The sequence below is a fragment of the Talpa occidentalis genome, unplaced genomic scaffold (assembly GCF_014898055.3).
Source record: "Talpa occidentalis isolate TD23 unplaced genomic scaffold, MPIMG_talOcc4v2.1 talOcc4.2, whole genome shotgun sequence".
Taxonomy (NCBI): Eukaryota; Metazoa; Chordata; class Mammalia; order Eulipotyphla; family Talpidae; genus Talpa; species Talpa occidentalis.
The window spans coordinates 116102773-116223434 of record NW_023602073.1 but is presented as its reverse complement, the minus strand read 5'-3'; the positions used below and the strand labels follow the sequence as shown (position 1 = coordinate 116223434).

At 43.0% G+C, this 120662-nt stretch overlaps 3 protein-coding genes across 7 annotated transcripts; all 3 read right to left on the bottom strand.

The window, feature by feature from the left end:
- Positions 1-44118: 44118 nt before the first annotated feature.
- On the bottom strand, positions 44119-45511 carry LOC119253429 (transmembrane protein 230-like). Its single transcript, XM_037520963.2, has one exon. The coding sequence runs from the start codon at positions 45405-45407 to the stop codon at positions 44976-44978; it is 432 nt and encodes a 143-aa protein (XP_037376860.1). The 5' UTR covers positions 45408-45511; the 3' UTR covers positions 44119-44975.
- Positions 45512-52602: 7091 nt separating this feature from the next.
- LOC119253428 (amine sulfotransferase-like) lies at positions 52603-85820 on the bottom strand. 5 transcript variants are annotated; one of them, XM_054699124.1, is made up of 11 exons: positions 85414-85820; positions 77052-77237; positions 75484-75656; positions 75147-75222; positions 71539-71691; positions 69212-69363; positions 68161-68369; positions 60192-60318; positions 58975-59069; positions 54458-54641; positions 52603-52764 (listed from the first exon to the last, which is right to left on the bottom strand). In XM_054699124.1, the coding sequence occupies exons 6-11, from the start codon at positions 69351-69353 to the stop codon at positions 52643-52645; spliced, it is 879 nt and encodes a 292-aa protein (XP_054555099.1). In that variant the 5' UTR covers positions 69354-69363; positions 71539-71691; positions 75147-75222; positions 75484-75656; positions 77052-77237; positions 85414-85820; the 3' UTR covers positions 52603-52642. The 5 variants fall into 5 exon arrangements, with proteins under 5 accessions (XP_054555099.1, XP_054555098.1, XP_054555100.1 ...); XM_054699123.1 differs by having other exon boundaries at positions 75152-75222; XM_054699125.1 differs by having other exon boundaries at positions 75152-75222; positions 85432-85820.
- A 16704-nt stretch (positions 85821-102524) lies between these two features.
- On the bottom strand, positions 102525-120117 carry LOC119251512 (amine sulfotransferase-like). Its single transcript, XM_037518769.1, has 6 exons — positions 119976-120117; positions 118692-118900; positions 110141-110267; positions 109124-109218; positions 104682-104868; positions 102525-102646 (listed from the first exon to the last, which is right to left on the bottom strand). Exons 1-6 carry the CDS (start codon positions 120115-120117, stop codon positions 102525-102527), a joined length of 882 nt encoding a protein of 293 aa, XP_037374666.1.
- Between the last annotated feature and the right edge of the window lie 545 nt (positions 120118-120662).

Sequence of the window (120662 nt, the reverse complement as noted above, 5' to 3'; positions counted from 1 at the left end):
TCTAAGATGGCTGTAGCTTATAAGAAAAGGGATGACATGGAGCTTGGTGACACGGCCACCAGTATAAGAAAATTGTGTGCTCTGTGAACCCAATTCTTCCTGAGTATTAAAGAGAGTCTTGAACACAGATTTCAGGTGAAATCACATGATGATTTCATGTTCACATCCAGTCAAAAGTGTCTTAGCAAACTGTATATAGCAAATATTTAGACTTCACTGTTGTACTCTCTCAGATTGATATGTTGATTTGCAGTACATAATTTACTCATGAAAAATTTTGAAAACCTCATATGATTGGGACTAATCATGAGAAAAAAGTCATTGAATCCCATACCATAGAACTTAAATCACACAGGAAGATAGGTATTATAAGCAAATCTATATAACTAGTAACTATTTTAATTGTGTAAAGGAAAACTGCAACTATGATATCTACATAGATAGAATAAGAGGATCTGCTCTGTCAAAAGTGATAGGCAACTTTCTGAAAAAATGCTACATGAAAACTGCCAAATAATATATATGAGTAAACAAAAGTAAATGAGGTGAAAGCAAATTGTAAGTCAAGGAAAGAATGCAAATCCCTCTAACAGTGAAGGGCATCACACCTTAGGAAAGCTAAGGGCAATGTTAAAGAGCATGGTAGAAGTGAGGAAAGATTAAGATTGAAATGAGCCACACTGTGCAAGTCTGCAGATTATGTTAATATAGAGATTTTTGGGCCTCCCCAGGTGGTTCAAGGGGTTAAGCACAGCTCTGTGAAGCTGTCCCCAGCCTCTGTAGCATGAGTTGGATCCTGGCCAGCCAGGGAACTACCAACATGGCTCAGCAGACCTCTCCTGTCTTGCCCACTGCTCTCCTCAGCAGTGTATTTCAGTTAGTCTGACTGTTCTGTTCCCCATTCTGGTGAATCCTCTCACGCCCTGCATCTCTGGCCTGAACCCTCGTTCTTGTATGCATAAATATATCTTTAAAAATAGAAATTTCCTTAATTATAAGCATTTTATGAGTTATGAGGAGAGCAATGTGACAGAAGTAGTCCTTTGAGAATATCATTGCCTTTAGTGAGTTCAAAAGTTAATATGGCAAGGCAGAGGCAGACCAGCGAAAATCACGGTTTTTGAACAAGGACGGTGTCATTGGGTTTGCAAGAATACAAGGTTTTTGATATGTTTATGAGGCAAAAAGGAAGGGGATTACATATCAGAAAAATGAAAAAGAGAGAGGTATCAGGATGATTTCTGTGTTTCTCTTCATATACCTCTCCATAAAATGGTATCTTTCATGACGGTGTTTAGGGAACACTGAAACAGAGTGAGACAATAATGAGATAGGTTTTGATATATGGAGTTTAACATGTTTAGAAGCATCCAATTGAAGATATGTGGAAATGTATGCTATATATGTATATGTATATATACACATGTGTGTACATATGCATGTGTATATGTATATACATATGTATATAGCATACATGTTTGGAGTTCATTAAATATATACATATACACACATGTATATATGTAAACATATGCATATGTATATGTATGTAAATAATTTCAATTTGGGTATTCTCTTTATATACAGTATAACTGAAACTTTGTCCATTAAATCTACTGACAGTATCTAGCATAGTAAGCCAAACTGGAGTGGATTAGGGAAAAATGCAATACAAATACAGTAGTGATGATTTGGAGGGGAGAGCAAGGTTTAATACTGGGAAAGGCATGTGTAGGGCTTCAGAGTACCGGCAATGTTCACTTTGATGTCTATGTTGACATCATGAGTGTTCATTCACTTCATAATTGAATATACTGCATACTTGTTTCATGCCTTTTCTGCATGTGTGTTAATTTGAAAATATCTTAGGAATTTTCTTAAAGATTTATTTATTTATGCATACAAGAGCTGGGGTACAGGCCAGAGGTGTGGTGGTGAGAGGACTCACTAGAGACAGAGTGGGGAACAGAACAGGCAGATCGACTGAAGTACACTGCTGAGGCGGGCAGCGGGCGAGACAGGAGAGGTCTGCTGAGCCATGTGGGTAGCTCCCTTGCCAGCCTGGGATTGAACTTGTGCTGAGAGGCTAGGGATAGCTTCACGGTGCTGTGCTCAACCCTTGCACCACCAGGGGGTCCCTATACTTCTATATCATTTCTCTTAATATCTAATAGCTTTTGAGTATATGTGTTCGTGTTCTTAAATATAATGAGTGTATGATCACTACTCAATGTCAAATTATTTCTAGAATTAATTTGATCACTGGGGTCATGATTTTACTTCCCAATCACAAACTCTTCAACGGGCTAGTATCACCTACAGGGTAAGTACTAACATAGTTGGCAAGCCAGACAAAGCCCTTTTGTATTCAACCTGCCTCTCCAGGTGTTTTCTTTGTGACTCTCAAGTACCAGGCACACTGACTTCCAGTTTTCATTGACTATGGACAGCATTTCAAGTTACTGTTGTTTGGAATTTAACCCTGAGGAGGGAATTCTTATGTTTTCTCAGAAACATTTCTTACATTCCTTCTGAATAGGAAGAAATCATTTTTCTTCTTGAAAATTGCTCTCACTGCTACAAGATACTATTAATGTCCCTTTTCTTTGAGCTCTCATTGTACCTAGTGAGTTTGTCTCCAGTTTTCAACACCTCCATGCATTTATTGTGCTAAAATATCATAACAAAATTTGTTTTTTTAACAACTTTAGGAATACTGTTTTGTGGCACCAACAATATTCATACTGATGTGCATCCATACCCCATCCATCTGCAGAAATTGTTTCATGTTGCAAAGCAGTAACTTTGTACCCCCAAAATTAACTCCTTCCAGCTGCTGGCAGCCACCATTCTATTTCCTGTTGCTATGACGATGACTATGCAGAGGCTCATATCAGTGTAATGATTGATTTTTTCCCATTTACACTGACATACTTAAGTTAACATTTTGTTGTCAAGATTCATCCATGCTGTAGCATATGTGAAAATTTCCACCCTCTGAAGGACTGAGTGCTACTCTATAGCATCTAAATATCACATTTTACTGAACCACTCATGTGTGGATAGGCCACATAGATGGCTTCCATTTTCGCAAATCACAACATTCCTGCTATGAAGGTGAGTGTACAAACACCATTTTGAATCCTTCTTTTCAATTCTTGAAAAGAATTCTTCAATTCTAATATCCACAATAGGATTTGAAATTCATATAGTAATAATATTTTTTTTTATTTTTTGAGGAGTCCTAAACTAGTACAGGAGTTTCTATAGAGACTGCGCTATCTTACATTCTCAGTGATAGTGCAAAATGGTTTCTGTTTCTCTACAACTTCTTCAATTTTTGTATTTTCTGCTTTTTGTTTGACTCCTTTACAAAGCATATTAGAGCATAAAAATACACATGGTAGACTTGCAAAGGACAGAGCCTTCATGCCCTCTCCAGTGTTAGTAAGTGCCAGGCAATAGTCAGTACTTTATTCTAAAATAGGCTTACCATCTGATATTTCATCTAACTATAAGCCACTGTGGGTTTCCTGAGGAATTTTAGTAGGTTGAGTCAAAATATCATGTTGGTACATTTGGTGAATTAAATGCTTTTTCAACTTAAAATTTTTCAGTTTATTACGGGTTTCTCATCATGACCTCTTTGTTAAGTCAACAGAGACTTATACATGTTTTGTTCTTCCAATGAAATTGTGAACTCTTAACAAACACATATTATTCTCTTAAATTTCTTAAGCACATTTTCTAAAACACCTAGGACATTATTAAAGGACTGGCTGAATGAATGATGATGAATTGTCTTTATAAAATCAAGGGATAGGGAGTTCTAAGAAAAAGACAATAAAAGCACACACTTTTAGAAAGAATAAGTTATCCTTGTCACACTTGAGATGTAAAATATCTTCAGTTTTCCAAAATGTGATACAGATATTTGGTTGTAGCTCATATATTCCTTATCTATTGAATAGGTTCTTACAATTCTTTCAGGATCTCAGAAGTTCTGTGCGAAAAATCAGCAGATTCGTTGAGAAAGAGCTGAGTGAAGAAGACATAGACACTATTGTGGAACAGTCTACATTTGAAACCATGAAGACTGATCCACTAGTAAATTATGAACAAGTGTTAGGACCCGTCGTTCCAACCAGAACAGAGGGAAAATTCCTGCGCAAAGGTGATGCTCTGGTTTATAGAAGCAGAAATGTTGAAATTTCACTTGCACCCTTGGCCACCACACTAAACAAGGAGTGGTTCCCACACACCTCTCCAAGTACTGCCGGTTGGGCCCTAGAGACAAAGATCCTAACTGTATGTGGTCCTGAAAACTATCACTGGAAACTGAAACAGGACTTCAGTACACAGTCTCAAACTGGAATCTGACAAATAAATAGTAGTTTCCCAACATATAACCCACATGATCCTACACGTTAAAATCTGCCAAGAGGAATTACCTGCAGACAATGGATATATATGACCAGGAGGATGTCAAAATTCCCTAGACTAATGCAGAAATTTATTTCATATGTATTTCGTGTGGGGGAGGCCATTTGGCCTATTATTTCCTCAAGTGTCAAACTTCCTCAGTGTGATGAGCTGATTGATATCTCATAACCTATTCTTTTATGAATTTTATTATTCAACAGTATGCAATTAATTTTCATTGTGCTTTTGTAATTTATGAGTGGTTAAGAAGATATGTTGCTGGGCCTCCCTGGTGGCGCAAGGGGTTAAGCACAGCACTGTAAAGCAATCCGCAGCCTCTGCAGCACGAGTTCAATCCCTAGCCAGGGAGCAGCCCACATGGTGCTGCAGAACTCTCCTATCTTGCCTGCTGCTCCCTCAGCAGTGTATTTCAGCCAGTCTGCCTGTTCTGTTCCCCACTCTGTCTCTGGTGATTCTTCTCACTCCAACACCTCTGGCCTGTACCCCAGCTCTTGTATGCATAAATAAATCTTAAAAAAAAAAAAAAAGACTATATGTTGCTCCTAAAGCTCCTAAAGAATGAAAGTTTTAAACGTTTAATGCACATTATTCTGCAGGAAACATAAACTGTATTTTTGTTTTATTCATTATTTATTTAATATATTGAGAAAATTTATGATGATGTGCACTGGTTAATTCTTAATTGTGTGTGAAGATCTTGTTGAAATTTCTCTAGATATCAACATTTTTAAAAAGCAGTGTTCCTTCTTTTGTTCTATTTTTATCCCATTCATTTCTTAGTGCTCAACAATATCAGCTTTTATGCACTTATAGAGCTTGCTAACTGTTCCAAGAAACTCTTGAAGAAACTCTTATTATTGAAGATGCCAAATTGTTTCTCTCCATTTAAAATTTGGTTGTATGTTGGTTGCAAATATCTGTCATTCCAATCTGCAGCAAAGACAGATCTTGGCACCTTCTGGGACTTTTACTTCATTACTTGAAAATCCGTTCTTCTTTTCACATTTTAAACTGAAGTAATACTTGCCTTTTGCATTTTTGTTGAAAATTCTATTACATGACAGTGGTAATTTGCCCATTATGATCTTTGGAATTTTGTAAGATGTATTTAAACGTAAGAATTGTTCCATAGGTGGTGATTTTGCTTTTCCTGGTAAGATTAAAATAGATGCAGTGTTTGGTAGAAGACTAACCCATAGGGAGTTGAATATAACTATGTTCCCTGTTGCTGCATTCCTCAGCTAGTTTCTTAGCTCATGTATGTGTGAGCAAAAACAAAGTTTCCAACCCATGGAGAACTAATGGTAATTTAGCTTGGTTTGCAGAAGAAATTAAAAGGATTGAAGGAAATTGTTGTCCTGATAATGCTGCTTCTCACAGAGGTGTTGTTCATGTGCTTTTCCCACTAGGTACCATTGGAGACTGGAAAACTCACTTAACTGTGGAACAAAATGAAAGATTTGACAGAATATTCAAAAGTAGGATGAAAGATTTCCCCTTGAAGTTTATCTGGGATATGAATGAAAACTAGAATCAGTGCAAAAGAAGTTCATTCAATCAACTAATACAGAGTGTATTTTAATATACAGATTCATTTGTGCTTCTCTTGCAATCTTAACTATAAATGATCGGTGTTTAAAATGTGATGAAGGGCCTCCCTGGTGGTGCCAGGGGTTAAGAACCGCACTATGAAGCAATCCACAGCCTCTGCAGCACAGAGTCAGATCCCAGGCCAGACAGGGAGCAATCCACATAGGGCAGCAGACCTCTCCTGTGTCACCCGCTGCTTCCCTCAGCATTGTGCTTCAGTTAATCTGCCTGTTCTGTTCCCCGCTCTGTCTTTGGTGAATCCTCTTACTCCCCGCATCTCTGGCCTGTACGCTAGCTCAGTATGCATAAATAAATCGATCTTAAAAATACAAAATAAAATAAAAATAATATAATGTGATGAAAGTAGATGTGATGAATTTGATGAACACTAAAAAACAGAAATTTCAAAATTTAAATTATTTCTGGATTGTCTGCATAGGTAGCCTGCAATGAAAGGGGAAAACAGAAAGTATTGTGCATGGTTTGTAAATGTGTTGAGTTTCCTTTTCTGTGTATTTTTCTATTATTTACACTTTAAAAGTTGGGCGCAATCTTGTTAAGATTATTTTGTTTCTAGAGTTAATATTTAATTTTTTCTTTTAAAATCAATGTCAATATTGAAATAAAATGAAGATTGCATGTGTGAACATATATTTATATATATATATCTGTTTAATAGTTTATTAGGTCACAATGTTGCATTAGAGAACAAAGGATCAAAACAAAATCATTTATCTAGTTCACTAACTTAACAATCTGCATGAAAAAAGATTTACACATAATGTCACTTTTAAACTAATTCTAAATATATTTAATAGCAAAGCAGCTAACTAAAATAATTTGCTATAACTGGAAAATATAAGTGAATCTCTTTGTAATTCTAAAATGGAGGAAAACTTCTAAAGCATAAGTAAACAGAAGTACCATAAAAGATAAAAGTTAGAAAACTGAGAATTATAAAAATATCAATGCACCAACTCCATAACAGCCAACAAAAGGAAGCAACCAAGGTCTATGTACAGTAAAATAGATAATATACAAGAAAACACCATGTGTCAGTAAGGATATGTGAATTATAATTACCTGGATATCTTCTATGAATCGCAGAAACATAATACTCCGTGGGAAAAACGGCAACTCTACTGTATGACATCACATACAATTCAAAAACAGGTAAAATTAATCTATGACTTTAGAAAGAGAGTGGTTATGTGGAGGGGTGATGCAATAATTTCTTTGTTGAAGTGTAGCTACTGCCATGTGTTTGTTTCTTTTGCAGATATATAAAGGCTTCTGTCTATGCTGATCTCTATCTGAATATGACTTGCATTAACTTTACCCCTCCTTTAGTAAGATTTTGATTTTGCTTTCAGTTTGGTCAAGATTTATATTTAGCTCAGCTGTTGAATTTGCTTTCTTAGGTGCTCAAAATTGAGAGTGTGAATCAGAAACTTGTGGAAGAATAACTGGGAAGTTTGTGAAAACAGAACTCCAGGATAAAAAATGTTTTTCCCTGCTCTCCCCATAGCATACCCTTGGCTTTAAATATATATCCAGTGGCATTGATTGCGAATGCTTGCATTCTATGCTTGCCAAAAATCGCCTCCTTTTCAAGTGTACTTCGTCCTCTGCTGCTCTGCTTGATTCTCTCATGCGCTTCTGACTGTACCAGTGCATGTATCAAACAAACATAATGCATGCCTCATTAATAAAATAAAATATATATAATGTGGGTTGATTTCTGCTTCTCAATCTATTCCATTATTTTATATGTTCATCTTTTATTCCAGTGCCACAATGTTTTGACACCTAGAGCTTCTAGAATGCTAAAACTGTGGGATTGTGAAACTTCCTTCCTCTTCTTTTTTGTCAAGATTGCTTGGTCTTTTCATCGTCTTTTGTTATTCTGTATAAATTTTAGTATTATTTGCTCTAATCTTTGAAGAATTCCATTGAAATGTTGATTAGCAATTTCATTGACTCTATCTGTTTCTTTGAGTGAGATGGATGTTTTAATACTATTATTTCTTCCGATAGGAGCAAGGATATCCTTCCACTTCCTTATTCTCCTTTGGTTTCTTTTTAGAAACCAAATATCTTATAATTTTCATTGAATAGGTCTTTCACCTACTTTATAGTTCACTCCTAAGTATTTAATGCTTTTTGATGTTACTATAATGGGAGTTTTCTTGATCTCTTTTTCTTCTATTTTGATTTGTCTATAGGAACACAACAGACACTTGCATATTGCTTTTGAGCCCGTGACTTTGTGAATTATGGATTCCAAGTTTTGTTTTGTTTTCACCAGTCATTCGGGTTGTTGTGTATATGATCATGTCATCTGTTAGCAATGATAGGCTTAATTTTCTCTTTAAATTTGGCTTAATTTTGTATCTTCCTCTTGCTTTATTGCTCTGCTAGGACTTCCAATAATATGTAGAAAAGTAGTGGTGAGCATGAACATTAATGTTTTTGTCTTTGTTCTTTTATTAATTTTTCAATTTTCTTACATTGTTACTCAGTTTTGTAGAGTATTTGATTTCTCCCTCAGATGTAGTCACCAATACTTGCCTTCCCTTGGTCTAGATTCATGTTTTCTCACTTTATTTGAAGAGTTAGAATCACACTAAATTTATTTGCTTGTTTATTTGGTTTTTATTTATCAGTATTTTATTTATTATTTTACTGACCAAGTCAATACTTAAGATCATAAAGCAGAAAAATGTTATAATGCAGGACAAACAAAACATTGCTAGTCATTCATTGTGAGAAGCACAGTATTCAAAAGCTCATATCAGTTCAGCGATGATGTTGATCTTGTCCTGTGTATCAAATGAAGTTTCAAAGTTTCTTCATGATTTTCACTTTCATCTACTCATTAATTTCAATGAATATACCAGGTAGTCATCACGTCACAACATTATTCATTCAGCATTGGGCAACAGTAGATCGGTATTCAACAGTTCAGAAAAAAATCAGTGAAAGCATGTTGGGAGTATAAATTGACCCATTTATAATAAATATGACTAAATTGCACATTTTATAGTATTTTCATATTGTATTTCACATTTTCTATAGTAATACAATTTATAATAAATATATAGATATATCTGTAAGGTCTGGCCAGGGCAGAGATGGGTAGAGATGGGGGGACTTGAAACTGCTACCACCTGCATCCCAGGAGCTGGCTCTGCCCGGTTGCACAAGCCCTGATAAGCAGCTTTGAAAGAACAACCAGTTCTAAGAGAAAAAAACTTCTTTGAAAAGCAACTTCCACTCTGCATTCTCTCCTCCCTCCAAGGCCAGGCCCTGCCCTATAAAAGCTTGCACTTATCCCCAACAGGCACAACTTCTCCTACCCCCACAGGAGTCAGCAGATCTTGCCTGTGAGCACAACACATTTCCTGCCTGTGAGAACCTTAGCCTGGCTCTCATTTTCTTTATTGAGCCAATCCTTTCAATATCTATAAATGTACACAAACATATTCATACATATGCACATCACTCTCCTTTTTACAGTTATCAGATTAATATATATTTACTCCCATTTACAGATATATAATCCCTCAAAAGAATACTCTCACAAATATCTATAAGTCAATATGTCTGAGGATACTGTGCTATATAATTTTTCTGCATTTATTCTCATATTAGATATGATAGAGGTATAGAACTATAATATTTTCAGGGATAAAGTATAATGACACCATAATTTTATATATTATAAACATGGACACACTATAACATCTATCATCATACAGAGCTATAACATTTTCTTCTTGTGATTAGAAATTTTAAGGTGTGCTTTTTGGAGAACTTTCATATATGCAATAATTATTTACCATAGTTATCATGCTGTATATTACATCAGCATGACTTATTTATTTATAAAGTGAATGGTCATAACTTTTCACTTCTTTCATCTAATTTTCCCATTCTCCTTACCCACCTCTAGCAAATTCCAATTTATTCTTTGCATCTATGAACTTGGTTTTTTGGGGTTTTTTTTTAAGATTCCAATATAAGATAATAACAAATATTTTTCTTTTCTGACTGAGTTATTTCATATAGCATAATTCCCTCGAGATCTGTCCAAGTTGTTGCCAATTCTAAGATTTCATTCTTTTAATGGCTGAATAATATTCCATTGAGTGCATATATCATATTGTTTCATCCATTCATCTAACAAGAAAAGCATTTCATGCAAATCAAAACCACAATGAGATACCACCTCACACCAGTGAGAAGGGTCCATATCAAAAAAAAGCCAGAAACAACAGATGATGAGGATGTGGTAAAGGAAAAAAAAAAAAAAAAAAGAACTTGCTAGTAGGAATGCAAAGTGGTCCAGACAGTATGGAATGCTCTATGGAGGTTCCTGAGAACATTAAAAATTGAAGTGCCATATGACCCAGTGACTCCACTATTAGGAATCTACCAAAGGATATAAAATACATTAATTTGAAATAGGAAAGCTGCATGTCTACATTTAGGGTAGCAGTATTTACAATAGCCAAGATATGGAAACAAGCTACATGCCCCAAACAGACGAGTGGATCAAAACGACATGGTATAGGGCCTCCCCTGTGGCGCAGCGGTTGAGCGCTGGGTGCGAAGCTGCCCGCGGCCTCTGCGGCGCCGGTTCGATCCCGGCTGCCCCGCCACCGGAGGAGGGTCCACATGGCGCGCAGACCTCTCCTGCCGCCGCTGCTCCCCTCAGCAGTGTACTTCGGTCCTTCTGCCTGCTCTGCTCCCCGCTCTGGCTCTGGTGAATTCTTTCACCTTCCCGCGCTTCTGACTGTACCCAGTGCATGTATAAACAAACAAACAAACAAAAATAAATAAAACATGCCTCTATTAAAAAAATAAATAAATAAATAAAAATATAAAACGACATGGTATATATACACAATGGAATACTACTCAGCATTCAAAACAGATAAACTCATGCCATTCACAGCTACATGGATGGAGCTGAAGGGATTATGCAGAGACGAATAAGAGCTGAAGGGATTATGCAGAGACGAAAAGATAAATATCAGATGGTTTCACTTATATGCAGAAGATAGAAAACCAAACAAGGGTAAGAAAGACAAAACTTGCATACTGACCAGAGATCTGAGATCTATAGCAGGAGGAGGAGGCTGGGGCTCAAATAAGGGGAGGGAAGACACAAGGGCAGTGGTGATGGGTCACAGGGGCTGTGAAAACCACAGGGACTAAGCCTGAAGGGAGCAATCACATACTGTCCAAAAAACAACAGCGATGTAAGAAAATAAATTAATTAATAAAAAAAAGTAACAGTGAAATCAAAGTGTTAGGGAACAGGATGTCCTAAAGCTAATTCAAACAGGCTTTGTGGACTCCACCCCCACCCAGGCCAAAGCCAAGACACTGGGAACTCAAATCCCATCACCACCAAAGGGAAGGTGGCTGGGACCTGAGGGGGGGTTCAGCAGCCAGGTTGAGAGAAAAGGCAGAGACGTGGGCTTTGGGGATCCCATTTTGGCTCTCCGCCAGCTCGCAGCGTCCGGCCAGCTCTGAGAGTGACTTGGGTTTCCAGGTCGTCGGATCAGGTAGGACGCATTAAAGACTTTATTTCCCTATTTTCTCCCTGAGTTGTACATTTTCCTTCTTTCCTTTTCCCTTGTAAATAAACTTTTATTAACCTTTCGTGTGTGTCTGTAGTAGAGTATTCATAAGTCCCTTTTAAGCGCCCGGGTGAGGACCACAGCCAGAAATGCGTTCAATATCGGGGCTGCTCTATAACAAAAGGAAAGCATTTCATGTAGCTCCAATAATAAGGCAAGAGACAGAGCTTATTTTAAAAGAAAGAACAAAACAGACGAATGCAGAGAGAGTGAGGATCACGGTGACTGCGGAGAAACGCTGCGAGTCCTCCATAAAACCAGTTAACAGGGAGGAAAAGCAGCAGGTCCCTGGGAGAGTCGGGACAGGGAAGATAAACAGGCGACTCTGGCAACCTGCCTGAGGAGGAAAGTTGCCATAAAAGAGGACAGAAGGGAGGAAAGTTCAGAACCTGCTACCACCACGAGCCCGCGGCCTCGGGCCCACAGAAAGGAAGAAAAATAACAAAACAAGAAGAAACTGGAGCTCCAGCGGGACAGCGAGGGGAAAGGAACGGCTGCAGGCACCGCACCCGCGACGGGGACTGTGGAGAACCGGGCGGGAACCCACGGAGGTGAGCGAAGGGCTCCGGCCGCCATTAGAGGAAGATGAGGCCTCGCGGGGAGACCCGCAAACAGCCCAGGGCTGCCCGGAAGCTGGTGCGGAGACGCGCGCTGGAGAAGCACTCGCGGAGGGAGGCTGCCCCATCCCGCCCCTGACCTGGGTTCGTGGGGGGACACATGGGATCCGTCACTGGGTGAGTGACCCTCACTGAGTGATCTAAACCCAAGTGCCGGGCACGGGAGCGGGGACCAAAAGGCCCCATTTCTGCGGACACTGAACTGGGCTCCGCCCGCGTCCCGGCTCTGAGGGCTTCGGAACTGAGACCCAGGGCTCGAATATCGGGGTGTGGGAATCCCACGACCAGCGGCACAGGGCAGACACAGCACCCCACCCCGTTGAGCCATTCCACGCCACCCCCCACTCAGTTCCGGAGACCCAGGGGAAAAGCTCAGCTCTGGAAGGATACTAGGAAAGATCTCTGGCGCCACCTAGTGATCAGAACAAATCACCAACTTCCTGATAGTCAGAAGCCAGGGATTCCAAAATACTAGGAGTGGGTGGCCCATGCAAATAGGGGTAAGAAGGGAACAAGGTGTGGAGCAAGACCACATTCTGGAATGAGAGCCAGGGGCATCATCTAGGGCGTGGGACGCTCCATAAGAGTGGGCACTGCACAGGGTGACGGGCTGTGTTTTGGATCTGAGAGCCCTGAATTGAGACCTAGAGCGCAGATTCAGGGTGCGGGATCCATACAGCTGCGGCTCAGCACCTGGTGAACACGGGGCAGACGCAACACCAACTTGAACAATAGCTCTGTGTGAGGTGCTCCCCTCCCCCCTTAGTGTCTCAGAGAACCACTGGGAAAAGCACGAGCCAGCAAGTACAGGTCTCTGGCGCCACCTAGTGACCAGAACAAAATCACCACCTAGCTGATTGCCTTCTAGAACTGAGGAAATACAGAGGGAGGGAACTGTAAGAGACAGTGCCCAGCAACATAGCCACAGCACCCTGGTGGAGTTTTGGCATAACAGTGCTGAACGGGCTCTGGTGAACAGTTTCCCACAGATTTGCTTGCAATTAGATATGTTGAAAGAAGTTATCTAAAAGTCATTTATAAAAGTCCTATTTATGCCCGCCCATAATACAGTTGTCAGATATGTGGATTGTTTGCAGGCCTTCTGCACCTATATGTATTCATTCCCCTGGGGGAAGAAGGGATCCTTCTTATCCCTAGCAAAGTAATCTTGAGAAAGAAAAAAGCTGAAGGTATCATAATTCCAGATTTCCAACTTTATTACAATGTTGTAGTAATCAAATAGTATGGTATTGGCACAAAAACAGACACCAAGAACAACGGACTAGATAGAGAACTCAGAATTCCACTTAAATATTTTTAGTCAGCTGAGTTGCAAAATGGAGCCAGTTCTGCTCATGTACAAGGGAAAGCCTCCCATAACACTGTTGGAATAAAGCAGCCACTTGGAACAAATAAAGACATGAAGAATGGACACTTGTCCACTGAGAAAGCTCTAAAAGATTTTCAAACCCATCCTTTATGTCCAAGAAGGTGGTTGCTGTAGTTTTCAAACACAACCGTTTGCAGTATAGTTGCCAAAGTTAAGTAATATGCCTACATTTCCATTACAGCACAGGAAACCTGTAGTTCTCTTCTCTCCAACACTATTGATCCTGTGGAGTAGTCTGATATCCTTTTCCTAGTAAGAACAAAATCTTACCAATGTATTTCTCCAAAATGGGCTGCTTGCTGAGTCTATAGAATACCCCTCATTGCCTAGACAAACTCTGTAAGGAGTATAGATTTCCAAGAGCACATCAATTCCAATCATTCCAAAAATTACAGAAGTGAATTTTCTTCATCTGTGGATCTGCAACAGTGAGTAGTGGAAGGGCAGCCTCTCACCTCTCCGTCTCACCCTCTCTTCAGCATGCAGAGGAATTTTGAATTTTCTTTTCAACTTTCTGTTCTTCCTCCTTTCCTTTCAAAATTCTGTGCAAGACTAAAAGGGACACACAATATGTCTTTTCTCTTTACACATCACTTTCCTCAATATTGATCAAGGAGATATAGAAATAGAAGACATGCCAGAGCCAGATGCTTCACTTTTCCCTTGTTTTTGTGGCACAGCAGCTCTCATAATTCTCCCTCCTGTGACTGGGCGTAATAGAGCGATAGCAAGAAAGAGATGATGTTCAGCGTTGGTGTGAACTGCCTGTCCCTCTTTCTCTCAGCATCCAGATTTTCTGGAATGGGTGCTTTTCAGGGATGTGGGTAACATTGTGTTTGTGGGTGGGGACAGAATGGATGACAGTGACATTTTCCTTTTTGCCCTTCGTTCAACTTTATTCCCTATGATAAAGAGCTCCACTGGTCAATGTTCACCATATGAAATTTCCTTCAGCATGTTCCCAAATGAGTTCTCATTTTTTTTCTTTCCTGGAAAATTTGTGATTCCATTATCAAAACAGCTCTCCATCTATGTCTATAGACCAGACTTTGTAATTTCTGTATTCGGTGCTCGATACTCAATAGATGAAGCTGCTTGAACTTCAATTTTCAGTGTGGAAACCTCTAGCAGGTTAGTGGGGTTTTAATTGCATCTTTTAATTGGGAGTGAAATTATATCCCACACTGGCTTCTTAGGAGCTGAAACCAAAACATTGCTTATTACTATTTTCACCCTCATTTTCATTCCTCAGAACTCAAGCATAAAGGTATTAAACGTGTCTTGAGTACACAGCAATATCTTAAGAATTCTTAACTGAAACACATGCTAATTCTAACCTAATGACTTCTGGGATTAACTCATGGATTACACTTTCAGGAATAGATTCTTAGCAGACCCCACACACCTCCAGTGTGAACAGGGGCCTAGGAAACCAGGATGCCCAGCCAGAAGCACAGGAGGGGGCCCCATCTTGGAGAGGGGTTTGGTGGGGTTCAGGCTCTTTTGGACCCTTTCCTGACTTGGGGCAGCTCTTGGGCTCAGTGGCCCTGCTTTGGGACAACCCTGTTGGGCTGGGCCTTTCCCCACACAGGGTGGGGGTGGGACGGGATCTCTGGGTGCTGGATTTGGAAACCGTCTCTGTCCCATTTTCTTCGCTGCACACTCATTGTAGTAAAGTTCCACGAAAGGCCTCACGCACCAGCAGGTGTCTTATATCAAGGCGCTGGATGGCAGACCTATTGAGAAAGGCAGGTTTGGGGGTGATGGGGTGTCCTCACCCTGCCTCCCACCCTTTGTTGGAAAGCAAGTGAGAATGACAAAGACAAACATCCTCTGAGGACTTAGCAGGTGAGGGGGGAGAAGTAAAATTCCTGGGAAAAAGAAGGGACTCTAAGAAGCCAGCGAGGTAGCTGAGGGGCAGAGCAAAGGGGAGGGGGAATGTCAGGGACTAACAGGTGTTGGGCAGGAAAGGTCAGGTAAATAGATTGAGGTTACTGGGTGCTGTTACAGAGGGATCCTGGGTGAGGGGGTCTCTGAGGAGCGAATCCTGGACAATGACATGAATGACGTGACACAGTGGGCGCTTCAAGCAGAGCGAACCTCCCGTGCAATCAGTCAGTCAATCAATCAAAATTGCACGGACATGAAATTCAAAGCAGAAAACAGAAAAGTGCTCCCTGGGGGCGCAGGGGTGAAAGAAAGCGCCATCAAGCTCTTGCCAGCCACTGCAGCAGAAGATGGATCCCCGCGGCCAGGAGGAGAGCATAAGGGGGCAGCAGACCTGTCCTGTCTCCCCACTGCTCCCCTCACCAGGGTATTTCAGTAGATCCCCCTGTTCTGCCAGCCACTCTCTCTGGTGCCTCCTCTACAACCCCCACCCCCCCCCACCTCTGGTCTACACCCCAGTGCTTGTATACACAATAAAAAACTCTTGAGAAAAGAAAGAAAAGCCCCCCAGCACCACCACACACACCCACACACACACACAGCGCCGGCAGGGGCACACACTAAACCCATCCTGGTTGTGAAAAGGAGGAGCCTTGTCAGGAACAGTTGCCAAAGAGAAAAGTTGATCAGAGGGAAGCGGAGGCTCTCACCCAGGGGAGCAGGTGCCTGCTAGGGGGGATGGATGTCCTGAACTAATCCCATGCAGCCTTTGTGGACCCCACCCCACTCCAGACCAAAGCCATCAGAACACTGGGAAAGACAAATCCCATCACCACCAAAGGGAAGGTGGCTGGGACCTGAGGGTGGGGTTAAGCAGCCAGGTTGGGTATAAAAACCAAACACGTGGGCCTTGGGGTCTCTCAACCGCCTCCTGGCTTCAGGGCTCCTGGCTTGCGGCCAGCTCTCAGAGCGCCATTTGGGATTCCAGATGGGCAGATCGGGTAGGACGCATTTAAAACTTTGCCTCCCACTTTTCTCCCTGAGTTGTACATTTCCTCATTTCCCCTTCCCTTGTAAATAAACCTTTTATTAACCTTTCGCGTGTGCCTGCAGTAGAGCATTGATAAGTCCGTTTAAGCGCGCGGGTGAGGACCCACAGTCAGGCACCCGTTTTGTATCGCGGCTGCCCTATAACATGTTGACGGCTGAAACGGGCCTGGGATTGGATCCACATGGGAACCGAGATGATTTATTTTTTGGGGGGGCGATGTGCTGGGTCCCTGGAATGTTTTGGTTAAATGCAAAGTGGAGGCCTGTGCTGAGAACACGCGGGTGCTGGTGTGAGGTTAACTCGGCGGCGAGGCGGGTTCCGAGAGTGACCTGGGGAGCCCCTGAGCTGCTGGGAAAGTCTCCCGCGCGTTTGCAGCCACCGGAGGGTCCGTTGCTTTTCCAGCGTCTCTCCCGAAACACACGCTGCGATCCTTTGCGGGGCGGCCCGAGCTGATCCAGGGCGCGCCCGGTGTGGGGCTCAGGGCCAGAGCGGGGGTCTGTGGCGTCCAGGCAGCCGCTGGGGCTCGGGCGCCGGGGCCTCTGCGGCAGCACCTGGGCCCTGCGCGCGGGAGGCGCGGGGGGGGGAGGGCGCACACCCGGGCGCGGGCGGAGCATATAAGGCGGCGTCTCCGCGGCCGGGCAGGCTCCGGCCCCCAGCGAGAGCGGACGCGCGGCGGCCGGGACAGGAGCAGACCCCGCGGGAACGTCGGGGAGAGCCCAGAGAGAGTCCAGACTCCCGGGCGCTGGGGGGGGTGGGGGCGGGGGCTGCCCTTCCGCCCTTCAGCCCCCGCCCCCCAGCCCCGCATCCGCGGCCCCTCAGCCCCCGCCCGCCGCGCCGCGCCCGCCCGGAGAGCGCGGAGAGTCTGGGTTCGCAGGGGCCGGGAGCCTGCCCCGGGCCGGGCCTCCTGCCCGCCCTGACCCGAGGCGCCCAGCTCGTTGTCGGAGAGGACGCGAAAGGCCCACGGAACCCCCGGGAACCCGGGGACCCTCTGTCCGTGTGCCCGGAGCCCTCCGGAGCCCGTGCAGCGGCCCCCACGACCTGCTCGGCCGCAGGACCCGGCGCGGACCGGGACGCGGACCCGGAAGACCTCGCCGCGGACGGACTTGGGCCCGGCTCGGAGCAGGTCTGGGGTGAGCGTCCCTCGAAGCTCTGCCCGCGGGGGGAGGACGAGCCTGGGGGCGCCGCGGACCCCGGGAGGCAGACGCGGCCCGGGAGCTGCCGCAGGACACCGGGAGGGGAGGGGGCGAGCTGCCGGCGGGGCCCGCCCAGGACCCGAGCCGCAGACGCAGCGGCGGGGGAGCAGGAGCCGACGCCCCATCCGCTCGCCGGCGCCGACAGGGCCTCCGCCACGGACGGCGGGGACCCCCGAGCACTCTGGGGGCTGGGGCGGGGGACGCCTTCTCCGCGGTGCCCTGGGCGGGGGAGCGAGGGGATCCTCTGCGCCCCGGGAGAGGAGAGCCGGGGTGGCCTTCAGTGGCCTGGGGGGCGGTTCTCCGCAGCAGGCGGGAGAGTCTCAAAAAGACGCTCAGAGCAGCCAAGAGTGGGCACCGGGGTCGGGAGCCCTATATGTGGGACGCAGCCGCGGATGCTCCCGGAGCGGCTGAGCCTCGTCACGGCACCTGTGGGCGCGGCCCTTTGGCTGGAGAGCGAGGGTGAGGGCGGAGGAACCTCAGGGGCGGGGTTGGGGGGGCATGGCCTGTGGGGGAGCCCACCGCGGAGAGGGCCCCGGAGCGACCCGCGGGGAGCTGGTCCCCAGGGCCTGAGCGCAGGGGCCGCCTGGCAGCGGGTTGAGGAGACCCGGTGCGGAGGGGACCGCAGTGAGTACCCCTGGGGCTGGGCGGGTCCCCCAGAGAGCTGAGGGTCTCAGACCTCAGAGTGCTCACACCTAGGGGTGAGGGGTGGGGGTTGGCTGCGCTGAGACCGCAGCCGGGAGAAGGCCAGAGAGCCGGACGCCCCCGCATGGGATGGCGGAGTCGGGGAGCCTGAGCAGTGGTTTGCCCTGGAGGGAGCGAGGCTGTTGGGGACAGTCTAGAGCGATCCTGGGCGGGGCCTGCAAAGGAGCTTATCATTGCGCCCTCTGGGGTGCCCTGGCTGGGAGGGGCAGGTTTCTGCTGCCTGTCCTGGGTTGTGCTCAGTTGCGCCGCTCACCTGTGTGGGTCGTGGCTGCAGGGTCCGTGGCCAAGAGAAACCGAGGTGGAGACTGTCCGGAGACAGCAAATGGCGGGGCGTACGGAGGGGTAAGGGAAGCCTGCTTCTTTCGTGGTTTGCGCCGAACGCCTTTGGGGCAAACCTGCGGCGGTGGCAATCAGGAGCCTATGGGAGTGTGGGCTTAGCCTTGGCTGCCTGAGGGTGGGCACCTGGGGGAAGGGGTGGGCATGCCTGCGTGGCACACCTGCGCCTGGGGGGCTGCGAAAATAAAGGCTGCGGCCGAGAGCAAGGAGCAGAAGAGGACCAACGGGAGCGCAGCGGCCGAAAATACGGGAGGGGGAATGCAGAGAGCCCAGGGAGCGGGCGGGGTCGAGGGCTCCAGGGGCCCGGCAGCCGGGCTTCGCTTTCGGGGGATCTGGCGCCCCCTACCGACACTTCTGGCATTGTCGATTTTTGCTCGTGCCGGCGTCAGCCCAGTGGGTTGGTGGGGGCTTCTGGCAGCATCTTGGGGCTGCACCTGGAGGTTTCTCAGCTCTGCTTCGTAGTGTGTGGCCTTTTCCTCACGAGGGATGCCGGTTACCCCGGCGCGCCTCGGCTGGGGTGCCTGGGGGGGGCAATTTGCTTTTCCTGGCAGTGGGCACGGTCCCCCGCCTGCCTGTGGCTAGAGAGGGGGTGTCTTCCCGGAGAAGTGACCTCGGGCACGCTGCCCAGGGCATCTTCCGGGACGCACGCTGCTCCTGGAGGTGTGAGTGTGCGCGGAGGGTGGAGGTGACGCCCGCGTCCCACCCAGCATGTAGGTACTTTTTTCCATTCGATGCCTGTATTTCTGCTTTATCTTGTCATCTCTTTCTCAGAATGCGCCTTATCATTGTCCTTTGTCAAATGCTCTGTATTCAGGATCCCACATTTGCCTTTTCTAAGGTCGCGGTTCGGAGATTTGTAGACTTCACCCTCTGACAAAAGAGATCATTGAGCAGAACTTTTGGAGACTTTCTAAAATATGTCTTTATTCTCAAAATTGATACATTATTTCACCTATGACTGTAATTCCACTTCCAGGCTATTATGTTTCAAATTTGGGGGGATATTTATTCATTTCTTGTAGCACCCAATACTATAGTTGTCTTATATTGAAAAAGTTTTGTAATTGCATTACTTTTCTCATTTTAAAAGACTTTTCTTTCTCAAACTTATAATTAAGATTTTTGCATTCATTATGCTGAGCACTTGCATACATAGAGTCCATGGTAACATTCATTTTATGATATATTTTCATTTTTTATTATAGAATTTCAATAAGGTAGATGATTGATACCCTTTGTTCTACAATTTATTTACCCTGGATGTCAGGGGGATACTGTGGAAGAGGAGAGCCAAAAGGAACTCATGCCTGAGCCAGCCAGTGTGGAAAAGAAGTGCTTTCTGCCTGGCTTTTGTGTTAGAAAAGCACCTGTCTGTTCCCCACTGTCAGCTGCTCCTGGGCTCCTGCAGGGAAACAGTGAGAGGAGCTGCTTCTGAGACATGGGTTGGTAGCTACAGGTCCCCAACTCAGTTAACACTGTCCCCAAGGGGCTTGCAGATGAAACAAACACGGTGCCTCTCCTAATTCTACCCAAATCCCTGGCACAAAAAAACGAACAGGACTCCAAATACCAGATACCCAACAAAAATATGGAATGTTTCCCAATTCCCATTCCCCCAGGCCTGACACCACCAAAGGAGCCCCAAATTGAGGGAGACTCAGATCCCCTCCCTGACAGGGACTCTGATTCCTCCCAAATGTGTGCAGGCCAGGGGCTTGGCTGCACCCCTGGGGAACTGACACCAAATGGCAGGGGACCAAGGTTTTCCACCCAGGTTCCACCTCTGCCAAGGTGAATCCAGGGGACAGAAAAGAACTGTGCCTGTCCTGAGGAGGACTTGGGAAGTTCCCCAGAGGAAAAAAACCCCACAGCTGCTGGGACTCCCCAACTCCCTTGAGAGGTCACTCCCTCTGAGCACGGGGGTCAGACACTACCTGGGATGCCCAGGTGACAGGGTGGCCTGGAGCGTCTTGCTGTGGGCGGGCAACTGCTCAGCCCTTGGGAAGTCAGAGTTGTGGCGGGCAGAGTCCAAGTGGCATCCTGCTGCTGGCTCTGGCCTGCCCCATTTTACTGAACAAAAAGGAGGAGGGCAGCAGACTCTGACAGACTCTGACAGACCACCCTCCTGCTCTGGGGCAGAGGGCAGGGGTCTTTATGCAAAGGGGAAAAAAGGGAAGATGAGGGAGGGTCTGCAAAGGGGAGGGGGAAGGGATTGGGGCCAGATGGGCGAGCTCCAAGGTGCTTTTCTCAACTCCTTGGAATGGGAGAAGACAAACCTGTCAAATTAGGGGAGAATTGCAAGACATGGGGGAGACCAACTTGTTCATCCCTATCTGAGGGACCGGTCACATGTAACTGCATCCCATGTGCTCCGGCAGCTCAAACCAAAACCTCAGATTCATAATAAAATGCTTCCTGAGTTATATGTCTCCTCCTTGATTTTTTTAGCTTGCTTTCTTTATGCATACAAGAACTGGGGTACAGGTCAGAGGTGCGGGGTGTGAGAGGATTTACCAGAGACAGTAGAGAGCAGAACTGGCAGATGGACTGAAATCCATGGCTGAGGTGGGGGCAGCAGGGAGACTGGGGAGGTCTGCTGCACCTTGTGGGCTGCATCTTCCCACCCCCAGGGACAGTGGGGGGGGGTAGGAAGGGGTGGAGGGGTGCTCCCTCTTGGGCTTCTCTGCCTGAGGCCATGCGGTTCAAGGCCCTGCCTGGCCTGCGATCAGGAGACACCAGGGGGGATCTCCAAGCAGAGCAGGGGCTCAGGCACCCTGCCCAGCCTCCCCAGATCTCCAGCTGCTGCACCACCAGGACTCAGAACACTCTTAGCACCCCCTGTCCCTGGCTGACCCTCGCCCATCTCCCCCTTTTTTTACTCCCTTGTTTACAAGCCCTGGCCCTCAGCCCAAGGGCAGGACGGGGTGAGCAGACATGAGGGGCTGGCTCCTCAGTGCCCACAGTCATAGGCTTGCTTTCCCCAGTGCTGGCTCCCTGCCACTGGGGAGGAAACAAGGCCGGAGGTGGAGTCAGGCCTAGGGGAGGTGGAAACCATGGGAAGCTCAACTGGGAAGCTCAGTGCAAACTTGAGAACTATTTCCACCTCAAAAGACACTCAGGGCAACACCACAGGGTAAGCCCCAGAATTGAAAAAAGTACCTGCTCACGCTGAAGTCAGACCCAGGCCCTCACTTCCACCCTCCACAAACTCACACCTCCAGGAGCAGCATGTGTCCCAAAGATGCTGTGGGCAGGGGGCCTGAGATCACTTCTCCAGGGAAGACACCCCCTCTCTAGCCACTGGTAGATGGGGGACCCTTCCCACTACCAGGATAAGCAGGTATGAGGTGGCAGGTGTGAGTGAGGCTGACTGAGCTTGAGCCTAGTGCCCTTGGGGCTCACCTGGCCTAAGCCAGAGTCTTCCTGCTGGGCTGAGGCCCAAACCCAGGTGTTCCATTCATTTTCAGGCTTTCCCCACCTAAGAAAGGCAACTCAGCAGTAAAACAACCACTTTGAAGGCTTCCCTGGTTGGCCTAGGGGTTAAGGCTCAGCGCTTTCACGCCTACCGCCTGAGTTCGATCCCTGCTCAGGGAGCTGACGAACATAAGAGCGCAGCAGGCCTCTCTGTTTGCCTGCTGCAGCATTCATGTTCTGTCTCTGGTGTAATTCTCTTCCACTTCCCGCCCTCCCCCACCTCTCGGGCCACCCCCTGGCCACTCTCTCCTCCCCCACCCCAACTCTTTCATACAAAAAAATGTACCTTGTTGGGACTAACTGCATCCTCAGGATCAACAGAACCCTGGCTGGGAAACACTGTCTTCAGCAAACGCCCACTCCCTTTTAGGATAAGCCAGAGAGCGTGTAGTGCCAACAGACCTTAGGCTGGTAAACCTGCTCAGCTAAGCCAGAAAAGGAAGGCCCCTCTTCCAACTCCAGAGCACCTTGCACAGCAACCATGAGGCTTAGTGAAAATGGAGACAGCAAGAAGTGAAGCCTGTTACGCACTGGGAATGTGTGGGTCAGGGGTGAGCAACTAGAGGAAGAAGAAGGCCCTTACACTGGTGCAGACAGGGCTCAAGTGGTGAGGTGGGACATTGGGTGAGGCTCCAAGGCATGGGGACAGAGCTGGCCACCCCACACACACTTAACACCAGAATAAGGCTTGCCGCCCCCACCCCAGCCTCAAACACTTATGCCTGGGCATAGGCCAGACTTCACTGACAGCACTAGCTGGAAAAGCCAGGTCTCAGCAGTGAAATGCCAAATCTTAGTCCAGAGGACCCTCTACCACATGTTACAATCACCCCTTTTAATTTTTATTCCACCATTATCTATGGTGGCAGAGATCTCAGGGTATAGTCTTAGGAGAGTCTTTTTTCAGGGTGACAAAGTATGTAAGAGAAGCAACAATTATTCAGCAGCATTGTCCATGAAGGTCCAGTATGACACTTTTCCATTACTGGAAAATAGTCCATTATCCACCCAAAAGGAAAAATAAAACAAACATCAGGAGGCATTAGACAAAACAAGACAGCAAATATATCAAAATCACAGGGGGAAAAAATTCTTAAAATTGGTTCACCTTATCTAAAAACAAGTTCTCTCTCAAACTTGATTCCAATTGTTTCAACAGCATAGCAAAAGTCTGCAAACTAAATCTACTTTTAATCCATATCACCTATTTTTGCATACAATCACAGGGCAGAATAGCCAAGCAGCAATGTGGCTGGCTCTGTCAGAACAATCCATAGAGGATCAGAGCGAACTCTTGACGTCTGGTCCACGTGGGCTTCAAGAACAAAGTTGGTCTCACTAGACTCCACCTGGGCTTCCTCTTCTCCAGGGTACCAGGGCTTTTGTTTTTTCCTGGTTGTCCAGTCCTGCCCATGGAGGCAGCTTCCTCACCTCCCTTGGAGGTTTCTGGAGCCTGGGGACAAAGCAGCGGGTTCTCCTCTTCTTGGTCGGGCTCTGTTTCAGCTTCTTGGAAGAACGCCTCTCTCGTCACACAATGACACTCATCTCCAGTAGCTTTTGTTTGAAGCACACACAATACCTATGGAAGTGATGCAAAAATAGACACTGACGTGAGTAGTAAAAATTACTACCACTCTTTTCATGCTGCGTTGGTATTAAAGGAAGAGAAAATGCAAATACAAGTTAGCTTTCTGGAAAAAGAAAAAATAATAATTTAACATTGCTACAGGTCCTGGTCAGTCAAAACAAGAAAGCTTTGTTGAATCAGAACAAAATGCAACAAAAGTACCAGTATTATGCCAAAACTTAGTAAAAATCAGTTGTATCTCCAACAGTCTATTCAGTCTGGAATAGACTGGAATGTAGGAAAAAAATTTTTAACCCATCAAATTCCATTAATAGGAACCTGTTGAGGCCTTTCCCCCCTATTTTCTCCAGAAACAATTGCTGTAGATGTCAAGCAACGAAAGTATACAATATTACAAGGTGCCAATCGCCACTGACAATTAACACACCTGTCAGAGACTGAGAGGTTGTATATGCGTTTCAGAAAACCAATGTTAACATTTCTGTACATGTCAAAGTTTTACCTGTTTTCCCAAGTGACAAGGCTTCCCTTCTAGTTTTACTCTCTCCTAGGGAAGCCAAATAGGACAAATTCATCTAATGCCTTTCCCAGGAGGAAAGGGAGAAACTCGTGGAGTGTCTCAGGAGCTCTACTGAGGTTCCACAAGATTTCCTTGTATCAACCAAATGGCAGGCTACCCAATGTTTACTTGAATGTAGATTTCTGCCACTTTTAATGGCCAATAAGAAAATGGCTTTACAGCTGACTAGAAAGTCCAGTCATTTTGACAAAATCAACTGAGCCTGATCTCAGAAGTCCCCGAGCGTGACCCGAAGAGGCCAGTGAATTCAGAGGAGGAAAAGGCCTCCTTCCAGTGGAGAACACTCTCTTCAGCTTACTTGACATCCCAGTGACGGTAGATACTGAATGAGCTGTCTAACTAAACACATAAAAATAAGAACAGCAAATTTTTAAATAACCAAGACCTGATTCCAGACACTTGCTTGAATTCCTTACACAGGCCCAACGTTCAGATTCACAGAGCTATTTGCACACAGTGAGGACCAAGTAAGGGAAGTAGAATCCCTGTTCCAGGCCCACTGTTCTTATGGGGACAACCCAGCCCTTCCAGCACCTGCCAGTGTCCACAGAGTCAGGGTTATCCCAGGTTGCCTGGAGCCAAAGCGCCTGAACTGACCCTGGATGTCAGGGGGAGACTGTGGAAGAGGATAGTCACAAGGAACTCATGCATGAGCAGCCAGTGTGGAAAAGGAGCACTTACTGCCTGGCTTTTGCATTAGAAAAGCACCTGTCTGTTCCCCACTGTCAGCTGCTCCTGGGCTCCTGCAGGGAAACAGTGAGAGGAGCTGCTTCTGAGACATGGGTTGGTAGCTACAGGTCCCCAACTCAGTTAACACTGTCCCCAAGGGGCTTGCAGATGAAACAAACATCCAGCTCTCACCATTTTAACCACATCCCTGGCTTCCAAAATGAACAGGAAACTCCAAGTACCAGATACCCAAGGAAAATACCCAATGTTTCCCAATTCCCACTCCCCCAGGCCTGACACACAGAGGCCCCAAATTGAGGGAAACTCACAAACCCCGCTCCCAAACTGAGCGGAACTTCTCCGCCTCACCAGCCCTCATCACAGATCACCACCTCTGCCAGGCGGCCCCTGAGCTCAGGCAGCTCCTTTGCACATTCCACCCCCCAGGATCGCACTTGACTGCCCCCCAAACCCCTGCTCCCTCCAGGGGGAACCACTGCTGGGTCTAGGAGGACTCCACCCTCTCAAGCTGGGGCGTCTGGCTCACCAGCCTTTTCCAGGCTGCAGTCTCAGCGCAAGCCACCCTCACCCCTCACCCCCAGGTGTGAGCACTCTGAGGTCTGAGACCCTCAGCTCTCTTGGGGGGACCCACCCAGCCTCAGGGGTACTCATTGCCGTCCCCGCCGCACCAGGTCTCATCACCTCCGCTGCCAGGCGGCCCCTGCGCTCAGGCCAGCCCTTGGCCCCTGGGCACCGCCCTCCTAGGGAGAGCGCGCTCCCCACGGGGCCCCTCCCGTCCCCTCCCCGTCGTGGGGTCCCCACAGGCCCAGGCCCCACCCGCCCCTGAGGGTCCTCGGCCCTCACCCTCACTCTCCTGCCAAAGGGCCTCGCCCACAGGTGCCGGGAGGAGGCTCCGCTGCTCCGGGAGAAATGAGCAGCTGCGCCCCACACGTTCGGGGCTCCTGACCTCGGCGCCCGCTTTTGGCGGCGCGTCTGGGCGGCTTTTTGAGAATCTCCCGCCTGCTGCGGAGAACCTCTCCCCAGGCTGCTAAAGACCACCCCCGACTCTCCCGTCCAGGGGCGCAGAGGATCCCCTCGCTCCCCGCCCAGGGCACCACGGGGGCGTCCCCCGCCCCAGCCCCTGGCTTACTCGGGGGTCCCCGCCGTCCGTGGCGGGGGCCCTGTCGGCGCCGGCGAGCGGGTGGGGCGTCGGGCTCCTGCTCCCCCGCCGCTGCGTCTGCGGCTCGGGGTCCTGGGCGGGCCCCGCCGGTAGCTCGCCCCCTCCCCTCCCGGTGTCCTGCGGCAGCTCCCGGGCCGCGTCTGCCTCCCGGGGTCAGCGGCGCCTCCAGGCTCGTTCTCCCCCCGCGGGCAGAGCTTCGAGGGACGCTCACCCCAGACCTGCTCCGAGCCGGGCCCAAGTCCGTCGGCGGCCCCCGCCGTGCGCAACGTCCCCCTGCGGCGCCGGGTCCGGAGTCCGCAGAGAGGAGCGCACCCCCAAGCCCTCGCACGGCCTCGCTCCCGCACCAGGACTTCTGGGGCCGCGTTCCCGTCGGCGCCGGTCGGGAGGGCTCCGGGCACACGGACAGAGGGTCCCGGGGCTAACGGGGGCTGGCGTGGGCCTTTCGCCTTCTCCCCGACAGCGCAGCTGGACGCCCCGGAACAGGTCAGGCCGGAGGCCCGGCCGGGGGAGGCTCCCGGCCCTGAGAACCCAGACTCTCCGCACTCTCCGGGCGGGCGCGGCGCGGGCGGGCCAGGGGCTGAGGGGCCGCGGATGCGGGGCTGAGGTGGGGGGCTGAAGGGCGGGCGGCCCCCCCCCAGCGCCCGGGGGGTCTGGACTCTCTCTGGGCTCTCCCCGGCGTTCCCGCGGGGTCTGCTCCTGTCCCGGCCGCCGCGCGTCCTCTCCCTCTGGGGACCCGAGCCTGCCCGGCCGCGGAGACGCCGCCTTATTTGCTCCGCCCGGCGCCCGGCTGTGCGCCCTCGCCCGCCCCCGCGCCTCCCGCGCCTCCCGCGCCTCCCGCGCCTCCCGCGCCTCCCGCGCCTCCCGCGCCTCCCGCGCCCAGGTGCTGCCGCAGAGGCCCCGGCGCCCGAGCCCCAGCGGCTGCCTGGACGCCACAGACCCCCGCTCTGGCCCTGAGCCCCACACCGTGCGCGCCCTGGATCTGCTCGGGGCCGCCCCGCAAAGGATCGCAGCGTCGTGTGTGTTTCGGGAGAGACGCTGGAGAAGTAACTGATCCTCCGGTGGCTGCAAACGCGCGGGAGACTTTCCCAGCAGCTCAGGGGCTCCCCAGGTCACTCTCGGAACCCGCCTCGACGCCGAGTTAACCTCACACCAGCACCCCGCGTGTTCTCAGCACAGGCCTCCACTTTGCATTTAACCAAAACATTCCAGGGACCCAGCACATCCCCCCCAAAATAAATCATCTCTGTTCCCATGTGGATCCAATCCCAGGCCCGTTTCAACCGTCAACACCTGCTCCCCTGGGTGAGAGCCTCCGCTTCCCTCTGATCGACTTTTCTCTTTGGCAACTGTTCCTGACAAGGCTCCTCCTTTTCACAACCGCGACGGGTTTAGCGTCCCTGGGCGCTGTGGGGGGGTGTGTGTGGTGGTGGTGGTGGGGTCTTTTCTTTTCTTTTTTCTCAAGAGTTATTTATTGTGTATGCAAGCACTGGGGTGTAGACCAGAGGTGGGGGGGTGGAGGGGTTGTGGAGGAGGCACCAGAGACAGTGGCGGCCAGAGCAGGCGGATCTACTGAAGTACCCTGGTGAGGGGAGCAGCGGGGAGACGGGAGAGGTCTGCTGCCCCCTTAGGCGCTGCTCCTGGCCGCGGGGATCCATCTCCTGCTGCAGTGGCTGGCAAGAGCTTGATGGCGCTTTCTTTCACCCCTGCGCCCCCAGGGAGGCCCCGTGGGGGTCTTTTCTGCTTGACTCTTATCCTTTGGAATTCATGTCTGTGCATTCATTCATTCATTCACTCATTTATTTCCCTCCTGGCTGCTGATCAGTTTGTTTCTGCAGACTTGGGGCTGACTTCCTAGGCGGTGTCCTCCAAGGGGAAAATCAAATTGCCATTTCTGTGGGGGTTATCCATCAGCATGACTGAAACAGGGCGGTATATCAGCTTTCCTTCCACTCTCAGCCCCCCCCCCCACACACACACAGGCCCCATGAACTTCGCTGACAATAAGCACATTTTCCGTGTCAGACTTTTGCGCGGGAGGTGCCTTCTGCTTGAAGCGCCCGCTGTGTCACTTCCTCGACGTCACTGTCAAGTCATCGCTCCTCAGAGACCCCCCCACCCCAGGATCCCTCTGTAACAGCACCCCGCCCCCAACCTCTATCTCTTTTCCCGACCTTTCCTGCCCAACACCTGTTAGTCCCTGACGTTTTTCCCCTCGCGCTGTCCGCGCTCCCCTTTGCTCTGCCCCTCAGCCACCTCGCTGGCTTCTTAGAGTCCCTTCTTTTTTCCAGGAATTTAACTTTTCCCCCCTCACCTGCTAAGTCCACGGAGGGTATTTATTTGTCTTTGTCACTCTCACTTGCTTGCCAACAAAGGGTCGGAGGGCAGGGTGAGGACACCCATCACCCCCAAACCTGCCCATTCTCAATAGGTTCTGCCATCCAGTGCATTGAGAGAAGACACCCGCTGGTGCGTGAGGCCTTTCGTGGAAAGGAACTTTACTACAATGAGTGTGCAGCAAGAAAATGGGACAGAGACGGTTTCCAAATCCAGCACCCAGAGTTCCCCATATCCCCCCATCCTGCCCCCTGTGGGGAAAGCCCCAGCCCAACAGGGTTGTCCCAAGGCAGGTCCACTGAAACCCAAGAGCTGCCCCAAGTCAGGAAAGGGTCCAAAAGAGCCAGAACCCCCCCCTCCCCCCCCCCCCCCCCCCCCCGCAGAGGTCACTCCTCACTATCTGGCGCCCCCTCCTGTGCTTCTGGCCTGGGCATCCTGGTTTCCCAGGTCGGTGTTCACAGTGGGAGGTGTGTGGGTCTGCTGGGCTGTTGTCCAAGGGGGCCACCCCCGGGTGCATGTCAGGAGTGAGGAGTGTTCTCTCCTGGACCCCTCACAGCACTGGGCCCCTCTCCTGGGTTCATATTATCCTTCCTAGAATAAGGATGGCAAAGTGTCTGCCCATGTCTACAGCGATGGGGGGTCATTGGCTTCATTGCTCTTGTGTGTGTGTGTCTGTGTCAGTGCTGCAGATGCAGCCCTGGTCAGACACAGGGTGTGTGTGAACACTTGATCCCTTTCTGGGGGGTGCCTTTTGTGTGTGTGTGATTTTTTTTTTTTAAGATTTATTTCCTTTATGCATATCAGAGCTGGGTTGCAGATCAGAGGGGGGGAGGTGAGACGACTCACCAGACAGAGTGGGGAGCAGAAGAGGTAGATTGTCTGAAATACACAACTGAGGGGAGGGGGGGTGGGGGGGGCGGTAGAGGTCAGCTGCACCATGTGGGTAGCTCCCTGGCCGATGGGGATTGCACTGCAGTGGCTGGGGAGAGCTTCACAGCTCAGTCTTTATCCCCCCGCAACACCAGGGAGGTCCGCTTTTTAAGTTTGTATGGATCTCATTTGTTTAGTTTCCCTTTGCACAAAGAGAGAAGGGAGGGGTGAAGCTAGGAAATGTGCTCCTTGATAGGACAGGTGGCATTGTTACAGGGCAGGGAGAGGGGCAGCCCAAACCCGGCAAACCTGCCTATTTTATACAGGGTTCTGCCATCCCCCGCATTATGCCATCTCCTCGCATTAACACAAAACATGAGACTTTAATGGGAAGGAACTTTAATACAATTAGGAAACAATACAGGAAAGGCAAAGAATCTAGTTTCTAAATCAAGCACCCAAAGTTACCCGTCCCCTTGTGGGTAAAACTCCATCCAAATAGGATTGGCCCAGAGCAAGGCCCCCAAAGCCTGCCACAAGTCTAAAGCATCTTCCAGGGGGGACCCACAGAAAAGGGTCAGAAACAACAAGACGCGGATTCCAAAGGCACCTCCTAAGATTGGGCTCAGTCCTAGGGACCCGGGGGCTCTGACGGGGGGGGGGGGGGGGGGGGGTAGACAGAGCTGCAGCTCATAAGGTGGCGGCCGAGCAGGACGCTCGGGTTCACAGACCCTTGGCCGCCGGCCCGTGGCCTGCGCCTCGTTCTGTTACAGGGCAGGGAGAGGGGCACCCCAGAACCCGCAAACCTGCCTGCTCTAATTAGTTCTGCCATCCGCCGCCCTGCGCGCACTGGGCCTGACGCGGGCGTCACCTCCACTCTAGGCACACACTCACACCCCCAGGAGCAGCGTGCGCCCCGAAGACGCCGCGGGCAGAGGGGACTCCGAAGGCACAACTCCGGGAAGACCCCCACAGCGCTCTACCCACAGGCAGACGGGTGACCGCGCCCTCTGCCAGGAAAAGCAAATTACCCCTCCCAGACACCCCACAGCTCGAGGCCCCGGGCAACCGGCATCCCTGGTGGGGAACAGCCCGCACCCGCCTCAGCGGGGAAGAGACGCCCTCGCCAGGAGCTGCCCCCGCTGCTGCCAGAAGCCCGCCCACCCGACCGCGCAGACCCGGGCGGAAACAACAATTGACGGCGCCAGAAGCGTCCGTAGGGGGCGCCAGATCCCCCCAAGGCGAAGACCCGCCGACCAGAACCCTCTGCCCCTGGACCCTCTGCCCCCTCTACCCAAAGTTTCCCAATTCCCACTCACCCAGGCCTGACACACCAACGGCGCCCCAAACTGAGGGAGACTCACAGACTCCCTGAGGGGGACTCCGATTCCTCCCAAATGTGTGCAGGCCAGGGGCTGGGTGGCCACCCCGGGGAGCTGACACCAAAGGCCAGGGGACCGCGGTTTTCCACCCGGGTTCCATCTCCTCCAAGGCCAATCCAGGTGGCAGAGAAGAGCTGGGCCTCTCCCAGGGAGGATTTGGCATGTTCCCCAGAGGAGAAACCCCACAGCTGCTGGGACTCTGCCTCCCCCTGGAGAGAGGGCGCTCCCTCTGAGCAGGGGGTGGGGGTTCAGGACGCCACCCGGGAAGCCCGGACGACGGCGTGGCCTGGAGCGCCGCCTCTGAGGCGGGCAACTGCTCCATCCCGGGAAGTCAGAGTTGGGGCTGGTAGAACCCAAGTGCCATTGGTACCGAACGCCGGCCTCAGTTTCCCCTCAGCCGATGAAAGGAAATCGAGTTTGGGGGAAAGGAAAGTGGTTGAATTTGTGGACAAACCAGGAGGGCAGCAGACTCATGTCTGACAGACCGCAGCCCTGCTCTGGGGCAGAGGGCAGGGTCTGGATGCAAAGGGGAAAAAAGGGGAAGATGAGGGAGGGTCCGCCTGGGGAGAGGGGGAAGGGGTCGGGGCTAGATGGGGGAGCTCCAGGCTGCTTTTCTCAGCTCCTTGGAAGGGGAGAAGACAAAGCTGTCAAACTAGGGGAACTTCCAGAGATGGGGGAGACCAACTGGTTCATTCCTCCCTGAAGGGCCGGTCCCTGGTGCCTGCATCAGAGGCGCTGCAGCAGCTCAACCCGAAACCTCAGATTCATAATAAAACGCTTCTTTAGGGACACGTCTCCTCCTTGATGTTTCTAGCTCTCTTTCTTTATGCACACAAGAACTGGGGTACAGGCCAGAGGTGCGGGGGTGCGAGAGGAGTCACCAGAGACAGAGTGGGGAGCTGAACTGGCGGATGGACTGAAATCCACAGCTGCGGGGGGCAGCGGGGAGACCGGGGAGGTCTGCTGCGCCCTGTGGCTGCTCCTGGCCGGCGCGGGGGGATCTCGTCCTGCGGGGGCTGGCCAGAGTTGGAGAGCGCCGTCAGGAACCCCCCGCCCCCGACAGGCCCATGAAGATGACATAAAACGGACCCCCCCAGTTCTCATGGTGAAGCTGGGCACAACCCCAGGCGCCGCCTTTGGAATCACGACGGAGAGAGGGAGCTCAGGGCCGCGTCCTTCTGCCCCAGGGACGGTGCGGGGGCTCCTGACCACCAGCTCCCTCCCTGCGCAGGCAGAGGCTGCCCGCCCGTCCAGGTGCCGCCCCGGGCCAGGGCTTCTCTCCCCGATCGCCCTCCGCAGAGGCCGCGCCCGCCGCGAAGGCCCCGCCTGGGCCGCGACCAGGACACGCCAGGGCGGTCTCCATTCAGAGCAGGGGCGCACGGACCCCGCCCGGACTCCCCATATCTCCAGCTGCGGCCTCACCGGGACTCGCTTAGTACCCGCTGGCCGACCCTCGCCCCTCTCCCCTTTTTTACTCCCTTGTCTACAAGCCCCGGCCCTGGAGCAGGGCCGCGTGAGCAGACACGAGGGGCTGCCCTGCTCAGGGCGCCCGGTCACAGGCGCTCGGTCCCCAGCTCTGGCTCCCTGGCCGGGGAGGACGCGGGGGCCGAAGGTGGGGTCACGGCACTGGGGAGGGCCCAAGCCCGGAAATGCAAATCACCCCACCCTGACACCCCAGCGCGCGCGCGCCGCGGGCAACGGGCACCCCTGATGGGGAAAAGCCCGCCCTTGACGCGGCGGAAAGGAGAAGCGGCCGGGAGCGGCCTCTGGGGCAGGAAGAAGCCCCGCCCACCGCCCCGGGCCGCCCGAGGCGGACTCCAACATGGCCCACGACGGAGGGGCCGGTAAGGGGCGCCGGTAGAGGGCGCCAGAGCCCAGCAGGGCGAAGTCCCGCCGAAGGGGACCCTCTACCCCTCCACCCTCTACCCGCATTTTCAGTTGCTTCGCTCCCATCGGTCTCTACTGCTCCTTGCTGTCTGCAGCAGCCTGTATTTTCGCAGCCCCCAGCTCAGGTGTGCCGCGTAAGCACTCCCGCCCCTTCCGACAGGCGCCCACCCTCAGGCTGCCGACCGAAGCCTACACTCCCAAACGCCCCTTTTTCTCACTACCCGGGTTGGCCACAACGGTTCTCGGCGCACACCCCCAAGGGAAGCAGTCTCCCCCACCCCTCAAATGGCCACACAGCCATTTGCTGTCCCTCCACAATCGCCACCCGGCTTTCCCTTGGCCACTGCACCTGCAGCCACGACCCACCCAGGTGAACGGCGCAACTGAGCACAATCACAACAGACACAGCAGAACCTGGCTCCTTCCAGCCAGGGCCCCCCGGAGGCTGAATGAGCAGCTCTTTTGCACACCCCCACCCCATGATCTCTCTGGACTGCCCCCCACAGCCCCGCTCCCTCCAGGGGGAACCACTGCTCAGTCTCGGCGGACTCCGCCTTCCCAAGGAGGGACGTCTGGCTCCCGGGCCTTCTTCTGGTCTCAGCGCAAGCCACACCCCCACCCCAGGTGTGAGCACTCTGAGGTCTGAGACCCTCAGCTCTCTTGGGGAACCCGCCCAGCCCCAGGGGTACTCACTGCCGTCCCCGCCGCACCAGGTCTCATCACCGCCGCTGCCAGGAGGCCCCTGCGCTCAGGCCAGCCCTTGGCCCCTGGGCACCGCCCTCCTAGGGAGAGCGCGCTCCCCACGGCGCCCCTCCCGCTCCCTCCCCGCCGTGGGGTCCCCCACAGGCTCAGGCCCCACCGCCCCCTGAGGGTCCTCGGGCCCTCACCCTCACTCTCCAGCCAACGGGCCTCGCCCACAGGTGCCGGGAGGAGGCTCCGCTGCTCTGGGAGCATGAGCAGCTGCGCCCCACACGTTCGGGGCTCCTGACCTCGGCGCCCGCTTTTGGCGCGTCTGGGAGGCTTTTTTTTTTTTTTTAAGTTTTATTTATTTATCTATCTATTTATTTATTTATTTATACAAGTACTGGGTACAGTCAGAAGCGCGGGTGAGAGGATTCACCAGAGCCAGAGCGGGGAGTAGAGCAGGCAGACTGATGAAACACACTGCTGAGGGGAGCAGCGGGCGAGGCAGGAGAGGTCTGTCGCACCATGGGGGACCCTCGCCGGCAGCTGGAGATCGAACCGTCACTGCAGAGGCTGCCGGCAGCTTCGCAGCCCAGCGCTCAAATGCTGCGCCACCAGGGGAGTCCCTGGACGGCTTTTTGGGACTCCCCCGCCTGCTGCGGAGATCCTCCCCCCAGGCCGCTTAAGGCCGCCCCGATTCTCCAGGGGCGCCAGAACACACCCTCGCTCCCCTCCCAGGGCACCGCGGAGAAGGCGTCCCCCGCCTCAGCCTCTCGCGTGCTCGGGGGTCCCCGCCGTCCGTGGCGGGGGCCCAGTCAGCGCCGGGCGAGCGGATGGGGCGTCGGGCTCCTGCTCCCCCGCCGCTGCGTCTGCGGCTCGGGGTCCTGGGCGCTCACCCAGACCTGCTCTGAGCGGGGCCAAAGTCCGTTGGCGGCCCTCGCAGTGCACACCGACCCCTCGCGGCGCCGGGTCGGGAGCACGCGGAGAGGAGCGCACCCCCCAAGCCCCCGCCCAGCCCCGCTCCCGCCCCAGGTCTTCGCGGACCGCGTTCCGGTCGGCGCCCGGCCCTGCCGCCCGGGCCGGCTCCCGAGGGCTCCGGGCACACGGGCAGTGGGTCCCGGGGCTGCCGGGGGCTGGCGTGGGCCTTTCGCCTTCTCCCCGACAGCTGAGCTGGGCGCCCCGGGCCAGGGCGGGCAGGAGGCCAAGGCCCCAGGGGGGAGGCTCCCGGCCCCTGCGAACCCAGACTCTCCGCGCTCTCCGGGCGGGCGCGGCGCAAGCGGGCGGGGGCTGAGGGGCCGCGGTTGCGGGGCTGAGGAGAGGGCGGGGGCTGAAGGGCGGTCGGGCCCCCCCAGCGCCCGGAGGGTCTGGACTCTTTCTGGGCTCTCCCCGGCGTTCCCGCGGGGTCTGCTCCTGTCCCGGCCGCCGCGCGTCCGCTCTCGCTGGGGGCCGGAGCCTGCCGGGCCGCGGAGACGCCGCCTTATATGCTCCGCCCGGCGCCCGGGTGTGCGCCCTCCCCGCCCCCGCGCCTCCCGCGCCTCCCGCGCCTCCCGCGCGCAGGGCCCAGGTGCTGCCGCAGAGGCCCCGGCGCCCGAGCCCCAGCGGCTGCCTGGGCGCCACAGACCCCCCGCTCTGGCCCTGAGCCCCTCCCCCCCCCACCGGGCGCGCCCGGAATCTGCTCGGGGCCGCCCGGCAAAGGATCGCAGCGTCGTGTGTGTTTCGGGAGAGACGCTGGAGAAGTAACGGACCCTCGGGTGGCTGCAAACGCGCGGGAGACTTTCCCAGCAGCTCAGGGGCTCCCCAGGTCACTCTCGGAACCCGCCTCGCCGCCGAGTTAACCTCACACCAGCACCCCGCGTGTTCTCAGCCCAGGCCTCCACTTTGCATTTAACCAAAACATTCCAGGGACCCAGCACATCGCCCCCCAAAATAAATCATCTCTGTTCCCATGTGGAATCCAATCCCAGGCCCGTTTCAACCGTCAACACCTGCTCCCCTGGGTGAGAGCCTCCGCTTCCCTCTGATCGACTTTTCTCTTTGGCAACTGTTCCTGACAAGGTTCCTCCTTTTCACAATCGCGACGGGTTTAGCGTCCCTGGGCGCTGTGGGAGGTGTGTGTGGTGGGGAGGAAGCTTTTCTTTCTTTTTTTCCCAAGAGTTATGTATTGTGTATACTACAAGCACAGGGGTGTAGACTAGGGGAGGGGGTTGTGGAGGAGGCACCAGAGACAGTGGCGGCCAGAGCAGGCGGATCTACTGAAATACCCTGGTGAGGGGAGCAGCGGGGAGACGGGAGAGGTCTGCTGCCCCCTTAGGCGCTGCTCCTGGCCGCGGGGATCCATCTCCTGCTGCAGTGGCTGGCAAGAGCTTGATGGCGCTTTCTTTCACCCCTGCGCCCCCAGGGAGCCCTTTGCTGTTTTCTGCTTTGAATTTCATGTCTGTGCAATTTTGATTGACTGACTGATTGCACGGGAGGTTCGCTCTGCTTGAAGCTCCCACTGTGTCACTTCATTCATGTCATTATCCAGGATTCGCTCCTCAGAGACCCCCTCACCCAGGATCCCCCTGTAACAGCACCCCGTAATCTCAATCTATTTACCTGACCTTTCCTGCCCAACACCTGTTGGTCCCTGACATTCCCCCCCTCCCCTTTGCTCTGCCCCTCAGCTACCTCGCTGGCTTCTTAGAGTCCCTTCTTTTTCCCAGGAATTTTACTTCTCCCCCCTCACCTGCTAAGTCCTCAGAGGATGTTTGTCTTTGTCATTCTCACTTGCTTTCCAACAAAGGGTGGGAGGGCAGGGTGAGGACACCCCATCACCCCCAAACCTGCCCGTTCTCAATAGGTCTGCCATCCAGCGCCTTGATATAAGACACCTGCTGGTGCGTGAGGCCTTTCGTGGAACTTTACTACAATGAGTGTGAAGCGAAGAAAATGGGACAGAGACGGTTTCCAAATCCAGCACCCAGAGATCCCGTCCCACCCCACGCCCTGTGGGGAAAGGCCCAGCCCAACAGGGTTGTCCCAAAGCAGGGCCACTGAGCCCAAGAGCTGCCCCAAGTCAGGAAGGGTCCAAAAGAGCCAGAACCCCGCACCCTGGGCCCCAGGGGCAGAGGTTACTCTGTCCACGATCGGGCACCCTCCTGTGCTTCTGGGCTGGGTGTCCTGGTTTCCCAGGTCCGTGTTCACAGTGGGAGGTGTGTGGGGTCTGCTGGGCTGTTGTCCACCAGCCCACCACGGGAGCATGTCAGGAGTGAGGAGTGTTCTCTCACTGGGCCCCTCTCCTGGGTTCATTTCATCCCTCCTAGAATAAGGATGGCAAAGTGTCTGCCCACGTCTACATCGATGGGGTCTCTTCTCTGAGAAGTGACCACAGGGCTCCTTTGCTTGCTGTGTATTGGGGTCATTGGTTTCATTGCTCGTGTGAGTGAGAGTGTGTGTCTGTGTCAGTGTTGCAGATGCAGCCCTGGTCAGACACATGGTTTGCGAACACTTTACCCCTTTCTGTTGGTTGCCTTTTATGTGTGTGATTTTTTCCTAAGTTTTATGTCTTTATGCATACCAGAGCTGGAGTGCAGGCCAGAGGCGAGAGGTGCGGGGGTGAGACGACTCACCAGAGACAGAGTGGGCAGCAGAACAGGCAGATTTCCTGAAATACACAGCTGCGGGGAGCAGCAGGGGGGCGGGAGAGGTCAGCTGCACCATGTGGGTAGCTCCCTGGCCTGCGGAGGATCGAACTCAGGCTGCAGTGGCTGGGGAGAGCTTCACAGCACAGTCTTTAGCCCCTGAGCCACCAGGGAGTCCCGCTTCTTAAGTTTGCATGGATTTCACTTATTTAGTTTCCCTTTGGACAGGAGAGAAGGGAGGGGTGCAGCTAGAAAACGTGCTCCATCACGGGGCAGGCAGGGGTCCGGAGTCTGCCCCCAGGCGCTTCTCAGCTGCAGGAGACCCGGCGGGGGGCGTGCGGGTCTTGGCCTCCCTCTTACCAGCGAGGCGTGCTGAGCAGCTTCCCTGGCGCCTTGTCCTGCCCTGGTCCTTGGCCCCTGGGCTGTCGGGCAGGCGCGCGGGCGGGCAGCGGGCAGCCGTCCCCACCACGCCTCGTGGCACAACCGGCCCGGAGCGATCCGGCCGTGAGCTCAGGGTGGATTGGAAAGGTACCTCCTAAGGTTGGGCTCTGACCGCTTGGCCTCTGACCGAGGGCCCTGGCGGCTCTGCCTGGGGCGGGGGAGCAGAGCTGCAGCTCACGAGAGCAGGCCGCTGGGGGTTCGCAGACTCGCGGCCACCAGCCAGCGCCTGCGCCTCCTTGTGTCTGTGGTGGTCTCAGCTCGCCCCGCGTCTCTCATCCACGCTGACCGAATTTTCAGACGTGGTGTCCAATGTATTCTTTTGTTTACCTTGATGATAGCTACTTTACTTAATAAAAATAGTGATTCTGCTTGCCAAGGTGCCATGTTGCACGTTTATAGATGGATTCATTGATTACACTTATATACTTGTCATTACCAATTTAATCAAGTAAGCACAGTTAACTCAATTATTTTGCAGTGTAGAATAGGGTTTTCTTCCAAATCGGCTGTTTCCACTTTGCGTAGAATTTTCCATTCTTTTCCGTTTGGTTTTAAGTGTCTCCATGATACACAAGGGTGACCTCAGTTTCCCTAAGCCAATAAAAGGAAACAAGAGTTTGAGGAAAAGGCAGGTGGTTGTTTTTGTCGACAAAGGAGGAGGACTGAGCCCCAGACTCATATCTGAAAGACCACTGTCCTGCTCTTTGGCAGAGGGCGGGGGTCTTTATGCAAAGGGGAAAAGGGGGGAAGATGAGCAAGGGTCAGCAAAGGGATCAGCAAAGGGGTCAGCGCCAGTTTGCTTTTTCATAAGCGCTGCTGTTTAATGCCCTTCTTCTTGGAATGCAAGAAGACAGACGTGGCAAAGAAGGGGGAAATTGCAAAAACTGCAGGAAAGACAAACTGGTTCATGTTTATCTGAGAGACCAGTCATCTGTAACTGCATCATGCTCCCCACTCTCTCTTGTGACCTTCCATTTCTGTGGGAGAAAGGGGCTGGCATCTTCTGGCTGCTTCCTGCTGTCCTGGTGGTGGGGGCTGACCATGCATGGAAGGCCTGCGCTTGCTGGTGCCGCAGCTCCTGACATGTGTTAAGGCTTTGGTGGCAGTGTGGCTGTAATAAGGTGTAAAACATATCATAGTTCTCAATGTAGTAGGGATGGCTTTTTCCCTTCCTCCAGAGGACGGCATTTAGGGTACAGCCCTCACTGAAGGGGACCAGAGACTAGTATAAATCGTGACTGAGACATCATCTTTCTCTACCCTCATCCCAATTCTGTAAAATAGTAAACCAAATCTAATTTGCTGGGGTGGGGGGAGGGGGGGTAGGCACCAGGCCTTTTGCCCACTGTCACTGTGCAGGCACCTCTTTTCATCAGCTTGTTCCCTCCACAGGGCAGTAGCCGTCCTGGCCGCCCGAGACCTGTACCATCCTGGTGCTTCTCTGCACTGACCCCCTCAGCAGAGGCAGCTTCCTCCTGAGGCTGCCAGCCTGTGACCATGCAGGCCTCTCTTAGCAAACCTGTCCTTTTCGGGCAGCCTGTTTTTCCCCTGTGTCTATGCAAGTGTCTTTCTCCTCCTCTCCCTTTTTGTAATAAACCTGCCCTTTTGGATATAACTAACATCTGTGTGGTGGAGAATCTTGCCTGGGAAACTCACTGGTGCCACTGAGGGGGGAGCTCTGATGAAATTTTTCCCAGAGTGAACCCAGGAATCCTGCACTCCAAACCCAACATCTCCAAAAGCGACTTCATCTCTCCAAAAACGCCTTCACAAACATTTAATAAAGGAGAAGAGAAACCTGAACAATGAAAAACTATAAAATTCGGGGGCTTTCCTGGTGGTGCAAGGGGTTAAGCACAACACATGGCACAGCAGACCTCTCCTGCATTGCCCGCAGCTCCCCTCAGCAGTTTGTTTCAGTAGATCTGCCTGTTCTGCTCCCCGCTCTGTCTCCGGTGAATCCTCTCACCCCCCACACCTCTGGCCTGGACCCTAGTTCTTGTATGCATAAAGAAAAAAAAAATACAAAGTTCACAAAGTCAAAGACTAATTAAAAGTCCTCCCAACCCCACCAAAAAAAAAAAGTCCAGGAGAAGACAGTTTCATTGTTGAATCCTACCATACTTTTCATGAAGTTCTTTTAGACGTTCTTGACAAACTTTTCCAAAAATTAGAAGCAGATTTTATGAGACCAACATTACTTTGACTCCAAAAGGAGACAAAGATACCACAGAGAAAGAAAGCTATAGACCAAGATCTCTAATGAACATAGATGCAAAATCCCACAATAAAATTTTATGTTACTCTCACTTTCCTTGCTAGTGATTGGTCTATTTAGATGATCTATTTCTTCCTGATTCAATTTTGGGAAATTACATATTTTGTGAATTTATTCATTTCTTCTAGGTTGTCCATATATTATATGGATACTCACACTAATCTCTTATGATCCTTTATATTTCAGTGTTATTTTTTGCAACTTCTCCTTTATTTCTTGTTTTGTTTACTAGAGCTTATCAGAACAAGTAATCACTCATGGTTAACAATAAATTAGTTTCATATAATAATTGTTTTTTTTATTAAATAAAATGTTAATCCAACTCAGGCATGCATGTAAGCAAAAATAAAAAAGTAAAAGGAACTCAGGTGCAGGAAGTGAGCAGATTCACTAGAGACAGAGTGGGGAGCAGAACAGGTGGATCTACTGAAATACACAGCTGAGGGGAGCAGTGGGGAGACAGGAGAGGTCTGCTGCACCATGTGGGTTGGCTCCCTAGTTGGGATTCAACTCTCTGCATTGGCTGGCACTAGCTTGACAATGCTAAGACTTTAACCCCTGTGCCACCAGCGAGGCCCCTTTGTCAGGTTTTTATATCAGAGTGATGTTGGTCTTGAACTATATTTGGAAGATTTCCCTCTTTACTTTTTGGAAAACTTTGAGTAGATTAGGTATTAGTTCATATTTGAAGATTTGGTGGACCTCACTTGTTCCACCATCTGGGCCTGGACTTTTGTTCTTTAGGAGATTACTGTTTCAATTTTCTTGCTTGTCATTTGTCTGTTCAGGATTTCTATTTCTTTCTAGTTCAGTCTTGGAGGGTTGCAGCTTACTAAAAATTTCTCCATTTCATCTAGGTTATTTACTTTGTTGGCATATAGCTGCTCATAGTAATCTCATATGATAATCTGTATGTCTGAAATATCTGTTGTAGTGTATCTCCTCTGTTATTTCTAATTCTGCTTATAGAGTTTTGTCCCTTTGTTTCTTAGTTGGTCTAACTCGAGGTTTATCTTTGTTGATCTTTTCTTTTTTAAAGGTTTATTTATTTGTGCATACAAGAACTGGGGTACAGGGCAGAGGTGTGAGTGGTGATAGGATTCACCAGAGACAGAGGTGGGACCAGAACAGGCAGACTGACTGAAATACACTGCTGAGGGGAGCAGCGGGCAAGTCAGGAGAGGTCTGCTGTGCCATGTGGGTAGCTCCCTGGCTGGGGATCAAAGTAATGCTTCAGAGGCTGCTGATTGCTTCATAGTGCTGTGTTTAACCCTTTGTGCCACCAGGGAAGCCCCTGCTTTGTTGATTCTTTCAAAGAACTAGTTTTTGGTTTCGCTGATGCTTTGAACTATCTTTTTGATTTCTATTTCATTTATTTTTGCTGTAATTTTTATTATCTCTTGCCTCCTACCAGGTTTTAGTTTCATTTGTTCTTCTTTTTCTAATATATTGAGGTGAGGATAAGGTTTATTTATTTGAGCTCTTGTTACTTGATGTGTTCCTGAATTCCTCTCAGTATCACTCTTGCTGATAGATAATTTCTGATACATTGTGTCTTCATCTCCAGGTATTTTTAATTTTTTTCTTTGATTTCTTCATTTATTCAGTCTTTCAGAGGTGTGTTGTTCAGTCTCCATACATTAGAAATTTTTCTCGCTTTTCTTTGTGGTTTATTTCTTGATACTACTGTGATCAGAGAAGGTACTTGATTTGATTTTAATATTTATGAACTTACTGATATTTGTTTTGTGACCCAGCATGTAATCTCTCCTGGATAAAACTGACATTGGCACAGTCCCCAGAGTTTAAGATTTCACCAGTTTAGCAAGCATGTGTGTGTGTGTGTGTGTTTGTGTGTAGTTTTATGTGAGTTTGTCACATGTGGCTACCACATTATTCCTGGCAAACATTAATTTGTTCTTCATCTCTATAATTTTATTTCAAGGATGTTATATAAATATAATGTTACGTAAACATTTGAAATTAAGCACATGTTTTTAATGTATACTTGCTAAAGGCCTTTTTAGATTAAAAATGTTTAGGTTTTCAATGAGTGAAATGTAATTACAAGTTTAAAAAATACATGGGTTTAATTTATCCTTAGGCCATCATGAGTTTTTACTTTTGAGTTAGGCAACAGCAAAAATTTACTCAATTATTCTCTCATCTAACAAATGTATCCAGTCACTACTCCATTCTGGATACTGTCTGAGGAAACACTGGGAAAAACCTACTAAAAGTCTTATTCTCCTGCAACCTATGTAAAGTGGGGAAAGAGGATACTAGACAGTGAATATAATAAATAAGAAATGTTTAGTATATTGGGAAGTGATAAATGCTCTGGAAGATGAAAAATTGAGTAGGAAATCAATGATCAGAAGTGTAGGGAGGGGACGTTGAACAAATTGCATTATTCAATAGAATAATCAAGGTAGGTCTTGTGAATACATAGGTAGGCACAAATGAATTGAATGTATAGTAAAAAGTGTTTCTCCTTACATATTGATTTGCATATTTCTACACGATATGCATATCACATCTGGAATTAAAACAATATTTGAATTTCTAGTATCTTTTATAGTATGATCATACTATGGCACTCATTTTGCCTTTTTTGCTTAACTGTCATTCAGATAAGGTTCATATTGGGCTAAAGTTTACAATATTGACTTTATTTGCAACACTGATTCCTAACTTGACATTCCTTAGCATTGCACAGATTAATGTTCTATATATTCAAGAAGCACTGAGTCCCTAGTTTTATTATTCATATTGAAGTTGCCAATGGACTTTGCTGGATATTTTGTGGAAGGAAGAATTACAATGATGTTATCAGAATCCAACCAAATTATAACTCATATTATCTTCCTTAATTTAGTAAAATGTCAGATATCTCAAACTAGTATTTTGAAATTTATCATTTCCCCCCATTCAGTTTTTGTCTGGGTACAAAATGTAGTATCCGTGTGAGACCATTACATTCTTTTATTAGCTTAGGAAAACATTGCTTTTCTTTAGAGTAACATTTGAGAGGAACATTCTTCTCCTTTAAGAATTACCAATATTTTTTTCTAGAAAGTACTTTCCTATCTCTGTCTTTCACAAATCTGAATTTATATCCATTGTTTATAATACTTCAGAAAGTATATCTTTTTATTATTTATTATTTATTTATATTTTAAAATGTTTATTTATGCATACAAGAGCTGGGGTACAGGGCAGAGATGGGGGGGTCAGAGGATCCATCAGAGACAGAATGGGGGAACAGAACAGGCAGACTGACTGAAATACACTGCTGAGGGGAGCAGTGGGAGAGGCAGGAGAGGTCTGCCTTGCCATGTGGGTTGCTCCCTGGCCACCCGGGGATCTAACTTGTGCTGCAGAGGCTGTGGATTGCTTCAGAGTGTGGTGCTTAACCCCTTGCGCCTCCAGGGAGGCCAGAAAGTTTATCTTTTGATAGGATAACTTTTACTCTAGAAATTATTACCTTTAACCTAGAGCCACAGTCTTAACTGCAAAAACACACCTGCATTTAGTACTTTTCTCTAGATCTGCACCTTTTCTATCAGAGACATATTTATCAAGAAGCTATTGAGATTTAAGCTTCAGTGTACCATTTTGTGTAGGCCCATTGCCATAGCTTGCACTTAATTTTAAATTCATCATTTTGTGCTCTGGCTTTTTTTTTTTTTTTTTTTTTTTTGTGGGACCCTCGCCAGTGGCCAGGTATCAAACTGGCGCTGCAGAGGCTGCGGGCAGCCTCGCAACCCAGCGCTAACTGCTATGCCACCAGGGGAGGCCCTTGTGCTCTGTTTCTTAAGACTCTTCCAAATTATATAAGCTTCCAGGCCCCATAAACCCTAGATCTTCCCTGTTGCTATACAGGACTCAAGAGGATAGGTTGCATAGAAATAAAAAGAAACCAAGAGCCTGGATTTTAAATTAAGGTTATAATTTTACGGGGCCTCCCTGGTGGCGCAAGAGGTTAAGCACTGCACCATGAAGCAATCCACAGCCTCTGCAGCATGAGTTCGATCTCCAGCCAACCAGGGAGAAACCCACATGGCGAGGCACACCTCTCCTGTCTTGCCCGCTGCTCCCCTAAGCAGTGTATTTCAGTCAGTCTGCCTATTCTCTTCCCCACTCTGTCTCTGGTGGATCCTCTCACCGCCCTATCCCCGCATCTCTGGCCTGTACCCCAGCTCTTGTTTGCATAAATAAATAAATCTTTTTTTTTCATAAAAGGTTATACCTTTACATTAGCAGTCCCTTACGTGGCCAGCTTTCCTAGGTTAAATGAAATGAATGAATACAATTCATTTGTGACTTTAGTTGATTTTAAGTACAGTATTCTATAGAACCCCATTTGACAGTGAGAAATACACATTCTGGTATTCATGGCTATGTGCCATGTTATTGCTATAAAATATTGTATTTGACCCTTATGAAACCTTGAAAGTAGGAAGTATGGTCCCAAATCCTATCACAGAGCATTAAGGTATAATTCTCCAAAGTAATACAGGTAAAAAGTTTGCATCTGGGATATAAAACCAGTTCAATCTGACTCTAAAGGTCACGGGGCCTCTGCACAACGCAACTGAGGAGCTCCTTCTCTTTTTCTTGAATTGATATCTGATTATACCAAGGTCCTCTACAGAATACAAAGTTAGAGGTAAGTGTGGGAGATAAGATACTTGGAATTTTTCAAAATAATTCAGTAATATGAAATTAAGCATACTCCATTTTTCCATTTGTCACAAGATAAAAATATCCATGAGCCCTGTTTATAAGAAATGTTCTGCTCAAAATAGAGTTGAGGCAGCAACACTTTGCGCTGCAGAATAACTTTCACTTTCCCATGCAATTAGCATGCTGTTCTTCCACTCTACAGTTCTGTTGTTTTAACCACATTCAAGAAAATCAAACTAGGTCACTCCTAGCTTCCGATTTGGCTAATTATAAATTCAATTAAAATCTTTAGGATGAATTAAAAATCCGATCATAGTTTTGCTAAGAATGTGCAAAGCTGCCAAATTCCTCAATTCTTAGGCAAATTTTCCCACAGCTTGTGCTAAACACCTGAAAGCTCTGCTCAGTGCATCTGCTGATTCTTCTCCTGGCTGGATGGGAACTAATGACCACAATCTGGAAGGTCTTCGTAGGAGTAGCCGTTGTGGCCTCGGGACGCTCTGTAGGCGATCAGCAGGTGGTAAAACCCAGGCAGGAACACCAGGACACCAACGATCAGAACGCAAATGGCCCGACTTGCGCCCACTTTCCGGATGTAACCTGCTAGCAGGAGGCAGCCGGTGATAACGAGAAAGATGCCAATCAAAAACTGTGTGGTGGCACAGGCAATGGCCTTATAGGGGGTCTTGACAGGTCTTTCTTTACATCGTAACAAGTGAGATCTCACGACTCCCAGGCATCTTTTAAAGCTAGCTTCAGCAGGTGAAGTCTCCTTCTGAAGGTTAATGTGTACACCATCAGTGCTGGAGAGCTTAGAGTATTTCACTTTGCTTCCGGGGATCCCAGCAGCCACGTTGGCCCAAGTGGGCACCATAACCTACAAACCGGGCTGGGAGTTCTCCTGCCGCCGTGCAATGGATGAGTTTCTCGGGGCGGAGTCCACCCAACGGCTGCCCTGACCGCGTGGGGAGGGTTGACGCACTCCTCTCACTCATCTGTGTCTCCTGACTCGGCTGTCTCTGGGAGACTCACCTCGCCCCGGCTTTTTTGGACAGGGCAGCTCTTTTAATTGCAAAGTTGTGACTACTTTCATTAATAGTCTGTTATTATATTGGCTCTATTATTTTCTTAGGCCAGTTCTAGTACAGGAATCTCATTCCTTTATCATTGAAACTATTTAGATTGAATAGATTAGGTTACATTAGATTTCATTCCATTTTGTAAAATTCTTATTTTCTCTAAATCTTCAGAATCACATTGCATTCATGCCTCTCTTCTTGCACCGGTCCAACATACAGCTGCATTAGCTAATCTGATCAGCCTCAAATGGTCAGTCAGGAGAGGAAAGATGAGAGTCAAATTTAGTGAAATCCTACCTTAGCCACCAGTCACGTGTAAGGGTGGTCACAGTGCCCACCTAGGAGCCTAGTTCCTTCCTAAAGTGGGATTCATATCACCTGCTGCATAAAGTGATTGTGAATAGTTACTGAGTGATGTATGTGAGCTGCCTTGAAGAGAGCAGATACCCCTCATGGAGGTAAGATCCTGACATCATCAAGGGCAAGGAATGTCCAAACACTTCAAAGCCCTGAAGTCTTCATTTTGGTTCATGTTATAGAAACCACTTTACTACAAGTTTGTGTTGCCTGATCATTGAATTGACTGTCTTCAGGGAGTGGTGTGCCTTTTGGAATGGCAGAGTTTAATACAAAGTAGTGTGATTTATCAGACCATTGTCAAGAGGGCTCCTACTTTATGAGTCATTGAATTGGATACCTTTAAATTCTGTACTAACTCCTACATTTTATGAACTTGAGCTACAACCTCTGATTCAAAGTTCATTACCAACCAAATACATGATTGTATTTCTTACTAATCAACACATTCTTAGTTGCTTATAATTCATCTCAAAACTTGTTTCCTATCACATTCATCATCCCTTTTAATTCAATTTAAGCTCATTTGGAATATGCATTTTAAATTCAAGAAATGTGTTTTTTTTAATATATTGTTTTATATATGTGATTACCTCATTATCCAAACTAGAATATAAACTTGGTGGAGGAGATGGTATTTGTTCAAGATTTTTAAACCTAGGAATGAGTCCTTTGTTTTCTGTAAAAGCAATATATGTTGCTTTAATTTACTACAAACTGTAAATATATAGGTATTTATAGTTCTTCCTATAACTATTTAAATTTAAACTATGAGACATCATGCCAAAAAAACACACCTACCCCTTGGAGGCACAGACTGGAGTTTTGGGACCAGGAATCTCTGGCAATTATGTGGTAGAAAAACTTTTCTTTTCAAGTAATGTAGCACTTCATAGAATCTTGGGACTGAAATAGTGTCAGAGAAGATTCCTTCCTCCACTCCAGTAAGAACAACCTGAAAGTTAACTCAGACAGGCCTTCCTCTCAAAGGGTTTCATGATTTGGAGACAAAGTGAGTACGTTTTGGATCTATGAGACCAGCCCAGACTGCACCCAGGGGCACTGATGAGATTCATGCTTCATTAAAAAACAAAAAATGTGGGTGAAGAGAAGCACCTGGAGGCTGTGGTCTGGAGAGGAGAGGCTGCCAGACAGACAGCCACACTGCCCGTCAGCTTGGGTTGCTGGGGAGGGAAGAGTTAAGGGTGTGGAGGTGCATATCCTTGACTAAGTGGAAATCACATGCCTGGTCCAGCGTCAGAAGAACACGGACAGTGTGCTGGGCTGCACGGCAAAATGAGGAGGGGTCCCAGTGAACTGCAGTGGTAGACTCTGGCGGATATGGTGTGGTAACATACACCTGAAAATGTGTGAATATATACCTCTGGATCATACGAAGTTTTGCAAACCAATGATAACTCAATTAAAAAAATTTAAATCATGATCTTACCTTCAGTTATATAACATTTTATAATGTACAATCTCCGTAACATATCGCAGAAATACAAAGTCACGCTGATATATCTGACACCAAGATCACACAGCTAGTTAGCATTAAAGTTAGGAATAAGTCATCTGTAGTGCATCCTCAACTATAAAGAGCTAGAAACCAGTAATATTTAATGGAGTTGAACTTTGTCTTCATTCCGACTTACTGAATTTTATTTGCATAGGATCACATTTTATACAAACTAGATGATAAAAGTCTCTCCTACCTGGGTTGCTGAGACTGGACCTTAGCTTTTTGAAGAAGAAGCATAGTCAGGTGTCACCTCTTTGAGAAAAAAAATTGAACTGAGGCAGGTAATCCTTTCATATTCTGGATGGGCAGTTCTTAGAGATTGTACTGGCTCTCAGTGGGTAGAATCCTACTGGTACATAGGACATCTGTGCTTTAGGTTGTAACTGTGCTGCTGGGGAAAAAAAACGGAATATGGGGAATATAAAAATAAAATTTATTAAAAAAAACAAATTAGTATATTTTATATCCTTTGAGTAGATTCCTAATAGTGGAGTCACTGAGTCATACGGCAGTTCAATTTTTAGTGTTATCAGGAACCTCCATAGAGCATTCCATACTGTCTGGAGCACTTTGCATTCCTACTAGCAAGTTCCTTTTTTTTTTTCCTTTTACCACATCCTCATCATCTGTTGTTTTCTGGCTTTTTTTTTGATATGGACCCTTCTCACTGGTGTGAGGTGGTATCTCATTGTGGTTTTGATTTGCATGAAATGCTTTTCTTGTTAGATGAATGGATGAAACAATATGATATATGCACTCGATGGAATATTATTCAGCCATTAAAAGAATGAAATCTTTAGAATTGGCAACAACTTGGACAGATCTCGAGGGAATTATGCTATATGAAATAACTCAGTCAGAAAAGAAAAAATATTTTATGTTATTGTCTTATTTTGGAATCTTAAAAAAAATAAACAAAAAACCAAGTTCATAGATGCAAAGAATAAATTGGAATTTGCTAGAGGTGGGTAAGGAGAATGGGAAAATTAGATGAAAGAAGTGAAAAGCTATGACCATTCACTTTATAAATAAGTCATGCTGATGTAATATACAGCATGATAACTATGGTAAATAATTATTGCATATATGAAAGTTCTCTAAAAAGCACACCTTAAAATTTCTAATCGCAAGAAGAAAATGTTATAGCTCTGTATGATGATAGATGTTATAGTGTGTCCATGTTTATAATATATAAAATTATGGTGTCATTATACTTTATCCCTGAAAATATTATAGTTCTATACATCTATCATACCTAATATGAGAATAAATGCAGAAAAATTATATCACACAGTATCCTCAGACAAATTCACTTATAGATATTTGTGAGAGTATTCTTTTGAGGGATTGTATATCTGTAAATGGGAGTAAATACATATTAATCTGATAACTGTAAAAAGGAGAGTGATGTGCGCATGTATGAATATGTTTGTGTACATTTATAGATATTGAAAGGATTGGCTCAATAAAGAAAATGAGAGCCAGGCTAAGTTTCTCACAGGCAGGAAATTTATTGTGCTCACAGGCAAGATCTGCTGACTCCTGTGGGGGTAGGAGAAGTTGTGCCTGCTGGGGGATAAGTGCAAGCTTTTATAGGGCAGGGCCTGGGTTGGAGGGAGGCATAGAATGCAGAGTGGAAGTTGCTTTTCAAAGAAGTTTTTTTCTCTTGGAACTGGTTGTTCTTTCAAAGCTGCTTATCAGGGCCCTTGCAAACTGGGCAGAGCCAATTCCTGGGATGCAGGTGGCAGCAGTTTCAAGTCCCCCCCATCTCTACCCTGGCCTCGACCTCACAGATATATCTATACATTTATTATAAATTGTATTACTATAGAAAATGTGAAATACAATATGAAAATACTATAAAATGTGCAATTTAGTCATATTTATTATAAATGGGTCAATTTATACTCCCAACATGCTTTCACTGATTTTTTTCTGAACTGTTGAATACCCGATCTACTGTTGCCCAATGCTGAATGAATAATGTTGTGACGTGATGACTACCTGGTATATTCATTGAAATTAGTGAGTAGATGAAAGTGAAAATCATGAAGAAACTTTGAAACTTCATTTGATACACAGGACAAGATCAACATCATCGCTGAACTGATATGAGCTTTTGAATACTGTGCTTCTCACAATGAATGACTAGCAATGTTTTGTTTGTCCTGCATTATAACATTTTTCTGCTTTATGATCTTAAGTATTGACTTGGTCAGTAAAATAATAAATAAAATACTGATAAATAAAAAACCAAATAAACAAGCAAATAAATTTAGTGTGATTCTAACTCTTCAAATAAAGTGAGAAAACATGAATCTAGACCAAGGGAAGGCAAGTATTGGTGACTACATCTGAGGGGAGAAATCAAATACTCTACAAAACTGAGTAACAATGTAAGAAAATTGAAAAATTAATAAAAGAACAAAGACAAAAACATTAATGTTCATGCTCACCACTACTTTTCTACATATTATTGGAAGTCCTAGCAGAGCAATAAAGCAAGAGGAAGATACAAAATTAAGCCAAATTGAAAGAGAAAATTAAACCTATCATTGCTAACAGATGACATGATCATATACACAACAACCCGAATGACTCTGGTGAAAACAAAACAAAACTTGGAATCCATAATTCACAAAGTCACGGGCTCATGACTATATGCAAGTGTCTGTTGTGTTCCTATAGACAAATCAAAATAGAAGAGAAAGAGATCAAGAAAACTCCCATTATAGTAACATCAAAAAGCATTAAATACCTAGGAGTGAACTACAAAGTTTCACTACAAAGTGAAAGACCTATTCAATGAAAATTATAAGATATTTGGTTTCCAAAAAGAAACCAAAGGGGAATAAAGAAGTGGAAGAATCTTCCACGCTCATATCGGAAGAAATAATAGTGTTAAAATGTCCATCTTACTCAAAGAAACAGATAGTCAATGAAATTGCTAATCAACATTTCAATGGAATTCTTCAAAGATTAGAGCAAATAATACTAAAATTTATACAGAATAACAAAAGACGATGAAGAGACCAAGCAATCTTGACAAAAAAGAAGAGGAAGGAAGTTTCACAATCCCACAGTTTTAGCATTCTAGAAGCTCTAGGTGTCAAAACATTGTGGCACTGGAATAAAAGATGAACATATAAAATAATGGTATAGAATTGAGAGCCAGAAATTAACCCACATTTATATGGACATTATATTTTAAAGCCAAGTGTATGCTATGGGGAGAGCAGGGAAAAACATTTTTTATCCTGGAGTTCTGTTTTCACAAACTTCCCAGTTATTCTTCCACAAGTTTCTGATTCACACTCTCAATTTTGAGCACCTAATAAAGCAAATTCAACAGCTGAGCTAAATATAAATCTTGACCAAACTGAAAGCAAAATCAAAATCTTACTAAAGGAGGGGTAAAGTTAATGCAAGTCATATTCAGATAGAGATCAGCATAGACAGAAGCCTTTATATATCTGCAAAAGAAACAAACACATGGCAGTAGCTACACTTCAACAAAGAAATTATTGCATCACCCCTCCACATAACCACTCTCTTTCAAAGTCATAGATTAATTTTACCTGTTTTTGAATTGTATGTGTTATCATAGTAAGAGTTGCCATTTTTCCCACGGAGTATTATGTTTCTGTGATTCATAGAAGATATCCAGGTAATTATAATTCACATATCCTTACTGACACATGGTGTTTTCTTGTATATTATCTATTTTACTGTACATAGACCTTGGGTTGCTTCCTTTTGTTGGCTGTTATGGAGTTGGTGCATTGATGTTTTTATAATTCTCAGTTTTCTAACTTTTATCTTTTATGGTACTTCTGTTTACTTATGCTTTAGAAGTTTTCCTCCATTTTAGAATTACAAAGAGATTCACTTATATTTTTCCAGTTATAGCAAATTATTTTAGTTAGCTGCTTTGCTATTAAATATATTTAGAATTAGTTTAAAAGTGACATTATGTGTAAATCTTTTTTTATGCAGATTGTTAAGTTAGTGACCTAAATAAATGATTTTGTTTTGATCCTTTGTTCTCTAATGCAACACTGTGATCTAGTAAACTATTAAACAGATATATATGTTCACACATACAATCTTCATTTTATTTCAATATTGACATTGATTTTAAAAGAAAAAAATTAAATACTAACTCTAGAAACAAAATAATCTTAACGACATTGCGCCCAAATTTTAAAGTGTAAACAATGGAAAAATACACAGAAAAGGAAACTCAAGACATTTACAAACCATGCACTATACTTTCTGTTTTCCCCTTATTGTAGGCTACCAATGCAGACAATCCAGAAATAATTTAAATTTTGAAATTTCTGTTTTTTCAGTGTTCATCAAATTCATCACATCTACTTTCATCACATATTATATTTATTTTATTTTTTTTTTTTAAGATTGGTTTATTTATGCATACTGAGCTAGCATACAGGCCAGAGATGTGGGGGGTAAAAGGGTTCACCAGAGACAGAGCGGGGAACAGAACAGGCAGATTAACAGAAGCACAATGCTGAGGGGAGCAGCGGGCGTGACAGGAGAGGTCTGCTGCCTCATGTATATTGCTCCCTGTCTGGACGGGGTTCTGACTCTGTGCTGCAGAGGCTGTGGATTGCTTCATTGTGCGGTTCTTAACCCCTTGCACCACCAGAGAGGCCCTTCATCACATTTTATTTTTTTATTATTTTTTTTAATTCTTTTTTTTTTTTAATAGAGGCATGTTTTATTTATTTATTTGTTTGTTTGTTTGTTTTGTTTATACGTGCACTGGGTACAGTCAGAAGCGCGGGAGGGTGAGAGAATTCACCAGAGCCAGAGCGGGGAGCAGAGCAGGCAGAAGGACGGAAGTACACTGCTGAGGGGAGCAGCAGGCGGCAGGAGAGGTCTGCACGCCATGTGGGACCCTCCTCCGGTGGCTGGGGAGCAGCCTGCGATCGATCGAACCGGCGCTGCAGAGGCTGCCGGCAGCTTTGCAACCCAGCGCTCAACCGCTGCGCCACCGGGGAGGCCCACCTTTATCACATTTTAAACACCGATCATTTATAGTTAAGATTGCAAGAGAAGCACAAATGAATCTGTATATTAAAATACACTCTGTATTAGCTGATTGAATGAACTTCTTTTGCACTGATTCTAGTTTTCATTCATATCCCAGATAAACTTCAAGGGGAAATCTTTCATCCTACTTTTGAATATTCTGTCAAATCTTTCATTTTGTTCCACAGTTAAGTGAGTTTTCCAGTCTCCAATGGTACCTAGTGGGAAAAAGCACAGGAACAACACCTCTGTGAGAAGCAGCATTATCAGGACAAAAGTTTCCTTCAATCCTTTTAATCTCTTCTGCAAACCAAGCTAAATATCCATTAGTTCTCCATGGGTTGGAAACTTTGCTTTTGCTCACACATATCTGAGCTAAGAAACTAGCTGAGGAATGCAGCAACAGAGAGTATACTTATAGTCAACCCCCTATGGGTTATTCCTCTACTAAACACTGCATCTATTTTAATCTTATCAGGAAAAGCAAAATCACCACCTATGGAAAAAACTTATGTTTAAATACATCTTACAAAATCCCAGGCATCATAATGGGCAAATTACCATTGTCATGTAATAGAATTTTCAACAAAAATGCAAAAGGCAAGTATTACTTCAGTTTTAAAATGTGAAAACAAGAACGGATTTTCAAGTAATGAAGTAAAAGTCCCAGAAGGTGCCAAGATCTGTCTTTGCTGCAGTTTTGAATGACAGATATTTGCAACCAACATAGAACCAAAATTTTAAATGGAGAGAAACAATTTGGCATCTTCAACAATAAGAGTTTCTTGTGTGAATATTATTACTGGCATTTGGAACAGTTAGCAAGCTCTGTGAGAAGTGCGTAAAAGCTGATATTGTTGAGCACTAAGACATGAATGGGATAAAAATAGAACAAAAGAAGGAACACTGCTTTTTAAAAATGTTGATATCTAGAGAAATTTCAACAAGATCTTCACACACAATTAAGAATTAACCAGGGCACATCATCATACATTTTCTCAATATATTAAATAGATAATGAATAAAACAGAAAAATACAGTTTATGTTTCTTGCAGAATAATGTGCATTAAAATTATAAAACTTTCATTCTTTAGGAGCTTTAGGAGCAACATATAGTCTTTTTTTTAAAGATTTATTTATGCATACAAGAGCTGGGGTACAGGCCAGAGGTGTGGGGGTGAAAAGATTCACCAGAGATAGAGTGGGGAACAGAACAGGGAAGCCGAATGAAATACACTGCTGAGGAGAGCAGCGGGCAAGACAGGAGAGGTCTGCTGCACCATGTGGGTTGCTCCCTGGCTAGGGATTGAACTCGTGCTGCAGAGGCTGCGGATTGCTTTACAGTGCTGTGCTTAACCCCTTGCGCCACCAGGGAGGCCCAGCAACATATCTTCTTAACCACTCATAAATTACAAAAGCACAATGAAAATTAATTGCATACTGTTGAATAATAAAATTCATAAAAGAATAAGTTATGAGATATCAATCAACTCTTCACACTGAGGAAGTTTGACACTTGAGGAAATAATAGGCCAAATGGCCTCCCCCACACGAAATACATATGAAGTAAATTTCTGCAGTAGTCTAGGGAATTTTGACATCCTCCTGGTCATATATATCCATTGTCTGCAGGTAATTCCTCTTGGCAGATTTTAAAGTGTAGGATCATGTGGGTTATATGTTGGGAAACTAGTATTATTTGTCAGATTCCTGTCTGAGGCTGTGTACTAAAGTCCTGTTTCAGTTTCCGGTGATACTTTTCAGGACCACATGCAGTTAGGATCTTTGTCTCTAGGGCCCAACTGGCAGTACTTGGAGAGGTGTGTGGGAACCACTCCTTGTTTAGTGTGGTGGCCAAGGGTGCAAGTGAAATTTCAACATTTCTGCTTCTATAAACCACTGAGCATCACCTTTGCGCAGGAATTTTCCCTCTGTTCTGGTTGCAGCTTCGTTTTCTGATATGGCTTTATGATTTACTAGTGGATCAGTCTTCATGGTTTCAAATGTAGCCTGTTTTACAATAGTGTCTATGTCTTCTTCACTCAGCTCTTTCTCAACGAATCTGCTGATTTTTCGCACAGAAATTCTGAGATCCTGAAAGAATTGTAAGAACCTATTCAATAGATAAGGAATATATGAGCTTCAACCAAATATCTTTATCACATTTTGGAAAACTGAAGATATTTTACATCTCAAGTGTGACAAGGATACATTAATCTTTCTAAAAGTGTGTGCTTTTATTGTCTTTTTCTTAGAACTCCCTATCCCTTGATTTTATAAAGACAATTCATCATCATTCTTTCAGCCAGTCCTTTAATAATGTCCTAGGTGTTTTAGAAAATGTGCTTAAAAATTTAAGAGAATAATATGTGTTTGTTAAGAGTTCACAATTTCATTGGAAGAACAAAACAGGTATAAGTCTCTGTTGACTTAACAAAGAGGTCATGATGAGAAACCCGTAATAAATTGAAAAATTTTAAGTTGAAAAAGCATTTAATGCACCAAATGTACCAACATGATAGTTTGACTCAACCTACTAAAACTCCTCAGGAAACTCACAGTGGCTTATAGTTAGATGAAATATCAGATGGTAAGCCTATTTTAGAATAAAGTACTGACTATTGCCTGGCACTACTAACACTGGAGAGGGCATGAAGGCTCTGTCCTTTGCAAGTCAGCCATGTGTATTTTTATGCTCTAATATGCTTTGTAAAGGAGTCAAACAAAAAGCAGAAAATACAAAAATTGAAGAAGTTGTAGAGTAACAGAAACCATTTTGCACTATCAGTGAGAATGTAAGATAGCGCAGTCTCTATAGAAACTCCTGTACTAGTTTAAGATTCCTCAAAAAAAAATATTATTACTATATGATAGTATATCATATAGTATACTATATGATCATATAGTACTAAAAATAATAAAAAATATTATTACTATTCAAATCCTTTTGTGGATATTAGAATTGAAGAATTCTTTTCAAGAATTGAAAAGAAGGATTCAAAATGGTGTTTGTACACTCACCTTCATAGCAGGAATGTTTGTGATTTGAGAAATGGAAGCCATCTATGTGGCCTATCCACACATGAGTGGTTCAGTAAAATGTGATATTTAGATGCTATAGAGCAGCACTCAGTCCTTCAGAGGGTGGAAATTTTCACATATGCTACAGCATGGATGAATCTTGACAACAAAAAGTTAACTTATGTCAGTGTAAATGGAAAAAAATCAGTCATTACACTGATATGAGCCTCTGCATAGTCATCATCATAGCAACAGGAAATAGAATGGTGGCTGCCAGCAGCTGGAAGGAGTTAATTTTGGGGGGTACAAAGTTACTGCTTTGCAACATGAAGCAATTTCTGCAGATGGATGGGGTATGGATGAACATCAGTATGAATACTGTTGGTGCCACAAAACAGTATTCTTAAAGTTGTTAAAATTACAAATTTTGTTATGATATTTTAGCACAATAAATGCATGGAGGTGTTGAAAAGTGGAGACAAACTCACCAGGTGCAATGAGAGCTCAAAGAAAAGGGACATTAATAGTATCTTGTAGCAGTGAGAGCAATTTTCAAGAAGAAAAACGATTTCTTCCTATTCAGAAGGAAGGTAAGAAATGTTTCTGGGAAAACATAAGAATTCCCTCCTCAGGGTTAAATTCCAAACAACAGTAACTTGAAATGCTGTCCATAGTCAATGAAAACTGGAAGTCAGTGTGCCTGGTACTTGAGAGTCACAAAGAAAATACCTGGAGAGGCAGGTTGAATACAAAAGGGCTTTGTCTGGCTTGCCAACTATGTTAGTACTTACCCTGTAGGTGATACTAGCCCATTGAGGAGTTTGTGATTGGGAAGTAAAATCATGACCCCAGTTATCAAATTAATTCTAGAAATAATTTTACATTGAATAGTGATCATACACTCATTGTATTTAAGAACACGAACACATATACTCAAAAGCTATTAGATACTAAGAGAAAAGATATAGAAGTATAGGGACCCCTTGGTGGTGCAAGGGGTTGAGCACAGCACTGTGAAGCTATCCCTAGCCTGTCAGCACGAGCTCAATCCCAGGCTGGACAGGGAGCTACCCACATGGCTCAGCAGACCTCTCCTGTCTTGCCTGCTGCCCACCTTAGCAGCGTACTTTGGTCAATCTGCCTGTTCTGTTCCCCACTCTGTCTCTGGTGTTCCCCACTCTGTCTCTGTTCCCCACTCTGTCTCACTCCCACACCTCTGGCCTGTACCCCAGCTCTTGTATGCATAAATAAATAAATCTTTAAGAAAATTCCTAAGATATTTTCAAATTAACACACATGCAGAAAAGGCATGAAACAAGTATGCAGTATATTCAATTATGAAGTGAATGAACACTCATGATGTCAACATAGACATCAAAGTGAACATTGCCGGTACTCTGAAGCCCTACACATGCCTTTCCCAGTATTAAACCTTGCTCTCCCCTCCAAATCATCACTACTGTATTTGTATTGCATTTATTCCCTAATCCACTCCAGTTTGGCTTACTACGCTAGATACTGTCAGTAGATTTAATGGACAAAGTTTCAGTTATACTGTATATAAAGAGAATACCCAAATTGAAAGTATTTATATACATATACACATATATATATGTTTACAAATATACATAAATATATGTAAATAAATATATACATATGTGTATCTGTATATATTTAATGAACTCCAAATATGTATGCTATATACATATGTATATACATACACACATACATATGTACACATATGTGTATATATACATATACATATATAGCATACATTTCCACATATCTTCAATTGGATGCTTCTAAACATATTAAACTCCATATATCAAAACCTATCTCATTATTGTCTCACTCTGTTTCAGTGTTCCCTAAACACCGTCATGAAAGATACCTTTTTATGGAGAGGTATATGAAGAGAAACACAGAAATCATCCTGACACCTCTCTCTTTTTCATTTTTCCGATAGGTAATCCCCTTCCTTTTTGCCTCATAAACATATGAAAAACCATGTATTCTTGCCGACCCAATGACACCGTCCTTGTTCAAAATACCGTGATTTTCGCTGGTCTGCCTCTGCCTTGCCATATTAACTTTTGAACTCACTAAAGGCAATGATATTCTCAAAGGACTACTTCTGTCACATTGCTCTCCTCATAACTCATAAAATGTTTATAATTAAGGAAATTTCTATTTTTTAAAGACATATTTTTGCATGCAAGAATGAGGGTACAGGCCAGAGGTACAGGGCGTGAGAGGATTCACCAGAGTGGGGAACAGAACAGGCAGACTAACTGAAATACACAGCTGAGGGGAGCAGTGGGCAAGACAGGAGAGGTCTGCTGAGCCATGTTGGTAGCTCCCTGGCTGGCAGGGATCGAACTCATGGTACAGAGGCTGGGGACAGCTTCACAGAGCTGTGCTTAACCCCTTGAACCACCTGGGGAGGCCCAAAAATCTCTATATTAACATAATCTGCAGACTTGCACAGTGTGGCTCATTTCAATCTTAATCTTTCCTCACTTCTACCATGCTCTTTACCATTTGCCCTTAGCTTTCCTAATGGGTGATGCCCTTCACTGTTAGAGGGATTTGCATTCTTTCCTTGACTTACAATTTGCTTTCACCTCATTTACATTTGTTTACTCATATATATTATTTGGCAATTTTCATGTAGCATTTTTTCAGAAATTTGCCTATCACTTTTGACAGAGCAGATCCTCTTATTCTATCTATCTAGATATCATAGTTGCAAAATTTACACAATTAAAATATTTCCTAGTTATATAGATTTGCTTGTAATACCTGTCTTCCCTGTGTGATTTAAGCTCTATGGTATGGGATTCAATGACTTTTTTCTCATGATTAGTCCCAATCATATGAGGTTTTCAAGATTTTCCATGAGTAAATTATGTACTGCAAATCAACATATCAATCTGAGAGAGTACAACAGTGAAGTCTAAATATTTGCTGTATACAGTTTGCTAACACACTTTTGACTGGATGTGAACATGTAATCATTATGTGATTTCACCTGAAATCTGTGTTCAAGACTCTCTTTAATACTCAGGAAGAATTGGGTTCACAGTGCACACAATTTTCTTATACTGGTGGCCGTGTCACCCAAGCTCCATGTCATCCCTTTTCTTATAAGCTACAGCCATCTTAGACATTTGAGTTTGTCTTCATTGCTCCAGATGGTTGTTTAAGGATGAATCACAAAACATGACTGTACAATGACAAGAGAGTCCTAAGGAAAAACAATGATTAAGGGATGGGCAAGAAATGAGAAACCCAAAATGAAGTTTTGATTAGGTATGAAAGTGAATAGGAGAATGTGGGTAATTGAAAGCAAGATAAGAAAGGGTTTCAAAGAAATACTGTATAGAAACAAACCTTCTCCTCTTACCTTCTTCATCTCCTCATACATCATGAAGAGAATATTGAAATCATGTCTGTGCTCATACCAGCCTCTGATGTGATCAAACCAAAGACTTCCTACCACTAGGAGGTTGGGAGGGGGAGTAATAACAAGGCAAATATGTTACAATTATTTAACAACAATCTATAATCTTTCTTTTCTCTCCTGGAAAAAGTGACCTCGTTAGCCATCTCTGCTGCCTTTTTAAAATGGTGTTTTAAGGGAACTATTGCACGATTTAAAGAGAAACCAGTTTTGAACTGTCTCTATGTCCATCAGAATGTGGCAATGCAAAATCAGAAGACAAAAGATCTAATGTTGTCATTTCTTTTCGGTAAGCCCATTCCTTTTCTTCACATATCTTTATTTCCCCCATTATTCTCTATTTTTTCTTTGTATTTTGTTTTAATTCTAGAGCTTACTTTTAGATAGTACTGTAAAATCAAGCTTTGAAAATTAAAGGCCAGAGCTTCCCTGGGGCGCAAGGGGTGAAGACACAACCTAGGAAGCTATCCACAGCCACTGCAGAATGAATTCCATCCTTGGCCAGGGAGCTACATTGCGCAGCAGACCTCTCCTGACTCACCTGCTGCTCCCCTAAGTCATGTATTTCAGTCAATCTGCCTGTTTTGTTCCCCACTCTGTCTCTAGTGAAACCTCTCACCCCCACACCTCTGGCCTATACTCCATTTCTTGCATAAATAAATCTTTAAAAAAAAGAAAATAAATATAAAAAAAGAAAATTAAAGGTCCATACTGAAAAATAATCACCTTAGTAATGTGTCACCTAAAATGTCTCTGGAGTTAAAATTTATCCTCCTCTGTGGTGGACACATCACAGCTTGCCATATAATGCCATCGCAGAAGACAAAATGTAAGCCCACCCTGGATATCTGCTGTTCTGGAAAACATGGACCTAATTTGGGATCTAAACTTTTGGCTAGATAGATGGCTGTTCATTCCCTTATGATCTGCTACAGCATGTCCTAAACAATATGTCTTTGTAACCTTGACATTGCAAAGTGGACCTGGTGAAAATCATAAGAGCAATGGGTGATACATGACATGACAAGCAGTAATATCATATGCATTCTGCCTTTTATCATTCCTTCTCCAGTGTCTGAGATATGTTTCCTAATTAGAGAATGTAACTAAATGGTTCCATTGTCTCATAAACATGTTGCTGACTGACTAAATTCAGTTACCTTTTCCATTAAGGAATTTTTCCATGAAGCACTCTATGTTTTCTGAGGGTTCAAATGCAGTCACCCAATTTGAAAAATGATAATATGAGATCAAAATATCTTTGGGGTTTCTGTAAATGTAAATAATCTACAGAAAAAAGCAAAGTTATTTCAGTAATTATTGATTACACAGTCAGGTTTTTTTTTTTTAACACATAATGATATTGTATTATATGAATGTATGATAACTTATATAACTATTCACAATCTACTCTATGCAGTCTATTACTCATGGAAATTTTAGTGGTTCTCAAATTTTTGCCAGTACTAAGACTGTTGTAACAAAAAAATATATTCACATGATAATTCACAAAAGCGAGCATAGTGTTCAAATTCCTAGTACTTAAAAATTTATTTGTAAGGCTATTGACTATTGAACATTATCTTTCATATAGACAGTTCCAATTTACCATACGTAGGCATTCAGTGATATTATAGAAACAGTCAACGAGGCAAAGGGATTAATAAATAAGGGAAAAACCACTCACACCTGATATTGGAAGAGATAATTGTCCACATAGAAGAAAACTGAAAATGTATTTCTACCTCACACCATACATACAAATAATTAACAAGAGGATTTAAATATGAAAGGTACACCTTGATTTAAAAAATTCAAAGGATATATTTTCAGTCATATTTTTGTGAAGAAATATGTAAATAAGAATTTATATAAAATAATAGTTGATCAATAGGGTTACATTCAATTAAAAAGGATGTTCCTAATCGAAATAAACCATAAGGTTACAGAGAAACAACAAAATTTTACAGAAGGAGCACCTATGACCAATAATTAATGACCCAAATACACATGAAACTAATCATAAATAAATCCAATAAGAATTTATGCAAAGGTACAATATTTCAATGAATAAAAAATAATTATTGGCAAAAAAGTATCAACAATTGCTTAATCTCATTAATTACTAGAGAACATAAATTAAGATCAGTTTGAGATATCATTCTCTAATGACCAGATTGATAAAAATTAAAGTCTGACAGGAGAAATTATTAAAAGACAACCAACAAAGGCATCAGGAGCAACGTGGCGGCGAAGAAACGCTGCAGAAAGTTCTCCTGTAAAAACAGGTAACAGGGCGGAAAAGCGGCAGGTCCCTGAGAGCCGGACCCGCAAGAGGATGGGGCGAGGAGGGCAACCTGCCCGAAGAGGAAAGTGGCGACAGGAGAGGACGAAAAGAGGAAAGCTCAGAACCTGCTGTCTTCCCGGACCCCCAAAGCCGGCGCCCTGACGACAGAAAGGAGGAAAAAATAACAATAAAAACAAATACAAAACACAAGCAGAAACCGGAGCTCCAGCGGGACAGCGAGGGGAAAGGAACGGCTGCGGGCACCGCACCCCGCGACGGGAACCCACGGAGGTGAGCGAAGGGCTCTGGGGCATTGCGGGGAGATGAGGCCTGGGGCCGGGGGAGACCCGCAAACAGCCCAGGGCCACCTAGAAAAGCCCTCGCGAGGGAGGCTGCCCAGGTCCCCGCCCCGGTGACCAGGATCGAGGGGAGCTTCGCGTAAAGGGTTTTCAGGCTTTTCTGCCCCATTAGATTGCCCTGCCTGACGGGGCGCCTGCATGTTGTGACGTCCTTGTAGCTGAGCTGGCTACTCTGCGGCCAGGACCGCGGCGTTGAGATACTGGCCAGAGAAGCAGAGGCAGGAGAGACGCGGGAGAGACGAGGGCAGAGAGAACCCAGGGGAGCCCAGAGCGGAGACTGGCAGGGGCTGGGCGGCCTGCTGGCCTCGGGCCCGCCCCACACCCCTGCGCCGTGCGCCTGCCTGGTTGCTGCACTGCACGTAAAAGCTCAAGAAAGCCTGAGAAAGCCACCAGGGCTCTGGACTCCCCTTTACCCCGTCTGCTCCATCATAGAAATCCTGCTCTGTGCCATCTGCCCCTACAGGGAGACATGCGGGGAGCAGTCACTGAGGCGAGTGACCCTCCCTGGGTGATCAAACCAGGCACCCGGGAAGGGAGCGGGGTGCAAAAGGCGCCATTTCTGTGGGCACTGAACGGGGCTACCGCCACGGCCTGGCTCTGAGGGCTTCAGAACTGAGAAACGGGGCACGAAATTCAGGGCGTGGGAGCCCCACGATGCTGGGGCACAGGGCAGACACCGCACTCCCATGCCACTGGGGCACAGCATGCCACTCTGTTCCCTGGAGACCCACGGGGAGAAGCACGGTTCTAGAAGGATATTAGGAAAGAGCTCTGGTCCCTGGTGATCAGAACAAAATCACCAATTTCCTGATTACTGGAAGCCAGGGATTCCAAAACCACCCTCAGGCTATCAGAGGGGGTGGGCCACGCAAATGGGGGTGACACTGGGAAAAGGCGCTGAGCAAGACCCCATTCTGGAGCTGAGAGCCGGGCACCGCATCAGGGGCCTGGGACGCACCCTAAGAGTGGGCACCGCACAGGGTGACAGCCAGTGTTGTGCATCTGAGAGCCCCGAAATTGAGAACTAGAGCGCAGAATCCAGGGTGCGGGATCACAGCTGCGGGCTCAGCACCGGGTGAACTTGGGAGGGACACAGACCCAGCATGAGCAATAGCGCCTGTGTTGAGGTGCTCCCCTCCCCTCTCCCTTTCTCAGAGAACTATTGGGGGAAAAAAGCCAAGGCCAGCAAGTACAGGTCTCTGGCGCCTCCTAGTGACCAGAACGAAATTACCACCTAGCGGATTCCCTGCTGGAACTGAGGAAATCCAGAGGGAGGGAACTGTAAGAGACAGTGCCCAGCAACATAGCCACAGCATAACAGAGATTTGGCGTAACAGTGCTGGAGTGGGTCTGGTAAACAGTTTCCGACACCCCTGAAGGAGCTCTCCAAAGAGATGCCCACCAACACCAGTGGCACAATGTCCAAACACATAGAACTAATAAGAAAACAAAGAGCGGGGACAAGGAAAAATATAAATAACCAAGCAAGCCCGCAGGGGAAAAACACAGGACAAAAAGGAAAACAATCACCAGAGCTCAACACTGACATGGAAGAACTTCTCGGCCTGTCAGAGAATTAATGACCATCATGATTAAAAAGGAGAAAGAAAGTGAAAATGAAAAAAATGATTTTAGACATTGAACTTAAGAATGAAATTGAGACCTTAAGAAAGGAAAGAAAAGAAATGCAGGAGATTAAAAGATTGCTGGAGGAGATAAAGAACTCTGGGAAAAGCAATGAAAACAGAGCAAAATATATAGCAAAATAGGCGCACATCAAGAAAGAACTGAAAGAAACAACCTAATCTCACATCTCAAAGAGCTAGAAAAAGAACAACAAAAAGCCCTCAAGCCAGTAGAAGAAAGGAAATAAAAATCAAAGCAGAGATAAACTAAATGGAAATATAAAAAAAAATCCAAAAGATCAAGGAAACCAAAGGTTGGTTCTTTGAAAAAATAAACAAAATAGACAAACTTCTAGCCAGGCTCACAAAATAAAAATGGGAGAAAGCACATATAAATAGGATCATAAATGAAAGAAGAGAAATCACAACAGACTCAGTAGAAATTAAAGAAAAATCAGATATTACTATGAACACTTACATGCAAACAAATTCAACAATCTAGAAGAGATGGCCAAATTCCTAGAATGATATAATCATCCAAAGCTGGATAAAGAAGAAATAGAGCACCTAAACAGGTCAATTACAAGCAGCAAAATTGAAGCAGTAATCAAAACACCCCCCCCCCCAAAAAAAAAAAAGCCCAGGTCCAGAGGGCTTGATAAATGAATTCTACTAAATGTTCAGCAATGAATTAGTGCCTATCCTATACAAACTCTTTCAAAAAATTGAAAAAGAAGGATACTACCAAATATGTTCTACAAAGCTAACATTACACTAATACCAAACCCAAACAAAGACAACACAAAAAAAGAAAATTACAGGCCAATCTCCCTAATGAACACTGATGCAAAAATCCTCAACAAAATCTAACAATGCATCAAAGGGATAATACACCACGATCAAGTGGGATTCATGCCAGGGGCACAAGGATGTTTCAATATAAGAAAACTGATCACTGTAATCCAGCACATTAACAAAAAGAAAAATAAAAACCATATGATCATATCAATAGATGCTGAGAAAGCATTTGACAAAGTCCAACATCCATACATGATGAAGGCCCTTGTAATTCTCAGGATAAAAGGAACATACCTTAACATGATAAAACCCATATATTACAAACCCACTGCCAATATTATTCTCAAAAGAGAAAAGCTGAAGAAAGATCAGGAACAAAACAAGGATGTCCTCTCTCACCACTGCTCTTCAGTATAATACTGGGGGTCCTAGCCAAAAGCAATAAGACAAGAGAAAGGCATACAAGGAATCCAAATAGGGAAAGAAGAAGTAAAATTATCACTATTTGCAGACAATATGATAATATACATAGAGAACCCCAAAAACTCCGCAGAAAAACGACTCAAAATAATCAGCCAGTTCAGGAAAGTAGCGGGATACAAAATCAACACACAAATATCAGTAGACTTCCTACACCCAGTCCATCTATCTGAAGTAGAAGATATCAAGAAAACTATCCCTTTTATAATTGAAACAAAAAAAAAATCAAATACTTGGGAATAAACCTAACAAAAGAGGTGAAGGTCCTATAGGAAGAAAATTATAAAACACTGTTAAAAGAAATGGAAGAAGACACAAAGAAATGGAAAGACATCCCTTGCTCATGGATTGGACAAATTAACATTATTAAAATGGTCATCCTACCCAAAGCGATTTACAGATTCAATGCTATTCCAATAAAAATCTCAATGACATTCTTCAAAGAAATAGAACAAATACTGATGAAATTCAATGGAGCCACAAAAAACAGCGAATAGCCAAAGTACTACTGATGAAAACAAAGGAGAAAGGAGGTATCACACTTCCAAACTTCATGCTATACTACAAAGCCATGATAATTAAAACAATATGGTATTGGAACAAAAATAGACACACAGAACAAAAATAGACACACAGACACAGACCAAATAGAGAGCCCAGAAATAAAGCCACACTTATATGGACAAGTAATCTTTGACAAAGGAGCAAAGAATATGCAATGGAACTTTGACAGTTTGTTCCATAAATGGTGCTGGGAAAACTGGACCACCACCTCTCACCATGCACAAAAGTTAACTCAAAATGGATAAAGAAACTGGACACAAGACTGAAACCATAAAATATATAAAGGAAATATAGGTGAAACACTACAAGACATACATCTCAGTAACATCTTTAAAGACTCATCACCCAGGGCCTCCCTGATGGAGCAGGGAGGGGGTTTAGTGCAGCGCTGTGAAGCTGTCCGCAGCCTCTACAGCATGTGTTCGATCCTGGCTGGCCAAGGAGATACCCACATGGTGCGACAGACCTCTCCTATCTCGCCCATTGCTCCCCTCAGCATTGCATTTCATCAGTCTGCCTGTTCTGTTTCCCACTCTGTCTCTGGTAAATCCTCTCACCACCCCCATCTCTGGCCTGTGCCCCAGCTCTTGCATGCATAAAAATAAATAAATTTAAAAAAAATGGAGCAAATATCAAAACTCTTCTGGCACTATATCCAAACAAATATTATATTATAATCCAGTAGTATTTATGCCAGAAATAGGATATTATTAAGTTAATTGTGATTTTTATTTTATTATATATGGGGGATGAGGACATATCATGTACCTGGTTGCAAAATTGGAATCTCATGATATTAGAGCTTTCTAAATTAAAAAAAAAAGTAATATGTCAAGTAAATGAACAGAAAAATATTTCTCTTCATTCTGTGGCCCCCCCAAAAAATGGAAAGAAAATGAAAATGAAAAAAAAAATGTAAATATCCTAAAAGTACTAGAGGTCAAAGACAAGAGACAATTTTTCATCAGTATTATTTTTGTAGTTTTCTTCAAATTTTAATTACTGCATTAGAAAAAACCAAATGCATACATTGGAAAGTAGTGGAAAATAAAATGCATTATTGTTTTAAAGTGAAGTGCATCCTGGATAGAACATAAAGGGAAAATTAATACATCTCATTAAAAAAAAAAGTAGGGAATACAGCAATAACTAAATGGACAAGATAAAAAAAATTTAAACTGTTTCTAATGTTAACAGCTATAAAAAATAAAAATACTGAAATGCAGAAAAAGAAGGTAATATACATACAAAGGACAACATAGTATATTTGGTGAACATCCAAGGAGACTTAAACACAATTACAGAATGAGGTTGGATGCTAATATTGCAATACAAATGGTTGTCCCAGAATTAAACACACACACACACATTCAATTCCAAAAAACATTAAAAAAATTGGAAGAAATAACACATTAAAATGTAAAATTAATAATGTTCAATCTTACCTGCTATAATATTTCCAACAAGAAAATAATTGCCATGCATTAAACAGATCTATCAATATTTGGATAAAAAATAAAACCAAGTAAAATCAAAGAAAAAGTAAAAGGCAGATTTTGAATGGTTCCACTATGAGGAATGTAAACAGAAAAAGATACACACACACAAAATAAAAAATTGAATTCAGCAAAACAAAAATATTGGTTACCATGGGATAGGGGGAAGGGTGGAGGAGGTAGGAGGGAGGCACATGGGACATGGGCACTGGTGGTTTGGTAAAGGGGAAAAAGGAAAATAAAATGCAAAATGAGAGGGAGGGACATTGGAAACTCAGTATAACAAAAAGACTTCAAAAGAGTAATGAAGGTAAATGCTTAAACAAAAAATATTATATCAATTAGCTAGTTACCCTGACAAATATCATGTAATAGACATATTTCACATCACATGCAGTCAGACAGAATTTGTAATTTCATATAAAAAAAAGCAAAAATATAAAGTATCTAGAAAAAACTGGAGAATATTAGTATAATCTTACTGGTGAAAAAATCTTTTACAGCAAGACACAGAGTTACAAGCAATAAAGGAAAGATAATAGACTAGCTTTAAGGGTTTGGAATTATAAGTATAAATAAGTGAGTATAAATGAATTTCATTAAAATGAAAAAGAATGAAATGAAAAGCAGGAGGAGGCACAATGGACTCTGCTGGAGGATTATGAGTGCTTTGGTGGTGGGTGTGGAGTGGTTATACCTTAGGTGTAAATATCTACCTCTAAATTATATGCAGGATTGATGCCTTTACATTAACAGAAATAACACAACTTATAAATTAAAGGCATTTAACAGTTTAACAAGGTAAATATTAAATGAGACAATATTTGCCTTGTATAATTTTTTTCAAAATCTGTAATTAAAAGCCAGGGAAAAATGTACAATGGACATAAAAGATATTCAAAGGCGAAGAAATACGCAAAATGATGGTCAAACTAATTAAAATCAGAATGGCTGCAAATTACTCAAGAAAGAGATTTTCTTTTACCTATCAAGGCAACAAAGAAAAAATCCAGTCATTGGTGTTGATTAGGAGAATAAATGCATCTTGATATGCTGTTTGATGAAGTATAAGTTGATCATACAATACATATAGGTAATAATGAAAATCACTTAAGAATTTGAATACTTACCTGTAAACTCTGCTTTCAGGGAAACATTGTCACCAGAAGAAACATGTACAGAGACTTACAACAATGCTTACTGTAATGTCACATATACATTCGCTGCAAACTGCCTATCTAGAAAATGCCTGAAATACCTATGATCATAGAAGAAATTCTTAGTAAGCCATTGAAAAGATAGGGTTTTATGAGCTGAAGTTAAAGAATTTGTCCTTAGATATTTTATCATTACACTGCAAACAATGTGTGTGGTGATCCAATTTATGTCTCTACTTATAATTGCATATTTTTGAAAAGAACACAATATCATATAAATATAATAATCACATTTGAAAGACTTCATGAGCACAGATGGAGACTATTGAAGAAGATATTTTTGTGAGTCATTTTGATACTTACTTTAGCTTTTTTGTTCTTGAGACCTTTTGGCACTAAGTGATAAGGCAAGTGGGTACAAAAGATCCTAGGGGAGGGTCTTTTGGAAAAGTCAGTCTTCTGTAAATTGTATTCAATGTAGGGGGCTCTGATATTTACATTTATACTTTCAGTTCTATTACGATGGTTCTCAAAATAAATCAAGCTTAGTATTTGCTGAGTCCAGATAGTACCTATTAAGAAAAATAATCTTATGTGAACCCTGAATTAATTTTAAATGATTCATGCCCATAGTAATGTTACTCTTCTCAAAAACATTTGGGTTATTCATTTTTTTCAACCACTCTAATGATTTTATAAAATTGATTGTATGTTATATTAACATACACTAAAAAGATATAATCAAGATCTCCTAGCTCCGGGCCTTCCTGGTGGGGCAAGGGGTTAAGACTCAACCTATGAAGCTGTCCACAGCCACTGCAGCATGAGTTTGATCCCCGCCCAGCCAAGGAGCAGCCCACCTGGCACAGCAGACCTCTCCTGACTCACCCACTGCTCCCCTCAGCAGCGTATTTCGTCCACCTGCCTGTTCTGCTCCCCACTCTGTCTTTGGTGCATCCTCTTACCCTCCCAAGCATCTGGCCTATACCCTGGTTCTTATATAAATAAATAAATAAATCTTTAAAAAAAGAAAAAGATCTCCTAACTCCTCTATCTATTTGAAAAGATGTTGTTGTTCAGATTCTATAATAGTGACTCACATTAATTTTTCAGTTCCCTCTCTCATGCATGTATTTTGTGCAATCTTCCTATTTATACTGTTCTGTGATTTCCTGTGTTTCTCTGTACCTAATCTCTTTCCCAAGAGCTTTATCTTTTCAAAATATAAATTAAAGAGCTCAAAATCCCTTCACTCTATTTTTCTCATATTGTAACCTAGGTCTTCCCACACAATATTGAATGCACCAATTACATGAATGTAACATGACAATGTCTGGAGAATGCCTTTTGCACACATCTATTCCCAAACCAGAATGAAGGGAAATAACAAGGGCTCCCCAGCCCCCAAACTCACCAGACTTTGGATATGTAACTATGAAGACATCGTCATCTCTGACTTCAAAATCATCTAGGTTTTCTAGTAGTTCATGATCAAGATAAGAAGTTGAAAAATAAAAACCTTTAAATTTAAAGAGATACTTATCTGTGCTGTCCATAATGATTTGCCTACAAGAAAATAACAGATAAAACACTTTTCAGATACTTGGTGATTTATAATAAGGACTAGCACTTGCTGAGTATTCAACAAATGCCAAGCACCATTGACCTGTCAACTCATTTCCCAAACTAAACCCCTGGTTCCTATTAAGTCATTTAATCTTCAAAACCCAATATACTAGAGGTATTGTTGTTATCAGTATTCTATACATTAGGAAGCTAAGATACCAGAAAATAAAGATGATTTTTGTAAAATCCCATGAGTGAGGTTTTATCATGATCCAAAACATACAGATGAGGAAGGTAAGAAACAGGGAATTTCAGCAAATTGTTCAAGCTTTTAAAATCAGAAATCTGAAAAATATCCCAATGGAAAGTTAAAATAAAATTAGAAGCAAAAAGTCCCAAATAGGCCAGTTCAAAACAATTGACCAAGAAAAATTTGTTAGCTCTACTAAGGACTCTATTCCTGAAAGTGTAATCCATGAGTGAGTCCCAGAAGTCATTAGGTTAGAACTAGCATGTGTTTCAGTTAAGAATTCTTAAGATATTGCCGCGTACTCAAGAAACATTTAATACCTTTATGCTTGAACTCACCTCATCAATAGAGGGAGAGTGTGGAGTTATGCTTAAGAGCAGGAAAATCACTGGTATCAGAATCACCTAGTTTTCTGGGTATACATTAAGCCTCGTGATCCACTAAGAATCTGACTTTCTGAGGAATGTGGCCTCGAAATTGTGTGTTAGAAATCTCACTGTTCATCTAAGAAAATCAGGATGAAAATAGTAATAAACAATGCTTTGTTTTCCAGAGAGATTTTCTCAACACCTGAGAAGCCAGTGTGGGATGTAATTTGGCTCCCAGTTAAGACATGCAATTAAAGTCCCACTATCATACTAGAGGTTTCCTCACCAAACAATGAAATTCAAGCAGCTCATTTTTTGAGAATTGAGCATGGAACAGACTGGCTAGAAATAACAAAGACTGGTATAGAGACATAGATGGAGAGCTGTTTTGATAACAGAGTCACAAATTCTCCAGGAAAGAAAATAAATGAGAACTCATCTTTGGGACATGTTGAAATAAATTTACACTGTGTAACATTGACAAATGGAGCTTTCTATAATAGGAAATAAAGTTGAATGAAAAGCCAAAATGAAAGTGTTACTATCATCAATTCCTGTCCCCCACCCACACATTTTTACCCACACTCCCAAAAAACACCAAGTCTAGAAAATCTGAATCCTGAGAAAAGAAAGGACAGTCCCCACAAACACTGAATATCACCTCTTTCTTGCTATTTGTCTATTACGCCCAGTCACAGGAGAGAGAATTATGAGAGCTGCTGTGCCACAAGACAAGAGACAAGTGTAGGGGGTGAGGTGGATTCATGAAGCATCTTGGCTTTGACATGTCTTCTATTTCTTGCTTCTCATTGATCAATAGTAAAGAAAGTGATGAATAGAAAGAAAAGACATCATGTGTTTCCCTTTTAGTCTTGCACAGATGTTCAAGAAAAGGAAGAGAAACAGAAACTTGAAAAGAAAATTCAAACTTCCTCTGCATGCTGAAGAGAGGGTGAGACAGGAGAGGAGTGAGGCTGCCCTTCCACTACTTACTGTTGCAGATCCACAGATGAAGAAAATTCACTTCTGCTATAATTTTAGGAATGATAGGAATTGATGTGCTACTCAAATAAATACTCTCTGCAGAGTTTGTCTAGGCAATGAGGGGTGTTTCAGGGACTCAGCAAGCAGCCCTTTTTGGACAAATACATTGGGTAAGATTTTGTTGTTACTAGGAGAAAGAGATCAGATTACCCCAAAAGGTCAATAGTCTTGGGGAGAACTACAGGTTCTCAGTAAATGTAGGCTTATTACTTAACTTTGGTAACTGTACTACAAACACTGTATTCAAAGGTTGTAACAACCACTTCCTTGGATATAAAGCATGGGTCGTAAAATCTTTTAGACCTGTCTCAGGGGACTGATGTCTGTTCTTTGGGGCTTTATTTTTTGCATGTGGCTGCTAAGTTTGCCCACAGCATTATGAGAGAGTTTCCTTCCCACATGTGTAAAATTGGCTCCATTTTGACTCAGCTCACCAAAAACATGGAAGTGCCGACCCATACTATTTGATTACTACAACACTGTAATAAAGCTTGAAATCTGGAAGTATGATACCTTCAGTTTTTTCCTTTCTCCTTTCTTTGTTAGAGATAAAAGAGATCTCTTCATTTCCCTGAGGCAGATAGCCACCGTTTTGCTTTCTGATATTCTTGCTGGATTTATCACCACGTTTCAAGGACCAGATAAGATCATACAGGTCCAGAAGGCCTGGAAACAATACACATGTCTAACAATGGTACTATGGTTGTGCATAGTTACCTTTTAAATGACTTCTTTCAACACGTCTAACTGCACACAAACCTCGTGAGTTTTTTTTTTTTAAAGATTTATTTATTTACACAGGAACCAGGATACAGGGGGAACCAGACATGCAGGAGGGTGAAAGGATTCACCAGAGACAGAGTGGGGGACAGAAGAGGCAGACTGACTGAAATATGCTGCTGAGGGGAGAGCGGGCGCAACAGGGGAAGTCTGCCGCGCCATGCGGGTATCATCCTGGCTGGCTGGGATCGCACTGCACAGTCTGTAGACAGCTTCACTGCACTGTGCTTAATTGCCTATGCCACCAGGGAGACCCCCAAACCTCATGTTTTTGATGTTAAAACCCACTCATACCAATGAGCATTCTCACCGACACAAAAAGATAAAGGGATGGGAAGTTCAAATTCCGGGAATCTGGAATAATGGAAGAAAGGTGAGTGTAAGTTTCCCACCTGGGGAAAAAAAAAGGATATCATAAAGCCCTTCCTGCTTTGAGGTCTCATAACAACTCTCATGCTTTCTGAGACTGCCCGCTACCTTGTGTATTCTACTATCTCTCTTAAATAAACTGTCTCTTGCTTTATTATTGAAGCTACATGAAATGCTTTCCTTATTTCCTTACAGGTTTAGTCCCTGTAGTTTCCCCACCGCCACAGCACCTGTGATCCATCACCACAGTCCCTTGTGTCTTCCCTCCCCTGTTTTGAGACCTCTGCATCCCCCTCCACTGCTATATATCAGATCCATGGTCATTTTGCAAGTTTTGTCTTTTTCCTGACCCTTTGTTTTTTCTATATTCCACATATAAATGAAACCATCTGATATTTATCTTTTTCCTTCTGACTTATTCATCTCGGCATAATCCTTTCAGCTCCATCCATGTTGCTGCAGATGGCATGAGTTTATCTTTTTTGATTGCTGAGTAGCATTCCATTGTGTATAAACACCACGAATTCTTGACCAAGAATTCTATTTGGGGGCATTTAGGTTGTTTCTGTAAGTTGGCTGTTGTAAATACTGCTGCAACAAAAGTAGGCTTGCAGCTTTCCTTTTTCAAATTAGTGTATTTTGTGTCTTTAGGTAGATTCCTAGTAGTGGAATCATTAGATCATATAGTAGATCAAATTTTTAGTGTTTTGAGGAACCTCCACACAGCTTTCCATACTGTCAGGACCACCTTGCATTCCCACTAGCAGTGTAAGTTCCTTTTTTCAGCACATCCTCATTAGCATCTGTTGTTTCTGGCTTTTTTTAATATGAGCCATTCTCAGCAGCATGAGGTGGTATCTCATTGTGTTTTTCATTTGCACGAAATGCTTTTCTTCTAAGATGAATGGATGAAATAATATGATATATGCACACAATGGAATATTGTTCAGCCATTAGAAAGAATAAAATCTTTAAAACTGGCAACAACTTTGACAGATCTCAAGGGAGCAATAAAGCAAGAGAAAGGAATGAAATGAATACAAATTAAAGAGGAAAAAGTAAACCTATCACTCTTTACAGAAGATGGGATCATATGCACAACAACTCCCATGACTCTGGTAAAAACAAAACAAAACTTGGAAACCATCAATCACTAAAGTGACAGGCTCAAAATCAATATATAGTGTCTTTTGTGTTTCTATGTACAAACAACAAAATAGAAGAGGAGAAAGAGATCAAGAAAGCCGCCAATGGTAACATCAAAAAGTATTAAATGTCTAGGAATAAACTAACAAAGTACATGAGAGATCTATTCAGTGAAAATTATAAGATATTGCTAAAAAGAATCCAGAAGGAGAGTAAGGAAGTAGAAAGATATTCCACACTCATATTGGAGGAAATAATATTGTTAAAATGTTCATCTTACTCAAAGTAACATAGAGATACAATGAAATTGTTAATCAAAATTTCAATGGAATTCTTCAAGGATTAGAGCAAATAATACTAAAATTTATACAGAATGACAAATGGGTAAGTAAGAGACTAAGACACTTAATTTTTTTTTAAAAAAGATTCATTTATACATATAAGAGCTGGGGTACAGGCCAGAGGTGTGGGGGGTGAGAGGATTCACCAGAGACAGAATGGGGAACAGAACAGACAGACTGACTGAAATACACTGCTGAGGGGAGCAGCAGGCGAGTCAGGAGAGGTCTGCTGCGCCATGTGGATTGCTCCCTGGCCGGGGATCAAACTAGCGCTGCAGTGGTTGCCAATAGCTTCATAGATTGTGTCTTAACTCCTTGCTCCACCAGGAAGGCCCAACACTAAGCAATCTTGACCAAAAAGTAGAGGAATAGAAGTTTCACAATCCCAAAGTTCAATCAAACTAGAAGCTATAGGAATCTACACAATGTGGTAGTGGATTAAAAGATAAACATATGAAAAAATGGAATAGAATTGAGAGCCAGAAATAAGCCCACATTTTTGTGGAATTAAATTTAAGACATAAGAGCCAAGTGTATACTAGAGAAAGGAAAATCTGTTCAATAGTTAGTGTTGCTAAAATCAGTCACTCGCCTCTCTACCATACATAAAAATTAACTCAAAATGGCCTAAAATCACATCCAGCACTGTAAAACAATGCTACCTCAATTAAAAGACAATAAGTAGCTTTTACAGATTGATAAGCCTTCGATTTCAAGACTACAGTTGATCCTGTCATGTCCTCCAGTCTGGCCCAATAACTAAAAAAATAACTGAAACAAAAAAGCAAAATATTCCATAACAATATTCCAAAACAATCAGAGGAATGATCTATTGTTCACAAACCATATATGGCAAATGATGTAAAAGCCTCTACATTAATATTTATTAATTACTGGGGTTTCTCAGTAATGATAGTCAAGGGCTAAAGTATTTAATTAGATATATTTTCTTCTGAAAGAGGTTTCTGAGGAATTTTTTTGCTGAATTTAGAATTCTATCATATACTTATATCTCAGAAGACCATGAGGGAAAATACCTACCCTAGGAAAATCTTGTAGAAACTTTCATTCTACTCTCTGTCATGTAAGGATTCCAGTCTCCCTAAACCTGGTTAAAAAAAAATAAAAGAGGGGCCTCCCCTGGTGGCACAATGGTTGAGCGCTGGGCTGGGAAGCTGCCCCCAGCCTCTGCAGTGCCAGTTCGATCTCCGGCCACTTGGCAAGGGTCCCACATGGCGCAGACGTCTCCTGCCGCCTGCTGCTCCCCTCAGCAGTGCATTTCGTCAGTCTGCCTGTTCTGCTCTCCACTCTGGTTCTGGTGAATTATCTCACCCTCCCGCACTTCTGACTGTACCCAGTGCTTGTATAAATAAATAAATAAATCTTTAAAAAAAATTGCAAATTGTTTCAGAAATTTTAAGAGCACAAGGATGGTAGTGGGGGAACATGAAGGTTTTGAGTAGGGAGAAACATTATTTTTTATACTTTACTTCCGTTTTCACAAACTTCCCAGTTATTCTTCCACAAGCTTCCAATTCATACTCTCTTAATTTGGGGGCACCTAATAAAAAAAAAAATAAACAGTTGGAATAAACAGAAATACTGAACAAACTGAAAAAAAAAAAACCCCACAAAATCTTAGTGTAGGAGGAGTAAAGTGAATGCAAATCACATTCAGACAGAGGCCAGTAAAGACAGAAGCATTTATATATCTGCAAATGAAACAAACATATGGCAGTATGCTTCACTTTAACAAAGAAATTGCTGCGTCATCCCCCCTCCACGTAACCACTCTCTTTCTAAAGTCATAGATTAATTTTACCTGTTTTTGAATTGAATGTGATGTCATACAGTAAGATTTGCCATTTTCCCCAGAGTATTGTTTCTGAGATTCATAGAATATGTCCATAAAAGTTCTCTGTTGCACATATGCTTAAGAAGTTTTTCTCCATTTTAGGAGCTACCATGCAATCCAGCAATTCCACTACTAGGGATCTACCCAAAGGACACAAAAACATTGATTCAAAAGAGCACCTGTACACCTATGTTTATTGCAGCACTATTTACAATAGGTAAAAACTGGAAACAACCCAAATGCCCAAAAATAGATGACTGGATCAAGAAGATCCAGTATTTATACACAATGGAATATTATTATTCCATTATTCCATTATACACAATGGAATATTATTCAGCAATCAAAAAGATAAACTCATGCCATTCTCAGCAACATGGATGGAGCTAGAAGGAATTATGCTCAGTGAAATAAGCCAGAAAGAAAAAGAAAAATATCAAATGGTTTCACTTATAGCAGGAATATAGGGGAACCAAATAAGACATCAGTGTTAAAAAATAATAACAGTACAAAACACAGCAAAGCAAAAACAGGCAATTATAAACCAGAGACATGCTGCAGGGTAGGAGGAGGGAGAGGAGGGAGGAAGAAGCACAGGAGACTGTGGTGATGGTGCACGGGTGCCTTGGGGAAGGAAATTCTATGAGGACTCAATCTGAGGGGGTGGGGGGGAAGCAAACATTGTTTAAAAATTTTAAAAAATGATAAATGTTAAACTAAAAAAAGATTATACAGAAAAATAAAACTAGCAGGTTTGTAAAAAAAAAAGTTTTTCTCCGTTTTAGAATTATACAAGAGATTTGCTTATATTTTTCAGGTTTAGAAAATGATTTTAGTTAGTTATTTTATTATTAAGTATCACTTAGAATTAGTTTAAAAGTAATGGTATGGATAAATCATTTATTCATGCAGATAATTAAGGTAGTGACCTAGCTAAATGATTTTGTTTTGGTCCTTTGATCTTTAATGCAAACTTGTGATCCTGTCAACTACTAAAGAGTTACATGTGTGTACACATGCATTTTTTATTTTATTTTGACAATTCACATTGATTCTAAATGAAAAAAAATGTTAACTATAGAAACAAAATAATTTTAATGTCAATTTGATTGTTCCTAAATTTTACTGTGCAGATAATGAAAAAATACACAGAAAAGAAAACCCAAGACATATACAAACCATGTAGAATGATTTCTTTTTTCCCTTTTATTGCAGGTTACCAATGCAGACTATCCACAAATAATTTTAAATTTTGAAATTTCTCTTTTTCAATGTTCATCAAATTCATCCCATCTCCTTTAATCAAATTTTTAACACCGATCATATATAATTAATATTGCGATAGAAGCACAAATGAATCTGTATGTTAAAATATGTTCTGTATTAGTTGATTGGATAAACTTCTTATGTTCATTTTGTTCCCAATTTAGGATATGTACTGCTGAGGTCAGCACTAAATGTCTGTTGTTTTAAGCTGCTATATTTTGAGGTAAACAAAGTATGAATACACAGGCAGAATGAAATAAGTGCTTTACCATTTCCAGGCCACCTCTGATAATCCCACAGTGCAAATCACAGTAGCACAGAGAAGATCGCCCAGCAGGGAGCTCTTGCACAAACTCTATCAGAGGGTTCTTGTCTAGAATCAGGGAAAATTCATTTCTGCTGGAATTGTTACAGGCCACAGTTGGTGTAATTCCCAAGTACATCTTGAAAGCAACCTAATAAAGAGGGAAAAATTACTAAAACTTGGTATAAAACAAACATCTCTTAGCAAGGTATCCAAATACCCTGTTCCAGACCATATATCACAATGGTTAAGCAGGTAGCATTTGTCAAGAAGTTTGGGTTCACACTCAGCTTTGAAATTGACTGGCCCTGTAACTTTTTGCAAGTTTTAAACTTTATAAATTCTATTTGGACCAGCTGAAGGGACTGGTTTTCTCTGGAAAAATGATTTATGAAACACAGCATTAAGATAGTTCTTCCAAAACACTTTTTCAAAAGTAAATATCTTTCATGTGATTAAGAAATTAAAATACTAGTAATCATCAATATACTAGAATGATAGTTGTTATATGGGACCCGCAAATGGTAAGATCCTGAATTAGAAGGGACTCAGGACACAACAGCCCCAAAAGGGTGGTGACGGAACAGAGGATGGCATGGGAAGATTAGATGTGAAAGGAGTCATGTGGCCAAGGATGACAAGTCTGTGAGGAGCAAGGGCTAATGGTGGGAAGTACATATATGAATCAAGGTAACTTCTGAAAAAACTGTTGGTTAACGGGCTTGAAGAATTTTACCAACTAGTGATGGAGGAAATCTAGAATTACATTTTTTCATACTCCCAATACAGCACATTAGTAAACTGGGATGAATAAAAGTAAAATGACAAGGCATGGCTCTACTGTAACTTAGTTTCTTGGCTCTTTAGTACAAGGTATTTGCTTCTTACACAATAAATTGGCCTGGAATTTGAAGTATATTAATGAATATCATCAATCTGATATTTTGACTTCTTTCAAGTCCCTTAATTAAATTTTAAAAGTTGAAGATAGCATAAGCGAGAAATGGAAACAATTTCTTTAAAGTATTTATAAGTATAAAAGATCCATCAATCATTTACTTATTCACTCAATAGGTACTGCCAGTTGAACACAGCTCCTGGCACACAGCAGGAGGTCAATAATGATTAGAAAAGCAAATTATTCAATGAGTATCCATTCTGTTTAGACCCAGAAAAGTTCCTGCTTTCTAAGAGCTCAGAATATAAAAAGGACAATAGATATTAAACAAATAAGTGCAATGGTATGATAAATCCTGCAAGTACAATGTTTAGAAATGTATTAGGAAGTAATACTGGAAATATTCATAAGGAAGAAACTTCTACCCAGTTGGTAGAGATTGAATGAGAGTTTGCCAGATGGACAAAGTGGGAAGGTAGGTTATTCTGGGTAGAGGGCACATTCATGTGTATAAAATACTATGATGAGAGTTCTGGAGAGGTTAGCATCAATCACCTTGTGGTCAGCATAGAGACCAGAGGGGATGAGCAGGCTAAAGCAGAACTAAATTTCTGTTTTTGAGGGATTTTCTTTTCATCAGCATGGAGAGTAGATTTAGGGTTGAGACTGGGGTGGGCATGAGGTAAAAGGCTGAGCTACCAATCAAGAGGCTGCTGTGATGCAGCCTAGGAGAGAAATGCCAGGGACTTTTTCCATTTCATTTTTCACTCAAAACTAAAAACCTCGGGCCTCCCCGGTGGCGCAGCGGTTGAGCGCTGGGTTGTGAAGCTGCCTGTGGCCTCTGCGGCGCCAGTTTGATCCCCGGCTGCTCCCCGGCCACCAGAGGAGGGTCCCACATGGCGCGCAGACCTCTCCTGCCGCCCGCTGCTCCCCTCAGCAGTGTACTTCGGTCCTTCTGCCTGCTCTGCTCCCCGCTCTGGCTCTGGTGAATTCTCTCACCCTCCCGTGCTTCTGACTGTACCCAGTGCATGTATAAACAAAACAAACAAACAAATAAATAAATAAAACATGCCTCTATAAAAAAAAATTAAAAAAAAAAAAAACCTAAAAACCTCCCTAAACTTTTCCATACTCAAATTCTAAACATGTTCAAATTTCTGACACTAGCCAGTTTAAAAAGATATAATATGTGTCTTCCAGATCCTAAGTAGCAAGAGAGTAACAACAAAAAATATCATGACACTCCAAGGTAAGAGACATTATTTGGCTCCCCATTAGTTGGCTGAAATCCAGTTCTGTTAATATTGATTCATCTGACTGGAAAATTCCTAAACTATTATTTGTGTGAGTGAGATTTCACTGTGATTCTCAATCCAAGCCACAGGGTAATGACATAAAAATGGACACTGTGTATGTTGATGTTACTCTAATTCTCAGTGTTTGGGTTCTCGCTTCACAGCCTGATATCCACCAGCAGTAGGCATTATCTGTGTCCTTATCTGGCTGATTTCAGTCTGAGGAGGGCTGTTGTTTCTGATGAAGACAGAGTCCCTCCTGCTCTGCTAATAAATAAGGGCAAAGCATTTCCCCTTTGTGTGTCTTCAACATGGATGCTTTTCAAGGGATTATAAAATTCTTCGTTAACCAGAAAACTATTATTGATTACAGCTTCGTGGCTGTGCTGACCGTGGGAAGTGAGCGCCTCTTTTCACTTGTGGCTTTTAAGTGTCCCTGCAGCACTGAGAATACGGTCTATGGGCTGGTTTTCCTTTTGGCTCCTGCCTGGGTGTTACTGATCCTAGGATTCTTTGTGAACAACAGGTCATGGAAACTCTTCACAGGCTGCTGTGTGAATCCCAGGAAAATGTTCCCCAGAGGCCACGGTAAAACCAGCATGACAACCACGGACAAGAACTGAAACTGGCCCTGCAAGCCCAGTCTCAGGTAAGAAAGGACAAACCTGCATTTTTTTTTTTTGCCCCAGTATAAGCCTGAACTAATCTTTCTGTACTCCTTTCAGTCAAGACTGAAATCTTGTTAGGACATTTCAAAACAATGGAAATTAGAAAATAATTCAGTTAAAGACAATCCCAGGAAAAGCTTTTTGGAATTTGGATGGCTCAGTAAGATTGCTGATTGGTCTTTTCCATTTCCGAAAAGAAAATATCCTCTTGGCCTCCCTGGTGGCACAAGGGGTTAAGCACTGCACTGCGAAGCGATCTGTAGCCTCTGCAGCACCAGTTCGATACCCAGTCAGCCAGGGAGCAACCCACATGGTGCAGCAGACCTTGCCTGTCTTGCCCACTGCTCCCCTCAGCAGTGTTTTTCAGTCAGTCTGCCTGTTCTGTTCCCCACTCTGTTTCCAGTGAATCCTCTCACCCCCCACATCTCTGGCCTATACCCCAGCTCTTGTATGTATAAATAAATAAATCATTAAAATTAAAAAAAGGGCAAGAATATATCCTCTGGGTTATGCATTCATAAAATCAATTTTTTTTTCAAACTGGCTTCTAGGAAAAATGTACATAGTATTCATCTATTTAAACATAGCTCAATCAAATGAGCTAATACTTTTCAAAGTTACACATAATGTAATGTAGCATTGTGATTCTTTTGAGTTATTTCTGGCAACTACTATCTCATTGTATAAACATTGCCAAGATTGAAAAGAATTTCGCAAATAAGCAAGAACTGGCAGTCTTTAAATTGCCTTCAGTGAAGTGACCATATTCTCTAATGAGGTTATGTCCTGTGCTATTTGTGCTGTGCAGATAACGAAGTTCTTATATTATTTTAAAAGCTTGAGATTTGGGGAACTGCTTTATTTAACAGAAGGAAATAATGGATTTACCTAAATGACATAGGGAAGCAGCTTGTCATCCTCCCAGGTAAGTGAGCACAAATCCAGATGTGGAACCTTGCCCCGGCCTCAGGAAAAGACTGAATTCCTACCTGGGAGTGGTAGGAGTTGCAGTTTCCAAGCCATAACAAGCACGAAGAATAAATACAGATCCACAATTTCTAAAAAATGCAATTTGTTTCAGGATAAATGCACTGAAAATAGCATAAAATTATTTTTTTTTCAATAAGGACTTGTCTTTACCACAATGCATCAAGGCAAAATCTGTTTTTAAAATCATACATTCCAAAACTGGTTGGCAGCCTAATCATATACTTTTCCTAAACTGATGAGCCTAAAAGTGCCCCAAAGTCTCTTGCTTAATGCATAAAGTGCATCTTAGATAAAAACATGCCAGGTTCTCAAAAGTCTTCCTTTTTTTGTGAAGGAAGCTATTAATTACAACTGTTATGACACAATGAGTAATTTATGATTTATGTCCTTAGGCATCAGGCTCCTCTCAATTACTTTAGGTCCAAATACTTATCAGTGTATGAACTTTTCTTCTCTAAACACAGGCATAAGGAAATCATGTACATCCCGTCATTGCTGAGCCTGGGCACACTGAGGTGTTTACTTTTCAGAAGAATGAGAAAGATCTAAGGCTGATTCTTAGAGGAAGGTGCGTGAGGGATGCCGATAAAGGGGGCTGTATCAATAGTAGTCATGCCTCATTTATTAATCATGATGATAGAAAGATACTATAGTTCAGCAAGAATGTTATATAAATGTATATGCATTTAAAAATAACAGCATGTGATATTAACAAACACTGAATGCACAGGTGTGTTTAATTACCTTATTTTAATTCCCCAATTTACCCTTTCAGGTGGGTAACCCCTATTTTATAAATGAGGAAACTGAGGCACAGAGAATATCCATAGTGAGGGGAAAGCTGAGATTTAAACCCAAGTAGTCCCAATCCAAAGGTGGCATTCATGCAGAATCTGACTGCATGTAAGAGGCAGAGTTTGGGACTACTGGTTTGAAGAGTTGGAGCTCAGTTACAGTCTGAAAAGGTTCATTTGCTGATTATCACTTCTATTTTCAAAAAGGCACATCTATTGAGAAATATTAAGAGTCACTTAACTGAAATGCCAAGAGAAACTTCGAAGGAACTCTGCTACTTCTTCAAATATGAAATTAATTCCAAATGTGAAAAATATAATTAGAACAACAAAGTTTAGAAGATAATTTGAGCTAATTAGAATTCTGCTTTTAAAATTCAGTGCGGTAAACCCCTGCACTGAAACACTTCATATTGAGAGAGGAATTAATTTTTTTCCAATTACCAAAATTCAGAATCAATAATCCTGAAAGTTTGAAATGATCCTCATTTTTTCCTATGTTTTGTTCAGGCTTTAAATTCTCATAGTTTCAGTTTCTTTGTTTTAGCCTGCCTCACTTTATCACTGATAATGAGTAAAGATATTTTTCTCCGAGAGGGCTGCTGTTCTTTGCACAAAACGTAACATGAAAAAAATCAGTCTCTAGCCATAAATGCATTTATCAATGCCTGAAGACATCTGGCTTAGGGTCTAGTCACTCGCTCAGTGACCACATTATTCATGCACAGAATTCATCCTTCTAATAACGAATTCTATTGGTTTTTCTGATTCTTGGATAATCTATACTTTTTGCTCTTTATCACCTGCCTCCCTTCTAGTTATTCTTTACACACCATTAATGGTGCATAGAAGAAAAGAGATTAGCTAAATCTTAACATTATTCTTTATTGTTAAAGTGTTGCTAAAAATTAAAATGACTGATTCAGCAGAGGCATGGCAGTGACTGTGGTATTATGTAGTCACGCACTCCCCAGTAACACTACTCCAGGTCCCTGAGAAGTCCTTTGCTTTTACATGTCCTGAATTTTGTTTCTTTCTAAGATTGTAGGGTGGTTCCTGATTTGTTCGGCCTTTCTTTTCTCTGCTCACCACTTGTTATGCTCACTGTCAACCTTCTGCTGAACTTTTGGAAGATGTCTGCGCAAAAGGAGAAGGAGCAGTTGAAAGTTACCATTCTGGACTATGCCAACAAGCTGAGTGAGAGAAACCTGAAGTGCTTTTTTGAAAACAAGAGACCAGATGTCTTTCCCATGCCCACTTTTGCAGCCTGGGAGGCTCCCTACAGCTGCATTCTTTCCACCAAGGCCCACAGTACTACAGCACCCTCCATACGGTGGTGGAAGATGGGCTGGACCATCACCCCGAAGATGATGAGACCACAATGGTTCTTGTGGGTAGTGCCCACAGTATGTAGCTTGCCCACCAGCGTGACTCACTGCATCCAAGGATACTCTCATTCTGACATCTGCTTCCTGCATTGACAGCAACCTGTGATCTCTGGGCTTTTTTATGTTTGGTTTTCTTTATAAGACAATAAAGACCTCAGCTTTGCAACTCCCGTGCACAGACAGTGCAAGGATGTGCTCAGAGATGCTAAGTAATGGGTCAGTATGGTGACAAAGGTGCTCTTCACTGTTTGGGGTGGGGGTCAGCCCCTTAAGTTCTGTGATTTTATGATTCCACATGAGACTCATGCAAGAGGAACTGCCACTCTAAATAATGATCATGGCTTCAGGGTAGAAGTGGGCTTGTGAGTGAGCGAGGCATTCTGAACACAGACTGCCACACACACTGTGAGATTTTTCATTGTAGTCAGTAAATCTATCCCCTCTTTCAAGGATACGTGAAATTCATTCCTTTGGAATCTGAAGACATTAGTTCTCAAAAATAACACACTGGCAGCATATGGTGCCTACACCTCAGAGCTCTATGTCTCCTCTGTGCATTGAAACATCCCCCCACAGGGCAGTGCTGTGTCGTACTTGTGTGACCTTAGGCACATTTGTCTTTGTGGACCCCATTCCACTCTAAACACACACCAAAATTTATGGTAGTGTTGATATGAAGACATAAAATATATTAAATTTTTTCCAACCTAAATTTTCACTTATTCCTTCTCATTTTAAAAGAAGTTGGTAACACTTTTGCAGTCCTACAATTACTATGGGCCCAAGACACAGTGCCTGGTGTGCTGAGGGGGTAAGTCATTTCTGACTAGAGGTCTTGGGAAATTGTTCAAAGCAGTGTTGGTGTAAAACTGTTCTTCCAGTTTTGTATTTATCAGAAATATTGCAAACTTTGCACTCAACTAGGTCATATACGTACATATATGTGTATTCATACGCATATATACATGTATACCTATATACAAATATTTAGTTCCCCCAGAATGCTGAGTGGAATCATGCTTCAGTAAGAAGCACCAGGTGGCTTACGTAATAGGGAATCCTCTCCTTGTTTGAGAATCCTGGGACTGACCAGGATTGCAAAATTGGAGAATATGTTCCAGAACATATTCTTGAAAATGTATAGGTGAATGGCCAAGTGTGTGTATGTGTGTGTGTGCGTGTGTATCGTGCATGTGTGAGAGAGAGGGAGAAAAACAGAGAGACAGAGAGAAAGCAGGTAGGAGAGTAAGAGGTGGGGGCTATGAGGTGGCAATCTTATTTGGGTTTTTAAACATGTGACAAATGTTAATAAATTGTCCCCTCTACTAAGCCCCAATTTGACACATTTGCCAATTTCTTTGATGAAATTTCAAGTAATCAAAGGATGTCAGTAATGTAGAGGTAGGAAGAGTTGTTAACCATGGGTTTTCTTGAGCCAGTGTAAGCTTTCAAAGGTTTTAAGACTAGCAGTTTGTCACATTTTGTGAGGTTTTTGGTTTTGTTTTTTTTTTTAAAGATTATTTATTTATGCATACAGAGGTGTGTGGGGGAAAGGGTGAGAGGATTCACCAGAGACAGAGCAGGGAACAGCACAGGCAGACTACTGAAATACACTGCAAAGGGAAGCAGCGGGTGAGACAGGAGAGGTCTGCCACACCATGTGGGTTGCTTCCTGGCCAGGGATAGAACTTGTGCTGCAGTGGCTGTGGACAGCTTCATAGTTTGCATCTTAACCCCTTGCACCACCAGGGAGGCCTGGTTTTTGTTTTTTTTATATTTACATTGGAAATATTCTAGTGGAAATAATTTTGTTGCATATTTGGTCCATCTGGGTTTCACTTTAATAAAACCTAACATTAATAAATTCAATACAGTGCAATGACATCAATTGAGAGGCAGAATTCTCTTCTCCCCTTAAATCTGACCTTAACAAACCAGGGGAGTGTTGCAGTAGTGAAGCCAGATTGTAGAGGTGCTACAGCCAACACCTGGGTCTCTTGCAATGCTCTACATTCTGAAAGCCAGTCACCATGTAAGAAGTCCAATTGAAACAGGGGTGGAGAGGACCACGAGAGAGGCCACAAGGCAGGATGCCAGATGGATGGAACGGCCACCCACCTGCCCTGGCTCTGAGACCGGAGAGCCATCATTAAGCTCCAACACCAAAAACCTAACAAAGGACAGTGCCCGATGAGAGGTCTCCCTGCACAATTGCAGGAGACTTTAGGCTCCAGGAACAACAACCATGGGGTTTATTTTACAAACAGGGGAAACAAAGAGCTCACTGTACTCACAAGTGGCTGCTATCTCACCCAGGTAGCATCAGTGATGGTCGCCACAGGTCACCAGGAGTGCTGGGCAGCACTGGCCAGTAATGATGGCCACTACTGGCCCCGCAGAGGTGGTGTCAGAGACACCCAGTGTTAATGGCTCTTTGTGAGTTGCTGGGTTATACTAAGAACAAGCAGCTCTTTGAGACACCAGGCCCAGTGAGCCTGTGGTGCTCCTCTCAGGCAATGTCAGAGACAGGACCGAGGCCTAGTCTATGACAGAGTCCTTCAGCTTCTCTTCCCTCCTCAGAGGGTGGCTGCTGGATGCTGCTTTCTTCTTTCTTCAGAGGCTGGAACCACCTTCTTCAGGGGCTGGCGTCATCATGTCTTCTCTCTGGGGGCTGGTGTTGCATAGTCTCCCCTCAGCTCCCTCCCACCCTGGCTTATATCCTCTTTCAGGGTGCCCTACTCATAGCACCTGATTGGTCCATTCCACACCCCAGGAAGTGGGCTTTACATAAAAGGGCTCTGAGGAGCAATGGCCACAACTGACTTGTGGTGAGAGACTGGGTCCTAGGAACAAAAGTCTGATTGGACCATTTAGCACCAATCAGCTCATAGCTCAGCCTGATTGGTCCATTCCACAATCCAGGAAGTACAATGTTACATAAAAGGTCTCTGAGATGCAACTGCCACAACTGGAAAAAAGGCAGTTACTGAGCTCTGAGGAGCAATTGCCACAACCAACTTGTGGTGGAGCAGCAGGTTGACAACACCACTGCTCCTGCCAGCTCCCACCACCAAGATGGCTAGGTTCTGGTAACACAATTACCCTGAGACCCTTAGGTCTAAAGAAGACCATGTTCATCCAGTAGAGAATAACAATGAAAAAGAGAGATGCCCAGTCACTCTAGCTTACTTCTCAGATATGAGCAAAAAAGTCATTTAAGACATTGCAGCCTCAGTACAAAGGCCCCAGCTCTATGGTCCCAGTGAATCTATCACAGCCATGCAGGCATTTTAGTCACCCCATTGGAGGCTACAGAAATCAGAGTGGTCCCCAAAATGCCCTGTCCAAATCTGTGATATGGAAAATCATGTGCTTAAATAAACACTTATTGTTTTAAGCCAAGAAGTTTTGTGGTACCATGAAGCAATAGATAACCTGAACACTAGTACATAAAAATGAGAATTTTTAAAGATAGATAAAGGTAAATTGGATTTAAACATTGGATTTATACAAAGATACTCCCTCTGCATTGGTATTTCCTTAATAATTTTTCCCCTCTAGATTCCAGTTAGCACTGATTGCTGAATGGTGTGACTGAATAGATGCTTGTAGGATAAATGAAGATTGCTCAGGCTTTTGTGCCATTGGACTCGATGGCTATCAACTGCAGCCTTGAGCGCAGGAGGCACTTGGGATTGTGGGCTTGGGGTGTGCATACTCGATGGTGGACACCTGGAGCATGGTGTGGGCGTGCGTAAGTGGGTGCACCTGAGCCAAGAGACACGCTAAAGGCGACATCACACAGTCTAGTGAGGTGGAGTCCAGTGGGAGAAGCAGAGAATACCAGAGAACACCAGAGAGTCGATGGGGACTGGAAGGCCTGCTAGCCTCCTGGCCTCCAGTCCCCCTGCCTGCCCTGCACCTGGTTACCTCACTACAAATGGTGTAGGAAGATCATTAAAAGCCTGAAAAAGCCACTGAGGGCTCCAGGACTCTCATTTGCCCACTCTTCACTCCTGCCTGCCTGCACTACAGATGGCACAGATGGCAGGACAGTTCAACACAAACAGGCGTGGAGGCCTCCGAAGACTGAGATTCATGTGAAATTATTGTTGGTTAAGTGTTTGAAAGGAACACTCTGCTGTGTTGAAAATAAACATTACTAAGAAGAATAACGATTTGTCTTTAATACTTGGGAAAAATAGAGTAGATAGTGCAGGACAGGTGGGCACTGAGTGAAAAAAAAAAAAAAACAGCTTGTTCTTTAATCTGGCTCCTCAATACATTTAAGGATTAGCCACATTAGCATTATAAGGGAACTTGCTAGAAATGCAGAATCAGGCTCCATCCCACACTCACCTTTGCAAGTCTGCATTTAACAGCTCTTAAGTGATTTTATGCAATGTAAATTTGAGAAGCACTAGAGCCCTGATTCCCAAACTTGAGCTCAAGTCCAACCCATCAGGAGGGCTTGTTAAAAGGTAGGTTGTGGCGCCTCACCCACAGGGTCTGAATTGGTAGGTATGGAGTGAGGCTAAAGAGAACTTGCATTTCTAACTTGCATTTCTAAGTTCTCACAGGATGTTGATGCTGTTAGTCCAAGGATCACATCTTGAGAACAACCCCCTTACAGCTCAAAACAGGCCAGAAGAAATTCAGTATGTTGTACCCTCCCATATCTTCTGCTTTAGACATCTTTGCTAAGATGCTATCAACCTGCCTGAAAACATGGGTGCCTTAATAGTCATTCAAGGTTACCTTTGGGCCTTTAGGAATATTTAGGTTTTCTCACCTAAGTTTTGCAAGTTCCTTGTATTTGTAGGTATTCTTTCTTGCTGTTGTAAATGGTTTCTTTTTTCCATATTTCTTCTGAGTGATGGTGTAGTGACAGGAAGGGATGGAGCAGGATCTCTATGACAGGAGCAGGCAGGTGAAGGAGGAGTCCTGGAGCCCTTGGTGGCTTTTGTAGGCTTTTATTGAGTTTACCAGGTACACAGCAGGCAGGGATGCGTGGTGGCTGGGGGGCCGGGAGGCTGGCAGGTCTCCCAGCCCCCAGCAAGTCTTCATTCTTTCTGGGCTCTCTGGCGTTCTCTCATGTCCGCTGCTTTCCTTTTCTCTCCTTCTGGTGGTTCTGTTTCACTCTGCTGGCGTCCCTGTGGCACCGCTCTTATAAACCCAGTGTAGGGTAAGCATCAGGCTTTTCTGCCCTCCCACCATTAGGATGGATGATGGATCCCTGCAGTCCTGAATGCATGACTAATAGCGGGCACCTGGAGCAGGGTGTGGGCCTATGTAGACGGGATTCACCTGGGCTGAGAGACTGGTCTTGTAAGGGCAGCTTCATGGGGATGCAAGGGGAAGAGCAGAGAAGCAGAGAGAATGAGAGCAAAAGAGAAGCAGAAACCATCAGAGAAGGCCAGAGAGCCCAGAAAGAGTGAAGACTTGCTGGGGGCTGGGAGGCCTGTCAACCATCTGCCCCCGGCCCCCCTGCCTGCTGTGTACATGGTAAATCCCAATAAAAGCCTGAAAAGCCACGGAGGGCTCCAGGACTCTCTCCTTTATTCCATCTGCTTGGGTCATAGAGATCCTGCTCTGTGTTTTCCTGCCGTTACATCCAGTCATAGCCCAGGTGTGCCCACCTATGTATGCCCACACTCTACTCCAAGTGCCCACCATCGGTCATGCATTCAGGACCACAGGGATCCATCATCAATCCTAATGGCGGGAGGGCAGAAAATCCTGACAATCATTCAATCATTTACCCTACAGATGGTTATTTCAATCCATAAAAAAGTTATTGCTCTATGAAAATCCACTTCCTTCCTCCTTGCTAATTCTTTTATTCTTTGTAGAGCTTTTCAGAGTTAGAAAATAACAATTCTGCAGCCTCCAAATGATGTAATGAATCTAGACAATATTGAATTCTAAACTAGATGAAGGCATGATGGGGTCAGGAGCAGGCAACTTGAAGCCACTCTTTTGTATTTTTCTTTTTAACATCCTTGCTTGTTTTCTCACAATATAGTATTTCCTTTTTTTTTTAGATTTATTTATTTATGCATACAAGAAATGGGGTACAGGCCAGAGATGCAGGGGTGAGAGGAGTCACAAGAGACAGAGTAGGGAACAGAACAGGCAGACTGACTAAAATACACTGCTGAGAGGAGCAGCAGGTGAGTCAGGGGAGGTCTGCTGTGCCATGTGGGTAGCTCCCTGGCCGCCTGGGAATCAAACTCATGCTGGAGAGGTTGCAGACTCATGCTGGAGAGGATGCAGACTGCATTATAGGTTGTGTCTTAACCCCTTTGCCACCAGGGAGGCCCCTACTATACAGTATTTCTTCCCTCAGGTGTGGTCACCATAGTTTTCCCACCACCAAAGCACCCATGTTCCTCCACCCTAGTCTAATGTGCGCCCCTCTTCCCCTTCTTATTCTCCCTCACTCCTCTCTCAAAAGTCTCAGGTCTATGGGCTGCTTTCAAGGTAGCACCTCTCACAGTTTGTCTCTGTCTGACCCTTTGGGTTTTTTTTCTCTAGAATCCAAACATAAGTGGAAACCATCGAGTCAATCTTTCTCTTTCTGGCTCACTTCTCTTAGGATAATACCCTCCAGGTGAGAAAATATTTGCAAACCATAGATCTGACAAAGAACTGATATTGAAGATATACAGAGAACTGCTAGAACTCTACAAAAACAAGGCAAATAACCAATCAAAGATTGGGCAAAATAATTAAACAGACTCTTCTATTTTTTTTATAATAAATTTTATTTTTATATTCCCCATACAATTGCAACCCCCCCATTCTGACCCCCATCCCTCCTCTCCCGCCCTCCACCCCCCAAAAAGTGTCTCTGGTTCATAGTTTTTTGTTGATTTTGATTTTTACTTTCTTATAGTTATTCATTTTCCTGGTCCCTTATTTAAGTTTTCTAGATTCCTGCTATGAGTGAGACCATCTGGTATTTTTCTTTTTCTTTCTGGCTTATTTCGCTGAGCATGATCCCTTCCAGCGCCATCCATGTTGCTGCAAATTGCATGTGTTTATCTTTTTTGAATGCTGAGTAATAGTCCATGGTGTATATGGACCACATCTTCTTGATCCAGTCATCTATTTTTGGGCATTTGGGCTGTTTCCAAAGCTTAGCTATTGTAAACAATGCTACTATAAACATAGGGGTACAGGTGTTCTTTGGAATTGATGTTTCTATGTCCTTTGGGTAAATACCTAGGAGTGGAATTGCTGGATCATATGGAAGCTCTATGTTTAGTAGGTCCAGAAATCTCCACACAGCTCTCCATAGTGGTTGGACCAGTTTGCACTCCCACCAACAGTGCAGGAGAGTTCCTTTTTCTCCACAACCTCGCCAACATTTGTTAAACAGACTCTTCTAAAAGAAGACATTCAAGGGTCAGCAGGCACATGAAAAAACATTCAGACTTATTATTAGAGAATGCAAATCAAGAGTATGAGATACCACTTATACCTGTTTGAATGGCCCATATGGAAAAGACCAGAAAGAACAATTGCTGGTGAGCATGTGGAGAAAAGGGAATCTTCTACACATGCAAACTGGTCCACCCCTTATGGAAAACAGTAAGATGGTGTCTCAAAACATTAAAAGTGGGTCTGCCTTCAACCCTGTAATTCTACTCCTATGCATCTACCAAAAAAATGCAAAAAAAATTTCCAAAGGAAGTTGTGCTCCCATATTTATTGCATCACTATTTAATATACCTAAATTATGGAGACAACCTAAGTACCCAAATACAAATGAGCAGATCAAGAAGAATATTACTCAGAGATCAAGAAAGATAAATTCATGCCTTTTGAGGTAACATGGATGGAGCTTGAAGAAATAATGCTAAGTGACATAAATTAGAAGGAGAAAGATAAATACCAAATGGTGTCACTAGTTACTTTATATTCCACATATTAAATTAATAGTTAAAGTAATAAATTAATAGTTGCAGCCAAGTATAAAATATACCATATTTATCCTGATTAAAGATAAAATGTATCAGCCCTTCCCAATAATTTTTTACATTGAGAGAATATATTCAAAATGTAGGTGGTTATAGTAGATAAACTTTACCAAAATAAAAGGTATTCATAAGCACCGCTATCAGGAATTATGTACTTATTCTTACTTTATTTTTATGTTATGATCTTACATTTTTATGACTTATTAGTTCAAAATGTCTACTGTTCTAAAACAGACTAAGGGTGGGAGGGTGATTGATTACCAAGGATATGCAGCTGTATTTTGGGAAATGATGGAAATGTTCTAAAACTGGATTATGGTATTTGCAGAGAATCATTAAATTGTGTGCTGGAAGACAAAACAAAACAAAAGAAAGAAAAATAACCATTAACCAAATATTTTGTTATTATTTTGTTATTATTTTTTGCAAATATTTTGTTATTATTTTGCCTGAAAAATCTATTCTTGAAAGTGTAATGCATGAGTGAATTCGAGGAGTTCTATATTTATTAGGTTAGAACTAGCATATGTTCAGCTAAGAATTCATAAGAAACTACTGTGTACTCTAAGAAGCATTATTTATTTAATCCCTTTATAAAAAAAAAAACCCACACCTGATCAATAGCAAGAAATCAAAGTTAGGAGTTTTAATGAATAAGAATAGAAAATCACTTATGTTAGAATCGCCTAATTTTCTAGGTAAACATTCATGTTTCTAAGACTCAAAAGAGACAGTTATTCTGAGTTTTGAGGGAATAAAAACTACAAATAGACATTTTAGTAACACAACTATTCACTATAAAAAATAATGAGAAACCGGGCCTCCCCGGTGGCACAGCGGTTGAGCGCTGGGTTGCAAAGCTGCCTGTGGCCTCTGTGGCGCCAGTTCGATCCCCGGCTGCTCCCCGGCCACTGGAGGAGGGTCCCACATGGCGCGCAGACCTCTCCTGCCGCCCGCTGCTCCCCTCAGCAGTGTACTTCGGTCCTTCTGCCTGCTCTGCTCCCTGCTCTGGCTCTGGTGAATTCTCTCACCCTCCCACGCTTCTGACTGTACCCAGTGCATGTATAAACAAACAAACAAATAAATAAATAAAACATGCCTCTATAAAAAAAAAAAAAACTGAGAAACCAAATAGTAATATATTGTTTTGGTTTTAAGAGAGGTTTTATCTCAACTCCAGAGAAGTCAGTGTGACATGTAATTTGACTCCAATAAAAGATGCAGTTAAAACCCTACTAACCTGCTAGAGGTTTCCTCACTGAAAATTAAAGTTTAAGTGGCTTCACCTATTAAGAATTGAAGATCTCATAGATTGGTTGAAAAATTACAAAGACTGGTCTATAGACATAGAGGAAGAACTATTTTGACAATGCATCACAAATTTTCCAGGAGGAAAAAAACTAAGAACATAGTCTTAGGAATGTGGTGAATGAAAACTTATACTGTGTGACATGGACAAATAAGGTTGCCTGTAAGTAGGAAATAGTGTTGAATAAAAGGCAAAAATGAATGTTTCACTATCATCTACCTCCTGACCTCCTTCACAATGTCACCCACACCCCTGAAAAGCACCAATTCCAGATGCTGAGAGAAAAGAATGAAAGCCAAGCCCCACCAACACACTGAACATCACCTCTTTCTTGCTGTTTCTGCATGCAGTCACATGGAAGGATTAGGAGAGCTGTTTGTCACAGAAACAAGGGAAAAGTGTTTCCCTTGAAGCATCTTGGCTTTGGCATGTCTTATATTTCTTGCATCCCCTTGATGAATACTGGAGAAAGTGATTATGTGAAAAGAAAAAGCTACTTTTGTGTCCCTTTTAGTCTTAGACAGATATCAAAAAAAAAAAAAAAAAACCAAGGAAAAACAGAAAATTAAAAAGAAAATTCAAAATTCCTTTGCATGCTGAAGAGAGGGTGAGACACTACTCACCATTGCAGATCCACAGATGAAGCAATTCACTTCTGCCATATTTTTGCGACAGATAAGATCTGATGTACTGTTTTGAAATAAATACCTCCCTACATCACTACAGAGTTTGTCCAGGCCAATGAGGAGTGGTGATCCAGGCATTTGGCAAACAGCCTGTTTTGGATAAATAAATTGGGTAAGATTTTGTTGCCAGGAAAAAGACACCAGGTCTTTATCACACCATTCTATTTAAAGCTGACTATAACTACAGATGTTTCCAAGAGCCTTATAAAATCAATGTATTTAAATTCTCTGTAAAAAATTACCACTTGCTTTCCAAGTGATAACCCTCCACTTCTGCTTTTGCATTTAAGTAGATATTACAGAAGATTCTGTGCTTTTTAAAAAAGAATATTGCTAACATTTTGATCAACTCAAAATGGATAAAAACTTGAATGTAACACCAGACACCATGAAATATATAGAAGAAATGTAGGCAAAGCACTCCATGACATGAACCTCAGAAACATCTTTGACGAATTTTCTCCAAAAGCAAGGAAAGCAGAGGAGAAGATAAACAGTGGGATTGCATCAAACTAAAAGTTTCTGTGCATCAAAAGAGACAGTAATGAAAACAAAGAGACATCCTGCTGAATGGGAGAACATATTTGCACACCATACAACTGATAAGGGACTGATGTCACAGATCTACAAAGAATTTATACAACTCAATAAAAACAAAGCAAACAACCCAGTCAAAAAATGGGCAGGAGAGCTAAGAATACACTCCAAAGAAGAAATGCAAATGACATTGAGGCATATGAAAAAATGTGTTGAACATCAGTAGTTATGAGGGAAAGGCAAATCAAAACCACAATGAGATGCCACCTCACTCCAGTGAGAATGGCCCACATTCAAAAAACAGAAACAACAAACGCTGGAAAGAGTGTGGAGATAAGGGAACCCTCTTACACTGCTGGTGGGGATGTAAACTGAATCAGCAACTGTGGGAAGTTGTGGGGAGATCGCTCAGAACACTAAACGTGGATTCAGCAATTGCTCTCCCAGGAATATGCTGAAAGGACCCAAACCACTACTTCATAAGGAAACCTGAACTCCTATGATCATTGCAGCACTATTTGCAACACCAAGATACGGAGACAACCAAAATGCCCCCAAATGTGTGGCTGGATCAAAAAGTTGTGTATTTATACAATGGACTATTTCTCAGCAATCAAAAAAGACAACTTCATGCTAATTACAGCAACATGGAGGGAGCTGGATGGGATTACGCTGGCCAAAATTAGTCAGAAAGAAAACGATAAATGCCAATGGTCTCACTTATGTGTGGAATACAGAAAAACCAAACAAATGATCAAGAAAAAGTCAAAACTAGCAAGCTGACCATAGAAAGGAGGCACACAGGAAAGGACGGGGAGGGGAATTAAAACTTGGAGGAAAGAACACAAGGGAATGTGGTGATGGCTCACCAGTGAGAACTATGGGGACTACAATGATATAAGAAAAAATTTAATTAATATAAAAGAATGTTGCTAACCTTTTGGTTTACATGGAACTTAATCATGCTAGTGAAATAGCATTTCCAGTGAAATCTTAGCTTCCTGAGATTTTGGATGGGGATCCTGCTCCACTGATCTCCTGTTCAAAATAAGAACAAAAGATTAAATGGAAATATGGATGTGGAAGTGGCTGTGTAATTGTGACAGAAAATCCTTCTCCTCTTCCTCACACTATATAGTCAATTCATCATGTCTTTTTATATCTTGTAAGAGTTTGAAGATTCTAATCCTTTGGGAACGCACCATTTCAAATCTTTTTAAATTATACCATAACATATTTTCTAGGTCTGTGTACTCCAGGACCTAAAAGCAATGAAAACGCAGAACAATGAGTATAGCTAAAGCCAACATCATGGTTTCTAAATACCAGTCTCTACTTAGTGGTTATCAGGATTGCAGATGAGGGGAAAGGAAAGTCATTGTGAAAATTCTTACTATAGCGGTTAAGTAAAGAAATACACAATGTATACTGGAGACTTGTCATAAGGAAAACAAACTAGCTTGAATTACTTGTATTTAACTAATTCTTAGGGAATTTGCATATTAATGTAAATAATGATAGTTTCATTTTCCATTCCAAAGTCTTTTAATTTGATATAGTCCTACTGTTCACTTTGTTTTTGTTGCTTTTGCTTTTGGTGTCAGATTCATAGAATCAGCACCAGACCTATTTCAAAGAGCTGTCATCCACTTCTATTTTTTCTTCTAGGAGTTTTATGATTTCAAGTTTTACATAGAGCCTGTAATCCATTTTGATTTAATTTTTGTATATAGGCAGTCATTAGTTCATTTTCACTCGTTTGTAATGTGCAAAAACTCTTCGAAATAAAGGTCTACGAAAAACAAGAGTAGACTCAGGAAAGGTGGTTTATAGTCTTAAGTCTATTTTCTGTGGATATATTTCTTTTTTTTTCCTCAAAGATTTATTTTATTTCTATAAGAGCTGGGGTACAGGCCAGATGCGCGAGAAGGGGAGAGGATTCTCCAGAGACAGAGCTGGGAACAGAACAGCCAGACTGACGAAATACACGGCTGAGGGGAGCAGTGGGTGAGACAGGAGAGGTCTGTAGCCCCATGTGGGATTCTCGCCGGCTGACCAGGATCGAATCCGCACTGCAGAGGCTGCAGACAGCTTCACAGAGTGGCACTCAACTGCCTGTGCCACCAGGAAGACCATCTGTGGATATATTTCTTAAGCAGATTTAATCAAATAGCTTCTGTTTCATGACCAAGGAATTAATTAATGAAAATTATTTCTGATCTAATTTTTTTTTTTAATCGGGAAGGTGTTCATTTAAGCATGGACATCATGATTTGGGTCCATCTCTAAGGGACAGTACCAAGGTGTGTTTCCTCAGGGACAGGGCCCAGGGGTATTTGAAAGGTTCAGCCAGGGAAGAGGTCTGAGTCAAGGCCAATTGTTGTGAAACTCTGGATTGGTTCCTGAGTCCATCTGTCTATCAATGATGGTGAGGAGAAGTTTCTAGGCAGCAGGCTTCAGGGAGGATATCTGTTGTTATGCTCAAACTGCTCACCAAATTGCTCAATCTGGCTGTTTAATTTTTACCTGAAAGTTTCAATAGAGCAGAAGTAAGGTGGACTCAAAACAGATTCCATGGTGGTCTCCTGTTGCTGTAGAGCTTTCTATTCTCCCCCTTTTTCTGTCAATGCTTGCTTTATGTATTTTGGAGTTCTGGTGTTTGGTGAATTTGTTTATAAATGTGTCTTTTTGGTGAATTGATCCTTTTTATCAATATATAATGTTCTTTTTGTTTCTTGTAACAGTTTTTGATTTAAATTCTATTTTTGTTTGCTATATAGTGATTTTATACCCTCTTTTGGTTACTATTTGCTTGGAATATGTTTTTCCCTCCTTTCACTTTCAATCTCTGTGTGTGCTTAGGTCTAATGTGAGTTGGGTCATATTTTTTTCTTTAAAGATTTATTCATGTATGCATACATGAGCTGGGGTTCAGGCTAGAGATGCAGAGGCGGGGTGGTGAGAGGATTCACCAGAGTGGGGAGAACAGAACAGGAGGATCAACTGAAATACACCACTGAGGGGAGCAGCAGGCGAGATAGGAGAGGTCTGCTGCACAATGTGGGTCACCTCCCTGGCCGGGCATCAAACTCATGCTACAGTGGCTGCAGATAGCTTCCTAGTGCTGGGTCTCAACCCCTTGCACCATCAGGGAGAACCCCTGGATCATATTTTCTTATCCAATTGTGAATCTAAGCCCTTTGATTGGGCAATTAATCCATTCATATTTCAGGTAAATACTGATAGGGAAGGGTGTCAGTTTCTGGACCTCTCAATTATTTGTTTATATTTTGGTTTTTAACTATAAATTAAACTGCATCCTAAGTTTGTTAGTTTTTTCTATGTCTGGCTATGATGCTTCAAAGTAATGTTTCTTATTTTTTCCCCTAAACTTTTGATTTGGAATAGTTGAAAACGAAATCCTTTTCTAAAAGATAGAGAGTTTTGTTAACTTCAGAGCCATCACCATGATGGCTCTAAAGTGAGGTCTGCCAATGTTCAAACTGGTCTTGAGCCTGAGGTCAATGAAATGTGGGCTTTGTCATCCTACATTAGACTTTGTACCCTGTCCACTGACCCTGTTGACAAAGTTTATACCTTCCAGGTTGCAAAATTTCCCTGAGGAGTTGATAATGATGCAAGAGTTCCATCCCACCCCTCCCCAGGTTGGCAGCCATCATACTGCCTGCTAAAACTGGCAGTGAGAGATGTTCTCTCTTCTAGGAATAAAGTCAATGACAGACCAGCAGGATGTAGCTACAGAAGAAGAGACCTTCAGCCCCAAATCCCCTTAAGAAAAAGGGAGTAAAATCTCTCAGGGGTAATAAGACAGCCTATGTAAAAGAGATTGTAAGGTGATAGGATGAGTTGTTCCAACTTCTGTTTGAGAAAGTGGATTAAATCAGGGGCTGGCTAGTCCTGTCCAAACAACTTGGCCCACCAGATTGACCATGATATCATGAGAGAGATAAAGAACATTAGATCCTGACTTCTGATAATCTCAGTCTCCTGGAGGGAGAAGGCTGAGAGCCCACATAGACAATTGGCATGAAACCCATCTGTGCATGCCCAGGCATAACCAACCCATAAGAAGATATGATGCTGCTCTCCTTGTCTAGAGGACTTACCCTGTAAATATCTCCTCCTAACTCATTTGGGGAGCCAGATTATATTTTCCTGTCCCAAACTGGCTTCCTCATGCATGAGTCTCTTCAATAAAGTCTTGCCTGGTTCAACTACAACTAATGCTCTCTGGTGAATTCTTTCCCTAGAGGACAAAAGAGCCACTCTTGGGGCCTCCCTGGTGGCTCAAGGAGTTAAGACACAACCTATGAAGCTGTCCGCAGCCTCTGCAACATAGTTTGATCGCCAGCCAGCGAGGGAGCAACCCTCATGGCACAGCAGACCACTCTAGATTCACCTGCTGCTACTCTCAGCAGTGTATTTCAGTCAATCTGCCTGTTTTGTTCCCCACTCTGTCTCTGGTGATCCTCTCACCCCCCACAACTCTGGCCTGTACCCCAGTTCTTGTATAAATAAATCTTAAAAAAAAAAAGAGCCATTCTTTTGGACTGAGGCCCTATAACTGTGTTAGTTTGTAAAGTCTTAGGCAGCTATTAGAAAAATTCAGGACTAAGTCCAACTCACAGTAAAACAGCAAAAACCTCAAAAGCAATTAAGAGGAAGCAAATCTGATGTCTAAAAAGTTATCACTGAAACATTTCTTTCTCCACATTCACTCCAATTTTACCAAATAGTTACAATCAAACTCATTTGTAATTTAGTTCTGGTTTTGATAGCCAGGTCTTCAGCATAAGTAGATTAAGAACAAAATATACCATGTATATTTTAAAAATCTGCTTTGCTGGAACTTCTCATAGGGAATCTCAGATTAAGCTCTTTGTGAATGACTTCTCAAGGCCCAGGAACATTCCAGGTTCTCACCATCAGACTTGGCCTGTAGTACTTGTATCTATCAGTAAGTTCTTCTCTTTGAGGTTCCAAAATGTGCTGTGTTTCTGTGAGGGGTGACCTGGAACTCTAAAAGCAAGGTATCAGGTTGTTTTCTCTTTTAAGTCCCTGAGGTCATTTTAGATTCATTAAAGCAGTCTAGTCATATTTGAAAATATGACATTGTATTCCAAGCAACCATGTTCCAATTGTCATTACTGAATTGATGCAAACAGATATGTTGCCATTACAAAAACTTACTAAACTCATTTCAGGGTACCATGGAAAAGCAAATGTTTCAGTTCTGCTCAAAAAAGGATTCAGTTTATCAGTGTTGTAGATCATAGCATAGTCCAACAAAAATAAAGTTTTCTGCAGAAAGCAAAACAAAATATTTCAAACAAAAAGTCACTTAAAATGATATTTGTCCTCCAGTGTGTGCCACAGATGATAAAAGTATTGAGAGAGAGTGTGTGTGTGCTTCATTTTCTTTGGAGTTTAAAAGATTTAGGATAGGAGGTCTCATAAGGTCTCCCCAGAAGTAGGGGTATGGATGACTAATGACTCTTAACCTAAACCCAGCTATGGAAGTTTCCAGGAATCTGAGGTAGGGTTAGAAGAGATCATTATCAGGTGGGGATAGAGAATATCATCAATCATAGAAGACCAAATGAACTTGGCTCCATGGCAATAATTTGCATGATACTTTCATAGAACATTGTAAACAAACACTCCTTGCCCTGGCAAAATGCCTCTCTCCTGCCCATCTGTGTCTATGCAGGTATTTCCTTTTCTGTTTTCTCTTATCCTTTGTAAATTTTCTACCTGCTGATGAATGTGAACTGCACACACTGAAACTCATCATCGGAACCCCAAAAGGTGGAATAAAGAAACCTTGTATAACGAGCTTTAGCTTTGATTGGCTTTGTTCTAAATTGGGCAGAATCTTTGGCTACAGTGATTGTACTTCAGTGTTTTGGCAAATTTAATAGCAGTTTACATGTTTTGTCTTTATGTACATGAACTGTTTTCTTATCAACTCTGAATGTTGATGACTGGTTTGCAAAGTTGGCCAAAGACCTGGGATGTAGATAGTGAGTAGAGGGAGAGAGTTCAGCTAAATTTCAATCAGACGGGGCTGAAATAAAAAACTAAAGGCATACCAAAATCCAATTAGTCTGTGGATTTACAAGAGAACAAGAGCGTGTTAACTGATACTGTGGGATGCTTTTAACACTATGGGAAAAATCTGTGGGATGTTTCAAGACAAAGATGGGGTCTTATATTTTTGAAAAGACTTAAGAAATATAGAAGCCAATTGTGAGCATAAGATCCAAAGGATTCTATTCAAATAAACAAATTATAAAAAGCAAACCTGACAATTGGGAAAAGACTTTCACTAATTGGATATCTGATGAGATTAAGAAATTTTGAGTATGTGATAATAGTCCTCATATCTTGGGGATACGGAAGCAGATATAGATGTATATATGATGTTTAGGATTTTCCTTCAAAATAATTCAAAATGTACAGCAAGAAGAAAAAACTTTGGCCATATGTAGAAAATAGTTGAAGTACATTGGGTACACTCCATTATACTAGTCTTTTTGCTTTTGTGTTTTTTTTAAAAATGTCCATGAGGGCCTCCCCTGGTGGTGCAGCGGTTGAGTGGTGGGCTGTGAGGCTGCCCCCAGCCTCTGCAGTGACGGTTCGATCCCCGGCCGCTGGCGAGGGTCCCACAAAAAAAAAAAAAAAAAAAAAAAAAAAGTCCATGAAAGTTAATAACACAACAAACCACACTAAAGAGGAGCTGAACATGTTAGTGAATTTCATGACTCTTTAATTTGCCATAAAGTAATCTGCTCTATTTATTTTCGGGTACTGCCTAGCTCAGTGGGACTGAGCAGGAGAGAGTATAATGACTGAATGGATTTGCTGAAGAATTATCTCCATGTAATGTCACTGGGGGAAAAAACTTATTTTCTCTTCATCGATCAGTCCTAAAGACAATAGCATTTTTTTATAGGTAAATGTGTTAGCATTCACACACCTTGCTGAGATAATAGGTACTCAGGGCTTTTTCCCTGGTAGTACTAAATTCCTCCTCCTGACATGGAGTGATAGATTGAACAATAATCTTGGATGTCCTGTTGGCTCATCTTTTCCATTGTATTTCTCAGGACATCTTTTAATCCTGACTGCTTGAAAGTGAAGATGCAGGGTTGACAATTGGATGCAATTCTTTTCCAAAATACTTTAGAGCAGATCTTTTCTGAAAAACAACAGAAACAGTCAATCTGTGAATTATAGAAACTGCAGTGCTGAGACTGGTAGGGAGATAAAGTAGATCCCCAAATTGGATCATTTGAGAAAACTGCATCCTCTGAAGAAAGTCCTTCATCATCAGTAGGAGTCTATTTTTTCATTACAATGTTGCTTTATTGAGTGCTTTCTCCGATGACAGATGTTTTACTATTTTTAATTAAATAATTAATTTTTAACTGAGATGGTAAAGAGTACCCCAATCAAGCATTACTGCATTTAGTGTGCCTGCCACCAACTGACCTATCTTCTACCATCATAGACCATTGTGCTTCCTTCTCTCTTTGCTCTTACCCTTCTCCTGCCCCTCTCCCTGCTTAGTGTTTCAATTCTGTAGTCAGCTATCAAGGGTTAATTTTTAAGTTTGTCTTTATCTCACTATCATTTTAGTAATTTTATACTCCACGTATTAGTGACACTACCTGGCATTTATCTTTCTCTGCTGACTTATTTCACTTAGCATTATCCTTTCAAGCTCCATCCATGTTATCATAAATGGCATGAGTTTATCTTTTTTGATCACTGAGTAGTAACACTTTATGGACGTATACCCCATTTCTTGATCCACTCACCTGTATTTGGGCACTTAGGTTGTTTCCGTACTTTAGCTATAGTAAAGAGTACCTTAATAAACACGAGAGTGCAAGTTTCCTTTTGAATTTTTTGGATAGATACCTACAAGTGGAATTACTGGCTTGAATGGCAGATTCAGATTTATTACCTTGAAACACCTCCATACTCCTTTCCATACGGCCTGACCAGTGTGCATTCCCATCAACAGAGCAGGGGAGTTACCTTTTCTCCACATCCTCACCAGGACCTGTTGTTTCTGGTCTTTTCCATGTGGGCCATTCAAACAGGTGTGAGATGCTTATCTCACTGTGGTCTTGATTTGCAATTCTTTATTAATAAGGCATTGTGAATTTTATCTTTTATTCTTCTACTGCTTTTATATTCAGAACTTTTACTCATTTGAGAATTATGAACAGATGCACCTATATCTCCCTAATTATTGGAAATGATTTTACTTATTTTCCTATTAAGACAACTGGAATGAGTTTAGTCAGTGATGCTACGGCTGCAGTTATTTTTCAGCCAAATGTTCAATGTTAATCATTGAGCCAACTAAACAGCTGACTCAGCTTTGATCCTTTGACCTTTAATGAAAACATGTGATCCAGTAAAATATTAAACAGATACATGTTTACATATGAGCTCTTTATTTCATTTCAATAGTCACATTGATTTTAAATGAAAAATTAAAATTAAACTGCAGGAGCAAAATAATTTTAATGTCAATTGACACTAAATTTTATATTGTAGATAGCAAAAATTACAAAGAAAAGAAATCTCAACATTTACAAATCATGAGGCCAGCTTTCTGTTGTCCCTTTGTAATGCAGACTACCACAGCAAACAATCCACTAATAGCTTTAACTTTGAAATTTCAGTTTTTTCAGGGTTCATCTAATTCATTGCATCTACTGTAAGCACAGTCTACTCATTTTTATCACCAAACTTTTTATAATGAACATTGCAAGAGAAGCACAAATTAAGATGTATATAAAATAGCTTTTTGTACTTAGCAGATTCTGTGAGCTTATTTTGCACTGACTTTAGCCTTCATTTATATCCCAGATGAACTTCAAAGTGGAACCTTTCATCTTCCTTTGGAATATTCTGTCAAATCTTTCATTTTGTTTCACAGTCAAGTGATTTTTCCAGTCTCCAATGGTACCTAGTGGAGAAATGAAACACATGAACAACACCTGATTGAGAAGCAGCATTATCAGGGTAAATGTTTCCATCAACCCCTCTAATCTCTTCTCCAAATCAAGCTAAATACCTATTACTTCTCATGGGTTTGATACTTTGCTTTTCCTCACACATTTATTAGCTAAGAAATGAATTTAGGAATGCATAAGAAAATATTTATAGTCAAATTCCTTATCTCTTAGTCTTCTATCAACTACCGCTATTCAATTATAACCTTTCTCATCAGGAAAACCAAAACTAAAATATATGGGCAGATTAATATTTTAAAATACATTGTACTAAATGTGAAGCATCATATATGGCAAATTATCACTATCCTAAGATATACTCTTTAATACAAACATACAAGGTAGGTATTTCTCCAATTTTGAAATTGTAAAAACAAGACATTTTCATGTAGTGAAGTCAAGATCACAGAGGGTGCCCAGATCTACCATTTCTGCCATTTTACTTGAAAGATGTTTAAAATCAACATAGAATCAAGTTTTTAAATGAAAATAAACAATTTGGCAACTTCAACAACAATCGTTTCTTGTGTAGGGGGCCTCCCTGGTGGTGTAGAGATTAAACCTTGGCACTATCACACTATCACCACTGTGGCCTGAGTTCAATCCCTGGCCAGGGAGTTAACCCACATGGTGCAGCAGACCTTTCCTGTCTTGCCCACTGCTCCCCTTAGCAGAGTATTTCAGTCAATCTACATGTTCTTCTCCCCACTCTGTGTCTGGTGAATCCTTACCCTCTGCACCTCTGACCTACAGCCCAGTTCTTCTGTGCATAAATCAATAAATAAATCTTTGAAAAAATGTTTCTTGTGTGAACATTAATAGCATTAGTAAGTTCTCATGAAAAATGCCTTATATTTGACCTAGTTAAACAAGAAGAAAGAGGGCCTCCCCTCGTGGCGCAGCAGTTTAGCGCTGGGCTGCGAAGCTGCCTGCAGCCCCTGCAGTGCCAGTATGATGCCCGGCCGCTGGCAAGGGTCCCACATGGAGCGCAGACCTCTCCTGCAAGAGCTGGGCTACAGGCGGGAGATGTCGGGGGTCTGGGGGTGGTGAGAGGATTCACCAGAGACAGAGTGGGGAACAGAACAGGCAGACTGACTGAAATACACTGCTGAGGGAAGCAGTTGGCAAGTCAGGAGAAGTCTGCTGCACCATGTGGATTGCTCCCTGGCTGGCTGGGGTTTGAATTCGTGATGCAGAGGCTGTGGATTGCTTCATAGTGCGTTGCTTATCCCCTTGCACCACCAGGGAGGCACAAAACATTATTTTTTAAACACTGATATCTAGAAAAATTTCAATGAGATCTCCACACAATTATGTATTAATCAATGTACATCATAATAAATATTATGAAAACATTAACGTATAAAATATGTATGAATAAAATAGAGCTTAGATTATGCTTCTTTCAGAATGATGTATATTCAAAGGTTAAATTAAACAATTTTATTATTTAAGGAACAGTAGTTGGAAAATATATTCTTTCTTAATGCTGGATATATTACACGAGCACAATAAAAAGTCATTGCATGCTATTGAATAATAAAATTCATAGCAGATTGGGTGAATGAGAGATCAATCTACCCTTGGCACTCAAGAAATTTGACACATGAAGAAATAAACCAAATGACCTCTCCCACACAAAATATATATTAAGTAAATTTCTAGAATTTTCTAGGAAAACTTGAAGCTCTCCTGGTTATATATATCCACTTCTTCAGGTAAGACTAGCAAACAAATTTTAAAGTATCAGGTCATGTGAGCTAGAAGGTGATGAACATTTATTTGGCAGGTTCAGGTGTCAGGCTCTATACTGAAAAATGGTTTCAGAATCCAGGGATACTTTCAGGACCATTTACAATTAGTATCTTTGACTCTCTGGGCCTAAATGGCATACTTGGAGAGGTATGTTGGAAATACTCCGTATGTAGTATAGTGAACAATATAAGCGAAAATTCAACACTTTTGCTTCTATAAACCACCAAGCATCACCTTTGCGCATGAAATGTCCCTCATCTGTTCTTGTTCCAATTTCGTTTTTCAGTATAGCCTTATAATTTGCTCGTGGATCAGACTTCATATTCTGAAAAGTAGCCTGGTTCACAATAGCATCTATGTCGTCTTCATTCAGGTCTTTCTCAACAAATCTGCTGATTTTATACACAGAACTTCTGAGATCCTGAAAAAATTGTGAGTATAAGTAACTATTCATCTCATAAGGAATGGATCTGCTACAGCCTAACATCTTTATCTCTCTTTGGAAAAGTGAAAGTTTTTGATCTTATTTTAAACCTCAAATTTGAAAAGGATAGATTACTTCCTCATTCTCTCTATAAAAATCAGTCTTTTGGGTGTTGATTTTTAGAACTTCCTATTACTTGAATTTATAAACACAATTCATCTTCATTCATTCATTTATACGTACATTCATTCATAGATGTTTTAGAAAATGTGCTTAGGTGGCGCAAAAATTTAAGAGAAAAATAACATTTTATCTGTGTTTGTTAAGAGTTCAAAATTTCATTTGGAAAATAGATACAGATATTTATTGGCTTATAATAAATTGGGATTATGTCCAAATAAGCACATCATAAATTGAAAACATTATAAGTGAAAATGTATTTAATACACCTAATGTACCAGACATTATATCTTAGCTAAACCTAATTTAAATATACTCAGAAAACTTACATTGATCTACATTCGGGTGTAGGAATAAAGAAAAATATATTATATAATAAAATATTGAATTTCTCATGTAATTTATTTAATACTGTATTGAAAGTAAAAAATAAAATGCCCTATTTCAAAATTCCTAACACAGTTTCTACAGACACATATTGCTTTTGCAACATCATACAGTTAAAATTGTTGTCAAATCATTATAAATTAGATACTATTTTTAATTAAACACAATTGACCCTACAAAGAAAAGCCCAATTTGGATGCCTTCTGGTGATTTTTGCCAAATATTTAAAGGACGATTAACACCAATCATCCCCCAAAAGTTCAAAAACTTGAAGAGAGGAAATAGGTCTAAAATCGTTCTGTAAGACCAGAATTACCCTAATGTCAAAGCTAACCAAAAACACTGTAAGTAAATGAAAGGCCAAGTTCATTCCTCAAGTAATGACTAGAAAACAAATTAAATTCAACACCACATTAAAAGCTTTATATATAATAATCAAGAGAGATTTACTCCTGGAGTGCAAAGATGATCAGCATACGAAAATTGACCAATGTGTTAGTCCCCACATTTACAGAATGAAGGAAAAGTAAGTGCATGACCATCTCAATCCAGTCTATGAAAGTACTTCTCAATATCTAACACTTTGTCATGATAAAAACATTCCATCAACTCAAAATAGAGGGGAATTGCCACATTAAAGTCATATATGAAATATGTACTTTGAACATCAAAAGTAGTGGTGAAAGACTGAAACATTTTCAGCTAAAGTCAGGAACAATCCAAAGATGTTTATCCTCCTCCTATCTTCTCAACATAGTACTGGGAACCTTAGAGCAATTAGGCAAGGGAAAAAAAATTGAAAGGGATCCAAACTGAAAAAGAACAGGTGAAATTATTACTGCTTATAGACATGATTTTAGATCTAGAAATAAATCCCACCAAAAAATGTTAGCAGAAACAAATTTGGCAAAGTTGTGGGTACAAAACTAACATAAAAATTGTAAAATGGTTATAGATATTTTAGCACAACAAATGCATTGAGATGTTGGGAAAACTGGGAACAAATAGACCTTCTGCAGTGAGAACTCAAAGGAAGGAGAAATGAATATTACCTTGGAGCAATTAGAGCAATTTTCAGGAAGAAAAAACTTTTCCTATTCAGAAGGAAGGATAGGAAATGCTCTGGGAAAACATAAGAATTTCCATCTAGAGGTAAAGTTCCAAAACCAGTAACTTGAAAAGCCTTCCATAGTCAAGGAGATTTGACACTGGGTTCCAGTGTGCTTGGTGCTTGACAGACTCACAAGAAAATAACTGCACCTCATAATACACTTCATGTCACTACATTTGATAGACATTTTCATTTCCCATCTCAACAGCCTCAGAGATCTCAGATCGTATAGATGTTTCTTCACATGCTCGCTTTGCTTCTATGTCACTACGCAATCCGTGTTTTGCTTTTCTCTCTCTGTGTCTGTTTCCTTGCAGGGCTCATCCCTTTCTACTCAAACTTTATAAAATGTTTAGTGGCATTAATGGTATTGTATTTTATTAAGGTAGCATTGGTTGACAACACTGCACGTGATTTAGAGATACAGATGCAAACCTCTTTAGATGTATATAACCACACCACGCTTTTGTAGCACCAAAAATCCTCCCCCATAGTCCTGGGCTCCCCCACCTTTTTTTTTGCTCCCCATCCCCACTTCTTCCTTCTAGTAGCCTCAATTTTGCAGTCAGATTTCTAGGGTTGGATTTGGTAAGGTTTGTTAGTAAGAAATTCTAGTTCCCCTTCTCTTCTCCATCCAGGCCGATGCCGACTTCCTTTCCTTCTCATTTCCCATCTCTGAACCCCTCTTTGCATTCTAAGTGTTACCCATGTTCACAGTTTCAGTTATACTCCAAATATGAAAAAACCCAAATTAAAATCATTGATATACTTAGTGCAAACATTTTCATATAGCTCTATATATACATATTATCCACATGTTTTCATTCAGATGCTTTTAAATTATCTTAAACCCCATAGGTCAAAGCCGAACTCATCCTAGTCTCATTCTGGCCTTACCCTGCTTCAGTGTTTCCTAAACACCTTCACAAATGACCTCATTTTACATAGATATTCGTGAGCCAGACAAATGCGAAGCTTCCTTAACCCTGCTCTCTTTCTCATTCTTCCTATATATATAATTCTTTTCCTTTTTACTTCCTAAACTTATTTAAAGGTATTTAAAACTGCATTCTCTCCAATCCCAGTAACACCAATCTACTCCAAAGTACAACTGATTTTTAATAGATTAACACACTGGTCTCCCTCTATCTTGCCTGTGTTCACTATTACTACCTTTAACCCACTAAAGGGAATGATATTCTAATAATATTAATTCTTCACATTACTATCCTTTCTTATAACTCTTAAAATGCTTGATATTAAAGAAATCACTATATTAACATAGTCTATAGACTTTACTTAATAACAGTTAAAACAGATTTAAATGATATAGACTTGCTTGGCTAATACCTGTGAGATTTAAGCTGTATGAATAAAGCCTTCAGTTCTTTTTCTCATGATTTAGTGATAGTCATATAATATATATTAAATAATTTTTGATTAGTCAATTATATATTGATTTGCAATACAAACAGTGAACTGTAAATGTGCTTTGTTTCATTTGGTTTGTTTATATAGTTTGTTAAGACAGCTTTGATTGGATACAAACATGTAATCATTATGTGATTTCACCTGAAAGCTGTGTTTCAAATAAACTCATGCAATTTGCAGCAACATGGATGGAGCTGGAAGGGATCGTGCTCAGCGAAATAAACCAGAAAGAAAAAGGAAAATACCGGATGGTCTCACTCATAGCAGGAATTTAGAAAACCTAAATAAGGGACCAGGAAAAAAACTAATTATAATAAAGTAAAATTAAAAATCAACAAGCAACAATAAACCAGAGATACACTGGGGGGGAGGGGAGGAGAGGATTAGATTCAAAACGGGGGAGGGGGGGAATTGTATGGGAAATATAACCAAGATTAAAATGCATGTATTGTGTAAAAATTAAAAATGATGTAAAATATATATAAAATAAAATATTAAATAAATAAAAAGAGAAGAACTTGATTCACAGGGCACATAATTTCCTCTCGCTAATTAGTCATTTCATAGTGACTTTATCACCCACGCTGTGTAGTGTCCTTTCTTATATAAGCTACAGCTGCTCTAGATCTTTTAGTTTGATCTATTGTTTCAGATGGCTACATAAAAACAAAGCACAAAAGATGACTGTACAGAGAGAAGAGTGTCCTAAAGAATAGTAATTAAGAGGTGGGCAGGAAATTATGAATCAGAAAAAGTAGTTTGAGAACAAATTAGTTATTAAGATAAATAGGAGAACATGGGTAATTGAAAGTAAGAAAGGAAGGATTCCAAAGGAGTTTATAAAACAACCTTCTTTTTTTTTTTTTCTTAAAGATTTATTTATTTATTTATACAAGCACTGGGTACAGTCAGAAGCACAGGAGGGTGAGTGAATTCACCAGAGCCAGAGGAGGGAGCAGAACAGGCAGAGTGACGAAGTACACTGCTGAGGGGAGCAGCGGGCGGCAGGAGAGGTCTGCGCGCCATGTGGGACCCTCGCCTGGTGGCCGGGGATCGAACTGGCGCAGCAGAGGCTGCGGGCAGCTTTGCAACCCAGCGCTCAACCGCTGTGCCACCGGGGAGGCCCTAAAACAAACTTCTCACCTTCTTCATCTCCTCATACATCATGAACAGAATATTGAAGTCATGTCTGTGCTCATACCAGCCTCTGATGTGATCAAACCAAACACTTCCTACCACTGTGGGGAAAATTAATAATAAGGTAAATATGTTGCACTTGCATAAGAGTAAATTATAGTCTTTCTTTTCTCTCCTGGATTCCTCAGAAAGAAAAGTTACCACCACTAGACCATCATGCTGCCTTTTTAAAATTGTATTTTGGAGGAACTGTTACACAATTTAACAGCAACCTGACTTTGGAACTTAGGCTATGTCTGTCAGAATGCAGCAATACAAAAGAAGCCGTCCCCAAAACAAATTTTGATCATTTCTTTTACGTAAGTATTCCTTTCTTACTTCTTCCACATGAAAAATAAGTTTTCATGTCTCCCTTTATTGTCTATTGTTTACATTTGTTTTTCTTCAAAAGTTTACTCATAGAAAGCACTTTAAAATCAGATTTTTAAAATTCAAGGCAAAAACTAAAAAATTACCATCTTAATAATCTCACCCTAAAATGTCCTCTGAGTTAAAGTCTTTATACATAGAATGCATAATTGTGGATTTTTTTTAAAAAAAAAAACACAAACTGTGGACAAATATTTCAATGAACATCAATGGATTTTAAGATCTCTGGTTAACAACATACAATGCCTGCCACAGATCAATGACAGAATACAAAATAGACACCCACCCTTGACATTCACTATTCTGGAACACATGATTTAGTTTTGGATCTAACTCATTTAAATTGCTAGTTGGTTTGTCATTCTCTTGTGATCTGTCACAATATGTCTTTGCAATCATGACAACTCCCAAAGGGGTCTTTGTGGAGACAGGAGGCCATGAAGTGGTAAATAACGTTGACATACAATAGTAACATACTCATTCCACCTTCTATCATTAACCTCCCTTGTCCTAAATTACGTTTCCTAAGTTTGAAAATTTGATTAAATGAATATATTGTCTCATAAACATGTTGCTTAATAAACACACGGTTACCTTTTCCATCCAAAAATCTTTCCATGTAACTTTCCAAGTCTTGTGCTTCTTCGAGTCTTACCACCACGTTTGAAAAATGATAAAATGAGATCAAAACATCTTTGGGGTTTCTGTAGACATAAATAATCTGCAGAGAATGTAATGAAATAATATTAGAAATTCTTAATTATGCATTCAGGTTTGTTAAACACCTATATAATACTGAATTTTCTGATTGTATGATGATTTATTTCATGCAGTGCACCACTCTTGGAAATTTTGGTTGGTCGCAATTTTTTGCAAGTGCAAAATTGTTGTAAGAGATAAATTTACTCACATGACATTTCACATATGCAAGCATAAATAACAAATTCCTAATAGTTAAATTACTTTTTTGTAGAACTGATTAACATTAAAAATTACCTTCCATAGAAACCGTTTCAACCTATCATCTGTATCAGCTTGATTTACAGCCAAGATATCATTGAGGATTAGTGAATAAGGGGAAAATTACTTAATGGGTGATGCAGAAACAGATAATTGTCCACACAGAAGAAAAATGAAAATGTATTTCTACCTCATGCTATACACAAAAATAATTTACAAATGGATTAAGGATTTAAATATGAAAGCAAACCTTGATACGAAACTGTAAAGAATATATTTTTGGTGTTGGCATTTCTAGAGATTACCTAAATAAGAATAACATATAAATTTAACTGGGTTACATTAATTTAAAATTAATTGGGTAACATTCAATTTAAAGGATGTTGCTAATCATAATATACCATAAAGCTTTAAAAAAAAGCACAAAATGAGAAGAGAGAAACTAGATCCACCTATAACCAATAATAAATTAGTGTCCCAAATACACATAAAATCACTCAATAAAAAACGACATTCTAATAAGAATTTGGGTCAAAGACAATAATTTCATTGAGTGAGAATCAATTATTGGCAATAAATATCAAAAAGCATTTAATCTCATTAATGATTAGGGCAATGCAAATTAAGATCAGCTTGAGTTTTTTTTTTTTTTTCAAAGATTTATTTATTTATGCATACAAGAACTGGGATACAGGCCAGAGGTGCAGGGAGGGGTGGGGGAGGATTCACCAGAGGCAGAGTGGGGAATGGAACAGGCAGACTGACTGAAATACACTGCTGAGGGGAGCAGGGGGTGAGACAGGAGAGGTCTGCTGCTCCACATGGGTAGCTCCCTGGTCCAGGTGGGATTGAACTTGTGCTTCAGAGGCTGTGGAGGCTGTGGATAGCTTCACAGTGCTGTGCTTAACCCCTTGTGCCACCAGGGAGGCCCTGGGGTATCTTTTTATAAATACCAGGGCCTACCCGTTGGCACAGTGGGTTGAGCGCAGCACTGTGAAGCTGTCTGCAGCCTCTGCAGCATGGGTTCAATTCCCAGCCAGCCGGCCAGGGAGATACCCATATGGCGTGGCAGACCTCTCCTGCCTTGCCCACTGGCTGCTCCCCTCAGCAGTGTCTTTGGTCCGTCTGCCTTTTCTGCTCCCCACTCTGTCTCTGGTGAATCCTCTTACCCTCCCATGCCTCTGGCCTGTACCCAGTTCTTGTATAAATAAAAATAAATCTTTAAAAAAAATAAATACAAGATTGATAAAATTTAAAATTCAATAGGAAAAATTACTAGAAGCAAAAGTAGTTTAGCATAAACTACTACTACTACTCCTTTTTTAAAAAGTAACATCATCTTAAATATTTGAATACTTTTCTATTGTGTAGCTTTGTAATTCTATTGCCAGGTGGTAATTTTAGGGATCCTTGGGGAGATGTGCACCAGGCATGTAGTCAGAATTGTTCATAGCAGCATGTATTATAATAATAAAGCACGGGATGCCCAAATTATTTAAAAAGGAAAGCACAGAATAATGTAATTAATTATAAAATTTATAAATTATACATCAGTAGAAAATAATGTTGAAAATCAAGAGCAAACAAAAGCGTAGGTAAAACCCCAGGGAAAAAGAAAACAAGTGTCAAAGTTAAGTGAAATTCAGATAAATGATTCAACAGAATAACATATAGTTTCTTGGCAATCATCATAATGACAGGAATAAAAAGATGAACACAAATAAAGCATGGAGAAATAATTCATTTACATAAAATTAGAAATCCATGAATTAGAAAACATTAACTTATGATTTTACAAAAGAAACTAGTTCTTTGGACCAAAAAAAACAATGTAATAGAAAACTTCTGATTACCTTAAAAGTATAAATGGAGCACACTGCCTTTTTCTTTTCTTTTCTTTTCTTTTCTTTAAAGATTATTTATTTATACAAGCACTGGGTACAGTCAGAAGCACGGGAGGGTGAGAGAATTCACCAGAGCCAGAGCGGGGAGCAGAGCAGGCAGAAGGACCGAAGTACACTGCTGAGGGGAGCAGCGGGCGGCAGGAGAGGTCTGCGCGCCATGTGGGACCCTCCTCCAGTGGCCGGGGAGCAGCTGGGCATCGAACCGGCGCTGCAGAGGCTGCAGGCAGCTTCGCAACCCAGCGCTCAACCGCTGCGCCACCAGGGAGGCCCAACTGCCTTTTTCATTATTATAAGTGAATGAAAAATTTGCAATTATTTAATTGGAGAATATTTATCAGATCATGAAAGAACATTTTGTAAAGTCAGTGTTCTGAACTTAAAATAAGTTGGGGAAATTAACTTTGAAAATTACAATACTGGTTTAGGAAATGGCAGCCAATTTTATTTTTTTCCAAATTTCCTGTATTTTTTGTGCTGAACAACTGAATGTAAAAGAATCAGGTGGGGCCTCCCCGGTGGCGCAGCGGTTGAGCGCTGGGTTGCGAAGCTGGCGAAGCTGCCGCAGCGTCTGCGGCACCGGTTCGATCCCCCGGCTGCTCCCCGGCCACCGGAGGAGGGTCCCACATGGCGCGCAGACCTCTCCTGCCGCCCGCTGCTCCCCTCAGCAGTGTACTTCGGTCCTTCTGCCTGCTCTGCTCCCAGCTCTGGCTCTGGTGAATTCTCTCACCCTCCCGCGCTTCTGACTGTACCCAGTGCATGTATAAACAAAAACAAACAAACAAATAAATAAATAAATAAGCATGCCTCTATTAAAAAAAAAAAAATAAAATAAAAGAATCAGGTGTATGATTTTAGACATCTACTATATTGGGGGGAAAGCTTACAAGTTATTCAAAACTTAACAGCATCAGATACTAAATATTTACATATTAGGAGGTCAGTACTCAACTTTTTTTTCATTTTAAAAATTGTTTAACTTTTATTTATTTGGGGATTACATTTTTGCTCTTCCATGTGGATACATTTGCACTCACCCTTCACCAAACCACCTTTGCCAGTACTTCCTCTTCCTCCTTTTCCATAACCTCCTCCCTCCCCCATGTTTCTTCTGGCAACCACTAAATTCTTTCACAGTATTCATTATTAATTTAATGGAAGGAGTTAGATTTGGACAATGTTACCTTGTTTCATGAGACATTAGCTAGGAAAGATGGGAGGGGAGAGTATCCTGTTAAAGAAACATGGAAATCAACATCACTTGCCATCAGGGAAATGCAAATCAAAACTACCATGAGATACCATCTTACACCAGTGAGAATGGCACATATTAAAAAAACTAGCAACAACAAATGTTGGTGAGGACGTGGAGAAAAAGGAACTCTCCTGCACTGTTGGTGGGAGTGCAAACTGGTCCAACCACTATGGAGAGCTGTGTGGAGATTTCTTGACCTACTTACTAAACATAGAGCTTCCATATGATCCAGCAATTCCATTCCTAGGTATTTACCCAAAGGACACAGAAACATCAATTCCAAAGAACACCTGCACCCCTATGTTTATAGCAGCACTGTTTACAATAGCTAAGCTTTGGAAACAACCCAAATGCCCAAAAATAGATGACTGGATCAAGAAGATGTGGTACATATGCACCATGGAATATTACTCAGCAATCAAAAAAAGATAAACACATGCAATTTGCAGCAACATGGATGGTGCTGGAAGGGATCATGCTCAGCAAAATAAGCCAGAAAGAAAAAGAAAAACACCGGATGGTCTCACTCATAGCAGGAATCTAGAAAACCTAAATAAGGGACCAGGAAAAAGAATAACTATAAGAAAGAAAAAATCAAAATCAACAAACAACTATGAACCAGAACACTATGGGGGGTGGGCAGGGAAAGGGGGGATTGGGGTCAAAATAAGGGGGTTGCAACAATTGCATGGGGAATATAAAAATAAAATTTAAAAAAAGAAACATGGAAATCAAAACAGTTTCATTTTCATTGTGATGTGAAATTCACATTGAAATGAATGCTGTGAAGGAATGAATCCTGACTCACTGTAGGGTAAGGAAAATGTCAGGCTTTTCTGCCCTCCCACCATCAGGATAGATGATGGATCCTTGTGGTCCTGAATGCATGCCTGAGGGCAGGCACCTGGAGTAGGGTGTGGGCAGAGGTAGATGGGATTCACCTGGGCTGAGACTGGGCTTTTAAGGGAGGCGTCACGGGGGGGACACCAGCAGCAGCCGAAAGAGAAGCTAAAAGAGAAGCTGAGCAGCATCAGAAGCCCAGGGAGAGAGAGAAGGTCAGAGAGCCCAGAGTGAAGACTTTCTGGGGGCTGGGAGGCTGGCACCCCTGCCTGCCATATGCCTGGTGAACCCCAATAAAAAACCTGCAAAAACCACTGAGGACTCTGACTCCTCCATTACCCGGTCTGCTGGATCATAGAAAACCTGCACTGGTCCATTCCTGACCTTACACTCATTCAGTGGAGAATTGGGGGAGAAGGATATGTAGCGACTCCCAGATGGATAGACTTGTCCACACAGCCCACTCCCAAGCCAACAAAAATCAGTCTCCATCTCTGAAGGGATTTAAATTCACTTCTAAAGTGGAGTAATCTGGGGAATAGGGCACAGCAAGAGGTCAGAAGAGAAAAGCATCATCAGTAGCAAAATACTAATAGGGGAGAAGGTAGTTAAGTCCAAAGGTTTATCCTGGAGACAAAAGAACACCAACAGATCAAAAAGAACTATTATCCATTTCCTGATACTTAGGGTCACTTGGGGCCCACACTTACCCCCTGCTCCCCTATTCCCAGCAATGAACTCTAGACTCCCCTGAGTCTTATCATTTAGCACTATAGTAGGGTAAGGGAAAATGTCAGGCTTTTCTGCCCTCCCGCCATCAGGATAGATGATGGATCCTGCGGTCCTGATGGCGGGCACCTGGAGTAGGGTGTGGGCATAGGTAGATGGGATTCACCTGGCTGAGACTGGGCTTTTAAGGGCAGCATCATGGGGACGCCAGTAGAAGCCGAAAGAGAAGCCGAGAAGCAGAGAGAACGCCAGAGAGCCCTGATACATGAGGATTTGCTGGGGGCTGGGAGGACTGCCAGCCTCCCGGCCCCCCAGTGCCCCTGCCTGCCATATGCCTGGTAAACCCCAATAAAAGCCTTCAAAAAGCCACTGAGGACTCTGACTCCTCCTTTACCCGGTCTGCTGGATCATAGAAAACCTGCACTGTGGCCATTCCTGGCCTTTACAAGCACCAAGTCCTAGGATAGCAGAGCTGCCTAGAGTGCTATGGAAGCAGTGAGCCTGCAGTGGGTATGGGGGTCCAGGTTACTGGTGCCCTCCTCTGGCCTCAGGCAGCCTCTGCTGTTTGGCTCATTGTGCCATAGAAGTATTACCTGGCAATTCCCATAGGAAACAGGTTGGACATGGCCTCTTTGGCTAATGCTCTATAGTGGCCATCTGTAACTCCTTAGTAAATTTTCAATAAGGGGCGCTGCAAATTATTTAGCTGATCCTGAGCACAAACAAGAAAAAGGGGAAAGACAGAAGACATTCAAGGGTCAAACAACCTCAGAACAGTACAGCGGGAGACAGTGCTAAACTGGGCTCCAGGGTATGGGGAGCAACAAAACTAAATGAACCAAAGTTTGAGAAAATTGAAAACTCAGAGTGGGTATCTTCTACCAGGTATCCTAGAGTGCCCTTTGCCATAAAACAGTGTTTCAAGTAAAGCAATTCAGAGGTGGGTAAGCTGGAGGCAGAGATAGCTAATGTGAGTCCAAACGTAAGGAGGATTCAGGTATAAAAATGGGGGGACACACAAAAGAAACAGAGTTTGGTCAATGAGCCGCAAGAGCTACCAACCTTGCTACATGTCTGACTGGGACCAAAAACTTGGCCTTAGACGGACCAGGGGTACCATTTTTCGTTTAGTGTTTCAGGGGCAACATTTCAAAGTTTACTTTTGGTTTATTGGCAAAAAAGGGAAAACTTCAGTTTCAGGTTAAGTCTATGGATTGCCCATAATTCCCTCTGTCAAGGAAAAGGATTCTCCAGCATAACCATCCAGCCTCAACTACCTGCGGGCTTGCAGTAACTACCACCTTTCTCAAATCCAGTCACTCAAAAAATGCTTTCCTGACAAATGTCCCAAAAGTTCATTTAACAAGCTGGGTTGAGATGGTGACCATCTGGTGGTCACTTGTACAAATCCCTTCCTGTTCACAGTCACCCCCAAAAAGTCATGTGCTCCAACTCAGAGCTGCATCAATTTAGAGCTGGGGGAGGGGAAGCAGGTCCAACAGGAGGGTCCTTTGGTTTGCCGCTACACCTTACTACAGCTGCCCAAGTTTAGGAAGGATGGGAACATTTGCGAAAACTTGTGACTTGATCCACCAACCCAAACCAGTCCCCATTCTACTCCACCACAGGACAGAAATGGAATGAAAAGCGTAAGAATTTCACAGCTTCAGCTTTCTAGAATTTACATCCACTTGCCGAACCTTGGTTTATTCTGCAAGGGAATACCTGAAGAGGAAGAAAAGAATGTGTTTAAAGACTTGACACATTCTCCCCTGGTTCTATCCACTTCCCAAATCTCTGACCAGGATTGTCCGTGGAATATAGTTATAAGCTGGGGAGAAACTCATTTTCCTGAAGTCTCTTACCCCAGAGATGCTGGGTAAAACGCATGCAAAACAATAAATAAATAAATATTAATGTCCAAATGGGCTTTGTGAGTTCGTTAAAACTACCTGCGTGTATAACAGCAGGGATGCTGTTGAGTCCCACCATGAGCAGTGTCAAGGCCAAGGCCAGGGACTCCTAGCGCTCACCTGAGCAAGGTGAGGCCGTATAAGGTGCTGAGGTGTCACCCTGTGAATATGTGAGATGTGAAGGCTTTTTCCCTCAAGCCTTCTTTGGCCAAGACTCCCTCAAAAACCAACCATCCCCCATGAACTGGGCAGGCATGTTCCCAGTCACTTAGGGAAGGTCCAAACCAGCTGTCATCCAATAGAGCCCCCTGGCGCTGATGCAGAGAAAATAAGGATCAATCCAGCAGGTCAAAGGTGAGCTACCAAAGCTCTGGCCAGTTAGCACAAAGTAAACGGGTTACCTGACTGGAAAAGACAGTCTGCAAACCTGCTACACACCACCAGGTACTTGGGCCCTTTAAACCGAAAGCACTCACAGTCCACCACTCACCACCTCATGGGGTCTCTCATCCACACGCTAGGTCAAACAGACTTCTAAGCGAGAGACTGGATGTAAATTAACACAAGGATGCTGCTGTCAGACATCCCCATCTCTCCATCAGAAAACTCAGGGTTGATAGGGGTGGCCAGAACAATTGATGACTACATCAGAGTGTCCTCTTTGTCCCACAGGGATGGCCTTATGTCCCAGGCCATCACTCCATAAGATGCACTTTTGGAGTTGAGGGAAAAGAGAAATCTTTCCTGGCCATCCAGACTGCCACTTCTGGCAGCACTACTGGACACCTCTTCTGGCTAGCAAGGATTCATCTCAAAGCTTAAAGATGAAGCTAAACAGAAACTTTTGTCCTTTGTTTGGATCTAACTGCCAAAAAATTTTACTGTTCAATTGGCAATTTAGAGCCCATGAACAAGCAGGCACCTTCATCCCTGAAGCTTTTTCCCTGCTGAGAGCGAGGAGTGGAGCCTGAGGTGAGTTGCCTTGCTGACCTGTCTGTTCTGAAACCCTACATTCCCAAACTCTCTCTCTCTCTTAGCTGGCTGGCCCATGGGCGGTCTGACAGCCAATTTAAAAAAAAAAACTATGAAACAATAAAAATGCTGTAGAGATACAAAGTTCACAGGCTGGGATATTTTTAAAATGGATATCAATAAACTACAAAATTTGTTAATAAATCTTTAAACTATTTAGTAACTTAGCAAAAACACACAAAGCTTCAAAAATTTGTCTTAACACAAATAGAATTACAGAGATACTAAAATCAAATAAAGATAGAACTATCATAGAAAATATGTTTCATAATAGTTATAGATAAAAATTGAACAAATAACAGACCTGTTTCAGTACTGTTAAAATAACTATTACTTTATAAGCCAGTAAGATTTATTCCAGAAATAGAACATTATTAAAATAATTGTGGATTTCATTTCACCATAAGGGGGAAGGGGAACAGAGCGTCCTCCAAGTTGCCCAAAATGGCATCTGTGTGATTAGACTTTTTCTGAATATTGAATAAGGTATGTTTGTAATCCATTTCTATACTTACTTTAACTTTTTTGTTCTTGAAACCTTTTGGCACTAAGTAATAAGGCAGGTGAGTACAAAAGAGCCTGGGGGAGGGTCTGTTGAGATAGTTGACTTTCCTTATGTTGTATTCAAGAAATGGGACTCGATCTAATGTCTCCATGGTTTCAGTTCTCTTGCGGTGTTTCTCAAAGTAAATCAAGCTTAATATCTGCTGAGTCCAGATGGTACCTGTAAAAATAAATAAATGTGTGTGAATGCAAATTAATTTCTAATAATAGGGCCTCCCTGGTGGCACAGCGGTTGAGCGCTGGGTTGCGAAGCTGCCCGCAGCCTCTGCGGTGCCGGTTCGATCCCCGGCTGTGCCCCGGCCACCGGAAGAGGGTCCCACAAGGCGCGCAGACCTCTCCTGCCGCCCGCTGCTCCCCTCAGCAGTGTACTTTGGTCCTTCTGCCTGCTCTGCTCCCGGCTCTGGTGAATTCTCTCACCCTCCCACGCTTCTGACTGTACCCAGTGCTTGTATGTATCAACAAACAAATAAATAAAAATCTTAAAAAAAAAGAAATTTCTAATAATAAATGTCCAAACTAATGACATACTCCAAAAGTATTTGGAATTTTTTTTAAAGATTTATTTATGCATAAAAGAACTGGGGTACAGGCCAGAGGTGCAGGAGGTGAGAGGATTCACTAGAGACAGAGTAGGGAACAGAACAGGCCAACTGACTGAAACACACTGCTGAGGGGAGCAGCTGCCAAGACAGAGAGGTCTGCCGTGCCATGTGGGCACCTCCCCCTGCCTGGGACTGCCTCACAGCGCTGTACTACACTCAACCCCTTGTGCCACCAGGGAGGGCCCTGGAATTTTTCATTTCTCAAAACCATTCTTTCCTAATGAATTTGTACAATTTTGTCAGTCATGTAAAAATGAAAAAGATAAAATCAAGATCTCTTAGTTCCTTTTCTTCTCTGAAGAGATGTGGTTGTTCAGATTCCACATTAGTGAGTCACATTAATTTTTCAGTTCCTTCTCTTATCCATGTACTTTCCAATTTTCCTACTTAAAGTTTTCAGAGACTCTTTGTGCTTCTCCTTACTTAGACTCCTTCCTTCGAGCTTTATCTTTTTGAGATATAGATAAGTTAAGAACTTATCTCTCTCATGTTGTTTCATAGGACTTCCCACACAATATTGTATACACAGTACATGACTGCAACGTGACAATGTCTAGAGAATGGCTTTTGTACACATCCATTGCCAAACCAGAATGGAGAAGAATAACAAATGTTCCCACTCTTCAAACTTACCAGATTTTGGGTAGGTAACTATGAAGACATCATCATCTCTGATTTCAAAATCATCTAGATTTTCTAGTTGGTCAATATCACACAAAGAACGTTCAAAATTATAGCCTTTAAAATGTAATAGATACTCATCTGTGTTGTCCATAATTATTCACCTGCAAGTACAAAAAATTAATTCTTTTCATGTCCTCAATGTTTTCTAATAATGACTAGCACTTGCTGAGTATTCAACATGTGCCAAGCTCTGCTAAAATGTCAGCTCATTCCCCATACTAAATACTTGCACCTATGAAATCCTTTAATCGTCACTAAAACCTAATGTGCTAGAGGTATTATTGTTATCCTATGGATGAAGAAACTAAAATGCTAGGAAGTTAAAACTGCTTTCAGAAAACCCCATGAGGGAGGTTTTGTCATGATTCCACACATACAGATGAGGCTGTTAAGGTACAGCAGGCTTCAGGATATTTTCAAGGTCGGCCTGCTAGCAGAGCTAGCAAGATCTGATATAAATTTTACCAGATTCCGAGCCATTAACCTTTGAGCATCAAGTTTCTCTTTTTTTTTTAATTTTTTACGATTTTTTCTATTGCAGTAGAAATAAGAAATTCTTCAATCCACATACTTTGTATTTCTGTTTCTTTAATGAGGTGTTTACTATCTCTGATAGAAGTTTCTGAGGGTTTGATT

Coding starts and splice junctions, on each gene's coding strand:
- LOC119253429 (XM_037520963.2), bottom strand. CDS start 45,407: ATGGTGCCCACTTGGGCCAACGTGGCTGCTGGGATCCCCGGAAGCAAA.
- LOC119253428 (XM_054699124.1), bottom strand. CDS start 69,353: ATGGACAGCACAGATAAGTATCTCTTTAAATTTAAAGGTTTTTATTTT. Junction 60,319..68,160: donor TCAAGAACAAAAAAGCTAAA/GTAAGTATCAAA, acceptor TTTTTTCTGTAG/ATTATTTACATTTACAGAAA. Junction 59,070..60,191: donor AAAATTCCTTAATGGAAAAG/GTAACTGAATTT, acceptor CCAACCTCCTAG/TGGTAGGAAGTCTTTGGTTT.
- LOC119251512 (XM_037518769.1), bottom strand. CDS start 120,117: ATGGACAACACAGATGAGTATCTATTACATTTTAAAGGCTATAATTTT. Junction 110,268..118,691: donor TCAAGAACAAAAAAGTTAAA/GTAAGTATAGAA, acceptor CATTCTCTGCAG/ATTATTTATGTCTACAGAAA. Junction 104,869..109,123: donor TGTATGAGGAGATGAAGAAG/GTGAGAAGTTTG, acceptor CAATTTTTTCAG/GATCTCAGAAGTTCTGTGTA.